General features: G+C 37.2%; 4 protein-coding genes, 1 long non-coding RNA gene and 1 pseudogene across 8 annotated transcripts; 1 reads left to right on the top strand and 5 right to left on the bottom strand.

The window, feature by feature from the left end:
- Positions 1-415: 415 nt before the first annotated feature.
- On the bottom strand, positions 416-65,191 carry ARID4A (AT-rich interaction domain 4A). Of its 2 annotated transcripts, none has more exons than XM_084894783.1 (24): positions 64,884-65,191; positions 63,709-63,766; positions 61,751-61,861; positions 60,834-60,899; positions 59,774-59,864; positions 50,346-50,425; positions 50,167-50,261; positions 48,250-48,382; positions 43,447-43,526; positions 42,528-42,604; positions 41,460-41,626; positions 27,750-27,822; positions 26,726-26,820; positions 26,479-26,576; positions 25,722-25,953; positions 22,988-23,238; positions 19,889-20,086; positions 15,912-15,996; positions 14,706-14,847; positions 11,648-12,784; positions 11,250-11,354; positions 6,646-6,852; positions 5,938-6,084; positions 416-2,162 (listed from the first exon to the last, which is right to left on the bottom strand). In XM_084894783.1, exons 2-24 carry the CDS (start codon positions 63,712-63,714, stop codon positions 2,059-2,061), a joined length of 3,780 nt encoding a protein of 1,259 aa, XP_084750909.1. In that variant the 5' UTR covers positions 63,715-63,766; positions 64,884-65,191; the 3' UTR covers positions 416-2,058. The 2 variants fall into 2 exon arrangements, with proteins under 2 accessions (XP_084750909.1, XP_084750910.1); XM_084894784.1 differs by lacking the exon at positions 64,884-65,191 and adding an exon at positions 64,325-64,737.
- On the bottom strand, positions 50,440-55,314 carry LOC311628016 (keratin, type II cytoskeletal 8-like; annotated as a pseudogene). Its single transcript has one exon. The product of its transcript is annotated as a keratin, type II cytoskeletal 8-like (transcript).
- Positions 65,192-65,487: 296 nt separating the features above from the next.
- Positions 65,488-79,282, top strand: LOC311628106. Its single transcript, XR_014795965.1, has 5 exons — positions 65,488-65,654; positions 67,250-67,400; positions 67,752-67,817; positions 69,436-69,516; positions 77,926-79,282. It is a non-coding gene; the product is annotated as an uncharacterized lncRNA (long non-coding RNA).
- A 139-nt stretch (positions 79,283-79,421) lies between these two features.
- PSMA3 (proteasome 20S subunit alpha 3) lies at positions 79,422-101,065 on the bottom strand. Of its 2 annotated transcripts, none has more exons than XM_084894966.1 (11): positions 100,924-101,065; positions 96,871-96,953; positions 94,444-94,562; positions 90,900-91,001; positions 90,744-90,817; positions 89,549-89,621; positions 87,176-87,241; positions 83,505-83,551; positions 81,258-81,325; positions 79,928-79,992; positions 79,422-79,563 (listed from the first exon to the last, which is right to left on the bottom strand). In XM_084894966.1, the coding sequence occupies exons 3-11, from the start codon at positions 94,444-94,446 to the stop codon at positions 79,519-79,521; spliced, it is 543 nt and encodes a 180-aa protein (XP_084751092.1). In that variant the 5' UTR covers positions 94,447-94,562; positions 96,871-96,953; positions 100,924-101,065; the 3' UTR covers positions 79,422-79,518. The 2 variants fall into 2 exon arrangements, with proteins under 2 accessions (XP_084751092.1, XP_084751091.1); XM_084894965.1 differs by having other exon boundaries at positions 94,444-94,567.
- Positions 101,066-107,430: 6,365 nt separating this feature from the next.
- ACTR10 (actin related protein 10) lies at positions 107,431-129,881 on the bottom strand. The gene is made up of 13 exons (XM_084894911.1): positions 129,708-129,881; positions 127,265-127,337; positions 124,710-124,792; positions 123,756-123,864; positions 119,847-119,954; positions 117,434-117,501; positions 116,714-116,793; positions 115,101-115,136; positions 113,261-113,340; positions 113,107-113,180; positions 111,405-111,486; positions 110,075-110,276; positions 107,431-107,838 (listed from the first exon to the last, which is right to left on the bottom strand). Exons 1-13 carry the CDS (start codon positions 129,782-129,784, stop codon positions 107,657-107,659), a joined length of 1,254 nt encoding a protein of 417 aa, XP_084751037.1. The 5' UTR covers positions 129,785-129,881; the 3' UTR covers positions 107,431-107,656.
- Positions 129,882-140,208: 10,327 nt separating this feature from the next.
- On the bottom strand, positions 140,209-142,265 carry LOC311626111 (armadillo repeat-containing X-linked protein 3-like). The gene is made up of 2 exons (XM_084890992.1): positions 142,203-142,265; positions 140,209-141,902 (listed from the first exon to the last, which is right to left on the bottom strand). The coding sequence occupies exon 2, from the start codon at positions 141,579-141,581 to the stop codon at positions 140,436-140,438; it is 1,146 nt and encodes a 381-aa protein (XP_084747118.1). The 5' UTR covers positions 141,582-141,902; positions 142,203-142,265; the 3' UTR covers positions 140,209-140,435.
- Between the last annotated feature and the right edge of the window lie 1,914 nt (positions 142,266-144,179).

The raw sequence follows: 144,179 nt of genomic DNA on the forward strand, positions 1-144,179 counted from the left end.
CCAATACTTCAATACCAAATTTATATCAATTAGAAGGGACAATATCCAATCTGATAACTAGTTATCTCAGATTTACTGAATTGGTATTCAAGTAAATTATTAAAATTTCTAATGTTTGAATCTAAGGTTGCTTCCTAATTCCAACTGGATTTGAATGACACTTTTTTCAATTTTATAATTAGGTATTAGAAAAATTTTATTGTGAAAACTGAAGAATATATTGAATATGCTTTGTTTTCTAAGTCTGACTTTCTAACTGTAAGTTACTGGCACTTAGGAAAACAACAATAATTTCAATGAAAAATATATAAAGCCTATGTTTAAAACATGGCCTTTATTAATACTGCCCACTGAGCTCTATTTTTATTTTACATTGAAATACTTCTGCTTTGTAAAGAAAAGACAGAGAGGTGCATTTTACAAGAGTACTTTTTTGTTTTTAATTCTCTGTGAAAATGGAAGGATTCTGAATCACAAGTTCACAATGCGGTAAAATGAAATTAAGAAACAATGATTTTAGTAATGCTATGCCATCACTAGTGTTTGGCTCTGACTTGGTTGGTGTAAATCAGATCCTGATATACAGTCTAGAGCATCTAGGTTATTACTCTACAGCATATTAAACACAGAAAGGAAGTTTAAAAAAAAACCTTTCAATGTACAAACATGAATTTAAAAACCGATTTTAAAAAATCACGTTTTTACATAATGTATATGGCAAAACTGCTTTAAATACACGATTTTGGAAGAATTATTTACAAAATGTATCAGTCTGTGGAACAATTCACAGACATAGCATACATAATTGCTTTACTTGGTTGTTGCATCTCAACTTTGGGAGATATAAATTCATTCGGCAGTAATAGCAAACATAAAAACTGTGACAAAGTATCTTAAGGGCAACCAAAAATTTGATCCTCAAAACAGTTTAAATACTAGGACTGCCAAAGTGTCTAAAAGAGGATGTACTTTAATGATCCAGATGCCCATTCATAGATCATACCGTTTGAAGGACTGAGACAGACTCCCTTCAATACAAGCAGAGCTGCTGGTGCAGCATCCTGTAAGAGGGACAGCTGAGAGCTACATCATCCAAAAAGTGAATTAACCTAGATTTTTCTTTTTTTCAATTTTATTAATATTTTAAAAAATACATAAAAATACAACATCCAATGTCTGAATAAATATATTTAACAAGTTGCAAGATAATACCTTATTTTACACAAAAATTTCAGCTTTAGAAATCTTGTTAAATAACTTCATTGTTGTTATATATTTCATTTTTGTCTTTTTGTAACAAAATAAAAACTCTGAAATTACATAGAAAAAAGACAAAATATTTTTGTCAAGGGATAAGATAGTCCACTGAAAACTTATTCACAATTCCACTGTAAACATTAATAAACATTAAAATATTTGCATAATTGTGTGCTCAAAAATACTATAAAAAGTGGAAGACTTATTACAACTAGTTTTCAGTCAACTACACTTCCTTTCACAATTTATTTTGTCCCATTTACACTTTAAACCTGGGCACACTGCTGAACATATACTTTGGCAGTTCTACATAGCAAGTGCTTCCACAAAAATAAAAAACAACGACGACAATAAAAACAAAAACACACAACATAAACCCCCTACTCACCAAGTGTTCAGTCCACCTTAGTGAAAGTGCAGCAGTAACTATTCAGCTGGATAATGTTTTGATGTTTATCATGTGCACTTGCCTGTCTATGATTTCTATAACACCTGAAAGCTTTATTATACAAATTCATATTTGCTAAGTGCCCTTTTTCTATCTTCACAAAAAATAAAAAATATGGAAGAAAAATTATGACAAATACATCAGACTGCCTAAATTTCAGTTATTAATCAGCTTATTTTTTTGCAACAGAAAAAAGAAAAGAAGGGAATAGATACCATCCAGCCTGGAAGGGTCGACAGGATATAGGTACTTAGCAATGTCAAGCCAGTTGAGTGCTTTCTGTGGTTGCATTTCAGAGTTTTGGGATTTATGTCCATGGCAGCAAACTGCTGAGAAGGCAGAGGAAACGAGTATCACCTCCATTCTTCAGGAAGTACATTTTGTGGGGGAGATGATGATGAGGGACTCATTCCAGTGTCTGATGAAGCAGATGACATGGAGGCTTCTGCATGAGACACTGTGGAATCAAAACGACTACATTAGACTCAAAAACTATCATGCAAAGATGCCCAGTCACTGGCAAGTTAGGAATTAACATTATTCTCTTCAGTTGTAGTTTTCTTAGATGATGCATGTAGGAATAAACTGTCAGCTCAAATGGGTAGAATCAGTCTCTGGTCAGTAAAGTAACTCAGATAAAAATTAAAAAAAAGCAATATAAATTTTTAAATATTAAAAAGACAAACTCTTATTTAATTATTTTTTAAATATATTTTACTGATATTTTACAGAGAGGAAGGGAGAGGGATAGTTAGAAACATCGATGAGAGAGAAACACTGATCAGCTGCCTCCTGCACACCCCCTATTGGGGATGTACCTGCAACCAAAGTACATGCCCTTGACTGGAATCGAACCTGGGACCCTTCAGTTCCCAGGCCGACGCTCTATCTACTGAGCCAAACTGATTAGGGCTCTCTTTTATTTTAAAGCCTAAGATTCCCAGAGCCTCTTTTTTTATTATTTATTGATTTTTAGAGAGAGAGAGAGAGAAAGGGGGGAAGAGAGAAAGAAAGAAACATTGATTTGTTGCTCTACTTTTTTTAAGCACTCATTGGTTGCTTCTTGTATGTGCCCAGACCTGAAATTGAACCTGAAACCTTGGCAAATCTAGATGATGCTCTAACCAACTGAGCTGCCCAGCAAGGGCCTGAAACTCTTAAACCCCTACTTAAAGGTCCCTAGAAGGAATTCACCCTGCCTCCTGTACCCCCTCTACTAAGGATCAAACCGGAAACCCGGGCATGTGCCCTGACCGGGAGTCAAATTGCAAACCTCCTGGTTCATAGGTTCATGCTCAATCACTGAGCGATGCCAGTTGGGTCAGTTGTTCTTACTTTATAGAACATCGTATATAATAAGAGGAATATGCTAATTATCTATTACACCCTGAGGCTTAATATCCAACCATGTAATGACCGAATCGCGGATCTGCAGGAGGGTGGAGCAGCAAACTACAAGCAGGTGGTGGAGAGCTACAGGAGGGGGCAGGGCAGCAAGCTATGAGGGGGAGCCAGGGGAAGCTACAGGAGGGTTGCAGTGACCTTCTGGAGCATGGATCCTTGTGCTAGTTATTCAATAAGTTTCAATTGTTGTTTAAGTATGTCTCTCAGAGTGTGTGTACTACCAATATAACAAACTCATTACTACAAATTTTAAAATGTATGAAAGAAGTCTCATTTCAACTACAAAAAACTAAGAACAGAACAGGGAAGGAAAATCTTATCAATTGTCTGAAACTTATATCACATTTAGGAAACTCAAAAGTGTTGAGTGTTCTCTGAAGAAATTTCTTTTTTTTTTCCTTTTTTTTAAAAAATATATTTTATTGATTTTGTACAGAGAGGAAGGGAGATAGAGAGTTAGAAACATCGATGAGAGAGAGTCATCGATCAGCTGCCTCTTGCACACCCCCTACTGGGGACATGCCCGCAACCAAGGCACATGCCCTTGACCGGAATCGAACCCGGGTCCCGTCAGTCCCCAAGCCGACGCTCTATCCATTGAGCCAAACCGGTTTTGGCTCTCTGAAGAAATTTCAATTTAACTTGCCCTTTCCTTCTTTCTGTGTTTAAAAATTTTGTTAAAACTTCTTGCTATTTACAGTTCAGTAAAGAAAAGACAAACATGGAAATAATTTCCCTTTTATCTCAACCTTTCCATTTGCTCCAACATATTTCCAGGAATTAAAAACTGTTGCAATTGCACTGGGAATAGAACAACTCAAGACCACATATGATACAGGTCATTCTGTCAGTAATTCATCCTTTAACTCTCTGCCTTAGGCAAAAAATCCTCTCAGTGCAGGTAATTTACTTTTATTTTTTAAAGAAACAGCCTCCCAGAACCCGCCTCTCCTGACCCATCCTGCTCCTGGAGTAGCTGCTTTCTAGGGCTGCTATGCAATGGTCAGCCTAGTGCTTTCCCTCACCATCCTGAGATTTTCCTTATTGTTTCTCTATGTGGAATTCCATATTTGCTGGATCTCATGTTGTCTTCTTAGCTTGGCTTCTAGTTCCCAGTGCTACCATCAAGAAATGTGACAGCCGCCGAAACCGGTTTGGCTCAGTGGTAGAGTATCGGTCTGCGGACTGAAAGGTCCCGGGTTCGATTCCAGTCAAGGGCATGTGCCTTGGTTGTGGGCACATCCCCAGTGGCGGGTGTGCAAGAGGCAACTGGTCGATGTTTCTCTCATTGACGTTTCTAGCTCTCTCTCTCCCTTCCTCTCTGTAAAAAAATCAATAAAATATATTTAAAAAAAAAAAAAAAAGAAAAGAAAGAAAGAAATGTGACAGCCAAACCGGTTGAGCTCAATGGATAGAGTGTCGGCCTGGGGACTGAAGGGTCCCAGGTTCGATTCTGATTAAGGGCATGTACCTTGGTTGCAGGCACATCCCCAGTAGTGGGTGTGCAAAAGGCAGCTGATTGATATTTCTAATTCTCTATCCCTCTCTCTTCCTCTCTATAAAAAAATCAATAAATTATATTTAAAAATAAAGAAATGTGACATGAGAAATCTCATGCCATTCTGAGACCCATTTTTTTTTGTATGTGCCTTTATATGGTAAACTTTTTGAATCTTCTCTTTATCCATAGGGTTCTGAAATTTCATAACATGCTTTGGTGTAATTTTTCTCTCCTTCACAGAGATCACAGTGAATCCTTTCAATCATCTATCTCATATCCTTCAGTTCTGGAAATCTTTCTTATAATACTGCTTTGATGACAACTTTCTCCTATGTTTATTCAGTACTTTTTCTAGAAATCCTATGATTCAGAATATGTCTGATTCTCTCCTATTGTCTTTTTGACTTCCTACTGGGATTTCTTTAGCTTTGCTATCTATCCATTCTATTACATCTTTTTACAAATTCCTGCTTTTTACAAATTCCTCCAATCTGGGACATCCCTCTCACAATCCTGGACCACTGGCTCCTAACTACTTACCTGCCTGCCTGATCACCCCTAACTGCCCCCCTACCAGCCTAGTCACCAACTGTCCCCCTCCCCCCCCCCCTGGCCTGGTCGCCCCAAACCCCCCATGCCAGCCTGGTTACCCCCAACTGTCCCCCCCCCCCGACCTGGTCACCCCTAAATACCTCCCTCTGCCAGCCTAGTAGCCCCTTACTGCCCCCCATGCTGGCCTGGTTACCCCTAACTACCCCCCCCACCTGGTCACCCCTCACTGCCCCCCTTTGCTGGCCTGGTTACCCCCAACTGCCCCCCTGCAGGCCTAGTTGCCCCAAGCAGCCTGCTGTTTGGTCGCCCCTCACTGACCCCACTGATGACCTGGTCACCCTACGTAGCCTGTTCGGTCATCTGTTTGTTTGTAATGGTCACTTAGGCTTTTATATAGAGAGTGGTAGTTGCTTAGGAAATGACTTATGATCACAACAATCTGGTGAACCTCATAACAAATACAGTACCTATTAATAGGCAGCCATTAAAATATTGTGCAAAGAGTGAATTCCAAGCAAGTCAACTCTTGAGAACCCTCCACATTTAGTAAAATCACACATTTTGTAAAACAGATCATGGTCACTTTCAAGAGTCTCATTCTGATTAATTCAGTTGTTGATTAATTTCAACAGCAACAAAGAAGAAAATACGAAGAATCTAAAAACAACAATTAATAAATGTATACTATATTCAAGGAGTGGCAAACCTATATCTTCTAAGATGATATAGGCTATATATTAAAAAATAGAGGAAAGAAAAATTATAATCAAATTACCTTCTCTGTCTTTCTTTTTTAATCTTTTTCTCTTCCTGTCGATGGTTGCAACTTCAGACTTTAAAGACATGTAATATTTTCTGATTTCCTGTAGTTTTTCTTGGAGAAAAGAGATTCTCTCTGTACTGTTCATATTATCTAATTCATCTAAGAGTGGAAAACGTTAATTAGAATTTAAAAATAATTCTTTCAGGAAAAATATGGCAATTCTTCAGAAGTCCAACTTATAAATCATGAAAAACTTTAGTTTATTAAAATTTATATTGTGCTAGTAAGTCTCTATAAACAGGGATGACATTAATTAATTTCAGGAATAAGATTTTTTTATGTAGCCCAATATTTCCATACTAAACATTACTTGATATTTTAAATTATTAAAAAAAAAAGAAACATCAAAACACAGCAATGCTGAGCTATAATTGTAGTTATTTATTCAAATAGCTTCTTTATGTTGATGGCTTTATCATTTACTAGTTATTTTCATATTAGAAAGGGTAATTATTTCATCAATTCATATAAATAAGACATGTCTTATTTCCTAACTGGAGATTTTCCTTCAGTGAAAAGTTAACAAGTTAGTGTTATGAAATGACATGGATTTGTAACAACCGAAATAAATGAATTTGATAGTCATTTATTCCTCATTTTGACATTTCAAGATATATACTACTTTACAATATACATTCAAGTTTTTTATAAGCTTCTTACTGAGTTGAAAGCTCCACTTATATGTCCTAGGGGATGAATTCAGATGTTTTTCTCTGTGTTTATTTTTTTCTCCATCTTTGATGTGAGGGGATATTCTTGCAGGAGATCGTGCAAGCTTCTGTGGCTTAGATACACCAAGATGCTTTACTGGGGTACATTTACTTGAGTTATCTATGGCAGGAAGATCTTCACTATCACTACTTTGTCCTATAATAACAACAAAATTGACTCAGATTAGAAAATATATAAATCTCAAATATCAATTTGCAACAGAACCAGCAATTACACTTTTTGGTATCCTACAGAAATAAGTACACAATGTGCAAAGTTTTTTTTTTTTGTTTTGTTTTTTAAAGGAAAATCTAAATGTCTACCTATAGGGAAATGGTTAAAAATAATATACTATTGAGTACTTTGCTAAAGTTGTTGAACAAGAATGAACTAGAGATCTAATTTGGCTCAGTGGATAGAGCGTTGGCCTGCGGACTGAAGGGTTCCAGGTTCGATTCTAGTCAAGGGCACATGCTTGGGTTGCAGGCTCAATCCCCCCAGAAGGGGGCATGCAGGAGAATCAATGATTCTCTCTCATCATTGATATTTCTCTCTCTCCCTTTCTAAAATCAATAAAGAAAACCTACTGAAACTATATATATATATATATGCACAAAGATAGATTAAAAAAAAAAAAGCCACTTTTTTTTTTTTTTTTAGGGAGGAAGGGAGAGGGAGAAAGAGAAATATGAGAGAGAATCATTGATCGGCTGCCTCCTGCATGCCCCCTACTGGGGATCGAGCCTGCAACCCAAGCATGTGCCCTTGACTGGAATCGAACCTGGGACCCTTCAGTCTGCAGGCTGATGCTCTATCCACTAAGCCAAATCCGTAGGGCAAGAAAGATCTTGATTTACAGTCTTTAACATATGTATAATAAAATGTGAGCAGATATTTGTTTAAAACTCTACATCCCTCCTCACCTAATCTGTATTAGAGATGCTTTTGGTTTTCACTTAATAAAAAATGAGAATTGCCCCTCAATTTTGCATTTCTGAAGCTCTATACCCTACTTCCACCCTATTCTCTCTCAAAAGCAAACCTTGCTTTCAAATGAAAAGGCATTTTCCCAGCCCCTCCCCTACCTGTATCTGTCCTCGCTGCCCATTTGGCTTCAAAACAAGAAAACCATTTCTGGACAAACTAATCTCTTTAGCTATACTCTTAAAACCATCTACTTTCAGCTCCTCTGGAATTCCCAATGTCAATTCACCATCTTCATTTAACTTCAAGTTTTCTCGGTCTACCAACATGCTTAGATGTTTCCTACCCTTAGAGAGGGAGGGGAGAAAAAGCTTTTCCCTTTACTCAGCACTTCTTTCCTTCTCTTTAAGGGCAAATTTCTTCAAAGAAATTCTCTGTTTCCTTGATTTACACACCTTCTGATCACATCACTGTGCTATTATTACAGTCCCAAATACTTATGATGGCCAGATTCAATGACTATATATTTAAATCTTATTGACTATTCTACAGCATTTGGAACGCCTTTCTTATTCAAACCCACTCGTTTAGCCGAAACCAGTTTGGCTCAGTGGATAGAGGGTCCCAGGTTCGATTCCGGTCAAGGGTATGTACATTGGTTGCGGGCACATCCCCAGTAGGGGATTTGCAGGAGGCAGCTGGTCGATGTTTCTCTTTCATCGATGTTTCTAGTTCTCTATCCCTCTTCCTTCCTCTCTGTAAAAAAAATCAATAAAATATATATATTTTTAAAAAACCACTCATTTGCTGAAACCGGTTTGGCTCAGTGGTAGAGAGTCGGTCTGTGGACTGAAAGGTCCCAGGTTCGATTCCGGTCAAGGGCATGTACATTGGTTGCGGGCACATCCCCAGTAGGGGGTGTGTAAGAGACAGCTGGTCGATGTTTCTCTCTCATCGACGTTTCTAGCTCTCTATCCCTCTCTCCTCCTTTCTGTAAAAAATCAATAAAAATATATTAAAAAAACAAAAACATTCGTTTACTGATTTTAATTTCTCTTAGATCAGTTTCAAGTCTACTCTTCCCGGCTGACCCATATAAAGAGATATCTTACATAATTATACTCTTGGTCCTTTTTCTTCCTTTTTTTTCAATCACAGTTTACATTCAATATTACTTTGTATTAGTTTCAAGTACAGCGTAATGGCTACACAATCATATACATTACAAAGTGTTCCCCCTGATATTTACAGTACCCACCTGGCACCACACATGTACTACAACATTTCCTATGCTGTACTTTACTTTTTCTCATTTTGTTCTCCCATAGCAATTTCACTGTCTTGCACTCCTTTGACAACTATCTTCTAAAAACAAACTTTCTTCTAAGCTCAAGGCCCCAATTTTCCTAATACTGGGTACCTCTAACTCAACAATCCCTAAATTACTCTTCCAACAACCTGGTAATGTTCCTGTGTTCAATATGTTAATTCCTCATAACGTTAACTGAGTTCTAGTGATTCTGTTTCCTTCCTTCACTGCCTTAGCTAGTTAAGCCAAAGATTCTTTCCAAAAAGTAAAACTCATCCCTCTCCTTTCCTCCTTTTCAATCTTTTTAACTTTTATTTTGAGAGCATTTTCAACTTTACAAAAAATTTATAAGTATAGCTGCCAAAAAAATGTTTTTCTGACCCACTTGAAAATTAATTGCCCTACCATATTTGAGTATTTTAGTGCTTATTTCTTTAAAAACAAGAACATTTTCCTATGTATAGTCATGGACAAATTACACCAAATCTTAGATTAAATCTTAAATTAAACAGATGTTTAGTATCTCATGAGGTATCTGAGGGTCAGGCTCTGGGAGCAGTTTGGCTGTGTGGTCTGGACCGGGAGATCTGATAAGATTGCAGTCAAGCTTTTAGCTGAAGCTGTGGTGCCTTAAGACTTGACTGGAGTCAGAGGATATGCTTTCCAGGTGACTCATGTCATGACTGTTGTCAGGAGGCCTCAGTTTCCTGCTTGCTGTTGGCAGGATATGTTCAGTTCCTTACAACCTGGGCCTCTTCAGACTGTTTGAGTATCCTCACAGTATGACAGCTAACTTCTCCCAGAGAAAGTTATCCAAGGGAGAGCAAGGAGGAATTTATGGTGCCTTTTATGACTTATTCTCCAGAGCTGTAGTCTATCACTTCCACTTTGTTAGAAGTGAGTCATTAAATTCAGCCCACACTCTAGGGGAGAGAATTAGCTTTGTCTTTTGAGAAGAGTATCAACAAATTTGTGGAAATGTTTTGAAAACCACCACACTCCTACGGAACCAAAATTCAACCATCAAAATCAGGAAATTAACATAAATATATTGCTATTGTCTAATCCTCAGGTCCATACAAGTTTCTCTATTTTATAGCAATAGGTTCCAGGTGAGAATCACACATTGCATTTTGTTGTCACATCTCACAAGTCTCCTTCCAATCTGCAACAATTCTTCTTTCTTTGATTTTCATGACCTTGACAATTTTAGAAATTATTTTATAGAATATCCTGCAGTTTGAATTTGTTGATCGTTTCTCATGATTACATTCAGGTTATGCATCTTTGAGAGGAAATCACAGATGTGCTGCTATGTTCTTATTACTGCATTGTGTCGGATGGTACACAGTTTCAATTTGTCCCATTATTGGTGGTGCTCACTTTGATCATCTAACTAAGGTGGTGCCCACCAGTCTTATCCACTATACAGTTACTCATTTTCTCTTTGTAATTCCTGCTACCTTTCTAGTCTCATTTCCCATCTCTCTTTCTCTATACTCAAGTCCTGTATTGTCCAGCCACATAAAGGCTACTGAGCACCTGAAATGCCTTATATAAATTATATGCTCTTTCTTTGGCACATGTATCTAGTATAACCTAGAGCAGTGGTCGGCAAACTCTTTAGTCAACAGAGCCAAATATTAACAGTACAACGATTGAAATTTCTTTTAAGAGCCAAATTTTTTAAACTTAAACTTCTTCAAAATAGACTCACCCAGGCCATGGTATTTTGTGGAAGAGCCACACTCAAGGGGCTAAAGAGCCACATGTGGCTCGCGAGCCGCACTTTACTGACCACGAACTTAGAGTATCCCTTTTAGACTTGTATAAAGGCAGGTTTTGAAGGTAAAACTTTAATTTGTCAAAATCAACCATGTTTATTTCTACTATATTCTATGACTTAATTTTATTCCTTATTGTACAGAAGTCTGTTTTTCATGTTATCTATTCATATGAACTAATTTTCTTGTTTTTTATTTCCCCATGTTTTAAAATTACCAAACCATTTAACAATTAGCTTTTCTAGATATAAGAAAAACATCCCATTCAGAAATGTAAACTTAATCTGCTTGTACCACTACAGAAACTTTTATTCAAGTTTCCAAAATACGTTCCTCTAATATCGAACTGCTTTACATAAAAAATACAAGTAGGCATAATAAATAATCACAGCTATTTTAGTTCTAAATAAAATTGATAAACACCTCAGATTAAAAATTAATGGGAAAATTGCTATTTTAGAATACAATAAACCAAATTTATTTTTACATTGACACAAATGATCAAGCCAACGAATTGAGCATTGAAAAGCACCAACCTGCTCCATTCTTTTCATTTTTGGCTACAGTACTTGTTCGCTTTGGGGTACGCTTTTGCTTTTTTGCCAGTAATCCACTGTTTCCCTCACTTGGTCTTTTCTGACCTGAAAAAAAGGGAAAGAGATCTTGAAAAGTCAATAACAAGTATATGTATTCACTTGTACAAATGAATAATATATATATTAGTTAAAAATAACAACATGTATCTAAATGTCATACATTTATAAAAAGGGTGGGGGAAAGGAAATGCAGAGAGTAAGGAAGGACAGAAAAAAGGAAAGGAAGAGAGGGTGGAAGAAATGGAACATATTTTATAAATCCAGAGTTCCTAAACTCTTAATTTACTAATACTTGGTTTTAATATACGGGCTGATTTTTTCCCCTATAAAGTCCTTACCCTTCTCTCTGCTCTCTCTTTCTTGAACAATTATACTACAGGCAGCAGAGGCGATGGTGTCTTCAAATCCATTTGCTGATTCCCTCTCACAGAGGGCTTCTTGAGATTCTTCAGCAATACTATCCACTTCTATGGTTATGTCACTCTCACTTTTTATACTTCGAGACTCATCTTGACTGAGAGTAAGTGGTGAAGCTACTGAAAAGGTATGCTGTACTACAGGAGGTAGGGCGGATGGAATAGAAACAAGAGAGTTAGACTCAGAGCTTTCAACTACTACATCCTCAACACTGGTCTTGTCCTTTTCATCCAGATCATCCAAATCCACTTCATGGCAAACCAAGGTTTCAGGCCCAATCAGAGGCATTGTATCCTCCTCTTCCTTCAGTGGAGTATTTACAGTTTCTTCAGCTGGACTATCAAATTTCTCACTAGTCAATTCCTGAATGCCTTTGTTTGACTCTGCTATCAATGATGGCATCCCTTCATTTTCTATTTCAAAGTGTTGTTCAAAATTTAAGTTTTTCACTCCCTCAGATGCAACACAATCACTGGTCCTTTCTTGAGATATGCTATTTGTCATTTCCATTCCGTTCTCAATTCTTGTTTTTTTCTCTGGTGATGAATGTCCCAGTATTTTCCGTTTCAACTTTTTTTCTTTTGCACATTGGTCAATTTCATCTTTAGTAGCAGAAGAAAAGTTTTTATTGTCTAGTGAAGAAAATTCTAGACTGTGAGTTTCTATATGAGATTCATTTCCTGCTTCATCTTGACTAAATGATGAAATCTTGATAATTTCTAACGAAAGATCTTTTGTCTTGCTTCGTCTCCCTTTTCCTTTAGGGGACTTTTCTGCCTCTTTCTTAACTTCTTCTGTTTGTTCCACTTTATTTCCAAAAATCTGTACTATTTGTTCATTCTCTTCAATATCTAATTTCAAAGTCTCAAAAGGCTGCATTTGAGTCCTATCGTTTTCCTTTAATACATGTGCAGCAATCTTTGGATTTTCTTCATCTAGTTTATCATCATTTAAACTTTCGTTTTTTTCTAGTTCTTCTTTAATATCAGGAGAAAGTTCTTCATTCATCGAATTCTTTTCTAAAAGGTCTTCTGTTTCACTATCAGATGAACAAGAGTCTGCAAGAAGAAATATTAGAAAAGTTTCTATTTTAATTACCAATGTAATTTTGTAATAAAAATTCTGCCAAAGACAAAAAAGAAACAAACCTTACTCATGTACCTCTAAATACCTTTCTACAGAAATTTGATATAAAATAAATCATATACTTGTGCCAAAAATGTGTGTGGAGAAGTGTTTCAAGTTAAACTCCATGTAAAAATACATTACATAGAAAATATTACTATCTTAATTCTATAAAAGAGCTATTTTGCAATTTGCACTATTATCATGCTTAGGCTATGATACTCCTTAGAAAATTCAAAGAACTAACACTTGAGATATGAAGTGACAAAGTGGTTTGATCTGAGATCTAGTGTAGGTAGTGATTAATAAATGTGATGGCCATGTTATGTCCTTAGGAATAAAATATGTTCACCTATACTCTAATCATTCTACTAAAAATAATTCTGGGAAGAAAGACATACAAAATGAGCAATGTGAATTCTCAAAACTTAAGTACCATTTTGATTAAGAGACAAATAAATCATTCTAAGTCAGATAATTTTAAAAATAGTTTTAAGACTGTATAGGAACAGTGGTCAGCAAACCGCGGTTTGAACTCTGTTGACTAATGTTTGCTGACCACTGGTATAGGAGCTGTAAAATATAAAAATTCTGTCCACATGGTGTTTATATTGTAAAGAAGATCAAAAAGGCAAACTTAAATGTATTTTGTAAATAAAAAGATACCTAGTTTTATTTTGTGGTTTTACCATATACAGAATTTAGAATTCATCTGTTCTCATGTTAAAATATATTATATATTATAGACTTATGGTGTGACTTCGTGGTTAGAGCGTCAGCCACATTATGAAGGACTGCAGATTGAATTCCTAGTCATGGGGACGTACCTGGATTGCAGATTCAATCCCCAACCCCAGTCAGGGGCATGTGCAAGAGGCAACCAATCAATGTCTCTCTCACATTGATGTTTCTCTCTCTCTCTCTCTCTCTCTCTCTCTCTCTCTCTCTCTCTCTTTCTCTCTCTCTCTCTCTCTACTTCTCCCTCCCTCCTTTCCACTCTCTAAAACCAACAGAGAAAATATGCTGGGTGAGGATTAATTTAAAAAAAAATAACCTCTTTTGTAAGTAGTTTAGCAAGACTACTATAGTTTTATAGGTTATGCACTGCACAGCTCATACCACCTGAGATCTTTCACTCTGTGGACATGTTGCATTTGTTTAATATGGCAACCTTCCAGCAGATGGCAGTACAGAGAAGGAAGAATGCCCTTTCCTAACTGGCACACAAGCATTCCACAGGCTAACAGTAAAACTGTAGGTTCAAAATAGCTCTTTCTTGAAGGCACGAGCATTTTTATATATAAGGCAACTATTTAATGTTTCTTAAGTTATACAGAAAAACATAAAGATAGAAAAGTGGGGGAAAGGATAAAAGCAGAATAAAATATGTTCACCTACACTCATCACAAAACATGTCTATACCACTTTAGTATGTGGTCTTTGAACAAAGTCTCAGCTTTGCTGAAAGATTCTAGGGGATAGCACTGAATTACAGGAAACATGGTGCAAGCTTTGAAGGACAGTGCAGCACACAGTAGGATGCACATCTTTTCAACCTATCCTCTATTAAGAGTATTTCTAAGATATTGACAAGAAAAGGTATGCCTAAATTAAACTATCACTAGGTTTTAAGTAACCATGATATACTAAAGTAAATATTTTCTTCAAATCAAATTTAGTTTAAATTGCATATGAGATTAGAAACTTAGATGACCTTCTATGACTCTCAGACAACCAACATTTTTTAATTTATATATTTTTCCTTAAAAATCAGTCCTCCTCCAAACTGAGCACCTTCCATCCCATTTGACAAAGGTGAGCTGACTGCCCTATTGCTGCGAGCAATTCTTATACCTGATTTTCCGTCACTGTTTGGAATCTTAGACAAACCATATGGCATGCTTGATGAAAGGGTAGATTTTAAAGGAGGTCGTCCCCGTTTTGACTTGTGTCTCTCTTCATCCCTCTTTTCATCTTTTTCACTGTCTTCTTTATTCTGGATAATAACAACAAAAAGTATGAGAGGAGCACATTCCTTATGAAAAATGAACATTCTATTCTGCAAGGAAAATAAAACTCCAAAAGTTTAGATATTTTATACATTAATTTCCTAATCTGTGTTTATCAAATAATTAAAAACAAATTGTTCTCTACCATATTTTATAATTATATGAATATGATGGTCAATAATATCTAACACTGCAATTATATTGTGAAGGTCAGAGTTGGTGCATTAGAAAGCTATACAACTACTCAGGAACCTCCCTTCCTTCTTTTTTGCTATTCCCTGAAAAAAAGAAGAAATATCTACCATAAAACAGACAAACATTAGACGAATCTCCACAGCAAAGGTAGAAAATTCAGTGTTTGGATAAGGATACAACTGTCCAACAAGTATACGTTTTAAAACTTAGTATTAACTTCCAAAATTTAAAAATCGATTTCAAGCTGTGCAGGTGGTTCAGTTGGTTGAAGTGTCCTGTATACCAAAAATGTTGTAGGTTCGATTCCTGGTCAGGGTACATACCTAGGCTGTGGGTTCAATCCCCAGTCAGGGTGTGTTCAGGTGGCAACTGATCAATATTTCTCTCTCACATCCATGTTTCTTTCTCCCTCTTCCTCTCTCTCTCTCAAATATCAATAAAATATATCCTGGAGTAAATTTTTTTTTTTTAATCAGATTTTACATTTTAAAAAGTACTATTGTTGAAAATCCTCAAGTCTGGCAACCCTGACTGGATCCCATTGCAAAACGGTTAGTTCTACCCTCTCTAGATGAGGAACATGTCCTTCTATTGGTCACTATCAGTCCTACTTTATCCCTTTTCCAGATAGCAGATATAGGCATTTGAGTTTAATGCCTATGGAGTCTCTGGTTTTTCTCCTTTCCTGAAACAACATGTTAATGTGTTTGCATTTTTAGCTTCTGGGTTATAAGAGAGAAAATCACAATTAATTTAAAAGAATCAATATGATTATTACAGTGGGGAAACAAATTTATAAACACACAATATGAGTAATTCCTGTGCCTATCATAAAGGATATGATCTATGAACTTACTTTAGTTTTTTTCTTCTGTTTTTTCTTTGGTCCACCTTTGTCCAAAGGCCAGATTATCCTGTCAGCTTTCACCCATTCATCATACCTTAAAATAAAGAATATATTTTAAAAATTCAGAATAACTTATTTGAAATATATTCATCAAATAAAGCAAAGTGGGATAGACTGAAGACTTTGTTTCTACCGTGTTTCCCCGAAAATAAGACATCCTCCGAAAATAAGACCTACTTACTGGTTTCCTTCTGAGTGAAATATAAGGCATCCCCCCAAAAATAAGGACCCCCCCTAAGCTAAACATGAGAGATTTGGTCCACTGATTCTGAAAGAAATGGAGTCACAAGAAATTCACCAGGAAATTCAAGAATTGGATTGTTATGATGATGTTCCAGAAGATGACAACATGATTGTCATTGAATAAATGAGTAAATTCTTGATTCTGTAGGATTCACAGTTTGTCTGGTTTGTGTTGACAACTACCGTACTACCGTACCGTATACAGGTAATAAATTTCCTTTATTTTCATTCAACAATAAATGTGTACCGTATTCTTCTTCATGGAAAAATAAGACATCCCCTGAAAATAAGACCTAGCGCATCTTCGGGAGCAAAAATTAATATAAGACAAGTCTTATTTTCGGGGAAACAGGGTAGTGTTGGCAGAAATGTGAAGGTCATAGGGGCTGGTTTGTTGGTAACATATGCCAGCTACAGTACTAAATGGTCTGTAAACCTGCCATTAATAGGACAAGACAAGAGAGCTAGGCAAGCAAACTCCAAATAGATTCAAGACTATTTGAACTTGTTTTCCACAGCTCCCACAGACCTGAACTTAATGCACTGGAATTCATTTTACTGACCAAATAATTTAAAGGTAAGTCAAGTAAATTCAAACTTGTAATATGATTAGTTCCAGATTCATTTATGAAGTCCTTTTCAACTCTTTTCCTCACAGAACTCTCTCCAGCCTCTAGTATGTCTAATAAAATTTTATTTTGAACTATGTCACCTCCAAGACTGAATTTTTTTAGCGATATTTCCTTCATATAAGTTTATTCTATTTAGTTCAAGTTGAAAACTCATTTCTCCCGTACCTTTTCCCTAATATTGGCAACACTTTTTAACATTAGTCAGCCCATGTTACTAATCAGGAGCAAAATAAAAAATTAAACTTTCTAGAATTAAATAACAGTTTTTACATAATGAAAATATATAGATATTTATAGAAATCTATCACAATCCAAAATCTGAACACTGAAGCAAAAAACTACAGGCAGTTCTTGCTTTGAACTACGTCATGTTAACGGAAACCATACCCTCATTTTGCAACCCAGTTACCATATAAAGCAAGGAAATGATTCCAATATATACAAGTTATGGTTGATATGGCATCATAACTACCTATATTATGGTTTGAAAACAATCTCTCCTGAACCAATCCCATATCTTCATTTACCAGGCTAAGTATCTGTACATTATGACCTTACTTAGAAGTATACATTTATTTGAACATTTACTAAGGACCTACCTAGCATGCCAGGTAGTATGTATGAGGAAATATCCTATCTAATAAAGAGGGAATATACTAATTGATTGTCACACCCTCACAAAGATGGTGGTACCCATGGTCAATAAGGAGGGAATATGTTCATTGACTGCCACATTCTCAAAGATGGCAGTGCCTATAGCCACAAGATGGTGGTGCCCAGTTCTTTCAGGTCCCAGCTGTACAGGGCTGGCCCAAGGCGCAGGCAAGCCTCGGATAGCAGCTGCCCAGCCGCTTAGGGCTCAGGTAACCCAGGGCCGAGGCTTACGCTGCCAACAGTGGCAGCAGCAGAGGTATGATGGGGGCATCACCTTCCCCTGATCACTGTGTTGCCTCCTGCCTCTGAGGGCTCCCAGACTGAGAGAGGGGGAACAAGCCGGGCTGAGGACCCCCTCACACACACATACTGCAGGGCATGTATTTTCATGCACTGGGCCTCTCGTGTAGAGAATAATAGAGAAAAGCAGGAAGGCTCTTGAAATCATCAACTCGCAGTCTGATTTAAAAGACAGATAAATACTAAAACCAAGTATAGTCTGGTAAATACACTAAAAGGGTTATGCGTCTGGTTATGGGCTAACAAAGAAAAAGTAAGTATCTCTGCCCAACTCTAAAATTCCACAGGACATATGAGACAACCAGCAAGCACAGGCCTGACCTGGAAGACAGCAGGTTCTGGTCACCACCCTATGCCACATAGGCACTTCCAGCATTAATAATGCCAACCAAAGGTGGTCCAAGAGTTTCTCAACTCAGACTAGTATTTCCCTCATAGTTTCACATGCCATCCTATTTTAGAAATCCAACCAGATTCTCTAGGAACTACAGTGGCTCTATATCAATGAGCACACTAGAATTATAACAGCTTTTAGGAGTATGAAGGGGCAGTGAAAAACCATGAACCTTGTGAGTAACCAGTTAAGTAACTATTTAGAGACTTAACTAGTTAGGAAGAATGCCAGCATATAATAAAATGTCTGTGAGAATGGTCATACAGTAAAACATTAAACAATTGAAAGAGAGAGATCATAGTAAGGGAAAATTCTAGAAAGCAGAACAGAAGAACAGACATACAAAGACAATAAATAAGAGTAGATGACTGAACTGAATAGAATCTGAGGAAAAAAGAAGACTTCAACATGCCATAACTGCAAAGATAGCGAATCAAAGTTGGTAAATGTAGGCTTTCCCCATGAACGACAAGTGCATACAACAGTGAGGTAGACTAGATTTGTTTCTAATGTTTGTAGAAATGTGAAAGACACAAGCTGGTTTGAGGGGCAAAAAATAGTTTTATATGCAATAAACCCATACTTGAATAATATTTTATATATGATAAACCCAAACTTATTTAAAATGATGTGAGATAAAAGAAACCTAACTCAATAAAAATAAAAAATAAAATTAAAAAGTTAACATTTACTTGTGCATTTGCTAAGTGCCAAGCATTATTGTAAGAACACTCTGGTTCCAAACAAATACAGGCCAAGCAGAGAGATTAAACACACAAGCCTTTCTAAAGGAGAAAGAAAAGGTATTGCTACAGAGGTGATCTGGCATACAGCTAGGTTGCATTGTTCTCCTGTTGAACATGAATAATTTCACAGAACATCAACATCAGACAAGTCTTGCAACATGACTGTGATGAATCAAGACAAAAACAAAACCACCCCCATATGGGTATGTAAACACAGAAAAAACGGGAACATTGTTCAACCCACAAAAATGACCAAACCTCCTTTTTTTCCTGACTGACTACAGCCTCTTTACCAATTTCAGCATTAACAATGGTTTAGTCTTCCCTCCTTATGGATAAAATTTATTATGATGACCGATCATAGAATTAGCCCTATGTCTTTACAGCTTCTACTCTAGAGGAAAGCCCCATTTCCTTAAAACGCTTCCCCAAATCACCTAATAGAGGTTCAAATCTAAGACCTTCCTAACACTTTTCTAAAGTAATCAATTTAGAATTACTACAATGCCTAATATAGTTTTGATTTCCAATAAATGTAATAAACAAACCCATTTGCACTGTTGGGAGCTATGGCCTGGTTCTTCGCCCATACCTGCAGGATTTTCTCAGAGAATCCTGGGCTATGGCTGCCCCCAAAGGTGGTACTCTGGGCTTTCATCTAACACCCTCTTACGGAATCGCCTCACAGCTCTCCATGCTGCACATTCTTCCTCACTACAAATGAGTAATACATGCAACTTGTTCAACTACAGGTATGATCTAGGCAACTTTGGCTGGAGGCATTGGCTAGTAAAACAGTGGGAATGTAAAACAGTAGAAATCTTGGAAAATTAGGGTACAAGATGTGCTTTGTAAATATACATATACCATTTGCAATGGCTCTTCACAACATTAATTTGAACTTTTTGAATCTCTGAAAAGAAATTTCAATAGAAAGAAAATACATTTCTTGCTTACCTCACATTCCAACCATAGTAATGTACCAAATATAAAACTTCTCCATCATCAATTTCAGTGCTTTTAATACTGGCTTCATAGATTTTCTGCGTTTTCCCCCGTCCATATTTTACTTTTACTTTGGTTCCTGTTAGGCAGGGTTCCATATCTTCCTCATCTTCCTCTCCTTCAGAGTCACATTTGCTTTCAGTTTCTTCCCTGCAGTAAATTGTAACATTGATAATGCTACTAATAGCTTAATGGAGAACTAATATAAGCTAAAATAAAAAATAAAAAAAAATCCAACATATGCAATAGTCACAACCTAAATATTACCTTAATAGCATGTCAGTGGAGGAGGAGAAGAAGGAGGAGAAGGAGAAGATTTTTAATGGACTACTTACTAAGGAATTTATTTATTATGTAAAGGTGCACTGTACCAAAAGTAAATCCAGACTTTTTAAAGGCCAATCAATAATATAATTAAATGATGATGTGGAGTCAAATAAATCACTTTTGTTAAACAAAATAAGAATAATATGCTCTGAAAGCCTTTGGATTTCACACTCAAATGTCACTTTATATGCAAAAATTATCTAAAAGTAGTTTGTAACTTCCTGCAACTAATTTTTTAAAAATCTACATTACTATTGCTTTCAACTCAATTTAGAATTGTTCTTAGCAAGACTACTTTTTGGTGGATAAAATAATAAAAAGAGCCATCTACCTTAGTAACCATATCTTTTAAACTAATTCATATTTTATTTTTTGGTTTCCCTATCCTAACAAAGAAACAATAGATACTTGAATATCAGGTCACTAATTGGAACTGTGGGATAGCACCAGGAGAAGAAAGCTTTGTGCATCTTTGTGTTTAGAGCACAAGTGCTATTAAAATGGTGCAACCAGTATATTTTCTGTTTTTATTCATCTCCCATTAGCTTTTCTTTGTTTTGATAATCGGGTAAAAGGAGATTCAAATTGGGAGGTCCAATAATATTTTTACAAATAATCATCCTGTGTTAATACTGCAAGGATTCCAAAGAGATCTGCATCAAAGGCCATTCCAGTGTCACAGGAGTATTATTAAGTGCTTAAGAGAAGGCATTGTGCTCTATAATAAACATAGAGCATTATTTTGAGGACCACTGGGCAGTCAACATGAAATAGCTTTGACAACCCATTTGCCTTGAGAATGTTTTTCCTCCAAGGGCATCTTCCAATTACAGTCTGAAAGGGTAATTTCAAACACCATGAGAGAAACTACTTAAAACAAATTTCTACAGATATGTCTCCCATTTCCATGATTCCTGCTACAAAATGAGAATATAGATTTGCATATTCAAATTTTATTTTATAAAAAGAAATACTGTTCTTCATATATGTCTGAAATTTTCTCTAAAATATTTGTCCCATTTATATTTTATATATGTATTGTGTGTTTTCTGTATTATACTAGAGGCCTGGTGCATGGATTTTTGCATTGATAGGAAATTAATTAGAAAGTGGTCCATGGGGCAGGACTGGGTGGCTGGACACACCCTGGAGCCAACCTCCCATGGTCCCTCCCTGGTCAGCAACACCTGGGGTGGCACTGAAGCTTGAAGGGTGTTTGCAGAATGAGCGGGGTCCCTCTGGCTGGTGGGGTCCCTCAGCCTGGCCTGTGGAGATCAACCAGCAGTCTGACATCTCCTGAGGGTTCCTGGAGAGCAAGAGGGCAGGCACTCTGCAAAGCTGCTGTCACTCGTCAGCTTCTATGTTGAGCATCTGCTCCTGGTGGTCATTGAGCATTATAGCTATCAGTCACTCAGGCTTTTATATATATATATATATATATATATATATATATATATATATGTGTGTGTGTGTGTGTGTGTGTATACATATAGATATATTAACTATACATTATATTACATTATATTGCTTATTAACAAAACTTCAAACTATAATTAAACCCTACTTTTTAAGTTGTTCACCCTTGCTTAAATTTTTGTCCAAATATTTGAAATACCATTATACACAATTATACTCGACTCCAATTACTTCCTTCCACTTTTCTTAATCCTAATTATATTTCACTACAGAACTTTCCTTATTCACTAATCTAATTCACACACATTTGTGATAGCTCCCATACTTATTTGTACTGAATCATAAAATTACCTCTTTGCTCAGCAGTCATTCCTATTTTTCTAAATATTTTGTCCACAGTTAACTTTCAGATGGACGTCAGCCACTAGTTGAACAAAGCAAGCTACTTTTCCCAAATTTTACTCAACAATTCAAATTTCTAGAAAACTTAGCATCATATAATGTAATAAATGAAAAATAACTATGGAAACGAGCTTATATTACAAGTGTGTTATGCTGTTGTTGCTGAATTAAAAATTTTTTTAGTAGTATATAAAAATTAGTAAATCTATTTGACAACACAGAAATGGCCAACTAAACACCGTCGGATATTACTTTGATCTAGCTGAACTGCCTAATGGGTAATTTTTAAGTCAATTCAGTCCATACATGTATATAATACACGGGGGGAAAAATACAGTTTTCACTCAACAGCAAACAGGATGGACATTAAAAGGCTGAAATTTATTGGTGTGATGTGGGGCAAGAATGTATTTTCCAAACAAGAATAAGGGGTGCATGCCACTTAATCTAATACAATAACTTGAAAAAGAAAAATGTCTTAGATAAAGCTAACACACAGAAACATCTGCTAGTATTGTGCACCCATGTGTTTGTTAGCTTTCCCACATTGTACCTTTTTTAAAATGGAATTTTTGCTGTCGCTGTTTCCTCTTGTCCACTTCCTCCATTTTTCTCCAGCTCCCTTCCCTGCTGTCAACTGCAGGACCTTTCTTTTGACTGGGTGGCGCAGCCTTCTTTGAGGCCACTGTTTAGGGCACAAGTGCTATTAAAATGGTGCGACCAGTATATTCTCCAATTCCGAAAGGCGATACACATCATCTTCACAATGTGTTTCACCTTCATTAGACAAGAGGAATGGAAGTCCCAATAAGAAAACATTCCCTCAAACCTGAATATCTAAGCAGGAACAGAGCACTGCCGTGCCCCAGACAGGTGCTTCTGGAGAACAAATATAAGATATTGTACCTCTCTTGGTTTTTCTCTTCCTCTTCATCTGAGTCTCTGTCAGAATCCTCCTGCTTTTTAATTTTCTTCTCCTTTTGCTTTGGTGTATTTTTTCTCCCCAGTAGTAGCTCATTTTCTTTTTTCTCTGCAGTTTCATAGTCATCATTCACATCCTTACTTTCTGTATCATTATCTTTTAATTTGTCTTCTGTTTTCTCTTCTTCAATTTCCTTTTTAATAGAATTTGCATCTCGAGCAATTCTCCTTCGTCCCTAAATAGAAAGTACAGAAGCTTTAAAATAGCTATCACTACAAAGGGGACAGGAACTGGACAACAGAAAATGTGTTTGCTGGCTTTTAAACATTCATAGCAATGACTAATCTCTCTAGCTTGAGAAATAACAGTGACAACGAAACTCCTATATACTTCTCTCCTTCTTGAAAATAAAATAATACCTCATGTTAATTACTTAATTATGTCCAGGACTACAGTGATCCTTAGCTACAGATTACTTAAAAAAGAAAAATGGCTGAAACTGGTTTGGCTCAGTGGATAGAGCATCGGCCTGCAGACTGAAGGGTCCTGGGTTCAATTCCGGTCAGGGGCATGTGCCTTGGTTATGGGCACATCTCCAGTGGGGGGTATGCAGGAGGCAGCTGATCAATGATTCTCTCTCATTGATATTTCTAACTCTATATCCCTCTCTCTTCTTCTCTGTAAAAAAAAAAAAAAAAAATCAATGAAATACATTTTAAAAAAAATGTTCTTTGTTCATTCCATTATTTATCGCACTTTTAGTGTTTCTTGACTACAATAAAAGTTTTTAAAGCAGCATCTAAATGTCAATGAGATAAGTTGATAATAATAAACCAACCCCCTAACTTATATATGGACTTTTAAAAAGCTCTGTGGTCTCTAATTCTGTTTTTTTTTTAAATGAAATTTTTATTATCACGATAGCTATGTATGGCTACATTTTAAAAAGGACTGACTTGCTTCAATGGCCAGAAGTGAGCTGATTTCTTTGAATGAATATCTGAAGAGTTCACTGGGCCTGCATTGTATTGTTCTGCCCCAGGAGCTTTTACTCCACCTCTTGTTGCATACTCAACTGAACATGAAACTGGTGAGCTATTTAATTATTTCCTAAATTCTTCTTCAAGTCAATCTTTGCATACTGGCAGGATTCCCCTCTACTTGAAATAAAGTGAGGATAAAAGATACCAACAATTTTGGGACCACTGAAACACTTTACAATTAATATCTCAGTATAACAAATATTTCCCCTATTTCCTGACTATGTATTAAACTTCAAAGGTAGAAATAAAAAATTTATTTTTCTTTTCACAAAGAACTAAAATTTACATTCCATGAGGTCAGGGACTTGATCATACTCATTTTCGTATTCTCAGATCTAGACAGTGCCTGGCACATAGCAGATGCCCTTTAAATATTTGTATGTATGAATGAAAGTTCTTATCTATTAAAATTTAGGTCTATATACTTTTATCCCTGAAATCCAAGTTTCACAAATCTGCTCTCTATATTCAGCTACATTAGAAGGACATTTTTACAAGCACATTTACTGCAGCTCTTCTTATAATAGTAAAAAATTGGAGAAAAATCTCTAGGAAGTAAATTTATGGTACATCTACAATACAGGACTCTGCAATACAATACAATACAATACAATATAAATGCTTTACAATATGAAGATGATGGTTGTACAAAAACGTGTAGTTAATGCCACTGAACTTAATATTGGTTATAAATTTTATGTTATGTGTATTTACCACAATTTCTTAACACACATTCTTGCCACAATTTTCAAAAATTAAAAAAATGAAGAGAGACAAACCAATTTAGATGTTTCCTAATATTCACTAGAAAATTCCATTTACTAGATGACCGTCAGAATAGACAGTTTTAGAAAATAGTTTCTGGTTAAATAAAAGAGAAGGTGATTTCAACCTCCTCTTTCATCGATATGATTTCACTAAAAAATAAGATTATAGTAACTGAACTTTGATAGTGTGATAAATTTTCTTTCTCCTAAATTTTAATAAATACTATTATGCAGACATCATTCATCAATGACCAAAACAGTAGGTGACAATTCTTATAGGGGACTTATAGCTATGGAGAGGAAGAGTAGAGTAAGAAGATAAATCCAGTGTGCACATGACTAGGAAACAAGGCAGATCATTAAAAAAATGGCCACAAGCACTGTACAATATGCTATCGAGTAACAGAGAAAAGATTCCACCTGGTTGGGAGCACAGGCGTTGTAAAGAGATTCATTCATGCAACAACTATTAAATAAGTCCTCATTTTGTGTCAGGCACTATTCTAGATGTCTGGGAACTGTCAATGAATAGAGTAGACACTAGTCCCTGCTCTCCTGAAGTGTGATTCTAGTGCAGAGAGGGGTAAACGAAACAAGATATACTAAACACAGAATAAATGTTACATAAAAAAGAGCAACGTTAGAGGGAATGTGCAATGAATATTTGACCTCAGATGAGAATGACTTAAACAAAAACAGAAAACAACAGGAGAAATGATTTCTCAGGTAGAAGAGATAATAAGTGATATATTTAGAGAAAGGTAGCTAGATTAGCCAGGCTAACACACATAACTAAATACTGGAAAATAAGTTAGGTTCATCAGAGTATTTTTGTATGTATCTGAATGTGTCCATAATAAAAAACGTTAAATAATTTTTTAAATAAACCAAATAGTTTAAGTACTTACACGTGGAGATTTTAATTCTATTTCTTCTCTTTCACTTTCACTGTTTGAATCAATATTTTCCTCGGGTTCACTCTTTACTTCTACTAAAGGCATTTCTTGGTCTAGTTTTAGAGTCTCTTCCATTGATTCTTCTAAGTCTTTTTTTTCCTCTTTTACTTTTGGTTCATGGTGGTGAATAGTTCTGAACTGAATATTTGCAGAACGGCAGTACTCTTCAAAACCATAGAGATACCTAAACAAACAGTATTTCCCTTTGATAAATCTTAGTCTTTACTTTTAACTTGACTACTGTATTATTAAACACACATTTTTAAAAAGTAAAAGTCAAGCCTTTCTTTTTGTAAAGTACTTTTTCTATCAATATATTACTAAATTTTTGGTGTTTTAAAAAGAATTATAAACAGAAACATTGATCATAAAATAAAATTCCTAAAAAATATAAGTTTGTGATAACTGAACATAGTCATTGCGGTTTTGATCTGAAAGTTATTCACCCAAAAGATTCAGCTCCATAACATTAACCATCATTTTAGATGATAAATGCTGCCTACATCCCTGATTTTGGAAAGGAAATTAGGACAACACAAAAAATGGAGCACAGCAGACTTGGTGCACTGAAATTACTTTCAAACACAATCTATTAACCTAAACTTTTTATACACTTTCTACAACTTTAATGTTTTTATTTGTTAACCAAATAAATGAAAAATATTCCCTGTAAATATGTATAATTTGATGAGTAAACGATGCTACTTACTTTCTATAGGCAGTTTTTACATTGTAGGAAGCAGCTGAATTCAAAATAGGAATTCCAAGGTCCATATAAATTTGCTTCCATACAGCACCACTATCAATCTGGAAAATTAAGTTTTTATTTGTTAACATTTGCAAAGGAGATCATCTTTATAGTAATATTCTATGTTACGAAAATGTGCTTTATCATCTAAAGTACATAAAACAGTGAAACATTAGGTAATTTAATTTATCTTCATTTCCTTACTTACTTTGTCACATCCACCCTGATGATAAACCAATCTAAAGAGTTTGAAGAGATTGAGATCTTTATAGCCCAAAACAGGTGGTTTGTTGATTGGAGTACCTATTTTTTTATGGAGGGTAGAAATAATGTTTAATCAAACGGAAAAAGCTAAGGTAAAAAAGCTATCAATTTCTAATTTCCCAAATTTCATTAATCAGTGGATATATTTAAAAACCTTAATTTTTTAAGTAAGACAACACAAGATGTTTATATTCTTGTGGTAGTCCTTATTTACTTCCACAAATAATAAAATCACCTCTTTAACTACCACTGAATTGGGTAAAACTAAATTAAACCTTAGGACTACAAGGTGTAGCCAATAGTGTTGTTGGTTCAAAAAGCTTGGGCAAGAATACACACAATGTAAAGGGTATATTTTAGGCCATGATTCCATTTTCTCTGTTTTAACACAAATGTTAAAACTGTTAGCAGTGATCCTAATGATGATTTCTGAAGGCCACAGTGTATGCAGGACAACTTACCTAAGGGTTTCTCAGAACTAATGTAACTTCAAGAATTATGATGATTTCTGAGGGTTCTATTTCTTCTAACTCTAAAACTTTTATTTTTTTTAACTTCTAAATAGAAATCCTATTCTATTAGATAGGAACTGATCTCCTATTACGTTTAATTTGTTGAGAACAAGGATCAGGCTAGTTTACTTGCCACAAAGACAGTATTAGTTAATTAATGGGTATGTAGGTTAACATTATGTCTGTTCACTTTTTATTACCGAAATATTATATGTTTCGGTTTTTTAAGTCCCAAGGAAACTAAAATTAATTGTACCAAAACTATTTTCCTATATATTTCTGCTCAAAATAGATTTGAACATTGTTTTTATTCCCAAGTACTTAATTAATTACTGTCAGGTATTACTTTAAATCCAAATCCATATATACCCATGATTCTAACAAAAACAATGTATAAACCTAGAATTTAAAAGTGTAAAAGGAATGACTTCTTTTAATGAATGAGCATGAAAGTACCTCTGTCTTCCATAAACTTATAAAGCTGTTGGAGGAAGTTGTCCCTCTCTTCAGGATCAAGTTCTTCCTCAGGCTGTAAAGGTAAAATATACAAATATGTAGAACAATGAGTAGGATGAAATACATGACTTCTTTTTGTTGTTGTTTTGTGAACTCAATATTAAGGGGATAAAATTTTAATGAAGGTAGAAATAGGGATTTCCTCAAAATCCTACAATGCCAGATTTTAAGTCATATTTTGATAGAGCTGATTTGACGCAACTGTCAAAATATAATTATTTACCCCCAAAATAAAAGAATTTAAAAAATATCAATCTCTACCCTTCATGCTATTTATCACTCTAACCCTACCCTGAGTATTATTACCGTAAGGACTAAGATTAGCCATGAGAAAAAGGCTCAAGAATGAAATGGGCTCAGAGTGTTTTCAACTCACTTGGTTTTAGTTTTGTTTTTAATCTATTAAAATATCATGTGACCCGTACAAATATATTGATAGATGAGCACACTAATTACAAATGTATTTATTATAAAAACAACCCACACAAAAACATCAAAATTTTGTTATTGTTGAATGAATATAACCCAAAGGTTGCAAAGTTACATTGCAAAATTTTTTTGTTTGGAAGCACCATATTTGTAAAAACTTTAAATGCCTTGCCCTGGCCAGGCGGCTCAATTGATTGGAGCATCTTTCTGTGCAACAAAAGGTCACGGTTCCATCATCCATCGGGACAGTTACGGAAGGCAACAGATTAATGTTTCTCCCTCTCTCTCAAATGAATAAAAACATATCCTTGGGTGAGGATAAAAAAAAATTTTTAAGCCTTTAAATGAGTCATATAAATTGTTTTGCCCCAGACTCTATCCTCCCCTCTTATCACACTGGCCTGCTTTTCTGATTTGCCTAGCATCTGTATTGACTTTGTGACCCCTGAAAATAAGACAATGAACATTTTCTTATGAAAGAAAACTAAATAAAAAATTGCTCATTCATTGAGAGATGGTGTAGAGGAATGAATGGAAACATTCTTGATAAAGCAACTATTTCTACAAATACCTATTTAAGTGTAACTTTTTACTAATTATATAAATTAATGATTTCTTCTTATGCAGCTTAGGTTTTTGGCTCTAGTAAAACAACTGGTTATGAGTTTCAATAAAATATTCCCTTTTCAGATAGGCTACTTGTAAACTAGTATCTCAGAACATTCTTTTATTTTATTTTATTGATTTTTTACAGAGAGGAAGAGAGAGGGATAGAGAGCTAGAAACAGCGATGAAAGAGAAACATCGATCAGCTGACTCCTACACACCCCCTACTGGGGATGTGCCCGCAACCATGGTACATGCCCTTGACAGGAATCAAACCTGGGACCTTTCAGTCCGCAAGCCAACGCTCCATCCATTGAGCCAAACCGGTTTTGGCAGGAACATTCTTATTTAAAATTCATTTAGAATGATTTATAAATTGGAGTTCTTTCAGTTTTATCAAATATAAAGAAACAAGTCAAAATTCTACTAAGCCTCAAAATAACAATTTACAAAGTTAATAGGAGTCATTAATAAATGCTCAAATCGCGGAAACCTTTCCCTTTCCCTTCCTCTGTGTAAAAAAAAAATCAATAAAATATATTTTAAAATAATAAAAATAATAAATGCTCAAATCAGCATTGGCAGTTCTTAATATAATACTGTATGTCAACTGTAATTGAAAAATAGTTTTATTTTGCTAATCCTCACCTGAAGATATTTTTTCCATTTATTATTTTTTTTTAGAGAGAAAGGGAGGGGAAGAAAACATTGATGTGAGACACACACATTGATTGGCTGACTCCTACAATTGCCCAGATGTGGCCAGGAATCAAATCTGCAACCCAAGTACATGTCCTTGACCAGGAAGTGAAACTGCAACCCTTTGGTACTTGGGCTGACACTCTATCCATTGAGCAACATTGGCCAGGGTAAAAAGTAAATTTTACAAAAGAAATATATATACCAAAAAAGAAAAAGTATTTTTCCCCATGTGAATTACAACATCTTGCTTTTGCAAAATTATTAATACAACTGCCTATCAGGGAAAACGCTTTGTCTAACACTATGCTGTACACCTGAAACTAATACAAAATAATACTGAATGTTAACTGTAACTGGGGGGGGAGGGGGGGGGGCACCTGCCAATGAGTTAACTCAAGGAAAAAGGAAATCTAGTAGCCAAGAATCATTTCAGATGTTAATTTTAAGGACTTTCAGTATGGGGGGGGGGGGGGGGGGGAGACACAAAAACACTTTAGGCCAGACTGGCTCTATGCTTTGCTTGGGCTTTGTAATCACAATATTCTCTCCTCAGGCTAACAACTAATTTCCAGTATTTATGATTACACAGAATTCAAATAAAACCATCATATGGCCCTAATATGCAAATAGACCTAATGGCAGAACAACCGAACCAATCGCTATGATGTGCACTGATCACCAGGGGGTAGGGGCAGAACATGGTGGGCATCAGCAGCAAATAGCAGAGTGTGGAACATGGAGGATGTGAGCTGTGGCAGGATGGTGAGCAGGTGAGCCAGACCAAGGTGGGGCGCCAATTGCTGTCATTAGGGCGAGCCTCTGGTGGTTACTAAAAATTCTTTGCTCCCATACGCCCTGGTCTCACCCAGTGCTTGTATCTGCTGCCGCCACTGGCACCAGTCCCCATAACCCCTCAGGGCTTCTTCAACTCCCTCTGCTCCTGAGGGGCAATAGGGCAGCAGCCACCGCTTGCACCTGCTGCTGTCGCAAGCCCAAATCACTCTGTACCATCAGCGGTGCAAGCGGGTCTGGCGGCATCAGCATGTGGGAGAGGAAGAGCAGGAGTGGGGCTGTCAGCAGACATGGGACTGGGGGAGAGGGCCGGGGGGGGGGGGGGGAGGGAGGGGCTAGGAGGGTATGTGGAAGATGGGCCGAGACCTGCCCATGTCCACCACAGCCTCTCAACCCATAGTTCCTTTCAAGGTGCATGAATTCGTACACTGGGCCCCTAGACCAGAATATGTATAAACCATTTTTTAAAAAGGCACTGATTTGTAATCAAAGTTTCTTCCAAAACAAGTAAACAAAACAAAGCCATCAACTGCAGATTAGGTATTTATTAAGGTTGTTATCAACCATTTGATAAATTCTTAGTTACTGAGAATACTAGAGGCCCAGTGCACGAAATTCATGCATGGGGGGGGGCTCAGCCCATCCTGCACTCTCTCACAATCTGGGACCCCTCAGATGTCCGACTGCCAGTTTAGGCCCGATCCTGCTGGCCTAAACGACAGTGGGACATCCCTCTCGTAATGTGGCTCCTAACTGCTCACCTGCCTGCCTACCTGCCTGATCACCCCTAACCACTCTGCCTGCCTGATTGCCCCTAATTGCTCACCTGCCTGCCTAATCGCTCCTAACCACTCTGCCAGCCTGCCTGATTGCCCCTAACCGCCTTTACCTCAGCCCCGCTGCCACAACTTCATCTGGAAGGTCATTCAGCTGTCCAGTCTAATTTAACATATTATACTTTCACTAGTATAGAATTTTCTTTTTAGCTCTAGCTGGTTTGGATCAGTGGATAGAGCATTGACATGTGGACTGAAGGGTTTCAGGTTTGACTTGATCAAGGACATGTACCTCAACTGCAGGCTTGATCCCTGGCCCTGATAGGGTGTGAGCAGGAGGCAATCGATGTGTTTCCCTCACATCGATGTTTCTCTATGTCTCTCCCACTCCTGTCCACTCTAACAATCAATGGGAAAATATCCTTGGGTAAGGATTAACGAAACAAAAATAAGAATCTTTATATTTTAAAACTAGAGGCCCAGGGCACAGATTTGTAGACAGGGGAAGGGGGGAGAGAGAAGGAGGGGTCTTCCCTCAGCCTGGCCTGCACCCTCTTGCAATCTGGACCCCTTGGGGGATGTCTGACTGTGGATTTAGGCCCTAACCACTCTGCATGCCTGCCTGGCCTGCAGGGATTGGGCCTAAACTGGCAGTTGGGCATCCCCAGAGGGATGTAGCACTGTGTCAAGTGGCAGGTGACCAGGGAGGAGCCAGAGCAGGAGCAGATGCCATGCCTCTCACACTCATCCCGACCTGTTGTGCTTGCTGCTGCTGCCTCAGAGTTGGGAGAGGCTCCTGCCATGCTTGCCAGCTGTGCGCTCAGCTTCTGACTGAGTCGCACCCCCTCTGTGGAAGTGCACTGACCACCGGGGGCAACTCCTGCATTGAGAGACTGCCCCCCTGGTGGTCAGTGCATGTCACAGCGACTGATCATTCCAGTCATTCAGTCATAACAGTCACTTAGGCATACACACGTGCGCGGGTGCACGCACACACATACACATACACACACACACACACACACAGTAGGTCCTTGGGTTATATCGGGATCCATTCTTACAGTGCGATGTAACGTGATTTTTGCCGTAAGTCAGAACCCACCTACATAAGCACCTACATCACTCACATGGAGCACATACACAGCAGTAATGAAATGAAACTAAAAAAAACTTAAAAGATAACAATTCCTGATCTTTACTTGTGATAAGTAAATAATGAAAAACATAAAGCACATATGTACATGCGTCGAAATGATGGATCTTTTCTTTTTTTTTTAATAAATGAATGGGAGATGGCGACTAACCACATAACCTGAGGACTACCTATATGTTTTTATTGATTTGAGAGAAAGAGAAGGGATGAGGAAGAGAGAAACATTGATGAGAGAGAAAAATCAGCATCAATCTGCTACCTCCTGCATGCTCCCCCTGCTTGGGATGAAGCCTACAATCCAGGCATGTGCCCTAACCTGGAATTGAACAGTGACTTCCTAGTACATAGGTCGACACTCAACCACTGAGCCACAATGGGCAAGAATATAGTTTTATAGGTAAAAATTAGTGAATTAAATGCACATGATTTAAAAGTCAGTGGATGTCAGTGTCCAAAAGTGTATTAAGTTCCATAAGAAACCATGGCCATAACTTTTAAGTTTAGGTGCAATTATCAGGTGAAAAAACAAGATGTAAATGAATAATTTTCCTTATAAACAAATGCCTGCTTGAAATGAAATTTACTTTCCACACACACAAAGATGAGGCTATAAAGCAAGTTTTAAAGTTACCTAATTGCTTTTGCAAAAATTAAAATTGCTTATTCTCTTAAAATAAGCAATTTTTCCCAATCTGTTTTTGAAACTAGCTGTGTTGTTAGTCACTTTGAAGTAGACTACATATGCTAGGAAGCATCTCGAACTAGAAGAACCTGCCTTCATGGCTTTTGCTTGGGGGCTGGTATTTGCTATAGCATCTCCCTCCTCCTTGATGGGGGTTTTAGAGTGGGAGAGGGTTGTAACGATGGGAGGCAGAGAGTCCACCAGACTACTGATGGGCCTTCTTCTCTTCATTTAGTCAAACATGTGAAGAGTAATTATGCTCCCAGTAAAGTGGCAGGGAAGGGGCTTAAGGATATAGAAGAGACATGGCCATCATCATCATTCCAAGAAATTTACAATTTTAGTTGGCATCAATATATACCACTGAATATTACAGATAGTTGTGCTATCTATTTACCTACAATACTAGATTATGAATTTTTTAGATTATGAAGATTTTCTGTATCTTCAAATTCAGTTCAAGAATCTGTTGACGGTTACCATGAGTCAGGGAATATTCTAAAGTACTGTGATTAGATAAGAAAACAGGCTATCTTCTATTTGCCCCTGAGTCTGGCAAGGAGTGTCAAAATGTAAAACAAATCAATTCAATACAATGTAATGTGTTGTAAAATATATAAAGAAATACACATATAATACCTTAATAAAAAAAAAGAAAAGAAAGAAATACAGGAGGGAATGAATAATTCTGCTGGGGATGGACTGATGGTGGTAATATTAGAAAAAGCCTCCAAATGTGATGAGCAGACAGCCCAGGAGCTAGAAGCAAACAGCATAAACCCAAGCCTGGCAAAGGCAGAGACTGTGATTAGGAAAAGACTTTGTGATGAGAGAATCAGAACTGGATACTCTGGGTAGCTGTGAGGTCTGAGAGAGCCTAAGAGGATTTAGATCAGATTTGTGTTTTTAAAAGTTCTCTGCCAAGAATGAGTTTGATGACTGGAAGGGAAAGGCAAGCTAATACAGCAGTCCACAAGGAGGAGGATCAATGCTGAATTAGTCTTGCCACCTGATGATGGAAAGGTGACCCCTCCCCTGAACGAAAGAGAGAGGAATACTGATGTTTTTTTAATTTAAGTCTAGGTAAAGTTACTCATAGTTGTAGTCCTCAAAGTTCCAAAACACTAGAAATGATCAGTAAGTTCTATGATGCTACAAACATGCCTATTGCCTATTTTACTTACAATTTATCACCAGTGTCTGACATTCAGGTTAGGTGTGGAGAGGGTGCAGGCTGGGCTGAGGGACACCTCCCCATCCCATGCACGAATTTTGTGCACCTGGCCTCTAGTTAATAATAATATAAATGTAACAGGAGTCAGAGAATATAGAGAAAAACAAGAATGGCCACAGGTGGTGGTTTCATAAATCACTTGCTACCGTGTTTTCCCGAAAATAAGACATCCTCCAAAAATAAGACCTAGCGCATGGAAAGATAAGACATCCCCTGAAAATAAGACCTAGCACAACTTTGGGAGAAAAAATTAATATAAGACACTGTCTTATTTTCGGGGAAACAGGGTAGCATTTACTTCATTCTTTTCCCAAATACATTAATGACAAAAATGAATGATCATTCACTCACAAAAGGCACAAATTCTAGAGAAGTAGGAACTTTCAGCATTTTCTTGAAATGGAAGATGAACACGTTTTTTTTTAATAAGGTAATAGCTTGTTTTTGCTGAGATATTTACTTAGCAACTCTACTCTTCAGAACACAAATTAGGAAGGTGAACAGAAAGTGTCCAAATTATCAAAATACTTTAGTAAAAGATGATATACTTTACACAAAGCCCCTCAGACCAATATAATTTATACACAGTTCTACTGAAGGGGGTCAGGGTAGTTTCTTAGCACATAACAGATTAGGAAAGGATATAACTGAACTTGATCTTTGTAGTTTCCCTGTGCTATGTATTGTATGTGAAGTACACATTTTTTTGTTGATGGGTATCTCACCTCTCATGAACCCCTACAAGTATCCTTAATAAGTTATTAAATGATTATATAACACCCTCCCCCCCCCATTTTTTTGTATTCTAGTATACATGCTTATTTTTCAATACCAAAATACTGTTTCTATGAATTAATGTTATTTTGGACAACAGTAGCTTTGTTTACCCTTCATGCTGCTGTCTACAGCACCTCCTCTGCTCCTCTCTATTACTCCCCTTCTCACTCCACCCCTGGAACTCCATCACACATTCTCTCACATCCTCAGTTCATATAATCCCTTGATCTCTCTGTAATGCCCCATTACTTTAACAAGAAAAGGAGGCTGAGCTTGGACTCCTTTAACATGGGCAGATCTCTCTGTTAGGGAAATGAGGGTATTAAGACAACACCCTAAAAGCTCCACTCTGGGGAGCACTGTAAGAAGTATAGCTCTGTGGATTGGAAGAGTAACATAAAAGCAACAGTAATGCCAGTAGCAGCTTATGCTTTTTTGAATATATTTTAAATTTGAAACATGAAATAACAACTTCACTGGCTTTTTTAAAAACTAAAATAAATACCAGAACAACTTATTAAGGTTAATGCACATAACATTTATAAGTCATACTCAACCACTGTAATTTAGCCAGAGCTCTCTTTGTTCCACTGAATCCTTTTTAAATCATAGTTTATTGTTTTCTGAGTTTTCTAAACTTTCATTTTACTTTCCTATTATATTTAATATGAATAAAGCAAATGGGAAGCACAAAGGTGATACTCAACGTAATACACATGACAACAAGCAGCTTCTGAGCAGGACATAAGAGGTAGTGAGGGAAGCTATAAGAAGTTCCCTATTGCAGGAAAATGGTGGAGGAGAAAATAAAAAGGTGGGCATGCATGAAGGGCCAGACTTATAAAAGGTTAATGTAAAAGATCTAAACTTCAGCCTTTAGCTGCTAAAAGCCATTAAAGGGTTCCCAGCTTAACCATTTACGTTTTAGGAAGATGTCTATGGATAATGGATTAGAGTTGAAGGGGTACAGAAAGGAAAAGACTAGTCAAAAGATACTGAAATAAGTGGGAGCAAGATATAAAAGAGGCCAAAACCGGTTTGGCTCAGTGGATAGAGTATCAGCCTGCGGACTGAAGGGTCCCAGGTTGGATTCCGGTCAAGGGCATGTACCTTGGTTGCAGGCACATCCCCACTGGGGGATGTGCAGGAGGCAGCTGATCGATGATTCTCTCTCATCGATGTTTCTAACTCTCTGTCCCTCTCTCTTCTTCTCTGTAAAAAATCAATAAAATATATATTAAAAAAAAAAAAGATATGAAAGAGGAGCATTATTTAAGAACTTTTATTGCAAGTGACAGAAAACTATTTCAAACTAGCTTAAGCCAAAAAAAAATTATAAACTCACAATAAGGACATGAGATTGCTTACGGAGTGCACTGTCTGATAAAAGAAATAAATTATGGCTCTGGCCAGGTGGCTCAGTTGGTTGGAGCATCATCCCATACACCAAAAGGTTAGAGGTTCAATTCCCAGTTGGGACGTGTATGGAAGGAAGTTAGTTGATGGATGTTTTTCTCTCACATGGATGTTTGTTTCTCTCTCTTTTCTCCCCCGCCTCTCTCTAAAAATCAATAAACATATCCTCAGGTGAGGATAAAAAAAAAAAAGGAAACCTATAATGAGATACCTATCCCATGTTTCCTTCCAAGTGAACTTTCTACAACAAATCTTTCAACACTTTGTTTCAAACAGAAATATGTTAGGATAATTGGGTATCCCACATCTCATTCATTTATTCACAAACTATTACATGAAGGTTTACTCTGTGCCAAGCTCTGTGTTCCTAGATGGTGGATGTTTATATTGATGGGAAAAGGGAACAAAACAAAACCTTAACAACCACTGCTTTCATAGACCTTAAATCTAGAGGAAGAGAGAAAATATTCTTAAAACTCTGTGAAAAACCTGTCATCTAAGTTTTCTCAGTCATAAAAAATCCTGTTGTGAGGATTAAGTAAACAATCTTACTTTAAAAATCACTAAGTCTCCAAGAATAAACTGAGAACATTAAAATACTTTCCAATTTCCATGAATAAAAAATTCAAGCATTTATGATTTTATAATAGTGGAATATAATTCTACGCATTAAATGTAACAGTGATCACTAGATAATGCAAAGATCAGAAAAAATGGGTACTAATACTTCTAAACAAAAATGAACAATTTTTAAAATATATTTTTTTAATTGATATTTTTACAGAGAGAAAGAGAGAGAGAGAGTTAGAAACATCCATCAGCTGCCTCTTGCACACCTCCTACTGGGGATGTGCCCGCAACCAAGGTACATGCCCTTGACCGGAATCGTACCTGGAACCTTTCAGTCCGCAGGCCGATGCTCTATCCACTAAGCCAAACTGGTTTCAGCCAAAAGTGAACATTTCTTATAAAAATTCACTTAATTCTAATTTTCTTTACTAAATGTGAAACCAGAAAAGATTTTTGAAGGGGCTCAACACATAAGCCTACCTATAACAAACCAAAAGGATAAAGAATCTAAGACTGACCAAATTCCCCCTTATATTTAGTCTTCTAAGCAATCACCTATTTACTTTATGTTTAGAAAACTCTCCTATATTCATCCAAAGTGAATATGTCAGGAGTAAATAAATAACTGACATCATTATTTTATGTTTACATGGACATCCAAGTAATTTCAAAGCTCAAAAGGAAATCCAGTAATATATTTTTAATATAAAACTTTCTTGAGCAAAAGACATTTAAGTAATATCCTCAAAAATATTCTCCACTTACCAGTGAGTTAAAATTTAAAGCCATCAAGATAGGTATCATCTACTTCCTGTCAAACACTCAAGTCTTTTTCCATCCAGGATAGTATAAAATATATTTCTCGTACTAGAATCCTAAACTACCAATGCTTAGGAATTCAAATAATTTTAAGTAATGGTAAAGTCATGGAATCTCAAGTTTCCTTATCAAGGCTATATTTGGACACTCAAAGCATGAAATATAAAAACAATGTCCACTGCCCATGAACACTGCAGAAGTATCTAACACTTGTATGATTCTACTGCATAAAATTTACAAACACCAAATGAGAGGCTGAAGTATTATTGTAGTGGTTTACAGAATGTCATAGCAGATCTTTTTGATCACTGGAAAGCAACATTAAATGTTCATAAAAAGCATACCATAATTGCATTTCGGGAAAAAATATGATCTGTAATGTAATACAACAGCTTAGCCTCACTTATGTAGTAAAGGCCTGTAATGACTAAGCCAGGTAGGCCCTAGCTTATCAGATTTTAATTCATTTTATAGCATACCCATTTTTTCCCCTTTGCTACATATAGATTCACCTGCTTTTCAGTTTATCAATATACCAATTTTTAAAATTACTGTTCCAGACCAGTTAGAATGATTCAGCAACTAAATCTTAAATCCAAGAGCAAAACTGCAGCTGATTTTTTTTCTAAAGCAATCAAAATCTCACTCAAGAAAATCTGCCTATATAGCCAGAGAAAAAGAGGAATTACTTTCTATCAATGAATTCAATAAAGTATGCTATGAAAATGACCATTTCAAAAATAATTTTAAATGATAATCATATAAATCAGTGCCTACATTTTGCTTTTATTTTTTAGTACATGAAAAGCATCTTGGTTCACTTAATTTTAGCAGGTTCATAACTTAAATAATACATTATAAGAAGATGCTAGCCTTACAAAAGTCCTTACCTTTTTAATTTCTTTACTTAGTACCTGCAAACAATAGGTGACAGAGCCTCTGCTCTTCATTCTTTTTTACTAATATTTACTCATGGCTTAAATAAAACATTATGATTTTATGAAATTAATAGCTGTAATAAGAGCACTACTTACTATTTTAAAGCTATCCTCTCCAATCTTACTACAGAGCTCTTTTTTCCCTCTTTGTTTAAAATTTCAGGGTATTTTGGGGGGTGGGGAATAGGGAAAATGCATTCTGAAAGGAATACCAATTAAAAGTACTAGCAAAAATAGGCTAATCTTTTTTCAATAATTGGCAATACAAGACACTAACTTAATAATTTAGAAAAAATATCAAAACCTGACTGCAACAGTTCACACCCTGAAAATGTGGCCTATTTATCCTGAAAACATATAATCTATAAATACAGATAAAATACAAAAATCACATTTAATATTTAGACTTTAAATTCTTAATTCTGCCAAACTACCTCTTCATTTTCATTTCAAAATCTATTTTATGTTTCAGAAAAATAGCCTTCATCCTCTGATATTCTAAAAATAGACTCCTACTGTCTCTTTTACAAAAAACAATTACGCTCGGTTACGAGTCCTACCATATCAGCCACATCACCAATACCTAAAATTCCTATTTAACCTCATTTTTGGCAATAAAAATGGTAACTAAATATAAAAAAAATCTTACCTATATGCTGCATTTTCTTTCAAATGCAATATGGTTAGATTCCCCTTCTACTTAATCAGTACAGTGTCTGAACATTTTTCAGTCTGACTTGCAAATATTTGCTTTCCCTCTTAGGGCATAGCATCCGCAGGGTTATACAGCACTACTTACATTCTCTTCCACATAAAAATCAGACATTACATGAAAGGAAAAGAAAGACAGCCCATTTCAAAGCATCTGGCAAACCTCCATTGGCAACCTGCCAAGCCTCTGCTAAACCTTCCTGTCTTTCCGAGCATGCTCACTTAAAACCAACAGCATGTTACTATGGCAACTATGTAGGCAGCCTCTAAGTATGAACCGCCATTCTGATTTCAGAGTGCAAAAATCCAAATACTGCAGGGGAAGTGAAAGGAGAGAAATGTTGTATGCTCTTCGTCACATACAAGTGTACTAATTTTATTTCATAAATTCATATTTGTAAATATAAAACAGAAATAAGCATTCCACATTTTTCAAACAAATATTTTTCATGCTCAAAGAAGGAGGTCTTCCTTTTCAGTAAACTCATTCTCTTTGTCTATCCCCAAACTCTTTACCTCATAATAACCAAAAATACACTGAACAATTTATCCCATTTGATAAAACACTACTGAATAAATAGACAATAGTCATGTAAATAATTATGTGGAATTCCATGAATGATTTCCTACAATTATATACTCTAAATGACATATTAAATTACAAAAAAAGCCATCAGCACTTCAAAAATATAATATTAATCTTTTCTATTACCGATCAAACTGCCAAAAGAAATTTTCTTTCAGTTTGGATAGAATTTTTTTATACCCATTATCCTAGAGATACTGTTAAATTTCTGAAAGAGGTCATGTTTTCGAAGTTAAGACAGACCAGACTTAGGTTCAAATCCTTGTTCTCCACATTTAACCTGGGTCACCTTGAAAAGTTATTTAACTTTATGACCATCACTTTTCTCTGCTTTAAAATAGGATAACACCAGTTACTCCACATAGAAACATTTAAATGAGTTAACACACGTAACTCCTACACACATTTCTTTACTTCTTGGTTGTTTGGGAAAGGTAGTAAAATAAAAATAAAATCTGCCCTTGATTTACCTGAAGAGTTCTTTTTTGTAACCTCTTACTGGGTAAAAATTAGTCCTGATTTGCCCACTAAGCTAGAAGCCAAAAAACAAACAAACCCTCTCTCCTAAATCAAGATGAACCAGAAGATAGAAACAAGTAATAGAGACTCTAAACCAGAATGTTGGACCCGCAGGCCATAATAAGGCCGTTGAAATCTCTTAGGCCCAGCTAAGGCATTAGGGGTGAGTTAATTAAATGTCTGACCAAATAAGCAGGCTAATTTTTAAGTTGATAATCTTGTATGGCCTGCAAATGATATTATAACTACCCAAATGGCCTTTGACAGAAAAAAGGTTCCCCAACCCTACTCTAAACAGAGGGGAAAAATACAAAAGTATAACTTTTACTTTAGAACAGTGGTTCTCAACCTTCCTAATGCTGCGACCCTTTAATACAGTTCCTCATGTTGTGGTGACCCCCAACCACAAAATTATTTTCATTGCTACTTCATAACTGTAATTTTGCTACTATTATGAACCATAATGTAAATATCTGTGTTTTCCGATGGTCTTAGGCAACCCTGCTAGCGGTTGTCAACCTGTGGGTTCCCACAGGTTGAGAACTGCTGCTGTAGAGCCTAAACCCATAGGGTCGCAGCATCAGGAAGGTTGAGAACCACTGCTTTAGAGTATCCTATATAATAAAAGCCCAATACACAAATCTATGCACAATGACCACCAGGAGGCAGATACTCAATGCAGGAGCTCCCGTAGGGGGAGTGCCACTCAGCCAGAAGCCTGGCTCATGGTTGTCCAGCACAGCAGGGGTGGCAGAAGCCTTTCCTGCCTCCTCTGCAGGCGGGTGATAAGGAGTAAAGGGTCCCGGGATGCGAGAGCCCACAGGCTGCGAGAGGGCACAGGCCGGGCTGAAGGACCCCTTCCCCCCCATGAACAAATCTCATGCACCAGGCCTCTATATTAAAATGTTTTTATGTGTTACAAATACAAAATTTCACTTACCACTTCTTCTTCTTCCTTTTTGGCCTCCTTTTCCTTCTCTTCCTCATTTTCTTCACAGGGGCCATCTTCATCATCACTGCTAGATGATTCAAGGATTTCACTTATATCCATTTTCCAATTATCAGGAACAACTCTAGTTTTTAAGAAGATGGTTGCTTTCTGTAGCCCTAAGATTTAAAACACACGTTAGCAATTGTTATAGAATCAGCATAACATGACTGAAAGGCTAATATTCAGTCAAAAGATCTGGGTTCAAATTCAACTTATAAAACAACACAATGCAGCCCTAGCTGGTTTGGCTCAGTGGATAGAGAATCGGCCTGTGGACTGAAGGGTCCCAGGTTCGATTCTAGTCAAAGGCACATGCCTGGGTAGCAGGCTCGATCCCCAATAGGGCGTGTGCAGCCAATCAAAGATTCTCTCATCACTGATGTTTCTATCTCTCTCTCTCTCCCTCTCTGAAAACAATACACACACACACACACACACACACACACACACAAAAAAAAAATAATACAATACACTCGAACACCTTTTATAAGTTACAATGTCATATTAATGTTTATTACTCTAGAAAGTACTGGTAAGAAATCTTAATGGTAAAACATGAAAAGTAAACCTCATCTAAAAATTATAAATGTCTAGACATTCAAAAAATAGCCACCGAATAAGAGTGGAGCTGAAACCGGTTTGGCTCAGTGGATAGTGCGTTGGCCTGTGGACTGAAAGGTCCCTGATTCGATTCCGGTCAGGGGCATGTACCTTGGTTGCGGGCACATCCCCGGTAGGGGGTGTGCAAGAGGCAGCTGATCGATGATTCTCTCTCATTGATGTTTCTAACTCTCAATCCCTCTCTCTTCCTCTCTGTAAAAAATCAATAAAAATATATTTTAAAAAAAGAAATTAACCTTATAAAAAAAATTGTGGTTTAAAAAAAAAAAAAAAAAAAGAGTGGATATCAACTCTAAACAGTTAAAAAGGCACCAGAGAATAGTCTGTCTTGCTTTAGTCAGCTTAGCCACTTACAGCCACATCATGAAATAATGCACTGATTCATCCTTATCTTACCTGGTTTAGCAGAGAGCTCAGATTCAGGCAAATTGAGAATGTCCACTTCCTTGATATCCTTTCTTGCTATAGAATAACTAATTATAGAAAAGAAGAAAAGGGAAGGAGTCATTATTAAATAAAAATCATCATTTAAATAGTCCTTGTTAATATATAGAAAAAATATAAACCTTAAAATCCTAATTACTTTGCACATAAAATGTTTTAAAAAGATCATATATATCTTAATCCTTAATAAAGAGTAAGAGGTAACATATGCAATTCTTAATTCTGATGAGTCACATACTCAAAGTATATTAATGAGAGCCTTACATTTGAAATATTTCAAGCTATACAACTCTCCTACACACAGCATAAGGTACTTTCTATCAGCATGATGTTTTCCTTATGAAGACAAAAATGTCTATTTTGATTTTCATTATTTCTTAAACTTACTATTTGGTTTAGTAAACAGAAATGTAATAGAAGGTAGTATTAAAATATATTTATCATTGTGAGATATATTATGGCTCTAAATTTTTCAGAGGATTATAACTCATATTTTTTTTAATTTTACATCTTTTTATGGATACAAAGCAGTTAAGAAAAGTTTCTAAAAATGTGACTTTTAATCAGAAAAAAAGTCAAGATAATTATTCTGGTAAATAAATTTTATTTAAAGACTACTTCATAGTTCATAACATGTAATAGTACATAGAAATTATGGAATTTTTACAATTAAAGAGAAAATATCATGCTTTATTTAAAAAACTATTACTATTATTCTCACATATTCTCACATAAGTAAAAAATAACCTACATTACAAAGTCAAAACATAAGTAAAAATTCAGTTCATGAAGTGATTAAACTTTTAAAAACTTTTCTATCACTGTGATTCCATTTCTTTTCTCCCAATGTATGAAGTGGTTCATTACTCACAATTTAGAATCGATAAATGATCGAACTAAACACTGGTCTTTTCTCACTGTGATGTCATCGTTACAACTGGGAGATACTACCTAAAATAAAAAATAAGAACACATTGATTCCTATTATCCTTGCTCAAAAACAGAATATATTCAAGTGGATTATCTATAATAATAAAAGCATAATATGCTAATTAAACTGGACGTGGTTCTGGATGACCTTCCAGACAAAGCTGGGGCTGCAGGGAAGCCCGAGTCCTGGATGCCTGCCGGTGGCCAGAGGGATTCTCGGGTCTCGGGTGCCTGCTGACAGTCGAAGGGAAGCCCTGGTCCTGGGTGCTAGAGGGAAGCCAATGCTGGCATCAGACCTCTAGTATTTTATAAGAAAGAGCTTCATTATCAATACCTTCCATTATTACTTACTTATAAAAGAAGATAACCTTATAATTTTTCTTTAACTTGTTAGTTTTCTAGATATTTTATTTTATCTAGTCACCTATATATATAAAAGCCTAAAAGACGGACCAGTAGCTATGACGCGCACTGACCACCAGAGGGCAGACACTCAACACAGGAGCTGCCAAGCGATAGCAACTTTGCAGAGTGCCCTCTAGCACTCCTAGATCCCTCGAGGGATTCCAGATTGCTGGTTTTGGCCCAATCCCTGCATGCCAGGCAAAGGGATCCCACCTGCCAGAGGGACTCCGCTCACTCCACAGACACCCTTTGAGCCCCGTGCTGCCCCAGGTGCTGCTAGCCATGGAGGGACTGCAGGAGGTTGGCTCTAGGATGTGTTTGGACCATCTTGCCCAGTCCTGCCCCCGCTGGCCACCTCCTAATTAATTTACTTTCAATATAACCACATCTCTAATTAATTATAAAATGACTGAAATATAAATTATAATGTGACCACCAAAATATTTAAAAGTATTAGAACTTACTCTAAGCTAAATAATAACTCAATTATTGAATTAATAAATTACGTATGATATATGATAAAAACATGGCAAGTTAATTTTTTAAAATATTCTTGAATCAGGATCTATTTTGAAATAAGCACCTATCTAAATTCCCTTTCTTACCGGGGCATGTACAACTTTTAGTAATTAACTCAAATCTGAGAAAATCTAAGTAAAGAACTTTTTAATTTCTTAAAAAATAACAAATGTAAATAACTAGTCTCTGTGTACTTTATAGAATTTCACATTTTTTAAAATATTAAACTCTACCAATAAATTACTGACATGTACCTGCTCATTATTACCCCTAGCTAGCCCCTCTCCTATAATCTAGCACTATCCACAAAACTTATTCAATGATGAAAATCTTCTTTATCTGTGGCGGGGAGGAGAATTGGGGGAACAAAGGGGTATAAGGACACATATGTAATACCTTAATCAATAAAGAAAGAAAATTTTTAAAAAAAATCTTCCATATCTGACCAATAAGTAGCAATGAGCCACATGGGGTTGATCACTTAAAATGTGACTAGTGCAACTTAGAGATTAAATTTTTAATTCTATTTTGTTTTAATAGTTACATTTAAACTTTAATAGCCACATTGGCTATTATTATAAATAGCATATAACCAGATAATTAAAAATTCTTGGCAGTCAAATAAACTGTCTTAATATCAGAAGAAAGCAAATGTTTGTTAGGTGCTGGTAATTACTACAGTAATAATATATTTGTGCCCTGGCCGGTGTGGCTCAGTTGGCTGAGCAGCCTCCCATGCACCAAAAAGTTGCTGGTTTGCTCTCCACTATGGGAGAAAACCAATTGATGTTTCTCTGTTCCTCTCTCTCTGAGAAAAGATCAATAAAAACATATTTTTTAAAAAGATAGGAGAGGTGAATATTTAAAAATAGTAATATATTTGTGTCTACCTTCAAAGAGCTAACTATGTAATAAAGAGTCAAGATACACAAAAGAACACAATGGAGGGTAAGTACAGTGATACCACTAGGCTCAGGATAATACGAAAGCATCTAGGAAGAAGAATCAACCAGACCTGGAGATGGAAAAGGTGTAGCAGCAAAGGATTCAAGTGAGTCTTGAAGGATGAGTAGGCACAGCCCAAAGCTTAATTACCTCATTTGTGAATCATTCTAATGGCCTCCAAATTGGTTCCTGCCACCTCCAGTCTTTCTAACAATAATCCATCCAACACACCACTGCCTCGTTAATATTCCTACAAACACAGCTGTCCCTCTTCTGCAAAATACTGTGCAGAATTATGTCCAAATTCCTTAGATGAACTTTTAAAGACTCTTCTGGTCTATATCCAAATTATCTTCCCAATCTTTTTAATTTTAATTTAATCTTCACTCAAGGATATGCTTTCATTGATATTTAGAGAAAGAAGAAGGGGGAGAGAGAGGGAGAAACATCAATGGGTTGCCTCCCATACATGCCTTGATTGGGGAATCAAACCCAAAACCTAGGTATGGGCTCTGACTGGGAATTGAACCCACAACCTTTTGGTGTACAGGATGACATTACAGTAAACTGAGCTACCCAGCTAGGGTATGTTCTCAATCTATTTCCTGTTATTCCCCTACTCACATATAACATTTAGCCAAAATAAATTCCCAGATTAAACAGTTCCATGAACAAACCTCTTGCTTTTCTGCTTTTAATTATCTTGTATCCTTTAAGTCCTCTAACGAAGCTCTGCTTACTAACTCTAAATCCTTCAAGGCCCAGCTCAAAAGTACCTTTTTTTTAAATTTTTATTTTATTTTATTGATTTTTCATAGAGAGGAAGAGAGAGGGATAGAGTTAGAAACATCAATGAGAATCATCGATCAGCTGCCTCTTGCACACCCCCTACTGGGGATGCGCCCGCAACCAAGGTACATGCCCTTGACCAGAATCAAACCCGGGACCTTTCAGTCCGCAGGCCGACGCTCTATCCACTGAGCCAAACCAGTCCCGGCTCAAAAGTACCTTTTTTATGATGGCTTTCTGGATTTCCTTTAAATAAATATAACCTCTCAAGACAAGAAGTCATAATATTAAACATATACTATTAGTGTAGTTACTTAAATCATTTTCTGCATTAAGACTATAAAATCACCAAATGTAGATTGGGGTCTTCCTCATCTTTTATTTTGTACATCATCAGAAAAAGGATAAATCTATTGAATAGTTAGTTTTTTAAGTCTCTTGGCAAATTATGACCTGAATATTCCAGATCTAACCCTATTTACTTATCTGACTGCACAATGAATGATTCAAAGGATTTTCAGACTTTTCCTCTATATGGTAAATCCTTATATAGGATTGAGTAATGCATTTATATGGGATTGAGTAATGCATTTATATGCACAAATAACCCTAAAAAAAAATGGCCTCAGCTTTTTAAAGGATTCTAATTTAATTTGGGACACATTTTTGTGCCAAAATTATTAGATACAAGTAATATCAAAAATTCAGAGAAAAAGGGCGTATTTATGTTAGTGTTTAGGGGAGATTACAGAAAAGGTAGGACTTGAGTTGGACCTTAAGACTTATTTAAGAAGAGAGAAATAGGAAGAGGAGAAAGAGGAGACAGGTATTTCCAAATATTGTTGATTCCTCTCATGAAATAAATCTCCTGCCCATCCATTCTTTTCACTGCTTCCCTGAATAAGCAAATATTAGTTTTCTCTACTATCCTATCTACTAAGACGTGAATTTCCAAAGTCTAAGTGTACCTTCCTTTCTCCAGTAACTCCCTGACCTGTGTCTGCTCAAAAACTTTTTTAAATTACTATATAATTTTCCATTACTATGTGTTTAGTAAGATGCTTGAGGGCAATGTTTTGCAAATCTCATACTTCTCATTCTTCTAAGGAACTTAGAACAAACCTGAACTCACTGCAGATCCTCAGTAAATACTAATGATTTAAAAAGGCTAGGAGGATTTAAGTGATTTAGGAAGGGAGAAATTGAGAAAGAACCTGAGTAGAGAGCTTACACTAGGAATGGGAACAAATCAAGAGGTAGGGATGGCCTTAAATATTTAAGAAAGCAGAATTGATCCATCAGGCAGTCAGTGAAAGTTTTATGTGTTTTGCCCTAGCTAGTTTGGCTCAGTGGATAGAGTGTCGTCCTGTGGACTGAAGGGTCACACATTCGATTCCAGTCAAAGGCACATGCGGGCTCGAACCCTGGTCGGAGGCATCTAGGAGGCAACCAATCAATGATTCTCTCATGATGTTACAATCTTTCTCTCTTCCTCTCTGAAATCAAAAAAAAAAAATTTTTTTTTTTTTTAAAGAAAGTTTTGTGTGTTTTTTAAAGGAATGAGACTATCATAATTAAATCTCTGAAAAAGTTACTTTTAGAAAATTAATTTTAAAAATTCAATAATCAAGTTAAGGGAACTTAGGAGGTAGCTTACCACAGGTCAGGTATAAAGTGGTAATGGGAACAGGGTAAAAAGAAACTCCACTAACATTGTTTTAAAGGAAGAATTGACAGATTCCAATAAATCAGAGGTGGGGAATGTTTGGCCCACAAAAGACCCTTGAAATCATTTGGTTTGGTCCTGCCAAGGCATTAGAAATGAGTTAATTACATGTTTGACTAAATATACCAGGCTAATTTTTAAGTTGATAATTTTGCATGGCCCACGAATGATGTGATAAATATCCAAATGGCCATTGGCAGAAAAAAAGGTACCACTGCAATAAATGATTGGTTCCAGAGAATTAAAATTAAAGAGAGGAAATAACAAAAAGAGACAACGAAGTCTTAAATGCTTTTTAAAAACCCATGTAAAACAAGTATGTTAAATGGTTGATTAATTTTGGAAAGAAACCTTACTTACCAAAGCTGGATACCATTCGGTCTTCTCTGAAGTAGATATCACACTTACAACTTTTCCTAATAATTCATCATTGAGACGTCTCTTATCTTCATCTTCATCTTCAGTAGTTTCTTCCTCCTTTTCATCTTCATTACTAAAAGTCGAAATAATTTTATCATAATCTTAAGATAAACCACTTTGAATATAGTCAGAGAGGTGTGAATTTAATACGTACAGCTCCATTTCTAATCTGTTTTACCCCTTTTTATTCTTATTTGAATTGAAGAGCTAGACACTTCCAAGCCCACAGTAGTTGTCCTGAGATGTCCACCGTAACTCTGAGTCCACTTCACCAGATCAATGAGGACACAAACTTAAGCTCTCCTGCCAGCCACCCACTGGAACAGAAAAGCCTAATTATGTCACCATGAAGAACTTACTGTGCCAAACACATTTTTAAAAAGATTCCCTTCTATTTTTTTTATGTATGCCAGATAATAGAACTCTATAATTTTCTGACAGATTATGAAAACACATCTGAGGGGTAATTTAGATGACCTATCTAGATAACTAAACAATAATAAAAACCCATAGCAAAGAACTAGTAGACTAGCTTGTACTTTTCAAAAGTATCAAATGTCATGAAAAGACACAAAAAAAGGGGGGGGGGGGGGGGCTGAGGAACTTTTCCAGATTAAAAGAGACTTGAGAACCATATAAACTAAATGCAATGCATGATCTTAGATTGCATCCTGGAATTACGGAATGCTATAAAGGCAAAGATAGCATTCTATACTGTTAAATTTCTGATCCTGATAATCATACTTTGGTTATGTAAGAAATGTCCTTGTTCTGTCCTAGGTAAAGTATTTAAGAGGTAAAAGGTCATGACACTTGCAACTTCCTCTTAAATAGTTCAATCAGTTAAAGTTATTATTTAATTAAAACATTATAATATGTCCCTATAAAAAGAGAAAATGACAATGCAGAGGAGCCAAAAATGTTAACAATTAGTGAAACTTGATTATGAATATATTAAGGTTTATTGTAACATTCTTTAAAATTTTAAGTTTGAGAGGGGTGGGGAAAGCTGGAAGAGATTAACCAAAGAGCTTATCTATACTAATAAAAGGGTAATATGCTAATTAGACTGGGAGACCTTCCAGATGTCCTTCCAAACAAAGCCATGGTACCAGGGCCAAGGCAGAGGCAGTTAGAGACAATCAGGCCAAGAGGGGAGGGCAGTTGGGGGCGAGCAGGCTGGCAAGCAGTGGGGACAGTTGAGGGTGAGAAGGCTGGCAAGGGGGGGAACAGTATTGGGGGCAAACAGGTCGGCATGCAGAGTGGTTAGGGGTGATCAGGCAGGCAGGCAGGTAAGCAGTTAGGAGCCAGTGGTCCTGGATTGTGAGAGGACTGTTCATCTGTCAGTTTAGGCCCGATCCCTCTAGAAAACCCCCAGAGAGGTTCCAGATTGGAGAGGGTGCAGGCTGAGCTGAGGGACACCCCCTCCTGTGCATGAATTTCGTGTGCCGGGCCACTAGTATGCATATAGGCATAGCCCATGGACACAGACAATGCCTGAGTGGGAGCAGGAAGGAAAAAAGGTCATAACAATAAAGATAAATTAAAATGTTTAAGTTTGAAATGTTCTTAAAATAAAAAGGTTAAACAATTACATAGTCTCACTAAAATTAAGAAAATTATTGTATCAATTATGGAATTTGGCAATGTAATTCAAAACAAAAATAACCTCTTTGAAAAAGAAGTGTGATAATTACTGACAAAGTAATGGGAAGAATTAAGAACAAAGTTGGCACAGGATAGATATCTAACATAATACAGATGCTATAAAAAGGTTACCCAAACAAATTTACCCATCCTAGAAAAGTCATTTAATGTTATAATTACTATAATGTTACTGTATATGTTAACACTCACATAGGAAGAGAGGACCTCCTTCCTCTGTTCGTCTTCTTTGCAATGACTGGAGTTCCAAAATGCTCTGGATTTGTTAATGGAAGCTGATCAAGTGTCTGGATAAGAAACAAACAAATTAAGTCACATTTTTCTCTACATGAGTATACTTTGTTCAACTGCAAAAGTCCGTGTCACCTTACCTCACTCTCAGCAAAATGTCTCTCTCCTTTTAAGCAAAGTGAGGTGCGTCTCAATGTCCTCTCATCACCATCATCAAACACTATAATAAGCAAAAGAGAGAAAATTTATGCTCACAAATAAAATATAACTGCTCAGAATGCTATCGTTGCTATTTATCTCAGGTTAAATATGTGCAAGAACCTTAATTTGTTATTTTTCAAAACCCTTTAAAATGTACATAGCACATTTTTCATTTTATAGTTACCAAACAAGTTAAATGGCTGCCCCCAACTGCTTAAACTGTCTCCAGTCACCTTTTTAAACCGTAGTCAAAACACAAATATTAAATTGCTTTTACTCCTAGAAGAATGAATGAAAACCTGGTTTACAAAACCGAGTGTTATTAGCCTGTTATGGTTTTTTTTTTTTCAAGTTATCAATGGAGTACCTCTAATTTCAAGAAACTGACTTCTGATAATGATGTTGTATTATTTACTTCTAGTTATTTGTATGATAATCTACCATAGTAGATTCTAAAGTCATAAGATTCAACTTTTTTATTTCGGTAGAAGAGGATGTAAGAAGTTTAGACATACAGGTTGAAACAAGGAAAACATGAAAAGGCTGAAATTTTTTTTAAATTCTCAAAAATAAGTCAAAATCACATGGAACTTTTCATAAAAGTTTTTACTTTATAATTTTTAAAAATCACACTTCTTATAAACACTTTAAGGAAATGGGGGCAAAGAATTTAACAATTAATAAACTAACGTTTACCGTATAAGTAGCTATATTATCTTGATAATTTTATAGGTTTCATTTTGCAGAAATGTACTGATTTTAATATCTAAAACTTACAAAGCTTATAAAAAGAAAATGTTCTCAGAAGACACCTGATTGTCCAGCTATTATGAAGAAATAAAATATAAAATGGAGTCCTTACTTCAGACACTTAAAATGTATAGACATATCAGCAAATGGATGTACACTTATGAAAATAACATATGAACAGGTAAACATATATATACACACACACACACAAAAATTATTATTTTAAGATTTAAACCTGCTTTTCATAATTTTAGATGTTTTTCCATTGTATGTGTTTTTTTAGGGTTTGCAGAATCAGCTATGGCTTTATTTTTTTTGGGAAAACTTGATTGGCTTTTAGTTGGGAGCATGGGAAAGAGGGGGTCCCCCAGGCAGTAAACTCCCCCACCTCAAGGGAGAGCTAGGCCTGGGGCTGAGCCTCAGGGCTTCCTGTGCCTGCTGCTCCCCTGCACAGCTCCTTTCCCAAGGCTAGGACAAGAGAGACCCTGGTAGTCATTCACTTAGGGAGGACATCAGATGATTCAGACACCAGCTTTCCATCGTGGGTCTCAATCTTCTTAACCACCATCGTCTTGGAGGAGCTGGTGCAGCTGAAGAAGCAGAGCTCCCGCCAGAGCCCAAGTTGGCCTGGAAGCCCAGACCATAGTTGAGGTTTCCATAAGATGTGTTCATCAGCCTGAGTAGCCGCTGGTAGTCTTGGTGTGGGTGCTCATGTTCTGCATTCCAGATTTCAACTGGTTCTCCTTGCCCTCCAGCAGCTTGTGGTAGATGGTGATCGCCACATTCAGGGCCAGCTTGACATTTATGAGCTCCTCGTACTTGTGCATCTTCCAAGCCACGTCCTGCTTGGTGTTTCTCAAGAGCAGCCTCCAGCTCAGCCACTTTGGACTGAGCATCCTTAATGGCCAGCTCCCCACACTGCTCGGCATCAGCGATGGCGGCCTTCAGGGAAGCCCTCTGGCCTTTGAGGCCCTCAATCTCAGCCACGAGTCGCTGAAGTTCTGGTTCAGCTCAGAAATCTAGGTCTTCGTGCAGCGCAGGTCACCCCCATGCTTCCCAGCCAACATTTCCTTATGTTTGATCTGGTACATAAACTCAGCCTCAGCCCAGCTTCGGTTGGCAATGTCCTCATACTGGGTGTTGACCTCAACAATTATTCCATCAAGGTCCAGAGAGCAATTGTTGTCCACAGACAGCATCACAGATGTGTCAGAGATCTAGGACTGCAGTTTATGAATCTCCTCTTCATACAGTTGCTTGTAGAAGTCGATCTCATCAGGCAGGGTCGGCCCCTCCATGCGGGACTCCAGCTCTACCTTGTTCATGTAAGCTTCATCCATGTAAGCTTACCTCCTTGGTAAGGAAAAAATCATTCTCTATCTCTGTGTGCTTGTTGATCTCATCCTCGTACTTATTCCTCCAGTCCTCCACCAGTCCCTGCATGTTGCCAAACTCTTCCTCCCGAGCCAGCTGCTGCTGAAGGTTGTTGATGTAGCTCTCGAAAACAATGTCCATGTGACTGTGAGTTGTATACTGTTGCTGAAGGAGGTTCCATTTGGTCTCCAGAATCTTACTCTACTACTCCAGGCTTCAAACAAACTTGTTGAGGATGTTGATCTGCTCCTCTGGTTGCACACGGCTTAGATGTTATGGTCCACCTCCAGCCTCAGAGGGGTCAGCAGGCTCTGGTTCACTTAGACAACTATGATGCTCCCCATACTCTCAGCCCCACCATAACCCCAGGCCACCCCGGTAGCTGCTTCCCACCCAGGAAAACGCCAAGGAGATGATGTGGGTGGCAGGCCCACGGGAGTATGAGCAGCTGCTAAAGACCCTGGAGCCAGAGGCAGACACCATATAAGTCTTCTGGATCACCCTGTGGACATGGCGGAGACTGCAGTAGAGGCGAGGAGGCTGAACCAGACAGATTCGAGAAGCAGTCAAAAAGCTGCTTGATGTTTTTCCATTCTAACAAAATAGGTTAGTGTTAATAAAAGAAAATTTTGCACTACCTTAATTTAATAATATTTTACTTTGTTATCTATATAATTACAATCCTGCACTTAAATTTTTAAAATTGATTTTAGAGATAGAGGAGAGAAGAGAGAGGGAGAGAGAAACATCGATTTGTTGTTCCACTTATTTAAGATTTCATTTGTTAATTCTTATATGTATTCTGACCTGGGATGGAACCCGCAACTTTGGCATATCAGGATGATGCTCTATCCAACTAAGCTACCAGACCAGGCTAGTCCTACCTTTTTTTTTTTTTTTTTTTAAAGGTTGTTTTATTAGTACTTTGTCTTCAAATCATAAACTTAATTTTTCATGCCAGAAATTCAATTATGTAAGAGCACTCTACTTCTTCACTATTTATCTACCACATTCAGATCTTTTTCTTAGACTAAAGACATTTAGCTTAGATTTTCTTACATGCAGGAGACAATACAGAGATAATTAACAGCTCCTGAAGTACATATTCAAAGAACCATAATGATCCCACAAAATAGCTGGTTTATACACTGTCAATGATGCAGAAATTAATGACCACTTGCAGGCAGACAGAATGACAGGATAAAACAGCATCTTCCAACGATTACATCATTAATCTATTCTTAACAGTGCTCTAAACAAACATTTGTATCAAAATTATGATTTATAAGGGGTCAAGTCTAATAATAAATCACTGTTCTTTATAAATTCAAAATCATGCTGAAACCGGTTTGGCTCAGTGGACAGAGTGTCAGCCTGTGGACTGAAGGGTCCCGGGTTCGATTCCAGTCAAGGGCATGTACATTGGTTGCAGGCACATCCCTGGTAGGGGTTGTTCAGGAGGCAGCTGCTCGATGTCTCTCTCTCATTGATGTTTCTAGCTCTCATCCCTTTCCCTTCCTCTCTGTAAAAAATCAATAAAATACTTTAAAAAACAACAACAAAAATCATAAACTTATCATACCAAATTTAAAATAATGCTTCACATCAATATTAAAATCCATAAGATACTAAAGAATAAAATCTTAAAGTTCCAATTTTCCTTAATGCCTACATTACAAAGATGGTAACACTGGACACACACATACATACTCATATACACACACATTTAAGTGGAGGTGTAAGGAAGGAAAATGAGACTGTAAGTTCAATTAATATTAAATTTAGGCCACAAAACCTTTCACCAGTTTTTTATCATTAAAATCAATGACAGCCCAAGTCAAAATCTTTTTATGAGAAATTTCAAGTTTAACATAATTAATTTTTGTTTTTCAATAAATCAGATTTTTGGGGAAAAAATTTCATTTCACCCATCACATTTACCATCAGTAGAAATAATGTAAGAACCAAAGAAACTTCTAAACAGCAGATTGTGGAGCAATTTCACAGCTTTACATAGGACCCTTCCCACTTCAAGTGAACAAAGAGAAACAGTATTAAGACTTTTCTTTTAATTCACAAAACTACGAAAAACTGTGTATTTGAGTACTTTAACAAGTCTGTTAAGCCATGTGATTTCTCAAGATTTTTCTGAAAGGCAATTAGAAAACCCAACAGCAAGGTAGACCTATTAATCATGATATCCTGATTATCAAAATCATGAAAGTTCTACCTATAAGAAGTTTTCTCTATAACTTCTAAGAATCATTTAAAAGAACACAAAATTTGTAGGCATTGAAAAGTGACTTTGGCATTTTGATAAGTGAATAAGTAAATGGTATACTTAAACTCAGCTTCTTTCAGTTTAAGATGTATACTACAGCAAGCCAAGAGAAAAAAAAAACATGTAAGGCTATTAGAATTTAGTAATTCTACGAAATTTCTTATACTTGCATTTAAATAGATTATTCATTGAGTGCAATAGGACATAACAAAAGTATTATCTGTTATTATATTATAAATACTAAAACCTAATTTGAGAAAAATGATAAGCCTGAGAATCTCTTAATTAACTTTACTCATTCTAGGCAAAATAATACCAATGCAAACAAATATACAAAGCCTAATCCTAAACTGTTAGAATTCAAAGAAACAAAAGCCAACCAGGATCTAATCTAACTACTTAATACATAGTAGTCTATCCTAACACTGCCAGCTGCTGGAGAATAGTAAGAAAATAACAGTAAATTAACTTTATTTACTCACTATGTAACTATCACTTAAGTTTCTACCATGTCCTGACCATCACAGCAGCCACTATAAGAAGGAATTATTACCTTCCTTTTATAGGTAAAGAAATTGAGAATCAGAAAGTTAATCAATGAGCTACAATTTAGTCAAAAGGGATCAAAATGCATAATAAATAGGTATGAAGCAGAGGTATAAAATGAACGAATTCTGGCTTTGAAAAAATAAGTATTATGTCTGTGTATTGCTGTTATGATTAACAAAATATTTCACATATGGAGTAAAAACTTTAAAGTTAAAAATTGATGCATACCCCAGGAAAAGTCAATAGTTCTGTTATTCATAAAATCATTTGTTGAGTCCTTCAACAATTAAGGTAAAAAACTTCAGGAATGTCGAAACCGGTTTGGCTCAGCGGTAGAGTGTAGGTCTGCAGACTGAAAGGTCCCAGGTTCGATTACAGTCAAGGGCATGTACGTTGGTTGCGGCACATGCCCAGTAGGGGGTGTGCAAGAGGCAGCTGGTGGATGTTTCTCTCTCATCGACATTTCTAACTCTCTATATCTCTCCCTTACTCTCTGTAAAAAATCAATAAAATATATTTAAAAAAACAAAACAAAACTTCAGGAATCTATAAACTTGAGAAATTAACATTCAAATGTCTAATTAGATTAAAATATGGGAATTTTAAGTCTCATGAAAGGCCATTTAAACAATGGGTTAATAAAGCCTATCACAGGACTGAATAGGAGATTTTTTGTTTAGTACATTTTTTACAGTTTCTAGTCAATAGAATAACCACCTAGTTTTGAAAACATTTTGTGGTTGATTTCGGTTATAAAATTAAGAGGCTTTAACTATATTAAAAGTCTTATAAGCCTTCAGCACATTCCAAAAGAAATGTCAGTCCATTCACCAGTTTAATCTAAACTAGAAATCCATCTAATGGAGATCTGATATGATGTATGTGCAGAATAACAACTATAAAGCATGAAAAAAATTAAGAATCTTAAAAAATAATTTGTCACAAACATATAAATGATCAAATAGGTTTTAGTGTTAAATTTGATACATAATGTATATGTACATTTTATATGTGTTACTAAATTTATCAGCAATTTTTTTTCCTTATTTTTCAAATCAATGAGTTATTTTCATAACCCAAAAAAGCAAAAGAGGAGTAGCTTTAGAATGTCTTATTGAGGTGTTGTATTTACCAGGAGTTACTGGCAATATTAAAAAATGTAGATATGAATTCTATTCCAAATTTTGATATCCTGAAATGACATTTAACAACACAATTCCACACATTACAAATTCCTTATCTTTAATGCAAGGAAAAGAACTGTCAAATGAATAAACTATGCTAGGTAGCACTGTTTTATGATATGAAGTATTTCCAAGGTTCAAAAAACAAAAAAATCCATAAGCTGGAGCTATTTATTGTTCACCATTAGAAGGCAAAGTAGTATTAGATTTTGAAAATTGTGTTATAGTAGATCTATAACCTCTTTCAAAATTGGTTATTAAGCTATAATAGGAAAAGTTAATATCTGTTACTATCACTGACTCATTGCTCCTGTCTGATCCAAACCAGCAGTAGGGTATCCTCCTTTATTTCGATTTTTTTGTTTTGTTTTAAGATGTATTTTATTGATTTTTTACGGAAAGAAAGGGAGAGGGATAGAGAGTTAGAAACATCAATGAGAAAGAAACATCAATCAGCTGCCTCTGCACACCTCCCACTGGAGATGTGCCCGCAACCAAGGTACATGCCCTTGACTGGAATTGAACCTGGGACCTTTCAGTCCGCAGGCCGATGCTCTATCCACTGAGCCAGGGGTCCTCAAACTTTTTAAAGTGGGGGCCAGATCACGGTCCCTCAGAGAGCTGGAGGGCCGGACTATATGAACTACTAATTCCTACCGTAACACCTCGGCTGCGCTCACTGCCCAAAAAACCTGGCGGGCCGGATCAGACTCCTCTGCGGGCCGCATGTGGCCCGCGGGCCGTAGTTTGAAGACCCCTGCACTGAGCCAAACCAGTTAGGCCTTGTTTCGATTTTTAATACTCGTGACATAAATTCAAGACCTCATAAATAGCCATGAAGAACATTCATACTTTGTATAACTTTCTGTTTCTACCTATACAGCACTTTCCTATGAACTAGAAATCAAGTAAATTTTCAGAAAAGAGCAATTAAATAGGTAGTAGATACTTAATCAAAGAAAAATATAGAAAGTGCATGATCTGTAAGAGATCATTTCATTTTGCCTCTCTTAACTAGTTGACTACCACTTGTCCAAAACGAAACCATCCCCACACGCCACATTTTGAATTTAATTTAAAAAATCAATTTGCGATGAATCTTATAAAAGTAAATATGTTACTCACAATTCGGGTTTTCTTGAATATTTTCAGCCGAAAATTCTCAGGAAAATTATTTCAAAGTTGGTCAGGGCTGCCACATAGGGAAAACTTTTTTTTTTAAATAGACAAGTGGCGTGTGGGGAAGGTCTTTGTGTCTACAGACGCTTAAGGCATACAATGGATTAAGCTCATTATATTCAAATTATCCTTTATGTAGTTTACATCCTTCAATACCTAAACATTTTTTATAGTAGAGTGCTATATTGAGTACAATTAAGTGAATAGTGCCTCTTCATGCCTTAAATATTTTAGATAATTATCTCATTTCACACATACAAAGATCTTAAATATTTTTAATTTTTCTCCTGAATAAGTCTCTGTTTCTCCAAGTATGGTTTGTTTTCCTATGTACTGGCTACATTAGATTCAGCCGTTATGCATATAAAAAAACGATTCTTGGGTTACCACCTCCTGATCTACTAAATTAGAAAGACTTGGAGTCCTTAAATCTCAATTTTTAAACAAGCACTAAGTGATTCGTATGTACACTAGTAATTGAGATACATGAATTATATGTAATTATAATTCTAAACTCTTTTGAGAACAAGAATTCTGTAATTGCCAATGGGAAAATCACTACAGAGAATGCTCAATAGCAACTAGTTTTTAGAAATGCTAAAATGCCTTTCACATAAAGGATAGAGGTTGCTATTCACAATTGAAGGATTATTCTAGGGTCTAGAAATCAAGACTGTGAAAACCTGGAGAGTACTGCTTCTGCAGAAGTGTGAGCATTATATCAATAAAACCAAACAAGTACTATGAATGCAATACTCTTGATATTGGACACCAAATAGAATGAAGTATTAGTATTTGAACATGCATCATATAATTTACCATGATTCTGCACACATCAACTCCTATAATTCTTGTCACTGCCTTATTTAATATAGCAAAACTGTATTTACTTAATCTCTAAGAGCAAACATTAGCTTAGTTTTTAAACCTCTAACATCTACCAATAGCCACAACTAAGCTTCCTAAAAATATGAAGTTCAGAATAAGAAACCACTGTGAACCAATACCAACTTCTAGGAAATCCAAGAATAAAAATGGTTAGGAAAGAGCAATATAGTACTAGTCAGGTTCAGTAAATTGCTACTAGTACTAATAGAAGCCACAAGGGTAGGAGAGGGGACAAGAAGTACAATTGTTAACCAAAGCATGTTCTTCACAGCTTTGAACAACTTGCAGATAAATATTTTTTACCCGAAGCAACAAATTAAGTAAATCAAAGGGCTATTTCTCTTCTACAAGGAAACCACATCACTGTCATTATACTATTTGTACCAAGACTTCACACAAAAAACAATGACATAGATGTTCATGTAAAACCAAGGATGTTATCCACATGACTACACAGTTTGGCAGTACTGAGAGAAAATTTAGGAATTTTAATTACTGACATTCTCATCAACATAATGACAGCAACTATCTAAGCACTACATTTAGGTTTTAATTTACTTATATTATGACGCTTGCTATTCACTAAAGTTTTTAAAACCAGTATAAGGTTATGTATGGAATGTTGAAGTGCATTCATATTACTAACATATCTTTTTCTTCGTTTTTTGCGTGTCATCCTTGCACAGTGGCCAGGCTAATCTTCTCTGTATCATTCCAATTTTAGTATATGTGCTGCCAAAGCTAGCACACATATATCTTCCTTACCCTCACTGTATCATATTTTAAAAATTAAACTATGATTACCTAGGCTTGAAGCTACTCTCCCATGGTTAACATCTATACTACTCTTATATAAAACAGGTAGCAACACACACACACACACAAAAAAAAGGTTGCAATTATGCAATCCTAATTGTGATTACAGAAAGTTAAAAAGTCTGATTATTTATAATACTCAGTTGTATTGACTTTTCTTATGGGACAAAAATTACCATATAATCTTGGGTGAAATAGCTACAAAAGCCAAGTTACTGTAAGAGATAAATGACAAGAAAGAATATTTATTTCTCTGCCACATAATGATTCAGTGTATTTACAAAATAGAGGTATATGCAACCTACAAATCCAATCCTATGGATTAAATTATTACTTAACTACTTACCTACAGTATACCAACTAGCATCTGTCAACTTGCTGATACTAGCTTCCTGAAAGGATCCATCGGATGTCCTTATTTCAACAATAGCTCCAACCTAAAACACAAAATGAAAAATTCATTTCCAAATGTAAACAAACCAAATCACTACCACCTGGGTAAAAAAATACTTCTTAGAATAATTCTACCTTATATTGGCTTAGGTCTTTATCATTAATAGTGCTCGTACATTTATCATGCAATTGGAGCTTCCTTTTGTTATATGTAAGAAAGTTATTATTGCCCCTATTTTACACATTGAGAATTGTGGCTCAGAAAGAGAAAATAATTTGCAGGATACAGGAAGAGAACCAGAACTTTTTTACTATAACACGTCTTTAAGAAAACGGTGGAATGTAAGAACCGAAAGACCATATAACACAGCAAAAATAGCTTCAATTTCTTTCATAGAAATATTGGATTCAGCATTTGTATTTAAGGGACCTTTTAGATAAAAATTTCACTTAAAGAGAGAGAGAGAGGGAGAGAGAGAGAGAGATGGACCAGTTGACCTTCTTTCAGCTTCCAAGCCTTTGCATATCAGATATTAACTAAAATAGTATTCTGACAGAACAAAGATTATGCAAACAAATGGCCAGAAATGAATGAAAAACTTATTATAGGTAGTCATTAAATTCAATTATGAAGTCAATAGTTTACTTGGTATGTTAGAAAGAATAACAGAAGATTGAAAGTTATATTAGTATATCACTTAGCAAGCTAAATACATATATCCACCTAAAAAACAAAATGAAGCATTAAATACAAGAATTAAAAGGGGGGGGGGGTTAAAACTCATGTTTATATATGTTAAAAGTTACGCTCCCATAAGATGTTTAACATTCTTAAATTAAGTACATAGCCACTGAATTATCATAATTTATACTAACTATATAGCATCACATTTGTATTTTGTTCTCTAACATTCTAAAAATTTTAAATTATATCTACAAATGTAAAATTCAATAAGTTATTGTGTGAATTAATTATTCATCATTTAATATTTTAAAATGTAGAACATACATACTCTTAAAGGACCTTTTATTTGGTCATCTTGCACCAACTGTGTAGTATTGTCCTGTTTCAGGAGTACCTAAAAAATATTTTTGCACAGTAATTCATACGTTAGTTTCAAAACGATACATTTATGGTGATACTCTAACAACAATGTCTTTAGTCTATGCTCTCTTAGCATCCTGTGGTTACTTCTGTTATAATACTTATTACATTGTCTTGTATTTATGTTTATTGTCTCTCTCATTAACTGTGAGCTCCTTGAAGGCTCCAGTCCTCCATCATCACTATAGGCCCAGCAGTTAGCAAATGTCAATGCATATTATAGGCACTTAATAAATGTTTGCTGAATTAATGAACTATAGCTAAGATTATTAAAAACATTTATATAGGAAAATTACATAAGGAAGCAAAAAAATGTTAATAGTAGTATTTCTAAGAGGTAAACTATAGGCATTAATCCTTAGGTACATTCTATATTTCCAAATACTGTACACAAATAATGTGTTAAGTTTTTTTATGGTCATAAAAGCATCTTAAAAATAAATTTCCTAAATCATTTTTAATGCTATCTGGAAAACACAATTCCCACTGTATTATTACTCATAATCACTTGAAATTGTCTCAATGTGAACATCATGAAAAAAAAAAAAAGAAATTACAGCCTAAGTAAACATGATGCCACAAACAGGAAAGATCCAAATGATAGGAAGTATCATGAACATGGTATTTTCATAGAAGCACTTTGAAATAACTTCTCATTTTGAGTTATTGCTCAAACCTTAATGTGCTTATAGTTTTACGTATAACAGTGTTTGTACAAAGTAATGATTCAATAAATGAAATGTTGATTTGAAGTATGCCCTTCCTCCCCAACAATTTTCAATCTAGAGTTAGCAATGCTGTTACATAAAAAGAAAAAAAAATTACCTTAACTTTCACCAGTCTTTTCACGGTCTTAATTTTTGCCTCACAGAAGGCACCTCGGTACTTGGCACTGACATCAGTTCCCACTGTCAGGTAGGCAGGCTCATCAGCCGCCTGATGGAAGGAACGTAAAATGTGAATTTCACTACTGTTTCCCCGACTCGAATCTCAAGTCTCACTAAAAGGTTCTGTGTTTAAAGTAATAAAAACAGTAACACTATTTATTAGCATCAGTGATAAGTGAAAAATACCCCAAAGCAAACACTTTATTAACAATCTTTTATTTTATAAACTATATCCTGATAACATAAAACATTTAAATTTAAACAGGGAAGTATCAGTTAGAATATACCATTTTTTTCTCCAGATACAAAATGTTTCAACAATTCTGAAATTTATTTAAGAAATTAAAAATAAGAAAAAAAATATATATATATGCATATTAAGTCTCATAATACTTTGTTACTAAATTATGGTCTCGGGAAAATTTTGTTTTCAAATGAAAAGATAATGCTATTAAAATCAATACCAATAATACATAATTATATGCTTATTAATATAGCTAAATAAAGGCAACATCTTTTCAAGTTCGGTATAATTGTACAGATAAGAAATGAAGCCAATCCTTTTGATAAGGAAAGCATTATTTGAAAAAAATCATTGGCTAAAAGCTGCATTTTAGAGGTTTAAGTCTGATGAATGCAGAGATATAAACCGATGGCATACCAGTTTATCACAGTAGTCTTTTGGGTACATGCATATAAAAAAGCTTTACTTAGAAATATCTACTTTTAGCCAATGGCCTAAGATACATTGAAAGACGTGAGAAATGTAATTTTATGATTCATTTTAATCTTGACAATAACTGATTGCTACTTCAATCTATCATTTTACCTATTTTTTCAAAAGGTAAGCATACAAGTTTGATTCAACATTGCCAAGAGCAAAAGTTACAGTGTACACACACTTAAGAGACACATTTGTAAGTAGGAAATGATTTTAATTTTCCAGTAAGTTTTCCCAAGTAATATTAAGTTATATGTACCTTAAAAAACAAAACAAAAACAAGTAACATTAAAGGTCATTTTAAGAAGATATGGTAAGAGAAAATGTAGGAAAATGCTGTATTTCAGGGCTTAATACACTGAAATAGTAAATAACTAAGAAATCAAGAACCTCTTAAAGTTAGTGTATTTTCAAATAATGCAAACTGAAAAGGAATACTTTTAGCAAGTAAGTATCTGACCTGAAACATCCAATGCTACAGCACCAGACTGCTATCTATCCCCTTCTTCTCCTTTAAACATCACATATGATGTTTGCAATATCAGTCGTCTTCAGAAGAATACATACGTCTTTTTTTTTTGTTAGCTACATGCTTAAAATTACTTATTATAACAACTGAACGAAAACTATTAGCTTTGGTTCAACTTCAAGTATTTTAGCCACAGAATTTCACGCTACCTCCAACAAAAATGATACCTCCCTTCCACAATCCACCTATTTTTTTTTTTTTCCCCTTAGAAAAATCCACACTGGCACTGAGGAAGAATAAAAACTTCCCCAAAAAATCCCCCAAAGAACCAAAGCAGGACAAAAAAAGCTTTACTTCTGCAAAGGTCGCTGCCAACACAGGAAGTGTTTAAAAATACTAGCCCCATGGACAACAATGGGAAAGGCTGCAGCAGCCGTTCGCAAGTGCTGCTGCTGCTGCTGCTGCTGCTTCAGAGATGGGCCGAGCGGACTGCGATGAGACCACAAATGATCATTTCTCACCCATTCAACACGTCCTCCTTTTTCAGAAAGCGCTGCCCTGGTTGAGAAATCAATTCTTGAGTAGCCAATAGGTAAAAAAATAATAATAATAAAATAATAATAATAATGACATTCCACAGCACTGGCCTCCCGACAGGCAGCGTGTCCTGGGCACGAGGTTCAGAGCTGGTGCTGACTCCACTTACCTTCATTTTCCCTGGTGACCTATGGGGTTCCAGCTCCACCAGCTCCGTCCTCCCGTCGCTAGAGCCGCGCGGGGAGGAGAGAAAGACAAGCCAGAAATCAGTCTACACACACACACGGAGGGGGAACGACCCAGGAAAAGAAAGTAAACAGACGCCAGCGGGGAGGGGCAGGAGCCTCCGCCGGCCGCGGGATGGGAAGGTCCCCCCGGAGGGTCACTGGGACGCCGGAGCGGAGCGGGGCAGCGAGAGCCCCGCCGGCCGGCGCCCGCTCCGCCCCGGACTTCGCAGCGGCCCTCCGCGCCGCCCCCGCCTCGATCGCTACTTTGACCCGAAAAAAGCTCAACTCGATCCCGAGCACCGATCTCTCGGGAAGAGGACGGCGGGGCGCCGTGCGGGGCTGACCCGAGTCCCCGATAGGCGCGGCCGCCCGCCCGCCGGATACCCGACTTCGGCCCGCGCCCCGCCCCCGCCGCTCGGCCCCCCTCGGCCCGCCCCGGCCCGCGGTGGCGGCAGCGGAGTGTCACGGCGCCATTGCTCTCCTTCCTCCGCTCTGCACCATGTCAGTGGGGGGGGGGGGGGGGGGGGGGGGGGGGAAGAAGAAGAAGCGCTTCTTCACCGAAACGGGGCAAGGAGCCGAGGCCTTCCTTCAGCGGGAGGCGCGAGGGTGCGGGGATCCCCGCGGAGGAGGAGGAGGGGGCCGAGGGGGCGGAGAGGAGGAGGGAGGCGGCCCGGACAGTGTGGGAGGGGAGGGGAGCTCCTCCCCGCGCCCGCCTTAACTTTTTGTACCTCCCGGCCGGAGGGGTACCTGCCCGCGGCCCCCCGGGTCCCCGGGTCCGGCCGCCGACTCCACGGGGAAGGACGCGCCGCGGAGTTGGGTGGGGGCCGGCTTCCCGAAAGCAGTCCGCTCTGGACGGCGCTTGGAGCAAACTTAGCGGCGCGGCCAGCCCCACAGCCATTTTCCCGGGGCAGCGGCCGAGGCGGCGGCGGTCCCCGCACTTGCTGTCGCTGCTCCGCGACGCGCCCCTTCCCCAAGCGCCCGCCGCACCGCTAGCCCGCACCCCGGTCCCCACCTCCAAAGCTCCTAACTGCACCGGGACCCCGGGCGGCGGCGGCGGCGGCGGCGGCGGCAGCTGCTATGCTGCTGGGTACCCTCCACGTCCCTCCTCCCCACCTACCAACTGCGGGTCAAGTGCGCGCTGTCAGTGCCAGAGTCCTCCGCCCCTCGGGCCGCCGGGGCCCCCGGCTGGGCAGCACCACTCCCGGCCGCGGCGGCGGCGGCAGTTCCGCGCCCGGTTCCCCACTCTCCCAATTTACTGCCACAAGCCACCAAATAACAAGCTGTTGAGCAGACTCGCTCCTACACGGACTCTCATTGGCTGCTCATGACGCCCAAGAGCTTCCGATTGGCGCTCCCCCCCTTGCCGTCCTCATTGGATGGAGCTCTGAAACTTCACGGATTGGTGCGAAAAACAGCAGGTAGGACATCTGCCACTTCTGATTGGCCGTCCCCGAGGTCTAACGTTACTGGAGCACCAGGGATTGAGTAAGCCAGGGCCGCCACCGGATTGGCTGAAAGGACTCCGGATGTGCCTGACTGAGCACCGATTGGTACAGGGAGGGGGTCAGGAAGAGCGGTTCCGCGCGAGGATTGGCAGCGGAGTGTCCCATGGAAACCGAAACCCGAGCTGCGGCCGAGACTTGCAAGGGGGGGAGAGGGGGGAGGGGGCGGGGCAGGGCCTGCCCAAAGGCGCATGCGCGAAACCGACTTCTCGGCGCCATTTTGTCTGGGCAGCGGTGGCCGCGGGTCTATCGCATTTCATGTTTCTGGCGAGAGGACAGCGAAGTCTTTCTGCCGTAGATTCTTTTCGGTGCGGTACCCCGTCCGCGGTTCTCCCCAGAGACAGCACCTGGTGAAGGTCGGAGGAGTCGCTAGTCTGTTTAAAAAGGTCAGTTGGAAGCCGCGGTGGTCCGATCGCCTGGGGGATGGCGCAGCTCGAGCGGCGCCTGCACCGGAAGTGGAGGGGCCAGGGCAGCCATGGCTAAGTGCTCCCCGCCGCCGCCGCCGAGTGGGAAGTAGAAGGCGGGAGGAAAGGGGGCGAGGCTTCCTCTCCCGCCGCCCGAGGAGGAGGCGGAGGGGGAAGTCTTTCTCTGGGCTGGTCCTTGGGCTCCTCCGGAGAGCTGGATGGGCTTTCTGGGCTCTGCTGCTCTCCGAGCCGCTCCTCCCTCGGGGACGCGTGTTTCGGCCATCTGTCACACTCTGTGCTCCGGGCTCTGGGCGCCTCCCTAGTGAGGATGGGGGAAGGTCAGGTTCTTAGACACACAAGACAGGGTGCATGGGGACAGGTGTTTCCGCGTGCCCGTCGCGCGATGAGGCGCTCGGGTCGGAATGCGGGGAATTCACGTGCTCGATCTCCCCCGGCGCCGGCAGCTGCTGCACAAGGCTCAGGCGGTTTTGCAGGATCAGAAAACACCTCGGATCAAAGGGCCAGCGGAGGGGACCTTGTGCATGGCAGCCATTGGTGTAGGTCGCTTATCAAAATCTCTGTTTCGTTAAATGAAGCAAGAACACATTTGAAAGTGGTGGACTATTTCAATGGCGAGCTGTCATGAGGAATGACATCATTAGGGAAGTGGGAAATATCGTCCTTAATCCACGTTGACTAAATTCACTCCAGAGAGCAGTTCAAAGAAAGCCGGCTCAGTGTTTCACCCAGCACAGTGGTTTTGCTCGAAATTGCTAAGAAAGTGAAATAGATATTGGTGTTCCTGTTGAGTGACCCAGTGGCACCGATCTGGACAGCTTCTTAAATGATCGTGATAATACCGCCCCTGTTTTGAATACCATGGTTCAGTTTTAATAATTTATTGGGTATTGTTGGCAGTTGGTCTGAAGATATAGCAGGACCTCTCCGTGACACATATCCTGAAATGTTACTGAGGGGAGTCCTAATGTCTGTAAAAATGTTTAAAATTGGGGAGGCTGCCTGGAAAATTTTTCTATGGACCAAAACCCCCCCACAAACCATAAATAGCACAATGGAAGAATGGTAGTTGAAAACTGTTTTATTTGGTCAAGGGTTCAAATGAGTCTGTACAATTAGCTATTAGGTGTGATATTATTTATTTATTTATTTTTAAAATATATTTTATTGATTTTTTACAGAGAGGAAAGGAGACGGATAGAGAGTTAGAAACATCGATGAGAGAGAAACATCTATCAGCTGCCTCCTGCACACCTCCTACTGGGGATGTGCCCGCAACCAATGTACATGCCCTTGACCGGAATCGAACCTGGGACCTTTCAGTTCACAGGCTGAGGCTCTATCCACTGAGGCAAACCGGTTTCAGCAGGTGTGATATTTTATTTTTATTTTTTCCTGGTGTGGTATTTTAGAATGAAACATCAAAGTTAGGACATACTTATGAATTTGTCTATCCATTCATGTGATTCTCATTTCCGGATTTTTAAGTACTTAATATTTTTATCATGGACTAATATGAACTGTTTTATGATTTACAAGTGATTTTCTTTCTTCCTTAGGGAAATTATAACACTATGCTGTAATCACCTCTAATTTCACTACACAACTTTCAGCTGTTACTCTCCACATCTTAACACATAGTGGGCATTTGGAAATTACTAAAAAGCCAAAGGAAGAGCACCACACTCTTTGTATTCCCTCCACCAACAGGTAATTACAGTTTATACTAAACAAGGAATTTCACTTTTTCATTGGTTTTGTTTTACAAAATAAGAATCATTTCAGGCCGGGACCGGTTTGGCTCAGTGGATAGAGCGTCGGCCTGCGGACTGAAAGGTCCGGGTTCGATTCCGGTCAAGAGCATGTACCTTGGTTGCGGGTACATCCCCAGTAGGGGGTGTGCAAGAGGCAGCTGATTGATGATTCTCTCTCATCGATGTTTCTAACTCTCTGTCCCTCTCAATTCCTCTCTGTGTAAAATCAATAAAATATATTAAAAAAAAAAAAAAAAGAATCATTTCAGTCGTACTCATTTTGTCACCCATATTCTTTTCTTTATAGAAAGCATTGGGAACAGAAAATATGGTGACCTTAAAGCATTTTTATGGCTGCATAGTGTTCTGCAAGGTAGGTGCACAATAATTCATGTAACCTGATCTCTTGTTTCCTATTTCAGCAATGTGTCTGAATAGCTGTGTGTGTGTGTGTGTGTGTATTACAAGATTTTGGCTAAGAACTAACATCTGTGACTAAAATTTCTAGGCATCAAGATTTCCCTTCATATCCCTGATTATTTCTTCAGAATAAATTCCCGGAAGTGGAAATACAAGACCAAAGGGATTGTGTATTTAATGCCTTTAATCCTTGAACAGCTGTCCATCAAAAAGCATTTGCTCTTCCTGCACTTAGGTTATTTTTTGGTCGTCCTTTTGCTTTTTATTGCATTTTGTTTTTTTCTTTAGCTTTATTTATTTTTTTAATTTTCTCTCCTGGGTTTCTGTTTATTCAAGTATAATTATTACAGTCTTAAGTCACATATGTAGTAAAATTGGGAATTTTTGTTGGACCTTAGGAATAATTTCTTAAAGCTAATTTATTTTTTAACTCTAAAAATTAAGTGTGCAGTGAAACATTTTGCTACACAGAAGTGACATTTAGAGGTTGCTAAAACAAACAAGTTGTTTTGGTATATTTAGTTGAGTTTAACTAATTATTTTTATGACATAGTTAGTTGAGTTGAACTATTTTAGAGTTTCCTGTAACTTTTCCCTTTGTGAAAGCAGAATGCTATATTTCCTAAAGTTATCCATCCTTATGTGCATGCTCTGCTCGTGGTGATTTTGTCCCTTACAAGGAAGGACCCTTTGCATGCCTCTCATAACATGTACTTAGCAGTTGTTTGGCTCTTCTGGGTGTGAGACAGTATTTCCACAGGGAAGCAACAGAGGTTTTAATCACTCTTGTGTTTGCCTGTCAGAAACATGATAGATGCTCTGTTATCATTTCTTATGAATCTCTAGGCACTTTTATATACAAAATATGTAAAATAAGCTAATTTAGATTTTCTTTAACCGTAATTCTTTCATGATGTTCCACTGATGCTGTCTTAACCTTCAAAAGATTTTTGATGCTCCAAATTTTTTATTTAATGCTGAATTTGTAATTGCTAATATGTGGATTTAGAGAACTCTTAAGAACAGTTATTCAGGATTTTGTTTTCTCCATTAAAAAAAAAAAAGATTTTATGATCTCTTAATGGAAGGCAACTAACTAAATAGTCACTTACTAGACTATCTCTTAGGTATGAATGAAAGAAAATTGTAATGGTTTTTAACCTATTTCAACAGGCCCCAATTAATAAAATAATGTTTTCTATAAAATCACAATTGCCAACTTTTTAATAATGTTTCTATTGATGAAAAGCTTTTGTGAAAGCAAAATGTTATATTTTTTTGGCCAGAGGATTCAATGAGGCTATATAATTATCTTCCCAATGTATTTAAGACTGAAATCACAAATTTAGAACATCCATATGGATTTGTTTACCCATTCACATAGATTGCATTTCTGGATTCTTAATCACAGAACACTGAATATTTTCATGATTTTTTTTTTTTTTAACAGTGGTAAAGTAAATGAGATCTTGTCCTTAAAAATGTTTAGAAGTGAAGAAATATTTTGTGTGTGTGTTTAATGGAAATTTTAAAACTTTTTGTGTTCTGAGTGTGTGGCCTTTGTCTTCTAGCTTCATTTTGTGGAAAAATGAAGGAAGGCATTCCAGTTTTTAAATACCTAGATTTGCTACCTGTTGAAAATTATGTTTCTGGTAAGCAATTTCACTTAACTATTCTTTAGTAATCAAGATTAGTCATGTTACTGTTACATATATTTCTTTTGAAAAGTGTAGGATTTGTTTCACTGTACAGTTGTTTCTGTAAATGTCTTATCTAGAGAAGTAGAACATTACTGTGTTGAATGAATCTGCTTGATGAGTGTGGTGCTTTACAAAATTTGCTTATTTGTTACCAAAGTAACCTTTTCAATTTCTATCTGATCTTTTGCCCTATTAGATGTTACTGGTGATTTTATGGACACATGGAATCATTGATATTAGTTTTCTTTCATTTATTATTCAAACTAGAATGACAGCATATTTTAGGATTTGGATTCAAGCTGACCTAGGTTACCTAGTGGCATTTCTACATGGTGAGAAGTTTACTTTCAGTAAACGAAAGAAAATTAAACATGTGAAAGCTAAGTAAAAAGTAGTTATTTCAGAAGATTCAATTTAGATAAATTTTTTAAAGATTTAAAACATGGCAGTTCAGTCAATCTAATTGCTTATGAGGACAAATTGATAATACTGAGCAGAAAGAAATTCACTAGTGATTGTTGAAGACTTCTCAAAGTTAGTGAGATTTAATACATTAAAGTAGAAAAAAGGAAGAAGACATTCTAAGTGGATGGGAGGTAGTGACTGAGAATACAATTATGTCAGGAAAGCTATATTTGGGACAGTGAGTAAACCACTTTGGAGAAGATGGCTGGCTAAAGATTACATTGGGAAAATTGTTTAAGGCCATCAGAATTATAGCAGGTGCTTGTCCTCTCTACAGGTTTTGGAACCTGTATAGAGCATTGAAAGCTGGGTTGTGGGCAGAAAGTGATTAATTTTTGTTTTCAGATTTTACAAATCAATGAAACTAAAATGAATCATATTTAATCCTACCCCAATATTTAATTCTAAAAGTTTTTTGGTTTTTTTTTCCTGGTCTGTACACATATTCTTTCTTTAGTCTTAGAATACTTTTTCACTTTTTCCTTTAACATTCAACATGACTATGCAGTCTCTGTAATAATTTTAATATCTGAAAATATTCCATCAAATTATTTTACTTTTAACTTTATTTTCCTGTTGCCTGTCTATATTTAGGTTTCTAGTTCTTCAAGATTGTGCTCTAATTATCATCTATGTGCATACAATATTTTCTGTCTTTTGACTTTGAGGATTGATTTAAAAGGTCATTGTATGAATATTTTTAAGACTCTTGAAAGATTGCCATGTTCTTTTCCAAAAGAGCTATAATTTACTCAGCATTCCTGTGAGTTTAGTTGTCAGCTTTGGGTAGTCTATAATTATAATTGTTTTTGCTAATTTAATAGGTGAAAAGTCTATTAAATTCTCTTTTTCTTTGTAATGTTTTTGTTGTTAACTAGTGAGGTTTGATTTTTACTTACTGATTATCAGACTATTTAAGACTTCTGTCCCTTTATGTAGTAGAGCCTTGATATTTTTTTTTATATCTTTTGAGTGTATTAAATACTATTTACGCCGAAACCGGTTTGGCTCAGTGGATAGAGGTCGGTCTGTGGACTGAAAGGTCCCAGGATCGATTCCAGTCAAGGGCATGTGCATTGGTTACAGGCACATCCCCGGTGGGGGGTGTGCAGGAGGCAGCTGGTCGATGTTTCTTAGCTCTCTATCCTTCTTCCTCTCTGTGAAAAATCAATAAAAATATATTTAAAAAAAATACTTTTTAGTAGTAATTTGCTGCAGATAATTTTCCATGTAGACTTCCCTTTTAATTTTTAGGGTTTTTAAAAAAATATATTTTATTGATTTTTATAGAAAGGAAGAGAGAGGGATCAAGAGCTAGAAATGTCGATGAGAGAGAAACATCAACCAGCTGCCTCTTGCACACCCCCTACTGGGAATGTGCCACAACCAATGTACATGCCCTTGAGCGGAATCGAACCTGGGACCTTTCAGTCCACAGACCAACGCTCTACCACTGAGCCAAACCGGTTTCGGCACTAATTTTAGTTATTTTTGTTGAAGGTTTTTTTTTAACAGACACAGAAGGCTAAGGTGTACACAAAATGTATTATTAGAAAATTATTTGGATACAGTGTCCAAGGTAACTAAAGAAATAACACAAGAATTGGAGGAAGGGAGATAATTAAGATAATGTTGCAGTTGTGTCAACCTAAAATGAAACTAGACTAAAACCTGGAGAAATAGGAAGGATCCGGTGAGCAAGAGAAAGAGTTGACAGCATTTGATCTGTAATTATTATAAAAGTAAAGAAGGAAGAAAAAACACTCAAGATTTTAAAGAGCAGCCGGCACCGGTTTGGCTCAGTGGATAGAGCGTCGGCCTGCGGACTGAAAGGTCCCGGGTTCGATTCCGGTCAAGGGCATGTACCTTGGTTGCGGGCACATCCCCAGTAGGGGGTGTGCAAGAGGCAGCTGGTCGATGATTCTCTCTCATCGACGTTTCTAACTCTCTATCCCTCTGTGAAAAATCAATAATATATATAAAAGATTTTAAAGAGCAGGGAGTAGATTGTACCATTAACTAATTTGGAAGGTCTCTCCTGAAAGATGAAATAATTTTTAAACATGCAAGTTTGAGCTTGGATTATTCAGTAAGCATCTATTCTTCCTTTTCTCCAAATGCCTATGAGATTCCTAATTGGGTCAAGATATATGATGGACCTTGATACTGCTTTCTGTACTTTGACTTTCAATTTTAGTCTTTAGACTTTGGTTGTTTTATCAGAGCTTTCTTATTTCTGAGTTTGAAAGTCAATTACAAAAGTTAAAGTAGAGTAATAGTAAAATAAGTGCAGAGAAACCAGGTGATTCTCAAACTAAATTAAAAGGTTAGTTTTTCATGATTGAAAACAACAATAGTGTTAAATGAGCATCTTGTAAAATACGTGGATACTTTTTTAAAGAGCTATTCAGATACATGGGTTGACGGATCTTTTCTCTTCCTCCATGGACTAAGTTTGGTGTGTTTTATTTTTATTTTAACAAAATATGGAAAAGAAACCTAATTCTGTGAAACATGAATGTTTAGTCAATATTCTTTGAATATATGACATCTTAGTAAAGATGTTAGTTGTCTTATTTTTTGGGAAGCACTTTTAACAGATGAAATTTAAGTGTTCAATTTAAGGAAGGACTTTGGCAATTAGACGTGAAAATATGGAATAGACTAACTTTGAGTGTTCTTCAAAAAGAAGAGCCTAGCCAGCTGGCGTGCCTAAGTGGTTGAGTGTCGACCTGTGAACCAGGAGGTCACTTTTTGATTCCTGGTCAGGGCACATGGTAGGCTCAATCCCAAGTGGGTGGCATGCAGGAGGCAGCTAATCAATGATTCTCTCTCATCATTGTTTCTCTTATATTCCTTCCTCTCTGAAATCAATAAACCATATATATATATATATATATTTTAAGAGCCTAATTTAACCAATTAATATCTCATGATCCTTCCCCCCACCCCCTTTTTTCCTAGGACTTTAAAAAATGTTTTCTGCTATTTAGCAAGGAAAATATTACAATTTTGTTTTAGGGAAGAAAAAAAAAACAACCTTTTTTCTTCTTCTTTTTTATTTGGCTTTTTCATCTGTTTTTATAAAACCAAATTTTTGAGGTTAGTATATGGCCTTATGAACTTTGGGCTACTTTATCACATATATCAAGATTTACCTCATTTAAATAATTAGGTATAAAAAAGTTTCCCCATCATAATGCTAGCTTTGAGTTACAAAGATATAACCTATTTATAAGTTGAGGAAAAAGTAATACATTCAGAAAGATACAACATTTGTGCATTAATTTCAGCATTAGTTTGTAATGACTGATATGTGTATGTTTTAATTGCTTCTCTTACATTAACCCCTTTTCTTGGGTACCTCTTATTTTCAAAGGTTACATCATTTGATTTATGGATATAAATCTTCTCCATTAGAACGATAGCTTTAAAAATCATTCAGGGATAGCAAAGAAGATACTTCCAGCTTTAGAATGTGTAGGTGTGGTCAGGTTTTTATTGGAAGGGGTAGTGTAGAGCAGATTTCTTAACCTCTCTGTTTCATCTCTAAAATGGGGATAATAACATAACTGACCTGATAGGATTGGGATTAGTATTAAATGAACTAGACATGTGAAGTGTTTAGAATGATGCTAAGTATTTAGGAAGCACTCAGATATTAACTATTGTTGTGGTTAGTGTGTATAAAGATGTTAAATAGTGTGTCATTCAAAGAACGTTTCAGAAGAATACTTTATTATATTTGTGTGCAGAAATAAAGCATCTAGACTCTGCCTCCCATTCAGTAGCTTTCCAAAAGTCATCACAACCTCTCTTCATACTTTACTTCTCTTTAGGTATCATTTGCTCTTGTCACATGAAGGCTATCATGTCTCCCCTCCACACACTCTGTGTTTTCCCAGCTCTTTTTTATTTTTATTTTTTTAATCCTCAATCAAAGATATGCTTGAAGAGAGGAAGAAGGGGAGAGAAAAATGTTGATCAGTTTTATGTGTGCAAATGCAAGTGAAAATGTTGCTCTCCATACGTGCCCCAACCAGGGATTGAACCCACAACCCAGGTATTTGGCCTGTCAGGGATCTTTAGGTGCACAGGGCTACACTCAATTGAGCCAGTCTGGATGGGTCCAGCTATTAGTTTTCACTCATACTTTTCCCACTAGGAATGTGGGAAAAGTATGAGTGAAAATGGAATGTTGCCCTATTAACACCTGGTCAAACGCTACTTTTTAAGTGAAGCTTTCCATGATACCTTTGTAACTGTGGTGGTAATCTGTCCCTATGAATTTTATATTTCCTCTTATAAGATTCCTGCCACTTTCTATGTTGCATTTCAATTTTGTTCATTTTTTTAAACCATTTTTTTTTTTACATGTTCTTTACTAAGTGATAGCATTCTTACAGGCAGATAACTATACCTTATTCATCTTTGTAGGTTTAAACCTATCACAGGCCTTGGCACTTCGTAGGCCCTATATATATGGAGTGAAAGTTTTAAAAGGTATAGCAAGCTAAAAGATGATATTCAGTGGGCAAATGTGTGCAAGCGAAAATGTGCTTTATCAGTGTTTGTACACCAGGAACATCTTGCCTGGTCAGTTACTAAAAATGAGATCACTTGAGGCTTTAGGAATTGGGTCAGATTCAAGAACATGTAAGGAGCAGAACATAATGGCTACTATCCACAGGTCAAGAATTTTCGTGTGTGTGTGTGTGTGTGTGTGTGTGTGTGTGTGTGTCGCTTTTTAAAAAAATAGTATGTCTAACTACCAAAGGGATTGTTTTCTGATAGTAACTGGTTTTTCATAGATCACTAATCTTTTCACCAGTGTTCTAGATTTGTGAAGTTTGGCTAGAACTCAAAGTACATTTGCTGCCAATAACTGGCTCAATTAGTTATTGAACTCATATTCTCAGTGTACAAGCACATTTTCTTATCATGGTGCCATAATGTCTCTAGGCAGGAAAGTAAGGATACTCTGAGAATAGGAACTGGGTGAGAGATGTTATGAAAACATATATTTATCTTTGTTTACTATACTATTGATAGGGTCTTGGCCTCTAGAAGAAATGGGAATAGTACGAAATAGGGAGATAAGTTAAAATACCTGGCTCATAGTAGGCAGGCATAGAGCTAACAGTAATTATGTGCTCGGCTTAATAATTCTCAGAACTTTTACAGTATGTCAGTGTGATGTCAGATTGCATAAATATCTTAATAAAGAAAACACTGTATTTGAAAACATGTTTTGTGCTATAATCATAAGCCTGCTTTCATTGGTTGTGACCTGGGATACATTACTCTGCCTGACTATATCCTACCTACTTCAGTGTTTTATTTAACAAGTGTTGTAAATGCTTTCATTGGCTAGTAAAACAGATATTTGAAATAATAGCAGGTTCATTGATTCATTTCACTGGAGTGAAGTTTCTATAAGTGGAGGAGGGTAGCTAGAGGATGTCATAGGGGAAGGATTCTTTCCCCCCCGCCTTTGGTTGGCTTATGGTATATTTGGTAGTGTGTTACTGAATCTGCTAATCCTAATGTACCACTTAGAAATTTATATTCATTTTTATTTTTTAGTTGTTTTCCTCAAATCTTATGGCAAGCACAAACAAAAGAAATTCCCCTAAGTACTTCCCACACACCAAACCAGAAGGGTTTTTTGTTTTGTTTTGTTTTGTTTTTTAATCTTTGTATTTCTTAGTCTTTATATATGTAGTCATAAAACTGCTTTCAGTGTTTGTGTAATTTTGATGGCTTAGGACTGGGAAGGAGAGGTTTATATGAAGAAACATAACAAAAAGAAAAGCCATCTTCCTGTTTCTTACTCCTCTATATATCATGTGATAATGTCTCTAAGGCCTTTAAAATGTAAGGGAACGTTGGTAACCACCGCATATTTTTTCTGTTTTCCTCTCAAATGTGAAGTTCTGCATTTTATTACTCTATCACAGAGAATTAGTCTGCTACCAGTAAATATGTAAGCCACAAAACTTGCTTCTCTATGCTGCCAAGTACTTCCTGTTTTGTCAGATTTCCATTTAGGGGAAAGAGCCTGAATTTCATGTTTAAAGCCTCTCTCCTGAAATTCCGTTTGGAAGCTGTCCAAATATCGAGATTGGGGGTAGGAATGGCACATCCTGTCTACATTTGAAGACATTTGTCAGCTTCATTTGGCTTTGTTTTATGAAAGAAAGGGTTGCCAGGAAAAGAAACTCTTGTTAGAAATACAATAATTAGCGTATGACTTGCTAACGCTGTAGCTTGCCTTTAGGCTTTCCATATCAAACGTGTTTCAGTTTGTGAATGAATCATTACATAGCCTGTGAAGGAAGAATATGTTCATTTCTAGTACACTTTTCTCTACAAATATGTAAAACTGCATTTGGCCACATGTACTCTGTTTTCAGTAGGGACAGATGAAATGTCAAGTGATGATTTGAATAGAAATGGACTAAGTTGTAAATATAGAACGTCTTTTGGGGAAAGGTTGCAGTAAATGATTTAAAGACTCTTGCCATTAAAATAGTGATTAAACAGAACATTTAGTTATAAATGATGAATTGTCATGTTTTTGTTTTATGAACTAAACTAATTAGCTAAGAGAATGTGTCAGTACAACATAACTTTCAATGTAAACTTTAATCCCCTCCTATTGCTGATAAGGAAATCTTGTGTTGAGGGGATTTTGCAGTCATAGAACCAAGCATTTCTATAAAATTTTCTTTGACCAATTTAGCCTAGCCAGCCTTAAGTCAGCTATTTTTCTCTTTTTTGAACTGTCACTAAAATAAGGAATTTTTTTAATCTCTGACTACTTATGTGATTTCTTATGCAGTTTTAATGGTATATAATCCTCATTTTATAGAGGAGGAAAGAAGTAACTTGCCCAAGGTGACATTAAAAGACAAAGCCAGTTTGAAACGTATCTGGCTTTAATTACGATGTTACTTTTATTATGAAATTGTTGTGGTTACAATTATCCTTTGAACAATGGTGACAGAAAGGAAGCCCTAACTTCTTTTAACTAGAAAAATCATGCTTTTATAAAAGAATTTATTCTTCCCTGGCCAATATGGCTTAGTTAGTTGACTGTTAGGCTATGCACATGTTTGTCAGGGCACACTTTTAAGTATATTCTTGATTATTTCAGAGAGGGAGAGAGAGAACCGTCAATGATGAGATAGGACTATTTCATTGTATGTATGTACCACAGCTTTTTTATCTCCTCATCTACTGATGGGCACTTGAGCTACTCCCATATCTTGGCTCTTGTAAATAATGCTGCAGTGAACAGGGGAGTGCATATATTCTTTCTAATTGGTTTTGATTTCCTTTCAATATATACCCAAAATTGGTATACCTTATGCTGTAGTTCTCTAGTATGAATTATTTCCAATTTTAAAAACGTGTACCATCAGCATTTGAATGCCTGCTGTGTGCTCACTGGTTAGGAGGAAAAACATGTTTTCTTTTCTTGAACAACTCCCATCTCTGGGAGGGATAGTGAACACCGTAATAGATGCACAAACATGGCAGTGGTAGAACAAAAGCTTTTACTTTGTTAGGATCGAGTACTTTTACTTCATGTTTTGGAGTTCCTTTTTCTTTACTTTTTAAGTAATTTGACAATTATTTAGTGGGAACGGAAATCATTTCAGAAGGCTTTCTTTGGCTGGTGGTCTGGTTCCTTAGGAAAGACCACTTCAGAAATAGCCTATACATGGTGAATTCAATATAGATAAGTAGATATTTTTACAAAATGAGAAAGGAAATGTTAATTTGTCATCTTAATTTGCTCTTCAAGTCTTAATTTGAAGAGTATTTTGTTTCAGTCAGTTAAGTGTATTGATGACCTGTACAATGTGATCGCTCTCATTTATTTTTTAGGTCCCTTTATGAATGATAAAACATAAAAGCAAACGGATTATCAGATAAGTGCTTTTATAGTTTAATTACACTTTATTATTTGAAATCTCTAAACCAAAACTTGATTCTTTAAAACATTTTTCACTTTTCTTTTTTCAGGTGCCAGCATCAAGGTTTACAGTAATCAAGGTACTTAGTCTTTTCTGAAAATAAATTTGTAGTCTTGTACAAAATAAAATATATAAGCTTTTTTTCTCAGAGGCTAATCTATCTCAATGGTGCGATACATAGTGACCCTACAATTGAATCTAAATTATTGAGCCTATATAAATATATGTATGAAACTCAATTGTTTTCCTTCCATAAATAGCGAAAGTGCTGGATGTACCTGCTTAAATATTTTTAGGTTTGTTGTTAAGGCATCCATACTATTTTTCGGTGGCTCAGCTGCTCAAATATAGGTTTCTTTAGAATTACTTTTTTTAAAAGGGTTTTTAGCTATACTGATATGAATAAGAACACATGTACTCATAGAACAGTAATAGGAAGTCCATGTCCTATACTTACTTTGGAAGTTTGGAAAATTAAAGAATGGCCATAGATTGGCTTGGGAATAGTCAGATTATTATGTCTCTCTCACTAGATCCAATTTAATATTGTTTAGATGTTTGGCCAACGCCAACAGTGCTGTCAATTCTGAAATAAATGTATGAGTTATAAAATTAACAAATAATTTTATATAAAAGAAGCCATGGCAATGACATTGGTTTTGGCTTGTTTGTATAGTGGTTAGCTATTCAAGTATAATGATTTGCTATTTGAACTACACAGATGTTCAAAGTCCAGCAATATCCTGCTGCTAAACTCAGTGACTAGATTCCTACCTAGCATGACAGTTGAATGGAGTGATACTGACATGAGCCCAATAAAAGGTGTGTAACCTGGATACTTGGCCTGAGTGAGTTCACATTGTTTCTTCTTGCTGTGAATGCTACTGTTCAGGTTATGACAGTTATTCTTTTTATAGGGCACAATTCTGACTATTCCTCACAAACGATTCAGCTTACAAAGCATTTCACAAATATTCTCATTCATTTTTTTTATATTAACTTTATAGGTTGAGAAATTTCTTATGTGACAGAATAGCAATTTGTGGGTACTTAAATCCACTCCAATATATTCTTGACTCTCCTGTTGTATGTGTACACCTAAAGGTTAAAAGTGGCTGATGACCAACAGCCATTTCACTAAATACAAAACTGGGCAATGGCATCAATTAATTTGCCTACTATCTTGATAGGTACTTTTTATACTTGATCTTAGCCAAACAGCCTAGAAGCAATAGTAGGTACTTTTTAAATATGATTCCAAAACCTTTATTTGCAGGATTTTAACTTAAGAAATTTTTAAATAGGCATAAATCTACAATTTAATATTAAATAAATATGTGCTTAATTACCCTCACCAATTTTGTCAAACCGATATTAAACCAAACTTCAATGATTACAAGACAAAAATTTAATGAAAAATGGTCAGTGGTATTTAATAATTCAAGGAGCTAAATAGTTACATTGGGACTGTATTAGAAATTTAAGATAAATGCTGAAGTAAATGTTACATATTATCATCATCTGATTCATCTTCTTCCTTCAAAGATTCCTGTTAAGAGAAAAAGTGTTTAAAATAAATTTCTAATATTACAATCACAACAACCTGAATCTAATTAGCCACTTATTGGTTTAGAATAAGACACCCAACTTAAAAAAAGGGGGGCGGGGGAATAATTATAAATATCTAAGATAAATTGACTTATTTTTGATAGAATACACACAATATGAAAGTATTTAATGGCCTGAAAACCACTGCCATTTTCACAAAGAATAAAATGGGAGTGTGGGGGGGAGAAGGGAGTGAGAACCAGGGTAACTTTATCCCCATTTCTATCCTTAGTTCAACTCAACTTTCGTTATTTAATATGAATTAAATATCCTTATTTCCATGGAGTTTTCATGCAGTGACTTACCTTAGCATATTTCTCTGCCTCTTCCCTTATATCTTTTGGAACAATTTCATGTCTTCCTTTAGTTACTAGAAATTAAGCCATATATTTAAATGAATTAAAAACAAGGACTAAAATAAGTGAACAAGTAAATAAAATAATTAAATAAATAAAATAAAAACAAGGACTATATTGTTATTTGCAAGACTATGTAATTACCCAATCCACAGATATGGTCCATTTAAGATTAATGTTGTAAAGTTGTACTTTGAATAAAACCAGATGCTTTGAACTCATTTTTGTGTATTTTCTCCATGGGAAATTAAATCTGCCCAAATTTAGCTTTTATGGAAACAATGAATTATACTATGATATATCTTGAGTATTCATTCATGGACAGCATGATTAATTTTTTAAACTGGCCTTTGAAGCTTCATGGTTACCAAGCTACAGAGAAAAACTTGTTTCTCAGTGATATTTTTTAAAAACATGAAATGGATGTTTCAAAAGTTAAACTAAATAATTCACAACTTTAGTTAATTATTAAGCAGAACTTTCCCTTCAGAGACTACTTGGTAAAGCGAACGCATTTTGGCAATACCTATTGCAATAAAACATACTCATAGTTCATGAACCAGTAGTTCTCTTATGTAAACAATTGTGCATGATATTCACAGCTGCAATATTCATTGTAGTATGGAAACGAAACAAAATTGGAAAGAACCCAGAACTGTCCAGCAACAGAGTTGCATAAATTGTGGTATATTTAAACAACAGAACACTATACAGCAAGTCAAATGAACAAATACTATTTAAAATACACAGCAACCCAAATGACTTACATAAATATAATGTTGAAGAAATCAGGGACAAGAGAATATATATTGTATCATCCCATTTATATAAAAACTTCGACAAGACTATGGTGTTAAAATTTAGAATAGTGATTACTTTTGGGGAGAAGGTTGACTTCAAGAAAGAAAGAAGGCCTAAGATGATCTGGGAACAAGTCTAGTTTTTTCATACTTTTTAAAATTTATAATTTTAATTTATTTAGAGGGAAAAACATCGATTTTTGTTCCACTGGCTTAAGTATTCATTGGTTGCTTCTTGTATGTGCCCTGACAAGGGATTGAACTTGCAACAACTTTGGTGTATCAAGGGCAATGTTCTAACCAACTGAGCTACCCAAGGAGGGGTTGGTGGGAGGAAGGTTAGTCTGTTTTTTGACCAGAGCAGTGATTATATGTCTGTATCCATATTGTAATAATTTGCCAATTCATTTTTAAAAAGTTACCCAGTGGTACATAGGTTTGGTACAGACAACTTGAGAGAATGCATAAAAATAACTTACTTTCACCAACCCAGCTGAGCTCCAGTTCAAAAGCTTTATCCTTAACTTCATCATGTACTATGTAAATTCTAGAACAGAAAATAGAAAATTATATACACATTATATGTAATTTCTATTTATGAACACTAGAAAATACAACTACACAGGATTGATAAACACTACAAATGATTCAGTATACCTTCAAAATCTATCTTGATATAGTGTTTCATTTAGACACATAACTAAAAGAATACCTCATAAGGAATACAAATGGGAAAAACCATCATTACCTGTACATTTTCAAGATAATTTATTTTCTTCCTTAGCTGATTATTTTTAAAATAAACTAATTTCTCAGTTTGCAATTATTAATGGTCTCCTCTCTTTGCAACTTCTTGGCTGAAATCATTGTAAACCCTTGTCCATTTTCCCCTCCTGGCCTTCAAATTATAATACAGGCAGTCCTCAGGTTACAGTCAGACTGGTGGTTACATTGCTATCTCCAATTTATTTATAAAAAAAAAAGTTCTGTCATTTTGACATATGTACATATGTGTTTTATCTTTTTAATTATTTACTGTATTTACTGCAAGTAAAGGACAGGAATTGTTATCTTTTAAATTTTTTTTGACTTTCACTTCATTACTGCTGTGTGTGTGCTCCATGTGAGTGATGTGTAGGTGGGTTCTGACTTATGGCGAAAATCGTTATGTCGCACCACAGGAATGGATCTTCCATGTAACCCAAGGAATTACTGTACATGCCAAATTGCAGCAAACAAGGAGGCACTGTCACATAACATTAAAGTAAAAATATCAAAAATTAAGCATCGGAGCTGACTGACTAGACCATGTTCGTGTGGAATAGTTATAGAGATGCTGTGAATTCTCTGGAGTATTGTTTATGACTTTAAAATATGAAAACTTGACTTCAAACTAACATTTTATTGGACTTTTTGAAATATTCTTATGCTTGCCGAAGCCGGATTGGCTCAATGGTAGAGCGTCGGTCTGCGGACTGAAAGGTCTCAGGTTCGATTCCAGTTAAAGGCATGTACATTGGCTGCGGGCACATCCCCGGAAGGGGGTGTGCAAGAGGTAGGGGGTGTCCAAGAGGCAGCTGGTCGATGTTTCTCTCTCATCATCATCAACGTTTCTAGTTCTCTCTCTCCCTTCCTCTCTGTAAAAAAAAAAAAAATCAATAAAATATATTTTAAAAAATAAATAAATGAAATATTCTTATGCTTGTATTCCCTGATCTAGAACAGGGATGGGGAACCTTTTTTCTGCCAAGGGCCATTTGGATATTTATACCATCATTCACTTAATACAATTCATTTATTATAAATTTATGTTGCCATGAAAAAAGCTCCTAGATTTATTGAATTTTGAGTCCCGCCTGCGGCTGCCTTGGCAGGGCCAGACCAAATGATTTTGCAGGTCTAATACGGTCCTAGGACCAGAGGTTCCACACCCTGATCTAGGAGAATTATGAAATTATGAAGCACTGTCACTCAGGTTTACTGGCTATGTTATTGCTTACTATTAACTATTACTTAGCAACCTACTCTGTACCTATAATGTGAATCATTTCAAGCTTTCTTCAATTGCTTTTAAATGTTTGAAATATAGTTATCCTAATCTTAAAAGAACTTTTATAACATTATCTTACCCAAAGAAATGAGCCAACTTTGCCCTAGCTGGTTTGGCTCAGTGGATAGAGCCTTGGCCTGCCAACTGAAAGGTCCCAGGTTTGATTCCAGTTAAGGGCATGTACCTTGGTTGTGGCCACATCCCCAATAGGAGGTGTGCAAGAGGCAGCTGGTCAATATTTCTAACTCTCTCCCTTCCTCTATGTAAAAAAAATCAATAAAATAATATTTTTTAAATGAGCCAATTTCATGAATCACATATAGAAATAATTAGCTGTAAACTGAAAATAAAGTTTGTAAATTAAGATTAATATTATTGGGAATTTTGACATTTGGGAAGTTGGGAACTATGAAATGAAAATCCCCAGAGGTCTACTATTATATATCCTCCTACCCTTGAATTCTGTCACCTGAACAGGAGTTTATCAAAAGATAGTTTTTCTCCATTCCATTAATTATCACTTAAAATATGAATATTGTCTTCCTTAATTCTTCTTCAAATATTAAATTCACAAAAAAAATTATGCACTGTTATCTTCAAACAAAACAGCCTTTTTGAATTAATGATTGTGATAAAGTGAAAGATTTTTGTTAATGGTAAGGAAACTTGAACTTACATTTTTGCAACTTCTTTAACAACATCACGGCAAGTCATTTCTTTCATCTACAAAAAATAAAATATATATTCATTAAGTTATGAGTTAAAAGAACACTTTCCACTTGTGTAACTATTTTAAGATTCTTTTCACAACCCATGCTTTTGTGATATATTCTCAGATATAAAACAAAGAAAAATAACATCCCTAAAAGAGCCTAAATTTCTTGATTCAGTTTAATGTTTTTAAATTATTATGCCAAAACTGATATTCTTAATGACCCTAATCTGGGGACTACTAATTTTGTTATAAGTATTAAAATTTATAAAAATCCACACCCCTTTACCCAACTGGTTTGGTTCCATGGTTAGAGCATCGATCAACCTGTGGACTGAAGGGTCCCAAGTTCGATTCTAGTCAAGGGCACATGCCCGGGTTGCAGGCTCGATCCCCAGTAGGGGGCGGGCAGAAGTCAGCTGATCAATGATTCTGTCATTACTGATATTTCTGTCTCTGTACCTCTCTGAAATCAATAAAGATAAGTCAAGCCGGAGCAAGTTTGGTTCAGTGGATAGAGTCGGCCTGCAGACTGAAAGGTCCTAGGTTCCATTCCGGTCAAGGGCATGTGCCTTGGTTGCAGGCTCCCCGGTGGGGGGTGTGCAGGAGGCAGCTGATCGATGTTTCTAACTCTATCCTCTCTGTGAAAAATCAATAAAATATATTTTTTAAAAAATAAGTCAAGATAGTGGTTATTTTTTAAAAATCCCTTTCTGAGTCTATTATTCACAAACAGACCCTGATGTTTAAATGACTGTACACAAGACCCACAGAAATGATTAAGAAAAATTGTCCCTTACATGACAAAAATGCAACCAACAGATTCTTCAAAGTTTTCCCCCATTTTTGAGTGTTCTAGAACATAGTTGAGGGTTCCTAGGACATAGCTGGATTAGGTTTGATTTAGCAGAAGATAAATGGAATGCACAAGATAAGATCAAAAACACGTTTGAGCAAACTGGTGTTCATATTCTGGATATGTTGGGCTGGGCAGGATGGAAAAGACAAAAGGTGTTCATAAAACAGTGCAGATTTAAGGTAATTCAATTACTTTATCTCTAAACTAGATTCATTAGTATTTTATTTTTGGCATTTATTTAGATTTTAAACATGCTCTGTGCCTGCACAGCCATCTGAGGAAGCAGGAACAACAACAATCAATCTATAATAAAAACGTAATATGCTAACTAGATTGGACAGATGAACGACCTTCCAGATGAAGCCTCGTGTGAGGGCCAAGCCCCTTGGACAAATTTTGTGCATCGGGCCTCCAGTACAACTATAAAAGCAATGGCATGGGTTCTTCAAAAAATTAGTATTGGGTGCAGGGGAAGGATTTAAATTATAAGAGAGATAGGAAACAAATTCAGTGTGTGAACCTTAATTATGGCTTGAAAAAGTTACATATGAAGTTGAGATTAATGAGGCAACTTGATTATGTACTGAATATTAGATGATAAGGGTGATAATGTTATTCTAAAGAGATGCATGCTGAAGCAGTTATGGATTCAATGTCATAATGATGGCAATTTTTGTTTCAAACCATTTAGAAAAATAGCATACAAATGGACAAACTGTTGGAAAATATTAACTGCAATCTAAATGCAGATATTTATTGTACTAGTCATATCTTTTCTGATGTTTTTATTTTTTTATATAAAGTTAGGGGTGAAATAAAAGGATCTTTATAATTTTTCCTTATGGGTTTAATTCTATATTTGCTCAATTATTATACAAAGGCAAACTTGAACACCTGTGAAAAGCCACATTTTATTTTTAAAAAATATATTGTTATTGATTTCAGATAGGAAGGGAGAGGAAGAGGGAGATATAAACATCAATGATGAAAGAGAATATTGATTGGCTATCTCCTGTACGCCCCCCACTGGGATGGAGCCTGGGACTGTTCAGTCCACAGGCCAATGCTCTATCCACTGAGCCAAACTGGCTAGGGCAAAAGCCACATTTTAAACGACGTATTTTTACATATATTTGTGAAGTTTTAATTTCATAAAAAAATAATTTTGGTAAACAACAGAAGAAAAAGGGCAAAGCAATGACATGAGTGGTGGTTGGCCAACTTCTGTAAAGGACCCAACAGAAAGTATTTTAGACTTTATGGACTATGGTCTCGATTCCAACTATCAAACTCTATTGTTGTAGTGTGAAAGTAGTCACGGACTGAATGTGGCTGTGTTCCCATAAAACTTTGAAAAGTAAGAACCATAGTTTGTTGACCTGATTTAGAGCATCTTTTTGCATTTAGGTATACATGTTCCTGAAGTGAAGTGATCTTTCTCAATTCCTTGCTAGGATTTAACCTCAGAAAGATAAAAAGATACTTGACTATTCCATATACTCTCTTCAGATTTCTACACAATACGCAAAGATGAAAGCAAAAGAGAAATGAGTAGAAGATAGGATCTTAGTGCTACATCAGGAAGTGTGTGATGGAAAAGAACATTGGTCTCAGTCATAAGGTCTAGAAACTATTCATAACCAATGTAATTCCATGATTCTAGCCAGTGTATTAACCCAGGATTGTGCATGGGCTAAGTGATGCCTAAGGTCTTTTTGTCAGTTTTATTAAAACAACAGACATGACCCTAGCCAGTTTGGCTCAGTGGATAGAGCATCGGCCTGAGGACCAAAGGATCCAGGATTCAATTCTGGGCACATACCTTGGTTGCTGGCTCCTCCCTGGTCAGGGCTCCTGCAAGAGGCAACCCAATCGATGTGTTTCTCTCACATCAATGTTTCTTTCTGTCTTTCCCTCTCTCCCCCACTCTCCCCAAAAATCAATGGAAAATATCCTCGGTTGAGGATTAACAACAAAACAACAAAACATGAATTAGGTTTTATATGTATGTCTAGAACGTGGCATTAAATTTCAAGCACTAAAAAGATGTTCTAGAGCCTGGCCTTAAATATGTTGAATGAGTAAACCAAGTTCTGCATTAATAAATGTATATGAATTTTTTTCTCAATTTACCAAAATACTGTTAAGTCATATGCCAGACTTTTCAGGATCTTTCTGACAAGCAATAAAGTTAGTAATATTGTTTCAGTAATAAGTTGATCAAATTGGCTAAAAGGAAAACCAACAAACTTTTAAGAAAACTTTACACTAAAGATGAATTTCCGCTTCTTGGGGGTAGAAAAAGTGGGTAGTTGGAACAGGACAGAGTTCTATGCTTTAATGTAGGTAGGAACAAAGGAAAGAAAAGCACTGGAGCAGGCACACTCAATGTAAGACATCCACAGACAAAAGTGCTCCAGAGAAGAAAGAAATGACAGAATAAAACACCCAAGTTCTCAACCTAAGAAGGCTCATAGGGTTCCCATGAATAGCCTTAAAGGGTTTTGTGAAATTACATGATACTTTGTATTTTTCTGGATTAAGGGTTTACAATAAGCAGATATCAAAATCATAAAGGGATCCATAACACAATTCCACAAGTAATATGTTACCAGCTTTCCTATTCAGCTACTTAGCAGCTTCAATAAGTTCTGCTCAAAACAACAAACCATACTATCTACCAGTACTAGGTTGAAAAGGTTTAGTTTGTGGTGATAAAACTTCATTACCTAAGAATAATGTTACAGCAAAAATTCAAGCATTATGTATTACCTACCTGAAGCTTTTCTATTTCTGTCTTCGCAGCTTGCTTGGCCTTGCCAATAGCACAGCCCCAATAACCCTATTTAAAAACAACACACCAAAATATATATATGCATATATTCAATTAATATACTATTATAAATCATTGATGAATACTGTTTATATTTAAAGGTTAATGAAAGAATGTTAAATGACTCAAAAGTAAAGTCTGCAGAAATACAGTCAAACACATTCTAATGAACACCAAGGGGCTCAAAATATTTAAAACACCAAACTTAATTATAAAAGTTTGAATATGGGTTATTTTTAATACGTCCAAAGAAAAACAAATATTATGTATACTTCATGAACTAGAGACATTTTTGAGAGTAGGAATGAAAATTTTTTTAGCACTATAACAATGAAAAGTTACTTCTGAATTTCCTATGAGTTCTATACTCTAAACCATAATTCTTTATTTTTCCTATTGTACTTTATTTTTTAAATTAAAGAATGTCCATTTAGCCAAAACGGGTTTGGCTCAGTGGATAGAGCATCGGCCGGCGGACTGAAAGGTCCCGGGTTCGATTCTGGTCAAGGGCATGTACCTTGGTTGCGGGCACATCCCCAATAGGGAGTGTGCAAGAGACAGCTGATCGATGTTTCTCTCTCATCGATGTTTCTATTGGGTCGGCAGCTAAGTAATTGCGGGTTTCACACATATATGGCTTCAGTTGAATTTTTAGGTTTGCAGACGTAGTACAAATGTAAAACACATTTTGTTATTGATAGTTGGCTATTCAGCTGTTAATCAGTAAAAAAAGTTTTTTGATCTGTTTTGTAGTTTTCGTTTGGCGTTCGTTGAAAAATGGAAAATCAAAAGGAACATTTTCGTCATATTTTGCTTTTTTATTTCCGCAAAGGGAAAACGCATCGCAAGCTCATAAAAAGTTATGTGCTGTTTATGGTGACGAAGCCTTAAAAGAACGGCAGTGTCAAAATTGGTTTGCCAAATTTCGTTCTGGTGATTTTTCACTCAAAGATGAAAAACGCTCTGGTCGTCCAGTTGAAGTTGATGACGCCCTAATCAAAGCAATAATCAATTCGGACTGTCACAGTACAACACGTGAGATTGCAGAGAAGCTTCATGTATCACATACATGCATTGAAAATCACTTAAAACAACTTGGCTATGTTTTAAAACTCGATACATGGGTTCCTCACGAAATTAAAGAATCACAGTTAACGCAACGCATTAGCAGCTGCGATTTGCTAAAGAAACGTAATGAAAATGATCCATTTTTAAAACAACTGATAACTGGCGATGAAAAATGGGTTGTTTACAACAATATCAAGCGGAAAAGATCGTGGAGCAGGCCAGGTGAACCAACTCAAACAACATCAAAAGCTGATATTCATCAAAAGAAGGTTTTGTTATCAGTTTGGTGGGATTACAAAGGAATTGTCTACTTTGAACTCTTACCACCCAACCGAACGATCAATTCTGATGTCTACATTGAACAACTAACGAAATTAAACAATGCAGTTGAAGAAAAGCGGCCCGAATTGACAAATCGAAAAGGTGTTGTATTCCATCATGACAATGCAAGGCCACACACATCTTTGGTCACTCGGCAAAAATTAATGGAGCTTGGTTGGGATGTTTTGCCACATCCACCATATAGTCCTGACCTTGCACCATCTGATTCCTTGAATGGTAAAAATTTCAATAATGATGATGATGTCAAATCGTACCTGATTCAGTTTTTTGCTAATAAAAACCAGAAGTTTTTTGAACGTGGGATTATGATGCTGCCTGAAAGATGGCAAAAGGTCATTGATCAAAATGGGCAATACATTACAGAATAAAGTTATTTAGTTCCATGAAAAAATTGTCTTTGATTTTCTTTAAAAAATCCGCAATTACTTAGCTGCCGACCCAATAACTCTCTATCCCTCTCTCTTCCTCTCTGTAAAAAACCAATGAAATATATTTAAAAAAAAAAAAAAAGAATGTCCATTTATACTTGCATGTAATGACAAAATATAAAATATTTTTTAAGTTAAAAAAAATCTCAAGATGGTGCAATGTCAAAGAAATCCCATTTAAAGTCCTTTCTTTAAAAGGGAATATATATATAGTCTTAAAACACTGCTACTTCTTATAGTAATAAAGAAAATACTACATATTTAAAATTTTACGTTTGCATTGCAGTTTTTATAGCAGCATACTGAAAAACTACAAGTCTTTCCTCTGCCTCATATCCAGAGATTATTATTAATGCTAAACAAAATGTTACATTCCTTGAATGAATTGTAAATAAACTTTATGTAATCTAAATATATGATTTTAATGCTAATAATATACCATTAAACTAAGAATTCCATATGATTCAAAATTACTCACGTATGAAACACCCGATGGGTCAATCATGTAGAGTTGTGCACCATCATTCACACTGTAAGACCCTAACATGAAACTTCATAAAAAGAAATTGTTTAAACCACAGTTCTTAATACCGGAAAAATATTTTAAAAACACAATAAAAATTAAATTGTGCTGAATAGGGCTGACTCGTTTATTTTTTTAAAAGTTATTAACTAGGGGGAGCTGAAGGAGCTCAATGGAGGAAAGGGGGGACATATGTAAAACAGTCAACAATATTTTTTTTTTAATTATACAGAAACCTATTTTTAAGAGAAATCTAGAGCCAGTTTAGATCTCTGAGAATCTATTTGAATATTTACATCTAAGCCACATGTAAATATATACTCTAGGTTTTGATGAAACTAAATCCCAGCTTGCCCCCCAAATAAAAATACCAGCATTCCACCTTAACAACAGGAAAAAACTGAAACAGCAACTTAAAATGTATTTTTGTATGCATTTATTACTGACTACTAAACTCCCAAGTATACAGATGGAAATTAATGAGAAAACTAAGGTGTCAGTATAGTTGGCTATCTAATAATGGCAACATGGAATATCAATTTGCAGTTTCCGGGGAATGTCAGAAGCTAACATCAGAGAATGCTTTTTTGTTTTATTGAAAAATCATTAACATACACCTTGTATCAAAGTTTTAGATGTACAGCATGATGATTTGAATACAAAAACTGAAATGATTACCACAATAGGTTTAGTTAACACCCATCATCTCATATAAGTACAGTAAAGAGAAAAAATTTTTCTACTTGTGATGAGAACTCTTAGGATTTACTCTCATCTTTTCTAAGTATCATACAGTAGTTTTAACTATAGTCATAAGGCTTTACATTACATCCCTAATGTTTATTTACCTATAACTGGAAGTTTATACCTTTAGACCAAACCACCTTCCTCTAGAGATTTTGTTACAGTCAAAATTATTACTATGAGTTCTATGTTTAATCACCAGTTCAACTCTGTATAGTGTTTTTCACTATTCAAAGTTTTTATTTTTATGCACATTGTATTCAATCACTGCTCTAATACATTACTCTTAGTATTACTCATATTTTTAAGGTATAAAAGGCTAACATAAAAAAAAAAAGGCTAACATACTGGGAAAAACAGATACCTATAGGAGAGATCTGGGTATATGAATCAGAAAATTTCATACCTGCAGCCAAAAGGTCTAACAGCACTATAGAGTGTATATGCGTGTACATACATGGCCACTCTGTCTGCAAGATGCTGAGGGAAAGGAGGAAAACAAGAGCTTATCAATGAAACTCGATTACTGTTCAAAAGCCTCCCCAAGGTGTTATCAACTTACTTTTAGTGGAATGTTATAGCCAAAGTTAGATCTAAAGTTGGAAGCTTCTTCTCTCGCAATGTCTGCTAAAGAACGAGCATCTGCCAACAAACCTGCTACTGCCTGAAAGAAATGATATAACTATCATAAATCAGGGAAAGTACATAATTACTGTAGGCTTTAAAAATATTTAACAAGCATCACCAATAAAAATAAGGTTTTTTTTGGTTTAAAGATCTTCAAAAGACATTCTGGCCTTTTGATGCTTGATATGGAATTACAATTTAGAAATTTACCACGTGTGACTTTATTGCTTTGTCCAATGATCACACTCTGAATGATTATTTCTATAATCAATCCTCCGCTTCATTATGAAGATTAAAACAACAAAAATAATAAAACTTTTGGTCTTGGTAACAACAGATCTTTATTTATAGCAGTTTTATGTTCAAAAAGTTATTAAAAGTTTTTATCTAAACAGCACAACCTCAAATCTCCTTTTTCAACCTACTGACTAATAAGTTGTTATGCCAAACCAAAACTTGACAAGCCACAGACCTTCCAAGATTAGTGGTTTACAACTGCAGTTACCAAGCCAAGTACTGAGAGCTACAGCACTGCAATGAACTCTCAAGAGCTGAGAAGTTTGGGGGAAACATTTGTCAAAGCAGTTCACAATTTCAACATCGAATCATTCTACCCTCTTTTTAATACATAAAATCATTGAGAAGTTGGGTTGCTCTAATAAAAAATACGTATTGTGCAAAAATCAATGTGTAGCAGGAAATGAAGAGGGCAGCAAGTAATCTGATTCCAAACTTTAGAAGTTATACAGTTCACATTAATTGTGATTGTTTAAAAATTAAAATATACATACTCCTTTCATTCTATGTGTCATTTTATTTTATAGCTACTTAGTTTTTAGGACATAAACATTTAAGTTGTTTGGACCTAAATACATAATAAATAGAACCACTGGGTATTTTTTTTTGGCCCAGAGAAGACATGAAAAAAAAATTACTGGGACATAAGTACTAGAAACCAAAAAAAAATCTGGAAACTGCTTGTTTATAAAATTTGCAGAATTTATAATTTTTAATAGCCTTTTATCCACTGCTACCTACTATTATTACCTCAGTTTTGCAGTTGAGAAAACTAGTGTTTTTAGAGCGACTTTCCAAAGGTTACCTGGCCAGTAAACTTTATTATTTAAGTCATCCATTGCTTTGGAGAAAGCTTATTGTAAACTCAAATCACTTGAAGATGACAATTGTGGAAACAAAACATTAATCCTTCATTGTTCCTAATCCTCTTCAATGTCTAATGTTTTGCCAATTTCTGGCTATAAGAAATGCCATCAGTTTCCTGGCTTTAAATAACAAATGGAAAAATTTGAAAATTCTAGGATAACAATTTTTCATCAACAAAGTGCATATAAGCATTTATTATTTTTTTTAAAATACTCTGACCTAAAGTATTCTTTTAAAATATATTTTTATTGATTTTCCACAGAGAGGAAGGGAGAGGGATAGAGAGCTAGAAACGTCAACCAGCTGCCTCCTGCACACTGGTTGTGCCCGCAACCAATGTACATGCCCTTGACCAGAATCGAACCTGGGACCTTTCAGTCCACAGACCAACGCTCTATCCACTGAGCCAAACCGGTTTCAGCTAAAGTATTCTTTACTAAGTGAATAAGTGCCTAATTTACTACTTCCCCTCCTATCAGCTAGATTACAACATGGCAAGTTTCATCAAAACATATTAGTTTCATTGGCAGTAATAAATTTGTTCAGGAGAGAAAAATATTCAGAAAAAACAATGGTATGAAAAGTCAAAAAAATTTTTTATCTGTAGCTTTACGTTTAACTGGATATATTTACCAGTCCTTTTTTGTGTTTGTGTGTAACACATTTCATTTGGAAATACCAAGGCTAACAGCAGAGTGAGTGTGTTCTATAGGATCTCACCCTGCAAAATGGGTGTAACATATAGGCCATGCAAACCCAAAAGTCTGAATCCCAGCTTATATCTTAACCAGTTATAGGGATCTATTTTCTCATTTGTAAAAATGGGATTAGAGACCTAGCCATTTTGGCTCAGTTGTTAGAGCATCAGCCCACCAACTGATGGGTTTCGAGTTTAATTCTGGTCAAGGGCACGCACTTGAATTGCAAGCTCAATCGCTGACCCTCTGGCCCCTTTGGGGCATGTGCAGGAGGCAACCAATCGAGGTGTCTTTCTCACATCAATGTTTTTTTTCTCTCTGTTTCTCCCCCTCCCTTCCACTCTCTCTAAAAAAAATAAATTTAGTTCTAGCCGGTTTGGTTCAGTGGGTAAAGAGTCGGCCTGCAAACTGGAAGGTTCGATTCCAGTCAAGGGCACATGCCTGAGTTGTGGGCTCGATCCCCAGTGGGGGACTTGCAGGAGGCAGCCAATCCAAGATTCTCTCTCATCATTGATGTTTCCATCTTTCTCTCCCTCTCCTTTCCTCCCTGAAATAAATAAAAACATTTTTTTAAATTAAAGAAAAATCATTGGGAAAATTATCCTAATGAGGATTTAAAAAAATGGTATTAGTATTACTTTCACTGGGTTGTCAGGATTAAAGACAATAATTTATGTGAAGAGCCTCTAGTATAGTGCCCAGAACATAGGTTTTCTTTTCTTCCTAGCCTTTTCAGTAAACAGGGTTAGAATCTTTCTTTCCTTTTTTAGGTTGTTCTTACTGAAGAAAGTCTGACATTCATATAGAATGACACAGTATAAACCAGTATAATGTATTTATGATTTGCCTTTCAACTGTGCAAACCAGTCACTAGATACTAGCTGCATGAAATAGCTTAAAAACAGTGATGCCTATGAACTATTAAAAAAGATGTGTTCACTTTCCCTTTAATTAAACATCCTTTCCTGGTGCTCTGCCTTCCTATAAAGCTATCTGCTATCTAGTAATATATTCAGTATGACAGTGATCCCCACAAGGGTATGACTTCATCGGTGATCTATGCTGCCAACATCTCTTCTTTTTTTTTTTTTTAAATCCTCACCTTAAGATATTTTCTCAATTTATTTTTAGAGACAGAATGGAAGGGAGGGGAAGGGGCAGGGGAGAGAGATAGAAAGAAAGAGGGAAGAAGAAACATCAATGTGAGACACATTGGCTGCCTCTCAAACTGAAGCTGGGGATCAAACCTGCAACTGAGTCAAGTGTCCTTGACCAGAACTGAACCAGTTACCCTGCCATCCATAGGCCGACTCTCTAACCACTGACCAAAACAGGCCAGAGCCCAACTTCTCTTTTCTACACAAATTTCTCACCCCTCTCCCCTCCCCCTTTCTTAAGGCAACTTGGTTTTTCATATCTATTTCCAATCAAGTTATGAAAACTGTTCACAAACCAGTAACTCTTTGTTGATTTTTCTGTGGCTGCTCTCTAATCTGTTTCTACCTCAATGCTAAAGTAATAAATGGGTACTTTTAATCACATCTTAATATATTCCAATCAGTTACTTTACAAGAAACTGGACAAGGCAGAAGGAAACATTTTAAAATGTGAACTTACCATTCCAACATGCCGATCAACATTAAAAAGTCGTTTGTTGGACCCTTCTTCATAAAGTTTAGAAAGGACTAATTTTTCCACACCAAAGACAACACCATCTTTACATCTGATTCCAATAGCTGTACTGAAACAAGCACAGGAAAATCAAAAATTTTTAATAAAGTTCATAAACACAAAAATAGGTGACATTTAGTTTTTTAAAGCATGTCAAGTCCTTTAAAACACATTTGAAAACTAAAAAGGATATGCTACTTAAAGTGTAGTAAATTATAGCCAAATAAATGAATATCATGTGACAAAAAAAATCTATATTATGACATAAAAGGATATTAAAACATAAATGCACAAAATAATGGGTGGATCAGGTCCACCATCAACATCCACTGCAAGGCCAAATCACTTTGAAAGAAGACAATGCTCTACGTTTGGTGGGATCAGGAAGGCGTGGTGTATTAAGACCCGCTGAATTCAGATTACTACTAGTTCTGATCGATGGTACACACACTTTCTCAGAAGCATTTGAAAACATACGAAGAAGTAGAAAAGTGGGTTTCTGAATGTTTTGCCTCAAAACAAGAAAAGTTCTATTGGGACGGTATCCACAAATTACCTGAAAGATGAGAGAAATGTGTAGCTAGCAATGGATATTACTTTGAATAACTAACTTTTGATGTTTCTCTTGAAAATATCATGTTTTCTTTGATTACAAAATCCTATATTTTAACCAGTACACCTAGTATCAGACTTTGTATAAAATGACAAATACATTTTAGCCTCAATTCTTTTTAACAATATATATATTTTATTGATTTTTTACAGAGAGGAAAGGAGAGGGATAGAGAGCTAGAAACATCGATGAAAGAGAAACATTGACAGTTGCCTCCTGCACACTCCACACTGGGGATGTGCCCACAACCAAGGTACGTGCCCTTGACTGGAATCGAACCCAGGACCTTTCAGTCCGCAGGCCAGCACTCTATTCACTGAGCCAAACCGGTTTTGGCTAGCCTAAATTCTTAACAGTTTTACTTCTATTACAGTATCAGATACCAACAACCTATAAATATACCAATGTATCTAATACAACACTTAAGCACAAAATAAACTAACTTTGTTTCAAATCCTATAATAAGACTTAAAATGTATTTTTGCTCAAAAATTTTTAAATATTTCATAAACCATTAGAAATCCACATACTTTCTTTCTACTACTCAGGAATAACTCCTGAGGACATGGTAGGTGCTAGCACATGCAAAGATAAATAACAGTCTCCATAATCATATACCAGTTTTAAAGATATTAGTACAAATTTGAGTAACTCAGTATTTGCATGTGGACTTTTCATTTTTAAAAGTCCTTTAATTCATCCCAATGCTTCTTTAGACTAAAAAATACAATTAACATGTAACTATAACTGATACAATTTCTTCAATAAAAGGTTTATAAAATTTGCCATGGGATCGTTTCAGTGCATTATTCTAAACAATAAAATATAAACAGAAAAATATCTTAGTGATCCTACACCTTTTGGAGTGTGGCAGCAGAATTTTTTTTAAATCCCTGCACGAAGGAACACATGACTAGTGGCATAGCACATTTAAAAAACAAAGAAATAGCCGAAACCGGTTTGGCTCAGCGGTAGAGCGTAGGTCTGCGGACTGAGAGGTCCCAGGTTCAATTCCGGTCAAGGGCATGTACATTGGTTGCGGGCACATCCCCGGTAGGGGGTGTGCAAGAGGCAGCTGGTTGATGTTTCTCTCTCATCGATGTTTCTAGCTCTCTATCTCTCTCCCTTCCTCTCAGTAAATAAACCAATACAATATATTAAAAAAAGAAATACAAGTCAAAAGCTAATTGCCAAAGAAAACTATATAAACCAGGAAATAGGCTAGCAAAGATGAGAATGAATTTGGTTATACACTACACTAGAGGCCCGATGCACAAAGACTCGTGTAAGAATGGGCCCTCCTCCCCCTGGCTGCCGGCACCACCTTCACTTTAGCTGCAGCTGCCTCTCCGCCTTCCCAGGCTGCCCAGAGGTCCTGACCCCAGCGGTCCAGAGCGTTCCACACCACCCTGGCTGCTAGGTGTCTGCATATGCAAATTAACCCACCACTTTTATTGGGTTAATTTGCATACTCACCCCTGATTGGCTGGTGGGCGTAACAAAGGTATAGTCAATAGCATGTTACTCTTTTATTATATTAGGTAGATTTGAGACATGTTAAAATGTCCAAATCGAAATATAGAACTGGGACTCATGAAATGATCTGGCCTAAAAAGAGATCTGAAAATGACTAATAAATTGAGATTATTTTAGGACACATGTTTTGTACCAGAGTAAATGTAACAAAGGCTAAGTATTAAAAATATAGAAAAGGAGTTATTTAATAATATGCTAATTTCAAGTAAAACAATGTTTCTTACCTACTATTTTCCACAGCCTTCATAGCATATTCAACTTGAAAAACTCTTCCATCAGGAGAGAATGTAGAGGCTGACAGGTCATACTGGGAGGAAAAAGGGCAACAGTAAGCCTGTAATTATGTATCTTTGGCAATAATAACCTTACAATTTTTTTTTTCCTAAATGGCTTACACATCAGAAATGTGTGTTAACTCTCAACACAGACTTTGCTCTAGCATGTCAGAGCAGCGACAGGAGCTAAGGGAAAAGTAATACTCTTCAGATTTCTGCTCCTGGAAAGCAATAGTTAGAAGTCCCAGATAAGAGTAACTTTTTTCCAATAAAACACAAAACTCAATTTTGTAATTACTATGGTATGGCAGAAGTAGCACTGAAGTCAGAACATTTTAATTCATAATTGTGTCACTAAATAAACTGAAGAGCCTTAGACAAATCATTTAGCATTTAAAACATGTAATAAGCATTTTAGTCACTATAAGGGAATATTAAGAATACTCATTCTTGAGATGCAAATCAAAACAACAATGCGGTACCAGCTCACACCTGTCAGAATGGCCAACATCAGCAAATCAACAAACGACAAGTGTTGGCGAGGTTGTGGAGAAAAAGGAACCCTCGTGCACTGCTGGTGGGAATGCAGACTGGTGCAACCACTGTGGAGAACAGTGTGGAGTTTCCTCAAAAAACTGAAAATGGAACTCCCATTTGACCCAGTAATCCCACTCCTAGGAATATATCCCAAGAAACTAGAAACACCAATCAAAAAGGATATATGCACCCCTATGTTCATAGCAGCACAATCTACAATAGCTAGAATTTGGAAACAGCCTAGGTGCCCATCAGCAGATGATTGGATCAAAAAACCATGGTACATCTACACCATGGAATACTATGCTGCCATAAAAAAGGAGGAATTCTTATCATTTGCAGTGACCTAGATGGAATTGGAGAACATTATGCTGAGTGAAATAAGCCAGTCAATGAAAGAAAAACACCACATGACCTCACTCATTTATGGATAATAAGGAACATTATAAACTGATGAACAAAAAGATAGATACAGAGACAGTAAAGAAACAAACAGACTGTCAAATTACAGCGGGGAGGATAGGGAGATATGGGGAAGATAAGAGATCAACTGAAGGACTTGTATGCCTGCATATAAGCATAACCAATGGACGAAAAACTCTGGGGAGGGAGGGCATGTATGGAAGTAAGGGGGGGGGGGCATTGGTAAGATATGTACACATATAATTCCTTAATAAAAAAAAAAATGAGGGGAAAAAAAAAAAAAGAATACTCATTCTTTAACTCATTCATTTCAGATCAGACCAGGCACAAATCTGATATTAGAGATACAGCAGTAACCCAGAAAAAGGATTATAAAGAGCTCTGGCTAGTGTGGTTCAGTTGGTTGTACGTTGCCCCATGCACCAAAAGGTCTCCTGTTCCATTCCTGGTCAGGGCACATGCCCAGGTGAATACAGGAGACAACAAATCAATCTCTCTCTCTCTCTCTCTCTCTCTCTCTCTCTCTCATATAATTTTTTTTCCCTCTCCCTTTCCCTTCCTCTCTCTCTAAAATCAATAAAAACATATATCAATATATCAAAATATATATATATATATATATATATATATATATATATATATATATATTCTTCTTCTTTTTTTTTTTTTTTTTTTAAAGGACTATAGCCGAAACTGGTTTGGCTCAGTGGTAGAGTGTTGGTCTGCGGACTGGAAGGTCCCAGGTTCGATTCCGGTCAAGGGCATGTACATTGGTTGCGGGAACATCCCAGGTGGGGGATGTGCAAGAGGCAGCTGGTCAATGTTTCTCTCTCATCGACGTTTCTAGCTCTCTATCTCTCTCCCTTCCTCTCTGTAAAAAATCAATAAAAAAAATAAAAAAAGAATATATAAATGCAATAAACACCCATATTTAAAAAAAAAAAAAAAAAGAAAAGAAAAGGACTATAATGAAAATAAAACAGATTGAAGGAATAGGAGTAACTATTACAGACTACCTGATCAGGAAAGGTCTTGCAGGGGCAGTTAGTTATACTTAGTTATTTAGACTGAGGCACAGTCGTAACTAGCCATTTAGGTTATGGAAGAGCCATCCTTGCATGTGGCCTAAAGACCTGAAGGTAGAAATAAGCCTAGCACAATCCAGGAAAAGAAGTAAGGCCACTGCATCTTGAGCACTGTAAGTGGTAGAGAGAAAACTATATCAGATATGTGGGGGAAAACTCTACTGCCTTCCAGGCTGGAGTAAAAAGTTTCTATTTTATTCTAAATGCAATAGGAAGTCATTGGAATGTAAATGGGGGGGGGGGTGATATAATCTAATTTTAAAAAATCATCTGAAAAATGAATTGCAGTGGGAACAAGAGTGGAAGCAGAGACCAGTATTCCAAAGGTGTACTTCGACTAGAGAAAAAATGATGGAAAGCAATCTTTTGAGGGTAGAGAACCTCATCCCCTCCCCCACAACAAAACCCTGCTAATGGATTGGCTACAGGAGTAAAGTAAAAAAGAAATTAAAGGCGCATCAGACTTTTTTCTTTTGAGGAACTATAGCTGGACCATTCACTGAACTGAAGATTATAGGAGATGCAAATCGGAAGTAAAAAAGAAATTAAAGGTGAATCATACATTTTTTTTTTTCCTCTTGAGCAACTAGAACTGGACCATTCACTTAAGACTCAAGACTGTAATAGATGCAAAATGGCAAGAAAACCCAGAGCTCTACTTTGGACATGTAGTTTGAAATGCCTGTTAAACAATCAAGTGGATAGAAATGTCAAGTAGACAGATCTTATTAAAGTGATAACAGGAGATGAGCCCTTCACAGTGGTGCTTCCTGATGTGTTAAGGATTCTTAACTCTACCACTATAACAACAAAAGGTTATATTATCAAGTGTTTTCACAGATCTCTCTCTCTTTCTCTCTCCCTGTCTCTTTGGAGAATGAAACACTACCAATCCAAAGTAATATTAATGCAATTGCAAAGTCAATTTGCTATAATATATATTGCTAAGCAACTACTATCCCCCCCGCAAAAAAACACACAAACTTTAGCATCACATAACCAAATGGAATAAACCATTCCAAACATAAGCCTACTACTGTCAAACTCAGAAAACCAGTACTTGGGTTTAATGCTGAGTATCAAAATCCTGTGAACTGTAGAATGTGATGAACTCAGAAACCCATTATTCAACGCCTTCATTCAAACACCCGATCTGTATGTCTAAACAAAACTGCATTTTCTATATGGAGAAATACATAAAAGGGGTAAGGAAATGATTGCCTATCTGCAGTACGTTTAACAAGAAATTGTTAGCAGGACTTTCAAAATCCTCAACCGTCTTGTCCATGGAAAGTCTCAGAAGCGGGGAGGTCCCTAGCTAATAATGTCAGTGTTTGCAGTAGCTTACCAAGCACTCTGTACAGAAAAAGCTGGGACAAAGGAAAAACGTAAAGCATTCTTCAGATTTCACTTTTCAGACCATTTTTTCTTATTAGTCCTGTCCCGACAGAGTTCCCAAAGAGGAGTACTGAGCGATCCCTCCAGGCGGAGGGAAGATGGAGAAGGCCCCGTGAGTCAGCAGCACCCTGAGCACCTGCACGGCGCTGTCCACGGAGAGCGGCGTCTCGGGTCTCGGAACCACACGCCGCCCGGCCTCCGTGGTTCTCCAGAGGGGCTGACGCCCAAACCCCTCACACAGTCTGCCTCGGGCCCCGCGAGTTTCCACTTTCGGTTTCCCCGGGAGGGTCACGAAAGTGACTCAGCACGCCAAGGCGGCTCCGAACCCCGCCGCGGCGCCGCCGGGCCCGCCGCACCGGAGCGGCGGGGCTGCAGGTCGCCGTCCCCGCGGGCTCCGGCCTAGGAAGGAGCGTGTAGGGGAGGACGCCTGGAAGCGGCCCGCTTTCCCACCAGCAGCCCCAGTACACCCCGGACTGGCGCACCCTAAGCGGCCTGCCCGAGCTCCCTTCCACGTGAACCCTTCTGACTAGACGATCACACCGAGACATAAGGAACTCACCCCGGTGCCGATCGAGCTCATCCTGCTAAAAAACCAGCGGAACGTGCAGGGTTTCTGGGCCGAAAGCGCTCCCGCTACACCGCGGCACGCAGACCAGTAACAAGCTCTCTCATTGGCTGACCTCTCAACCAATGGCCTTCTCTGTGGTTCGTTCCTCGGGGTTTAGTTCCGGGAACAGAGGATTGTGGGAAAGGAAAAGGAGGGGACGACCGAGGCGGGCGAGGCGCCTTAGCAGAAACAATGAAGGTGGGGTTAGGGCTACAGAGGGGTTCTTCCTCTTCAGTTTCTGTCGTGGAGTGGTGTGGAGTCCTTTTGAGTCATCGGGTGGAGAGGCTGCTCTATTCCATTTCCTGGGAATTATTTATCTTTTAAGTTATCCCTCTGTCTTGATACCTTGTTCTTTCTTAGAGCAAAGCAGAGATGTTCTCACCAAGACCAGAGAAAGCAATAGAGCAGATGTCTCCCTCCACACTTGGCGGCCCGGTTCTGCCCCATTGTTCTGAGGGCATCCCCTTCCCCCCGCCCATCCTCACAGCATTGGAAGTTGCACGCTAAAGGTATCTCACCTTTGAGCTCAGGAATTTTACAGAAGCATTGGTACCCTTTTTGTGAAAAGAGCTATTTAGTGGAATGAAGGATAAAACTGATTCAAGATATTGGTTGAGATCTAATATATTCCAAGTACTCTGCTAAACACTGGTGATAAAGAGGTGGAGTAGACCTAACCTCAACCCTCATGGAATCTACATACAATATAACGAAATAGGCAAAATAAATTGGACCTTGTGGTAAGAAGGCACAGAAGACACTGGAGGTTTGAACTTGAGACCTGGTACTTATAGAAAGACTTTCGGAATGGGTGATATTTAAAGGGAAACTTGGGACTGTTATGGGAATATAAGCTTGACATTTTACAGGAACGATCAGGGCAGCCTGGCCTGTCAGTGATTGAGTGGGGGAGACGGCAGGAAGTAAAATCACAGAGGTGGACATGGAACCAGATACTGTAGTGGTTTCGATTTTAGTCTTATTATTAAAGCAGGACAATTAGCACTTTTTAAACTATTAAATGCCTCTGTGTATTTTCCCAAAAACTATAGTATTTTAAGTAGTCATTATACAATTATGAAAATCAGAAAATTAACAATTCTATTTTTTAATATAGACTTTTTTAGATGTTGGCAATTCAGTAATGCCCTACACACACACACACACACACACACACACACACACACACACACACAAATCCAACACTACACATTGCATTCAGTTGCAGTTCTTTATGTTCCTTTAATCTGGAAATAATCGCTTAATATAAATAGTGGCTTAATAATTCTATTGTCTCTGAATGTCATCATTTGATTAAAATCAGTTTTTCTTCTTTCCCCTAAGAACTATCAATAACATTCTTTACCATACGAGTCAATGACTCATTCTATCCTCCCAGCTTCTGTTATTTGAGCTGGATAATTGTCTCTGAGGGTCGCATCTCTCAATTGCCAGGCGGATATCAGAAAGAGGCCTCATTTTAAGTGGACCAGAAGCCCCATCCTCAATTAAACTTTCCTTGACTAAATCATATTAAAGAAAAAAAGCTAACTCTGCTGGGTTTTCTTTTCTTTTCTTTTTTTTTCTTCAGTGTAACCTTTTAGTGGTTGAATTTGTTTGTTTGTTTGTGTTGTTGTTATTGTTTTTAAATATGGAAAGCTTAAAGAATTTACATGTCCTTGCGTCGGAGCTATGCTAATCAATTCTGTTTGGTTCCAGCGTGCCTCGACGTGGCGGAGGTCCGGGTGTGTGTGGACTAAACTTTGTTTTTTAATGTTGTCTCCCACATTGTAGGAATCCAGTATATCATTTGATAGCCTTGATACGTGTTTTCTGAAGATAGCATATTAAGCAGTATTTTATTTTATTTAATTAATTTATTAATTAATTAATTTATTTTTAAAATAAATCTTTATTGTTCATATTATTACAAATGTTCCTATAATATATTCCAAGTACTCTGCTAAACATTGGTGATAAAGAGTTCCCCCCCCCTCCATTGCTCCCCTCCACCAGGTTCCCACCCCACCCTCTGCACTTTCCCCACCCCCCATTGTCCTCATCCATAGGTGCACAGTTTATGTTCAGTCTCTTCCCACACCCCCCTCTCCCCTTTTCCCCGAGAATCGTCAACATATTAAGCAGTATTTTAAAACACGTCAGAGAAAAGATTCAGTGAATGAACCTGTAATTATAAAGATTTGCATATGTTTTCAGTGATCTTGATATAACACACGCAAAATAAATTGTTAAATTCCAGTTCAATTAAAGAAATGTTTTAAAGAATTAGTGTAATCGGGTCGTGCATATTTAATATAGCATGATACAATTTTTTAGCAGATAGGTAGAAAACGTAATGTAGCTAAACAATGATCAAGGAGTAGAAAATCGCCGCTGGCTTGCATGCGCCCGGCTAGCTCAGTCGGTAGAGCATGGGACTCTTAATCCCAGGGTCGTGGGTTCGAGCCCCACGTTGGGCGGTTGTTTTGCACTTCCGTAGGGAATTTTGTTTTAAGGTTTCTCCGAAGCACTTTGACCAACTAGGGGATCTTGAAACCTAATTATTTTCTATATCAGCCAGATCTCCGGAAAAAAGCTTATTTTGCAAACGAAACAGGTCTCAGACCGCGCTTGCGCACTTAAAGGCACAACGTTCCTCTTTCTGCGGTCTCCTCCCAACTTCCTCCTTAAACCACATAGGAAACTGAAAATCCACTGTTTAAAGTTGAGACTCGTTTTCTGTGTCACTATTTTAGTCTTATTATTCGTTACAGGTAGAGGGCAATTTTTGCTTCTACCAGAACAAAATACGAGCACCGATTTTGGCACCTTTTCCAAGACTTAAAGAAATAGGCTGCCGTTCTATTTCTCTTCCCCTTTGAAACAAGTCTTCCCCTCCCAGTCGCCTGCACGATTCCTCTACTTGCATCTCTTAACCCTGATACTGCCTTCAACCAGACCAAAAAAAAAAAAAAAAAAAAAAAAATCACCTGTAATTGAACAAGTTTGGTTTATTATCATTTCAGGCATAAAGCTGAAATTAGTAAAGTAAAAGACACTCATTGAGTAAGAGGATGTTTGGTGTTTTAAGTTGGACAGTGACCAATTTGTCTAAAGTGGATGTTCTGTGAGATGCTAATCTGAAGTCCAGGTCTTTGCCCTTCTGATTAATCCACTGGATTATAAATCAAGGTTTCCCACAACCTCTCTCCTCAGATTTTAATTTTCTAGTGAGTTATGAAGGGTTATTAAGTTTCCTAGGGCTGCCACCACAAAATATCACAAATTGGATGGCTTAAAATAACCAAAATTTATTTGTCTCACTGTTCTGGAGGCTTAAAAGCTTGAAATCAAGGTATAGACAGTCGTGCTCTCAAAGGCTCTCTTGAAGAATCTGTTCTACGGTTCTTTCTCTTAGCTTTCGGATGGCACCAGCAATACGTGGTATTCCTTGGATAGTCTCTACCTCGGTTGTTACATGCTTTCTCCTCCAGTAGCTCTGCCACCCAGGGCATTTCTTCTTCTTATATGGACACCAGTCTTATTGGATTAGGGCCCACCCCAATGACCTCATCTTAATGTGATTATATCTGCAAACGCCTTATTTCCAAATAAGGTCACATTCACAGGTACTGGCGATTAGGACGTCAAGATCTTTCTGAAGCCCACAATTCAACCCTAACAGTGGGCTCCATTTGTTAACCTCAGCTACCAGGTGTCTGCCACTTAACAGCTAGCTATAAAGCTCTATTTCAGATAGAGATCTTATTTTCTATATTATTCCACGATGAAAAACTGCTCATAAGTAAGCTTGGAACAGAGTGCTGAATCTCGGAAGGGAAGGCAGGGGAGGCTGGGTGGGTGGGAGAGGTAACCAACCAAAGACCTTGTATGTATGTGTATATATATACATAACCTATGGGCACAGGCAATACGGTGGTGAAGACCTGGGCTGGGGCAGGGGTAGGCTAGAGGGAGTCAATGGGGGGGGGGGGGGGAAGGGGAACATACGTAATACTTTTAATAATAAAGAACTATTAAAACAAAACAAAAACTTCTCATAATCTAAATTCAACAAAACAGAATTTTACTACAAATGTTAATAGTAAACCTATATAATTGACAATTAACAGTAGAATCCCAAGGAGAAATTTCATTTTTTAATATTTTTTATTGATTTTTCACAGAGAGGAAGAGAGAGGGATAGTTAGAAACATCGATGAGAGAGAATCATCGATCAGCTGCCTCTTGCACACCCCCTACTGGGGATGTGCCCGCAACCAAGGTACATGCCCTTGACCGGAATCGAACCTGGGACCTTTCAGTCCACAGGCCGACGCTCTATCCACTGAGCCAAACCGGTTCCGGCCCAAGGAGAAATTTCAAAGCTAAGAAATAAAGAGGCTTTGGCCCAGCCGGCACGGCTATGTTTGGGCATCCATCTATGAACCAGGTCATGGTTGGAATCCCCATCAGGGCACATGCCAGGTAGTTTGATCCCGTGTTGGGCACGCAGGAGGTAACAGGTCAATGATTCTCTAACATCATATTTCTGTATCTCTTTCCCTCTTCCTTACTCTCTGAAATCAATAAAATATTAAAAAAAAAAACACCACAAAATAAAGGCTTTATTATAGAGCTTGTATTCCCAAAAGGAAGATAAAAGCTTTGTAGACACAATTATAAGGTGAAAACTGTTAAGTACCTCAGTTACAAATAACGTGCTTATGGGAAAGATCATTACTTTGGGAGAAAAGGTGTTGTGGAAGAGTGGTAGGCACAGAAGACACAGGAATCTGTTTTAGAAATGATTACAAAAATAGATGGCAATTTTGAACTTTTAGTTTTTCCCCCACTGGTTTAATAGACTTGGGATATAGAATCCAGAAAATATATCAATTCCTACTGTCTTCAGAAATGAGAGTACATAGGAATATACATATTTCCCATCTTTGCAGGTACATACGAAGAATGAAACCAGCAAAATGTTAGTAACTGGTAGTTCATTAAAAAGAAATGAAGAAAAACCAAAACACCCCCCCCCCAAAAAAAAAAAAAAAGACGACTGAGTACATTATTTCAAAGAACCACAACCTTGAGAAGATAAAAATTACAAAAGATTAAAGAAGTCATGATACATGTTTACGGAGCAGAGCACTAAAGCAGTCCTAGCTTGTTTGGCTCAGTGGATAGAGCGCTGGCCTGCAGACTGAAGGGTTGCAGGTTCGATTCTGGTCTAGGGCAAATGCCTGAGGTTGCAGGCTTGATCTTCAGTAGGGGGCCTGCAGAAGACAGCTGCCCAATGATTCATCATTGATATTTCTCTCTCCCCCGCTTCCTCTCTGGTCAATAAAAAATATACATATATTTTTTAAAACGCAGAAAATCAAGTATTTTTTTTTCTTAGAAATGTAGAATGGTTGATAACAGAAACTATAAAGTTAGGAAGTGATTATTTCCATATTTTAACAAATGCTTACCTTTGCTCCCAAACTTCTCAATCCAAAGTGTCAAATATATTTCTGGAAAAACACATTATTTTAACATGGACACATAAATACCATAACAAGGATTTTAAGAAATAGGCCAATGTTAATATCTTAATTGGTTATGATATTGTTCTTTAAATGAAATAATTGCTAAAAATAATGAAATTATTGGAATCTCCAATGCCTGGGACAGATTATGTGAATCGTGGAGGAAATATATTTTTAAAATTTTTATAACCTTTAATAGTTCCTCTTTTTGTAAAATATATATATATATATATATATATATATATATAAAAATTGATTTCAGAGAGGGAGAAGGAAAGTGATAGAAACATCAATGATGAGAATCATTGATCAACTGCCTCCTGCATGCCCCTATGGGGGATTGAGCCCGTGGAATTGAACCTGGGACCCTTCAGTCCACAGGCCGACGATCTATCCACTGAGCCAAACAAGCTAGAGCTATTATTCTCTTTTTAAAAATGTGCTATGTGGCCGGGACCAGTTTGGCTCAATGGATAGAGCGTCGGCTTGGGGACTGAAGGGTCCCGGGTTCGATTCCGGTCAAGGGCATGTACCTTGGTTGCGGGCATATCCCCAGTAGGGGGTGTGCAAGAGGCAGCTGATTGATGATTCTCTCTCATCGATGTTTCTAACTCTGTATCTCTCTCCCTTTCTCTCTGTACAAAATCAATAAAATATATTAAAAAAAAAAAATGTGCTATGTGCCTGGCAGGTATTGCTCAGTAGCTGATCATCCAGCTATGAACCAGGAGGTCCTGGTTCAATTCCCGGTCATGGCACATGACCAGGGTTGGGGGCTCAATAGGGGATCATGATTCTGTCATCATTGATGTTTCTAACTCTCTCTCCCTCTCCCTTCCTTTCTGAAATCAATAAAGTACATATGTATATCCACAAAAAACAAATAAAAAGTGTACTATGTAACAAACTTCCAAAACAAGACTGCTTTGCTATATTTTATTGATATAAATACAACGTATTTCATAAGCATCAGCTACCATTTTATCACTACACAAGAAAAACAAAAGTCAAAAGTATTAATGCCAAAATTACAGAAATACTTTCATTTCCACAAAAGTCATCTCTAACAGCGTCTTGCATACTTTGTACAATTTGCTTATAATTGGTCTGATGGATGAAATGAAACAAAGTTGAATTTATTCAAACATTTATTTCTCAGTGGAAAATGCTCTTTTCATCAGAGGTGGCTGAGTTTTCCCGACATCAAACATCATTTCCAAAGGTGGGTTATTAAGAGAACACCAATCAGGAATACGGCCTGTCTGATTGTAATATTCCTTTGAGACAGAACGGCTCCCCAGTATGTCTTGCAGTGCTCCAAAAATAGCTCCTGGTGATAAAAAAATTTTTATAACTAAGATGAAAACTTTTACCAGAAAATTTTATGTACACATACACCCACTTTATTATATCACAAGTCAGAAAAGGTAAAGTTCAACAACGCAATTCAAATTAATTCCAGTTAAGTTGTTCTATATTTCAAATAAGCCATAACTACTGTGTTACGGCCTACTCGAATTCATGCACAGGAAGGGTCCCTTGGCCTGGCAGGTGATTGAGGCCTAACCACGGGCCAGCAGGCTAGGGGGAGGAGGTTGGCCGGCTGGGAGGGAAGGGGCCACAGGAGGTTGGCTGTGGAAGTGCACTGACCACCAGGAGTTGAGCATCTGCCTCCTGCGTTGAGCAACTGCCCCCGGTGGTCAGTGCGTGTCACAGAGTCTGGTGTTCCGGTCGTTTCGGTTGTTCGGTTATAACAGTTGCTTAGGCTTTCATGTACATAGATAACAGATTATAGTAAAAATTATAACAAGTATTACTGAGTTTAAAAGCAAGTGAGGCAGAGAGGGGTGGAAAGTATTTTCAATTCCATAAATACAATAAATACCCTTAGTTTTTCTTTGCCACAATTCTAAGATTATATGTTAATAAACAAAACGGTACTGCAAAACCCAAAAAAGCATCGTCATATCCTAAGAATCTATGCTGAAGACCTTATAAATACACTCCAGGGCAGTCTTTAAAATATAATTTAGTAACTAAATCCAGTTGTCTTAGATCAGAATTACATTTTGATGAAACTTTACTATAGATACATTTAAAATATCAATATTTTGTTTTTCTCTCAGAGAGATCCTGATACCTATTAGCTGAAACTGCCTCATTAAACACAAATCAGAATGTATGCAAAAATACACACTCATGATTGTTTTTATCTTTAAAGTAGTCACTTTCTTAGGCTATTTCTTTATTTCAACAAAACTATCTTTTTTCTAAAACGTTCACTGAACTCAGTCACAAAAGAAAGTATAATTATAAAATAATCTATTTTTTAGTCCATCCTTATTGTTTAAAGTATTATAGATGTCCTCTTTCCTACCCCCATGTACTCCCTCACTCCACCACTACCACTCAGCCTTCACCACACTATTGTCTGTGTCCACGTGTTATGCCTAAAGAATCAATTTTCATATGGCTCACAGATTAGCTTTCTCTAAGGCAGTTGTCAGCAAACTCATTAGTCAACAGAGCCAAATATCAACAGTACAACGAATAAAATTTCTTTTGAGAGCTAAATTTTTTAAACTTAAACTTCTAATGCCACTTCTTCAAAATAGATTTGCCCAGGCCGTGGTATTTTGTGGAAAAGCCACACTCAAAGGGCCAAAGAGCCACATGAGGCCTGCGAACCGCAGTTTGCCGACCATGGCTCTAAGGAATTAAAACATGTTTTAAGAAATGGTAGTAGTCCCCTAGCCAGTTTGACTCAGTGGATAGTGTCAAACTATGGATCAAAGGGTCCTGTGTTCCATTCCAATCAAGATCATGTTCCTTGGTTGCAGGCTCCTCTCCTGCCCGAGCCCTGGTCAGGGCTCGTGCAGGAGGCAACCGACAGATGTGTTTCTCTCATACAGATGTTTCTGTCTGTCACTCTCTCTTCCATTCTCCCAAAAAATCTATGGGATAATATCCTCTGGTGAGGATTTACAAAAAAAAGGAAAAAAAGAAATGATAGTAGCATCACTGGAATAAACGCACAGCCCCTACTATAATATTATGAGGGATAACTCTAATTGGACAAAGAATTTTATTTTTAAAAAAATCGAAGTGCAGCCTGGTCGGTGTGGCTCAGTGGCTAAGTATCAGTTGATCTATCAACCAGGAGGTCACAGTTAGATTCTCAGTCAGGGCACATGCCCAGGTTGCGGGCTCGGTCCCCAGTGTGGGGCATGCAGGAGGTAGCCAATCAATGATTCTCTCTTATCATTGGTGTTTCTAACTCTCTCTCTTTCTCCCTTCCTCTCTGAAATAAATAAAAATGTTTTTAAAATATTTAAAAACATATAAAAAATGCAAAATCCAAATGCCAAGAGAAATAGGTGTATAATTCTGAAAATTAACAATTTAAGGAAAAAAATGAATGTTCACAAAAAATTCTTTAATAGTTCTATTAGTTTATTAAGTGGGCAATTTTGGACATTGAACCATCTATTATATATCTCCATTTGTTATACTATTCAGAAACCAATTAGTATATAATCATTATATTTTAAAAACTAAATTCTTACCTCCCAACCAGGCCACACAATTAGCTTTTGCAGGTGGAGTATGAATACGGAATGTCTTGGTGCCAAGTGTTTTCTTATACTTCGGTTTTTCTACCAGATATCTTATTTCTGCAAGCAATCTATGGAGAAATCCTGGCAACATAGATGTGCCACCTATGATTACCAAGTTCTCTGCTAATTGCTTCCTGGTGTCTATTGGGCACTGTTATTAAAGAGAAAGAAAAAAAGGATTTATCATTAACTGTATAAATAATGTTTAACTAGATTTAAGAAAATACACAGCTTAAGTATTACACATGAAATAAGTAATTATCTGTATTACATAAGGGCCACAGAAAGGTTTCTTTCATAAGGAAGTTTTAATGCTGCAAATATAACCACCCTAATATTGCCATATACTCATAGAGAACTTCAAAGGTTTTAAAATCTAATAGTATAGAATTATAAATTCTATGGGGCGTATGGTGGTAATTATGTGAGTTTTCTCATTTTCAGGATAGAATGAGTTGAGCAAAGAACATGAAAAGTAACTTTTAATTTCTTTTTCAGTAAAGAAAGTGTGGAAACTTTCAGCGCTCTCTAAGAATTAGAAATGTTAAAATCCTCCACTGATTATATATTTTTCATAAAAGTCCTTGAATGGAGCTGTAGAGATAGACAATATCTTCCAATGTGATGTATTTCACATAAAGTTCTGCGATTCCACAATCATTAAACAAAAAATAAATATTACCATATACACCCTGGAATTTAAAATTCAACAATACCCAAATCTGCATTTGAAAAAACTATAAACCATACTAGCTACAAAATAAAAATCTGGTACTACTGCTATGGAAAAATGAATATGTCCATAAGACTTACTATCTATCCCTAGGTTGAAATACTGAAGGTACTATACCATAGTGCCAAAGCAAAACTAAATAATTATTACATTTAACATAAGAGCTAAACCTAGTCAGTTTGGCTCAGTGGATAGAGCATTGGCCTATGGACCAAAGGGTACGGGGTTTGATTCCAGTCAAGAGCATGCACCTAGGTTGCAGGCTCCTCCCTGGCCCGGGGCCCTAGTCAGGGCTCATGCAGGAGGCAACCAATCGATGTGTTTCTCTCACATCAATGTTTCCCTCTCTCTTGCACTCTCCCTAAAAATCAATGGAAAAAATGTCCTTGGGTGAGGATTAAGAAAAAACAAACAAACAACAACAACCATAAAATATCGATAAAATAATGTAACTGATGGCTAAAATTAAAATAAAGAATATAAATTTAAAGTTTTTCTCTAAAGGGCTGTAGTCATAAATTTAAACATTTTATTAAATAAAAATACCTGCATAAGGGAATCCAATATTAATGTGGCTACAGACTTCTCTTCATTATCTTGTTCAAAAAGAATTTCCACAACCGAATCTCTAATGAGATTAAAAACAGAGTACTTTGTTGGCATCTCATAAAATGATACAAAATATACTATTAGCTTTATTGACACATTTTAAAGAACCAATATCTTATTAATATAGGATAATTATTAAAATAGAACCAATGTGTTTATATTTATAAATGAGAATAATAGTACCTGCCTCACAGGTGTTGAGGTGATGATTCAATGAGTTAACAGAACAGTGCCTGGCACATAGAAGGCATTCCCTAAGTACTGTCTACAATTATTATGCTTAGATTTACATATATTTTGTCCAGCTATACCTCCTTAAACTTAACAGAAAAGGAACAGCATTCTATAAAAGTTAGTAAGACTCAACAAGCAGATCAGTAGTGATACAAGAGGTCTAAAAACAATAAAACCTGCCCCAGCTAGTTTGGCTCAGTGGATAGACCAGCAGCCCGTGGACTAAAGGGTCCAGGGTTTGATTCCAGCCAAGGGAGTTTCTCCTTCCCACTCTCTATAAAAATCAATGGGAAAATATCCTCAGGTGAAGATTATAAAAATAAATAAGCAAAATTAAAAATAAAAACAAACAAAATTCTCCTCCCCTAAAGAATTTTTTTGTTTTTAAAAATAATAATACATAGCCAACATTGCTAGTTGCCTAAAAAAAAAAAAAAAAAATCCACTTTTCATTTTTTTTCATCCCCTTCTCCCCCGCCCCACCAAATTAAAAGAACCCTATTTTGAGCAGAACAAGGAAGATCTTTGTGGCAATAGAATAGTTCAATATCTTGACTATGGTGGTGGTGATTAAATCTACCTGTGTTAAGAATTACACAGAACTAACTATTCATATACATTATACCAATGCCAATTTACTAATTTTGATACTGTATTATAGTTATGTAAGATATAAGTATTGAGAGAAATTGGGTGAAGAACATACAGGACTTCTCTATATTACCTTAGCAACTTCCTGTGAATCTATAATTATTTGAAAATTTAAAAAAAGATAGGACTCCATTTTTTATAGTGGATATAATGCCTCAAGTAAAAACACTCTATCAGCCCTCCTTGCTGCTAGATGTACCTAAGTACCAGACAATAAAATGGAGGCAGAAGGGGTATATGAAACTTCTAGAAAGTCTCCATTTAAAAAAAAAAAAAAAAAGAGGAAGATGCCTTTTTCTTTCCATTCCTAGAAATGCTTGCTTGATACAGGGGTCCTCAAACTTTTTAAAGTGGGGGCCAGATCACGGTCCCTCAGAGAGCTGGAGGGCTGGACTATATGAACTACTAATTCCTACTGTAACACCTCGGCTGCGCTCACTGCCCAAAAAACCTGGCGGGCCGGATCAGACTCCTCTGCGGGCCGCATGTGGCCCGCGGGCCATAGTTTGAAGACCTGATGTATTAGCTATAACTCCAGCAACCATACTAGACCCCAAGGAAAAAGACTACACTCCAAAGATAACAGAGAAAAAATGTCTGGGTCCCTGATGGGAGCTGTCATACTTTCCCTGGACTGTCTACATCTGAACTTCTCTTAAATGAGAGACAAGCTTCTATGTGTTGAAGTAAATACTTTGAAAGGCCAACAATTTATTTTAGTTCATTATTTTGCTCATAAAAATTAAGGTCTAACCTGATTGATCCAAGGACATGTAAAATCTTCTCTCCATCTAATGGGTAGTCAACATTTGGGGGTGGTGAGGGACGCTGAAATATAAGTAATATAAATATATAAATAAATACAAATAAGCTTCTGAAAAAAAAATATACATTTATTATGAACTTACCTCAGTATTCCCATCGATATTAAATTTTGCTGCTTGGATTTTTAGTCCACGATTCAGATCACTGACAAAGCAAGTGCGCACTGGAAAGAAAAGGAGATTAGTTATGGTTTGTCATTGAGTCAATCTATGTCTCTGTTAAAAAAAAATCCTCTTCAAGTAGACATACTAATTATTCACTCATTCAACTTGTATAAACTATACCTGTCTTTAGTTAGCTTATAACCATTTCTTCACAAATAAAAAAACCTTGCTATTCATAGAGGAGTCATAAGACATGTTGTGGTCATCTAACATAAAACCACATTGAAAAAAAACCAACACTTTTGAGGAAACTATTCCTTATATAAAGATTACCATAATAAAAATAAATTTTACATCATGAAAATGTGTAACTGAATAGAATGTTTCTTTGAACAAGATTGATCCATATTTCTATATCTAATCTTATGCAATTATCCAGCTGATTCTTTTTTTCAAATCTTGGTTGGTTAGAACACAAAGCCAAATTTTGCTCCTAGTTATAGTAACATTCCTTAGTTTTCAGGTTTTTGGCATGATTATTTTCTGCCTCTTGCCATAACTCAGTACTATCACTTTCCTTCTACTATAGCACCATTTTTGTTTTTATACTTTAAAGTTTCTTCTTTTAAAGATTATTTCTACTGCAAAGTATCTTTTATAATAAGCTGATTAAGTTATTCTCAGAAACAGGTAAAGAATAAAACATTCTTTAGTAAAAACAAAATTGATGTTGAGTGCAAGAAATCTAATGATTTGGTTAACTATTTACAAAACAACGTTAAATATATATTTACATATGTGAAATTATTTTCGTTCACTAATTCAAAATATATTTAAGAATCTAGCCAAAACCGGTTTGGCTCTGTGGTAGAGCGTTGGTCTGCGGACTGGGGGGTCCCTGGTTCGATTCCGGTCAAGGGCATGTACATTGGTTGCGGGCACATCCTAGGTGGGGAGTGTGCGGGAGGCAGCTGGTCGATGTTTCTCTCTCATCGACATTTCTAGCTCTCTATTTCTCTCCCTTCCTCTCTGTAAAAAAAATCAATAAAATATATTTTAAAAAAAAAGAAAAGAAAAAAAAAGAATCTACAATGTTAATATGTTAGACAATAAGCTAGGTGCTCAAGTTACTTATATATGTTATATTTTATTCAAGTCCTACGAACTATCTAAGTAAGGCAAATGCTAGCCTTCAAGATAACATATAGTTCTCAGAGAAATGTACCCTTCTTTATTTTTATTTATTTATTTTAAAATATATTTTTATTGATTTCTCTCTTTTAAGAAAAAAACCTACATGACATAAAACCAGTGGCTTTCTTAAGTAATTTAACTGTAAGTTCATACTTTGGAAAGTACTAATTTCCTAGTAATCCTGTATATTATACCTATAATTGAGAAGTTTCTTCAATAACACATCATAAATAATGCCAAAAGCTTATATAAATCTAAAGAAAAAGAAAAATTTTATATTACTCCATATCCTACATATGAAATATTTTTGGGTATTACATAATGAATTTAGTACATTTTGTATCTGTATACATATTTTATTTATTTTTAAAAAGCATATTTTATTAATTTTTTACAGAGGGGAAAAGAGAGGGTAGAGAGTTAGAAACATCGATCAGCTGCCTCCTGCACACCCCCTTACTGGGGATGTGCCCTTGACTGAAATCAAACCTTGGACCCTTCAGTCCAACATTCTATCCACTGAGCCAAACCAGTTAGGACTGTGTAAATATTTTAAAATATTTAAAATATTGTGCCACCCAAACCTACTTAAGAATCAAAGGGACAAAATGGGAACTTAATTTACCTTTAATGTCCTCTAAGACACCTTCTGGAATTGCACCTAAAACAGAAATTTTATTTAAAACTATACAATATTATAAGCAAAAACAGTCTCTTATATTGCATTCACATTTCCATTTCAGCAAAATTTTAAGTACTATAATTTTAAAAAATATATATTTTTGTTGGTTTCAGAGAGGAACGGAGGAAAGACAGAAACATCAATGATGAGAGAGAATCATTGATCGGCTGCCTCCTGCATGCCCCCTATGGGGGATTGAGCCTGCAACTCAGCATGTGCCCTGACCAGGAATTGAACCCTGACCTCCTGGTTCATAGGTCAACATCAACCATTAAGCCATGCCAGCCAGGCAGTACTATAATTAAAAAAACAACAACAAACAAATAGAATTAATTTTCTTTTAGGGAAGAAATTTCATCGTTTAAAGCCAAGCAAAAGCACAGAAGTTAAAGCCAGGTGTGCACAAAGAACTACTGAATGTCACTACTCATAAATTTGACAAAAACAGGATACCTTAAAAATATCCTATTTAATAAAGATATATTATGCAAACTGACCATAACTCCAACACACAAGATGGCCACCCCCATGAGAACACAAGATGGCTGCCACAAGATGGTGAACAGGGGAGGGCAGTTGGGAGGGACCAGGCCATCAGGGGATGGCTGTTGGGGGGACTAGGCTGACAAGGGAGGGCAGTTAGGGGTGACCAGGCCAGCAGGGGAGGGCAGTTGAGGACAACCAGGTCGGCAGGGGAGAGCAGTTAGGGGCAATCAGGCTGGCAGGGGAGCAGTTAGGCGTCGATCAGGCTGGCAGGGGAGTGGTTAGGGGGTGATCAGGCTGGTAGGCAGAGGCAATAATGAGGGCCTAATTTACAATGGCCTTGTTTTCAGATGTTCAGTGGGATGGATGATTTAAAAATTATGAAATTTAAGAGATTTCTAAAGGAGAACAAAAGGACCTGATAACTCTCAGTTTTTTAAAAAGAAAGATATAAATATGTTATCCTTATCTAAGAATGATTCACTGAAACGAATTTAGAGGAGATAACATGTTCACTTAAGTCTTGAGGTGCCTAGAGACATGCCTAGTTACATCTAATGGTCAGTTGGAAATACACAATGAGTTTAGAAGGGTCAGTCCCAGGGAAATGTTTGAGAATCAACAGCATTCCTAAAAGTCAAAGGAAGAGGTAATATCAAGAATACATGATAATCAACAATGTCAAAAGTTCTAGAAAAGATGACGAAAACTATACTGGTTTGGTGGTGAAAAGCTCAATAATAACCTTACCGTTAGCGCAATATCATTAGTGATGTAGGGGAAAAGAGAATATGTGATGAAGTTAAAAAACATGAGTTGTGCCCAGGCAGCATTGCTCAGTGGTTGAGTGTTGACCTATGAACCAGGAGGTCACAGTTCAATTCCAGGTTGTGGGCTCGGTCCCAGTAGGGGACGTGCAGGAAGCAGCCAATCAATGATTCTATTTCATCATTGATGTTTCTCTCTCTCTCTCTTCTTTCCTCTCTGAAATCAATAAAATTAAAAAAAAAAAAAGTTGAAAAATGAAAAGCAAATAATGTAAAATACTTTTAAATAGTTTAAAATGACTTTACCCATCACAGAGGGAAGGCTCTGTTCTTTAGCAGCACTTGTGTCAACAGTACATTGCTCCAATAGTTGAGTTTCCAACTCCCTGAAGGTAAAAAAATTTACTGGAATTAAAATACTGCAACTGATATCCTTTTCTTATTTAATACTTTACCAGTCGGGTCCCTCGGCCTGGCTAGCCTGTGGGATCAGATCAAAACTGGCTCTCCAACATCCCCTGAGGGTCCTGGATTGTGAGGGCGCAGGCCAGGCTGAGGGACCCCACCAGTGCATAATCGGGACAGGGAAGTTGGCCAGCTGGGGACTGTGGGAGGGCGCCAGGGCATGTCTGGTCTGCCTAGCTCAGTCCTGATCTGCCAGATCCCAGCAGCAAGCTAACCTACCGATCGGAGTGTCTCCCCTTTGGTGGTTAGTGCACATACAATGAGCGGTTGAGCGGCTTTAGCATATCATTAGCATATTACACTTTGATAAGTTGAACGGCCGACTGGATGACCAAACACTTAGGCTTTTATTATATAGGATGTTTACTATATAATGTATTATGATGCTTTAAGTAAAGCGGTTTTATTTTTAAAAGATAAATATACTAAAGACTAACAGAGAATGAAATGAGTAACATTAAATGTCCATGTTATAAGTCCTCTATTGAACACTGTAAGAAAAATTAGCATCTGTTTTTGTGACTCAGGTAAAGAAAATGTGCTAGATTCCAAGAAACTTACCTGTGCAAAGCTTTTCCTCCTAGGGGGAGTGCTCCCCAGCAATTTAGTACTGGGATTCCTTCATATATCTATAGGGTAGTTAAGGATATTACTATTTTAGGAGATAAAATGTGGTTTCCTTGATATTTTCTACACCTGCAGTATTGTTTTAAATCAGCAAATTCTTATTTTAATTTTTTTTTTTAACAGATAATCCATCATTTTTATTTTTTTTTATATTTCATTGATTTTGTACAGAGAGGAAGGGAGAGAGATAGAGAGTTAGAAACATCGATGAGAGAGAGTCATCGATCAGCTGCCTCTTGCACACCCCCTACTGGGGATATGCCCGCAACCAAGGTACATGCCCTTGACCGGAATCGAACCCAGGACCCTTCAGTCCCCAAGCCGACGCTCTATCCATTGAGCCAAACCGGTCTCGGCTCTTATTTTAATTTTTAATTGTTTTTTATTTTTATTGATTTCAAAGAGTAAGGGAGAGGGATAGATAGAAACATCAATGATGAGAGAGAATCATTGACAGACTGCCTCCTGCACACCCCACACTGGGGATCCAGCCTGTAACCTGGGCATGTGCCCTGACCAGGAATCGATGCTCAACCACTGAGCCACGCAGGCAGGCTTATCTCTTATTTTTTAAAGTTAGAGAAATCATAGTCTTTTTTCATATTCTTCTCCAAAGACAAAGGTTAAGCGTGTGCGTGTGTGGCTAGTCTAAATTCAGATGTAAGAATAAACTACACACCAAATAACCAAATTTAGATTTAATACAAAAAAAGCCCCTAGTAAAATATCTCATTATTTTTATATTGATTAATCTCTTTCATTTGTACTTTATAAATGCAGCTTAGAAAAATTTTAAATTATGTCTCACATTATATTTCTATTAAACAGTGCTGGGAGAATAGTGCACAATACTGTACTGTGGGTCTGCTACCTTATTTTATATACTGTTTTTGCTGATGTTCTGTCAGTATATTTATAAAAAGGAAAAAGTATATTGGTAAAAGCATTAGCTTTGGCTTCAAACATGGGTATCATCTTGGCTGTATGTTTTGTATGACCCTGAGTTAACAACCTATCTAAACTTCTAATCTTCTCATTTACATATTATTTGTTACAGTGCTGTTACGAGACTTAACACATAAAATATTCTATATTTAAAAAGCTATTGCCTAATTTAGTTCCTTAGGAGTCAATGATTCTTGATTCCCTTTCCCTAAATGTTTCTCCTAATAAATAAACGTACTTCAACCTCCTTTTCAATTTAACAATATTCACTGTAATATTTCTGAGATACATATACTCTGCTTAAATGCTTCTAATGCAAAGGAATTTACCAGTTTACAGTCAGGAGGTCCATTCTGAGACAGCTTGAATTACTAGTTTCCTGATGTGTGAATGACGTAAAACTATGGCATTTACTGAGCAAATACTTTACATATATTACCTTCCTCAAGTCACACAACGTCCCTATCAACTGGAATTATTAATTCCCATTTTATGGAAAAGGAAACTGAGGCCCAAAGAGATTAAGGTACTTGAATAGTATCATACAACTAGAAAGAAGCATAGCTGAGATTTACACATATTTGATTCCAAAACCCAAGCCCATAAACCCTATGCCATACTGCTGCCATGACAGTCTCTGGAAATAAGAGAGAAAATGGTATTCAATATTCTACCGTGAGTCCTACAGCTATTTGCGGGCAGATTTCATGTCACCATTATATTTTCATTTTTCTTGATTTAACTTTCGCATTTCAAGTTTCTCCAATTACTCTCTGTATGATCTTTTCTTAAAACTTGACTATCCTAGCCAAAACTGGTTTGGCTCAATGGATAGAGCGTTGGCTTGGGGACTGAAAGGTCCTGGGTTCGATTCCGGTCAAGGGCATGTACCTTGGTTGCAGGCATATCCCCAGTAGGGGGTGTGCAAGAGGCAGCTGATCGATGACTCTCTCTCATCAATGTTTCTAACTGTCTATCTCTCTTCCTTCCTCTCTGTACAAAATCAATAAAATATATTTAAAAATATATATATGGATAAATTTAAAAGTAAAATAAAATGAAAATAAAACATACATTTAAAACAAAAACAAAAACAAAAAAAACTTGACTATCCTAATTAACTTCTCTAATATGTCCAATTAGCTGATGTTCCTCCTAAGAACTGAACATAATATTTATGATGTCTAATCCCTGGAGTATATACTGGGACCTAGTCAGAATAATAATTTCAACAAAAAGTAAATTTAAGTCTCACAATCTTGTGAATTTTTTCCACATGATAATTTATGTCTATACATGATAACCCAAAATAGCTTGATGTAATAAAAACCATTTTTAATTAGCCCAATTGTTTTAAGAAGAGTAATATTTGCAAAATCAGCTTGTTGACAAAAAAAGATACAGGTAACACCAGGCTTTCCCTATAGCCACAATCCAGGACCATAGCAGAGTTTATCCCAAGTGTCAGAAGAGCCATTAAATGGCTTGGAGCAAGCAAGACAGACGGGACCTAGAAAACAACAAAAGCAGAATGAGTGTCAGTAGTTGAAAGTGTTTGCTTTACATTTCAAAAATATTTTTAAAAAAACCAAAAACCTCATCAAGGGAACATAATATTTATTTATATTATGATATCTAGTCAACAATTTTGTGGCAATAAATTAAGAACTGCTTTGTTGATATATTTGAATTTACACATAATCAAAATACAGTGTAATAAATAAAAACATTCTTTAAATTCTTTCAGATGTTTCATTCCAAAAAAAAAAGCATAACAAAAAAAAATTCTTGCCCTAACCGGTTTGGCTCAATAGAGCATTGGCCTGTGGACTGAAGGGTCCCAGATTCGATTCCGGTCAAGGGCATGTACTTGGTTGTGGGCACATCCCCTGTAGGGGGTGTGCAGGAGGCAGATGATGGATGCTTCGCTCTCATCGATGTTTCCAACTCTCTCTTCCTCTCCCTTCCTCTCTGTAAAAAATCAATAAAATATATTTAAGAAAAAAAAAATTCTTGTTCTCTCTCTTAGAGGGAAAACTGAGAGAGATAAAAGAAGGGGTCTAGAAACATAAATTTGGAGGAAAATGCTAAATTTTAAAAAAAGATGTTTTTATCATCAAAACGAAAACACAGAAAAAGAATTCTTTTTTTTTTAAATATGTGTTTTATTTTTATTTTTTTTAAATATATATTTTATTGATTTTTTACAGAGAGGAAGGGAGAGAGATAGAGAGCCAGAAACATCGATGAGAGAGAAACATCCATCAGCTGCCTCCTGCACACCCCCTACTGGGGATGTGCCCGCAACCAAGGTACATGCCCTTGACCGGAATCGAACCCGGGACCCTTCAGTCCGCAGACCGACACTCTACCACTGAGCCAAACCGGTTTCGGCAGAAAAAGAATTCTTGATTGCCTTTATCCACAAAGTTTGTACTATGAACTATATTTTAAAACCATTACAATATAGCAGTTACAATTAAATGGAAGAACTACAAAAATCCTTAGTTCTGTGAAACATTTTTCAGTGAAAATTTGCCAGATCTGGTGGCACTCTAAGTATTACATAAATATTCAATCAAACATGAAAGTCCAGCCGAAACCGGTTTGGCTCAGTGGATAGAGCGTCGGTCTGCGGACTGAATGGTCCCAGGTTTGATTCCAGTCAAAGGCATGTACCTTGGTTGCGGGCACATCCCCGGTAGGAGGTGTGCAAGAGGCAGCTTATTGATGATTCTCTCTCATCGATGTTTCTAATTCTCTATCCCTCTCCCTTCCTCTCTGTAAAAAAAAATCAATAAAATATATTTAAAAAACAAAAACAAAAACAAAACACATGAAAGTCCATCATAACCAAGTGACAAATAAAATAATGGCTACATTCCCCTTATTTAAATTGAGATAGCAGGTATTCTAGTTACCAATATATATGATATAGGGATACACAAGCACAACTAAAACTCTAAGAGCTGACATGATTTCTCGTTTTGTCTGTGTTCTCCCTACTGAAAACCAAAACTTCTAAATCTAAGGATAAGAGGAAGGTAATCTGTTTCTCTGTCTTAATACATAATAACTTAGAAATATTAATTGCCCTATCTCATAAAGACATTATGATCTTTTATATATATATATTTTATATATAAATATATATATATATATAAATATATTTTATTGATTTTGTACAGAGAGGAAGGGAGAGAGATAGAGAGTTAGAAACATCGATGAGAGAGAGTCATCCATCAGCTGCCTCTTGCACACCCCCCACCGGGGATATATGCCCGCAACCAAGGTACATGCCCTTGACCAGAATCAAACCCGGGTCCCTTCAGTCCCCAAGCCGACGCTCTATCCATTGAGCTAAACCGGTTTTGGCATGATCTTTTATATATTTTGAGCTCAGTAGAATGTGTGAAAAAAATACACTTGACTAATTTCTTTTTAAAAATGTTTTTACTGATTTCAGAAAAAGGAATGGAGATATAGAAACATTGATGAGAGAAAAACATGGATCAGCTGCCTCCTACACACCTCCCACTAAGGATGGAGCCTGAAACCCAGTCATGTGTCCTGATGGGAGATTCAAACCAGTGACCTCTCAGTTACTGGGATGCACCCAACCAACTGAGCCACACACACCGGGCTTCCTTCCTTTCATTGATTTTTGAGAGAGGACAGAAGGGAGAGGGAGAGAGAGAGAAAAAAAACATCGGTTGGTTGCCTCCAACATGGGGCCTGAGCAAGACTTGAACCTGCATCCTGGGAATGTGCCCTGATCAGCAATTGAACCAGTGACCTTTCAGTGCACAGGACTATGCACAGAATTTCTATGTTAAACACATTTTATACAATCTTCTAGTTTCCCTTGCTGAAAAACCCTAAATTCCTAAGGTAGAAATTTTTTTAAAATTTATTAACGAAGATTATTTGTATGATCTTTTCTTAGAATGTGAAACTTAATAATGTGAAATCATAATTTGGTCTTTAAAATTACTTAACTCCTGCCGAAGCCGGTTTGGCTCAGTGGTAGAGTGTCGGTCTGCGGACTGAAAGGTCCCAGGTTCGATTCCGGCCAGAGGCATGTACATTGGTTGCAGGCACATCCCCGATAGGGGGTGTGCAAGAGGCAGCTGGTCGATATTTCTCTCTCATCGATGTTTCTAGCTCTCTATCTCTCTCCCTTCCTCTCTGTAAGAAAATCAATAAAATATATTAAAAAAATAAATAAATAAATAAAATTACTTAACTCCTATGAAATGAAAGTTGTAAGAAATATCACTAATATCAACACGTAAGAGTCATTCCTGGCACTGCCTACCCAGTTTAAATGAAACATTACTTGAGCATTCCATTTAATAGGAATTGAAAGCCTAAAATAAAAGAATTGAAGACTTTAGAGTACTCAGTATAACTGAACAATAGAATGGAGAAAGAGCCGAAACCGGTTTGGCTCAATGGATAGACTCTACAGCTTGGGGACTGAAAGGTCCCGGGTTCGATTCCAGTCAAGGGCATGTACCTTGGTTGCAGGCATATCCCCAGTAGGGGGTGTGCAAGAGGCAGCTGATCAATGACTCTTTCTCATTGATGTTTCTAACTCTCTCTCTCTCTCTCTCTTCCTCTCTGTACAAAATCAATAAAATATATTATAAAAAAAATCTTCTCCCTTGTGAAGTGTTGCTTCTTAAAAAAAAAAAAAAAAAAAAAAAAAAAAAAAGAATGTAGAAACACCTGGAAGAAACACATCATAAACTCCACAGTATACAATTTACCTTTAAATTCTGGAAAAAAATTAAAAAGTCCCGGAACAGAAAAAGCTATATTAAAATAAATAAATAGCCCTGGCCAAATGGTTCAATGGTTAGAGCTTTAACCCGTGCACCCAAGGGTTTTGGGTTTGATTCCTGTAAAGGGTACATACCTGGGTTACAGGTTTGATCTCAGCTCAGGCAGAGTGAGTGCAAAGGCTGATGTGTCTCTCTCACATAGATATTTCTCTCGATCCCCCCAACCCCCGCCCCAATCTCTCTAAAAACCAATGGAAAAAAATATCAGATGAAGATTAACAACAAAATAAATAAATAACAGAAACATCAATAAATCAATAAGAAATCTCCATTTATCTAATTAGTGGATGAAATGCTAATTATGCATGAAATAATTATACAAAGAAAGTTTCAGGAGGCTTTGCTTTATACTCTGTCATCTGGTTCCTCAAATGCACTGTGTAGTACAGACAATGAAGGAAATAAATGAGGACCTTTACTTTAAGCTTTAAGTACCTACCAAAAACCACATATAAAAAAGGTACCTCAAAATACTTGAAGAGAACGCGCGTGAGTGTCTCTCTGAAGTGGGAAGGACATAGTACTGATTCAATAACCACGACTCGTCGGTCTCTGGGATTCACCAACAGATGCCTAAAAAGTAATAGTTTTGGGCTTTTAATTAAAAATTTTTAAAAAAATAAATAGAAGTTTGTATTTATTTTGGTACATAATGCAATTTGTTAAGAATAGAGAAACTACTAAATTAGTTTAAAATGCTTTATGACAAAAAGATATCTTCATTTTATTACCCAGGAAAAATAACTTTCCTGACCTCTTGCTGCATTTCATGCACTGTGTGAGAAACTTCACATCTATTAACTTATCTCAGAAGACAAAAAACAACCTACTTTGAATAACTTGAGCCATTAAAAAGACATTTTCTTTCTTTAGATTACAAAAGAAAAAAATATATGCTCACAAAACTTCAAATAGTATGTAAGTTTATAACTTGGAAAATATAAATATTCTAAAACACTTCTATTACCCATTTTGTATATATATTTTTTTTTACCATTTTGTATATTTTCGTTGATATGTAATATAATGTAGTGTACATATATATTTTAACAGAAATATTCATTCCATAGTTGTTCTGCAACGTGTTTTCAATTACCAATATATCTAAGATACATTTTTGTATCAGTACATATAGGCCCAGAACTCTTTTCTGAAGTCTGTTTCATTATAAGGACATACAATCATTTAATTTCCCAACCCCTTTTATTAATGGACAGTTCATTTGTTTTCAACATTTCCTTATGCTTGATTTTTAGTTTCAAATATATTTGGAAAAGGTTGAAAATAAGCAAGCAAAAATGGCAATGGAGTCAATTTTCCCCCTCTTCAGATATAATACAACTAATATCACTATGACTGGCATTAGGAAAATCTAATAATAAAAGCTGGGGGAAGAAACAAATAGCATTGTATCATACCTGAAATACAGTATGTGGATAAATTCCTTTAGGTAGGAATATAATTCTTCTGTATTGATATTATATTGAACAACTTTGATAGGCTATAAAAAATTAAAATAACTTGTTAATTTATAATAAATAATTTCAAATTAAAACATGCTTATTATCTTACCAATGTATTTTCTGAATCCATACATTTCATATGTTGTTGATCTTAATGATGCATCCCAATACCAAATACAAGCTGATGTGCTAGTCTCTTCTGCTACATGTGCTTTTATAAAAGCAAACATGCTTATAGTTGATTGTTAATAATACTGTCAGTATTAATGTGAAATTTGTATGAGTTCATATTAAGCAACAGGAACTGAATATATGATAACAGAGTTATTACCTTCACCAAGAAAAAGCAAGTCATAGCACAATTTATAATAGCTAAGATTTGGAAACAGCCTAAGTGCCCATCAGCAGATGAGTGAATTAAAAAACCGTGGTACATCTACACCAATGGACACACGACACTGCGGGGTGGGATGAGGGATGTGACAGGGGGTAGGGGTGGCTGGGGGAAGGTCAATGGGGGGCGGGGGGCGGGGAAAGGAGATATATGTACTATGTGTAATACTTTAAACAATAAAAATAAAATAAATAAAATAAAAAACTGTGGTACATCTATACAATGGATACTATGCTGCTGTAACAAGGAAGGAACTCCTATCATTTGCAAAAGCATGGGTGGACCTGGAGAGCATTATGCTAAGTAAAATAAGCCAGTCAGAGAAAGATAAATATCACATGATCTCACTCATTTGTGGAATATAATGAACATAAACTGATGAACAAAAACAAATTGAGAGACAGAGAAGCATTGATCAGACCATCAAACCTGAGAGGGTAGGTAGGGGAGGGTGGGGGGTAAAGGAGAAAGATCAACTAAACGACTTGTATGCATGCATAAAAGCATAATCAATGGACACGGACACCAGGGGGGTGAGGGCATGAGCCGGGTGGGATGGGGGAGCAATGAGTGGATAAGAACACATAAGTAATACCTTAGTCAATAAAGAAAAAAGAAAAGAAAGAAAACGCAAGTCATTAACTCGGGGGCCACACAGGTAGGTACCCTTTCGGATCAACGTTTTAAGTTTATATGAGTCTATGTATTAGGGGACCTCTTCTGAGTGGACCCTTTCATCATCTTTTTTTTTTTTTTAATTGATATCAGAGAGGAAGGGAGAGAACAGATACCGTAGAAACATCGATGAGAGAGAATCACTGACTGGCTGCTTCCTGCACGCCCCCTACTGGGGACTGAGCTGCAAGTCCAGCATGTGCCCTTGGGCAGAATAGAACCCAGGACCCTTCAGTCCACAGGCTGATGCATCTAACCAGCCAGGGCCCTTTCATTACTCTTTTTGGGCTGCATTTATTCTTGGTCCCACCTTTAACAACAGTCCCACTGGCTGGCTCGGAGCTCAGTTTCATCTGCACTGTCTCAGTACCCACAGAACATTTTCAATCCATCATTTCTTTTTATTTTTAATATCCCCAAGACAGCCTCTAGCCACATTCAGTTGCAAGCCCAACTGAGGGACCAATTACTGGTTTTTGCTAGTGTTCTGATTACAGTTACACGAGTTTTATATGGTCTACCCCAACACTGTTTTTTCCATAAGTCTGTTTATGATCAAAGTGAGGTTTTTCAGGAACATAAATATTAAGTTATAGCAGAAATATCTACAAAGAAAATTATTCTTCCTACTGTTCTACAATTCTTAATTTGCCAAATTAGCTTTGGCAAAAAACAACTATCTTTTAAAAACTGTTTTTCACAGTTCTTTGGATCTTGGAATTACAAATAAAGAACTGAAGATCCATCTTATATTTTGAACAGAGTAAGAATAAAGATTCATTATAAAGCGCATAAAATTATTTTACTAAGGTTAAAAACTTTCTCTTGATATTATATAATTCCATCTATATAAAATGTACAGAAAAGGCAAATCTTTAGAGACAAAAAGACTGAGTGGTTGGCTGTCGGTGGGAATGGGGATAAATTCTAAATAGGCATTAGAAATCTTACTGGGATGACGAAGTTTTAAAATTGGACTGTAGCCGAAACCGGTTTGGCTCAATGGATAGAGCGTCGGCTTGGGGACTGAAGGGACCTGGGTTCGATTCCGGTCAAGGGCACATACCTTGGTTGCAGGCATATCCCCAGTAGCGGGGTGCAGGAGGCAGCTGATCAATGACTGACTCTCTCTCATCGATGTTTCTAGCTCTCTATCCCTCTCCTTTCCTCTCTGTACAAAATCAATAAAAAAACAAACCAACAAACCAACAAAAACTGGACTGTAGTGACGATTATAGAACTTAATAAAAAAATCACTGAATTTTACACTTAAAACAGGTGAACTTTACAGAATGCATAAAATAAATAAAATTTTTAAAATTTTTCTTAGAATACAGTAATAAGGTATATAGTTAGCACTATTCTAATCAATCTTATTTGAAGTCACATTTAAAAACATTTTACATTACAGTGTTTATTTCTAATTTATTTAAGAAAATACCTTAGGCATGCCAGCTTTTTTTATCACACTAGGAATTATGCATCTTGGACTGGTTTCTCCAGCAAAACCACATCTGAAAATAAACAGAATATTGAAACACTTAACTTATAAGTCTTTCCCTATATTTATCACAGAAACAAGTTTTTCTGTTGTTTATTTAAAAAACAAACACATCTGAAAAACATCACAGATACATTCAAAGGGACAAAAAAAAAAAAAGCACAAGAAAAAGCTAATCCCATCTATTTATAATTGCACATTAAAAGTGAAAAATTGTTTCAAATTAGCAACCCTGGATCTGTACTGTATTATGTGATTTCATTCATATGAGTTAAGTATTAGTGCATCATTCTATTACTAGATTCTACACAGTCATGTTTTCTTTAGGTTTATTTTTAAAATATATATTTTATTGATTTCAGAGAGGAAGAGAGAGAGACAGAAACATCAATGATGAGAGAGAATCATTGATCGGCTGCCTCCTACACTCCCCACACTGGGGATGGAGCTGCCAACCCAGGCATGTGCCCTGACTAGGAATGGAACCGTGACCTCCTGGTTCATAGGTCAACATTCAACCTCTGAGCCATGTGGCCTCTTTTGGTCTATTTTTAAACTATGAATATTTTACATAGTTAGAATCATAAACTCATAAACTCTTATAATAAGTTTCTTCCTATATTTAATCTTTATTGCTATCATTTTAAATAGTGCATAGTACTTTATCCTTTCAAAAAACAATTCTTTCTTGAGTACTTTGGTATTTCTGTTTCATGTTAGCGAAACACATCTTTGCTAAAAATGTTGCTAAAAAATGATCACCATTTAAGTTTAGTGTGAAGATTATCTCTTCTTGTCCTGTCTAGTTTGCAGTCCTGTCTTGTCCTGTCTAGTCTGCTCTCCTCCTATGTATCTACTAATCACACCTCCATTTTTCCATCTTCTACTAATCACACCTCCATGTTTACTTGCATTAGCGCTCCTCAGATTTCCCAGGATGCAACTCATCAGCCAGCTTCAATTTTTCTTTTACTTTATAGATTCATCTTATCACTTTGACAACAGTCATCCTCCTGTATTGCAGCTTTCTGCTTCTCATTTTCCTTAACATATTTATATTTGGGTGTCAGCCCCAAGGTATTTATTATGCTAGAAATAAAGTTAAAAGTAAATTTAAAAATGTAAACAAGCGCTGAAACCGGTTTGGCTCAATGGTATATAGAGTTGGCTTGGGGACTGAAAGGTCCCGGGTTCGATTCCGGTCAAGGGCATGTACCTTGGTTGCGGGCATATCCCCAGTAGGGGGTGTGCAAGAGGCAGCTGATCGATGACTCTCTCTCATCGATGTTTCTAACTCTCTATCTCTCTCCCTTCCTCTCTGTACAAAATAAAAAAAAATATTTAAAAAAAATGTAAACAAGGGAAGATAGTGCATCAAATAGTAAGAAGAGAATGGACTGTTTAATCCAAGGACTGTTGAATCCAATTCTGGTGCACCTGAGGTTCAATTCTTAAATAGGCTCTTTTGACGATTTATTCAATAAAGTTACCAAATACCTACTACATGTTAGGCATTAAGATTTTATGTACATGAAGATTTTCCTATGTTCCCATTTAAAATTATACAAGATGCAATTCTGGCTGTCACTCTCCTCTGTCTTGAGCCCAGTACAAGCAACTCTCCACCTGGAGTCCAAGGACCCCTGTGATGTCCACCAATCCCTAAAACTATGGCCAAGTGCATTAAGGTTTGTGTCTGTGTAGCTTTCATTCGGCTGTCAAAGGGACCTATGCCATCCAAAAGGTTGAGAAATATTACTCTAGTGTTTACAAGTTGCCTTTTAAAGCATGTTAATTTTGCTAATCTAAGAGGTGGTTTTCTGTGGTTTTTTTTTTTTTTGAGGGGGAGAACGGGGGGTGGGTGCAATCTCTAGACTCTCATCTACAGGGTTTCCCCTCTTGGATGTGTTCAGTCTCCCTAATTTGACTCCCTCCTCTTGGGGAGCAATGGCCCTGGCTTGGACATGCTTGGATCTCCAGCGCCCACAGACGCTCCATCAGTGTTTAAGGATGGAGATGGTGGTCATCAGGCTAGCTTGCTGAGCTGAGACGTGCAGGAGCAGGGGGGTCTAGCTCACCGCTGTCACCCCCTGCAGGGGAACCGTTCCCAAAGGGTCTGCTGGGTTTGCAGTAACCACCCGCCTCCCCGGCGCATCGGCGAAGGCAGTTCTCCCGAAGCCTCCTGGGCCTCCCTGGGCCTCCGAACCCGGCCGCCCACCGGATGCTCGGTATCGGCATCGCCCACGGCGGAATAATAGTGGCCACTGTTTGCGGGGGGTGGGGACGTGAGCCCGCAATGAGGGCCCGGACCCGGACCGGGCCTGGGTGTCAGCCCCCCCAACCTTCTCCCCAGGCGACCGCAGCCGGCGCCGCGGTCACTCACTTGGTAAAGGCTTCGCCCAGATCTATCACGACCGCCGTCTTCTCCCCGCCGCTCCCCAGGCCCTCGTACAGCGGCATGGCTGCGGAGAGGACGGCGGGAGGGTGGACGCGGGGCCGCGGGCCTCGGCTCCTCCGCTCTGAGGGGGTGCGGCCGGGAGGGGGGGAGGGGGGGCGGCCAGCGGGCGGGGTCCTCGCGTGGCCGCGGCGCGCCGGACCCGGGCTGTCCCAGGCTGTGCCGGACCCGGGCTGCCCCAGGCTGTGCCTCCTCCGCGTCGGACCCACCCCTCGCAGGCGGCCCGGGCCGTGGGACGAAGGAGAAAGAAATGCGCCTTCCGCTGCTGGTCTGGGTGCGGGGGGCGCGGGGAAGAGGTGAGTCGAGGCGATCAGGCGCGCCGGCCGCCCCCGGTGGGCGGAGCCTCCCCGGGTCCTTCCCGCCGGACACGCCCCCCAGGGGCGCTGGGGCTGGAGGGTCTCTTTGCAAGTCTAGGCCAGGTGGCTTCGAAGCTGAAAAAAGCGGAAAGAGAAGAAGGCAAAAGCTCAAAAACTTTGATTCGGGCTGTCATGAGCAAATGTTGCTGTGTCCGCTGGTTTGCCTATAACTTATGCTGCTCAAGAAATACAGAGAATAGATGTTTTTCTTACCTGTGCAAACCGAAACTCCGAGATTCAGTGACATTCCCGGTGTCCCAACAGGGAAGCCGGAATTGGACCCTAAAACTGTATGGAGTTCAAAGCCCGGACTACTGATACTTTAGACTTTTTAGAGAATAATACGTATAGGCAACTTTTTAATTGATAGTCATTCCGCTGAAGGTTTTCATTTTACTACAAAAGTAGTAAAGTGTATTATTTAAAAAACAAACACATCTGGAAACATCACTGATAACATTCAAAGGGACAACCCCCGACACACAAAAGGAAGGAAGGAAGGAAGGAAGGAAGGAAGGAAGAAAGAACAAAGAAAAAGTTATTGGTGGGGATAAAGGGGAGAGATCAACCAAACGACTTGTATGCATGCATATAAACATAATCAATGGACACAATCACCAGGGGGTAAGGGCATGAGCGGGGGTGGGGTTGGGAGGGCAATTAGGGAATAAACCATTTGAAGCTGTGGAGAAACAAGCGTTCCTGAGGAGCTGTAACCCGAGAAAAGTTAACTGTTCTATGTAGGTCACTATACGCACACAACACCTTAGGTTGTTTACAACTTTATCGTTTGACAGCTCTATTGTTTCCTGCTGAAATTGCTATGGAAACGAGTTATTGGGATGGGTGCTGCCTTGTCTTTAAGTTATTGGGAAGAGGAATGACATGTTTTCACTAAGCACGTCTTATGTGCTGTGGATGCTTGCACCTCCCTGCAAGGCCAAGATCTTAACATAGTAGGAGTTAAAGTAATACAGTGCATAGATGTGGACAATATGAATTGAAGTTTCTTTCTTACATTGATGTTTCTCTCTCTCTCCCTTTCTTCTTCTCTTTCTAAAATTAGTAAACATATCATCAGGTGAGAAAAGAAAGAAGGGAGGGAGGGAGGAAAGAAAAAAAGAAAAGAAAGAGAGAGAAAGAAAGATAGATCTTGCCGAAACCGGTTTGGCTCAGTGGTAGAGCGTCGGTCTGCGGACTGAAAGGTCCCGGGTTCGATTCCAGTCAGGGGCATGAATAATACATTGGTTGTGGGCACATCCCCAGTAGGGGGTGTGCAAGAGGCAGCTGGTCGATGTTTCTCTCTCATCGACGTTTCTAGCTCTCTATCCCTCTCTCCTCCTCTCTGTAAAAAATCAATAAAATATATTTTTTTAAAAAAAAGAAAGAAAGAAAAGAAAGATAGATCTTGCCGAAACCGGTTTGGCTCAGTGGTTTGGCTCAGTGGATAGAGCGTCAGCCTGCGGACTGAAGGGTCCCAGGTTTGATTCTGGTCAAGAGCATGTACCTTGGTTGCGACACATCCCCAGTGGGGGGCGTGCAGGAGGCAGCTGATGGATGATTCTCTCTCATTGATGTTTCTATGATAACTCTCTATTCCTCGCTCTTCCTCTCTGTAAAAAAATCAATAAAACATATTAAAAAAAATAAAAAGATAGATCTTGGTCTTTTTTTAATCAAGTGTCTTGCAGTAAACATATTAAATATAATGCCATCTGCAAGTTTGAGAGGCATGCTTTCAAAATTTTCATTATTTTAATTAGTGCTTCTTGAGGGCTTGTTATATGCTAGATCTAAAAACAGAACAAAAGGGAAAAATGATCTCTTTCACAGACTATATTGGGAAGATATACATGTAAAGTAATAAGTATTATACTGGGAATATATGAAAGGTATTAAAGGAGGACAGGAAGGGACCAATTAACTGCCTAGGTAATGGTCTTGATTTGTTCTTGATTCAAGAGATGCTCTGTGGGCTGGGAGCACAAATATAAAACAAAATTACTAGCCTCAGGAGCTTGTGGTCACATTTATAGACAAGTAAACAAACTTTTAAAACTATTGACAAAAGCTAATGCTTAGCCCTGACTATTTTGGCTCAGTGGATAGACAGCTGGGTCGTGGACTGAAGGGTCCCGGGTTTGATTCCGGTCGAGGACATGTACCTTGGCTGCAGGCTGGATCCCCAGTAGGGGGCGGGCAGGAGGCAGCTGATTGATGTTTCTCATCTATGTTTCTACTCTCTATCCCTCCTCCTTCCTCTCTGTAAAAAATCAATAAAAATGTATATTAAAAAAAAAAAGCTAATGCTTGAATGAACATGGTGCTCTAGAGGCAGAGACAGGGTGCAACTTGAGATTTTTCCAGGGCAGGTGGGAATGGGAATACATAACAGAGGACACAATGCATGGACTCTGTCTAGAAGCTTAGTGCCAGTTTTCCAAAGTAGAGCCACAGGGAAGGATTTCCAGGTTGAGACATAAGAAACTTGGTAAGGCCCTACTAACTGGGTTGGCTCAGTGGACAGAGTGTCGGCCTTCTGACTAAAGAGTCCCAGGTTCAATTCTGGTCAAGGGCAAGTACCTTGGTTGCAGGCACATCCCCAGGAGGGGGTGTGCAGGAGGCAGCTGATTGATGATTCTCTCTAATCGATGTTTCTAACTATCCCTCTCCCTTCCTCTCTGTAAAAAATCAATAAAATATATTTTTTTAAAAAGAAAGAAACTTGGTAAGACTAGAGGGAGTGGTAAGATGCTGTCATGTGTAGGAAGTGATGGGTTCGAATCATTAAGTCATAACTGGTGTCCTGGGGAGTTTAGACTTTATCCTTTAGTTATAGTCACCATTCAAAATATGTTAAATAAGAGAAAGACAATGTCATGTTTGTGTTTAGTTTGATCAGTTTATGTTCACTGTTTTTGAAGCAGAACAGACCAGGGTGAAGTGGAGGGGACTGAGACAGGTAGCAAGAAGCCAATTTGCAATCTTTTGCAAGAATCCATAAGAGAAATATTACCCTTAATTAGGGAATAATTATGTATATGTGACAAGTTATCTTTTAAATATCATCCATATGGGAGAAGACACAAATTTGTATTTAAAACAATAAAATTGCAATAAGCATTGATCATAGTTTTTTTTCCCCCTGCCTTTTTAGTGTTTTTTTTTTTTTTTTATCACAGTTTAGAGCTGTTTTCTCAAGCACTATGTTAGAAAAATACTTAATATTCTGATTTAATCAACTCAATTACATGGTCTGAGGGGTTTTATAGTTTCAGTTATATTAGTCCCTCCTAATTAATCCTTTGTAAAGTACAAGATTTAATCAGAATTCCAGCTTTCATAATGTAGTCTTACTTTTCAACTTCTTTTTTTTTTAAACTTATTTTATTTTTTTATATAAATTTTATTGATTTCAGAGAGGAAGGGAGAGAGAGATAGAAACATCAGTGATGAGAGAGAGTCATTGATTGGCTGCTTCCTGCATAACCTGTACTGGGGATGTGCCCACAACCAAGGTGCATACCCTTGGCCGGAATCAAACCTGGGACCTTTCAGTCCACAGGCCGATGCTCTATCCACCGAGCCAAACCAGTTAGGGCTCACCTCCTTTAATTTGGAGGTCAATGTTGAGTCCATTTGGCTGGGAAGGTAACCTAATCTTAGATTTCATGAATGCACTGTAAAAGTTTCCCCGTGTTTGGCTGATGTACTTTTCATCAGCATCAAGGACCCAAATAGTAGTCTTTCTAGCCAGGAACCTGGAAGTCTTCTAGGTCCCTCTCATTATCCTAATCAGTTGCAAAGGCCTGTAGCATGTTTTGTGTTAACCTTATCTTATGCAATCAGGATTATTACAACAGCTACTTAATTGTTCTCTCTGCCTTCTCCACAGCCCATTATCTGTATTGCAGGCAGAGTGAGCACTCGAAAATGCAAATACAATCATGGCATTTGTTTAAAACCTTTCAATGACGTGCTGCAATGTTCAGATAAAGCAGGGGTTACAACAATCTGCCCGTAGTTTCCCAAATTGTCAGCTGCAGCTTCACACCTCCCTTATTGTGCCGAGAACGCCTTTTTTAGTATCTTTTCTCTTTGTCTTCCCAAACTCTGTTAAAGTATCACCTCCGAAAAGCTTTCCCTGAACGCTGGTCTATTAGTCTATTTAAATCTTCTTTATCTGGCCTCCCATGGCATCCTGTGTACATTACAGCACATTACAAAATATTTTTGTCACCTGGCTGGTGTGGCTCAGTGGTTGAGTGTCGCCCTATGAATCAGGAGGTCACGGTTTGATTCTTGGGCGGGGCACATACCTACGTCCAAGCTCCTTCCCCAGTAGGGGCCATACAGGGGCAGCCAATCAATGATTCTCAACATTGATGTTTCTATCTCTTGCTCCCTCTTCCTTCCTCTTTGAAATCAATAAAGATATATTTAAAAATATTTTTGTCTGATCAACTTACTGTTGTGTCTCTAGAGAGCACCTCATATGGAGTAGGTTCTGGGAAAGTATTTGATGAGTGACTAACACGTATTAATGCAAAGTAGTGTCTTGTTTACAGTGCCTTCACCCTGAGAGCAGGGACTTTGTAGACCAGCACCTGGTTTAGGAGTGAGAAGGGGCAGGCAGAGTGGTTTTTGGAATGGATGACAGTGGCATGGAAAGGGGGTCAGCTGAACTGCTCCCAGCTCCCCCTGCAGCCAGTTGGTCAGGGACAATAGAAAACTGCTTTAGACTTAGCATGTAGCTAAACATCTGCGTGACTGACCTCCATAGTGCTTTTCAAGCTGATCTCGCAAAGAATATTTCATGCCACATTTCATGAATGCTCATGTGACAATGTAATGAAACTTTAAATAATGAATCAGAACTCACAGTGTACTGGGATTATGATGGAGTGTCCCCTTTTGGAAAGTGAAGCAATTCACCAGAGAATTGTACCAGGAACTGTGTTAAGGTCAGGACAGATTTGGGCTGATTTATCACATTCTTCATTTCTGTAGAAATCCATAATGAAAATTTATTGCTAACTATGAGGTATGGCAAGAACCTGAACCATCAATCACAGAATCAGTTACCCACCATATTTAAACTTATTTAAAGACAAAGAAAATTGGCTAAAATACTTAACAAAGCTTTAATAAACTATACTTTGAACATCAAAGTATTTGCTGAACTAGCATCCTATTTCATATATTACACTATAAATGATTTTCATGCTGTCTATAAGTGGATGGAAAAATATGTTTTCTGGTTTCTTCACATTTGTACCTCAGGCCAAGGTCAGATTTGGAATAGAACCCAAAGACTTGGATTTTTATTTTATTTATTTATTTATTTATTTATTTATTGGTATTATCGCTAAGGAGGAAATGAGGCTTTTTTATTTGTTTGTCTTTTGGCCTTTCCCCATTATTTCCTTCTGTTAATTTTAAACACAATAGTTTGATTTTTTTTTTTCTGAGCTCATAAAATCAATAAAAATGGTTGGGTTGATCTGATTAAAAAAACAGATTAAAAATAAAATGGTTTGAGTGTCTTATCAGTTACAGTTCATTTACTCTAAGCTCTTGTTTACATCTAAGGCAATGAGGGGAGGAACTTTATTCCTTAGATATCCCATCCATGTGTGGGAGCATTATGGCTTTAGGCATCAGTTAGAAATAATAATGCTGAAGAAAAAGTCATACTGGGGGGAATTTTAATAAATTATACATTTTTAATTATAGAAAATTTTTCTTTTTTCTTGTATTAACAATAGCTATGATTTTTTCCCCCCAATCCTCACCTGAGGATATGTTTTCCATTGATTTTTTTTTTTTTTTAGATAGAGTGGAAGGGAAGGAGGGAGGGGGGGAGAGAGAGAGAAGAGAGAGAGAGAGAGAGAGAGAGAGAGAGAGAGAGAGAGATGAGAAGAGAAAGACACATGGATTGGTTGCAACTAGACTGGGGCAGAGATCAAACCTGCAACCCAGGTCCCAGGAATCAAACCACTGAGCACACCGGTCAGGGCAACAATAACTACCGTGTTTCCCTGAAAATAAGACCTACTTACAGGTTTCCTTCTGAGTGAAATATAAGGCATCCCCCTGAAAATAAGGCCCCCCTAGGCTCTGTCTCAGAATGCTATTGCTAAACATGAGAGATTTGGTCCACTGATTCTGAAAGAAATGGAGTCACAAGAAATTCACCAGGAAATTCAGGAATTGGATTGTTATGATGATGTTCCAGAAGATGATGACATGATTGTCATTGAATAAATGAGTAAATTCTTGATACTGCGGGATTCACAGTTTGTCTGGTTTGTGTTGACAACTACCATACTACCGTACCGTATACAGGTAATAAATTTCCTTTATTTTCATTTAACAATAAATGTGAACCGTATTCTTCTTCATGGAAAAATAAGACATCCCCTGAAAATAAGACCTAGCGCATCTTTGGGAGCAAAAATTAATATAAGACACTGTCTTATTTTCGGGGAAACGGTATGATTTCGTGATTATCTAATACATGCAGACACAGTACTAAATCCATTATCTTATTTAATCCTCACAAAACCTCATTAGTCAACAAATGAAAAAAATCTTGCTCAGAGAGGTTAAGTCACTTGTATAAGGTCACACTGTTTGTATGTGACAAAGCTTAGAATTGCTTTTGCTATTGCCCCACACTGCCTGATGAGAAAAATGATAACTAAATTATAAATGCCTAAAGGGAAAACATGCAGACCCAAAGCATTTAAATAAATGTGACAAGATATATCTAAAATTAAACAGTGCATTGAAGGGTGTGATTTGTTCATCTACAGAGAAACTATTTCCAGACAGTCTAGATTATGTGTCTAATCAATGTGCTCAGTAAGGGAAAGATATTCTATTTTCTGGGGAAAAAAAATCCCACACATTTTAGCTGCTAGTAGTTAATTCATCATTTCATAACCAAAAGGGGATGCCCAGATGGCATACTTTTTTTTAGCTTATTTCTGTATTCTTTTCGGTCCTTTGACTCCCAGCCTGACAACATCACTTGGCAATGTGAAATATTAGCATGTGTATTCTTTTTATTTTATTGATTTTTTTTTTTACAGAGAGGAAGGAGAGGGATAGAGAGTTAGAAACATCAATGAGAGAGAAACATCAATCAGCTGCCTCCTGCACACTCCCTACTGGGTATGTGCCCGCAACCAATGTACGTGCCCTCAACCAATGTACATGTCCTTGACCGGAATCGAACCTGGGACCTTTCAGTCTGCAGACCGAAGCTCTACTGCTGAGCCAAACCACTTTTGGCGGCATAAGACATATTTTAAAAATTGATTTTCAGAGAGAGCAAGAAAAACATGGGTCGCCTTCCATCCTGCATGCCCCTTACCAGAGACTGAGCTGGAAACCCAGGCATATGCCCTGGTGGGGAATCAAACCAGCAACCTTTCAGGAAGATACATGACCATCTGAGCCGCACTGACCATGTGGGAGGCAGCCAATTGATGTCTCGTCCATGTTTAACAAGACATTTTGATGTTATTTTTCTCATTGGGGGTCATCCAAAGTAGCATCATTCTTCTCATTATTTCCTGGGGGTTTTATGGCAGTGGTCACCATTGTCATTGCTTCTATTATTTTTTGATATTTTGTCTTGTAGTGGCAACAATTTGGGAGTGTGTGAGGTATAATCCTGTGGAGGTGGCCAGTATATGAAGCTGTCTGTAGCTTGGAAATATTTGAGAGGCACTGATATAATGATTGGGTTTAATCATTCTGTCTGTCCTCATCAATCTATAACAATTTTGGCAAAGCCTCACTTCATGATGTGCCACCTTGTTAAAAGTTGTCAATAGACACATTAAAAAGAAGTGAGGACTGGTCAGTCTGTGCTCTCACTCAGGGGCAAAGGTGGAAGCAAAAACCACATATTGTATGTTTAATTTGATATTAAATATCCAGAAGGAGCAAATCTACAGAGATTAAAAAAAGAAAAGAAAAGATTAGTAGTTTCCTGGGGCTTGAGATAACAACCAGGATTAATTGTAAATGGGCATTGGGATTTTATTGGAGTGATAGAAATATTCTGAAATTTATTTTTTTTCACTTGATATATTTTAGAAATCCAATTAAGTCTGTACATATACGCTTACATTATTGTCTGAAGCTACAATGAACATCCTTGAAAAAATACGTGAAATCTTTGTGTAAGTATATCTATAGGATACTTGGGCAAGCATATCTGTCGGATAAATTATTTTGCTTTTTTGTTAGTCCTCACCCTCGGATATTTTCCCATTGATTTTTAGAGAGAGTGGAAGGGAGGGGGAGAGACAGAGAGAGAGAAACATGGATGAGACATCAATTGGTTGCCTCCCACACGACCAAGGCTGGGGATTGAGCTTACAACCCTGCAATCAAGGTATGTGCCCTTGACTGGAATCAAACCCAGGACCCTTCAGTCCACAGGCTGTTGCTCTATCCACTTATCCAAACAGGCTAGGGCTTGTATAAATTCTTAGAAATAGAATTGTGCCGAAACCAGTTTGGCTCGGTGGATAGAGCGTAGGCCTGCGGACTGAAGGGTACCGAGTGGGTTCAATTCCGGTCAGGGGCATGTATCTTGGTTGTGGGCATGTCCCCAGTGGGGGGTGTGCAGGAAGCAGCTGATCAATGTTTCTCTCTCATCAATATTTCTGACTCTCTGTCCCTTTCTCTTCCTCTCTGTAAAAAATCAATAAAAAAGAAAAAAAAAGGAAAAAAAGAAATACAATTGCTAGGTCAAAGGATACAAATGTATGTATATATCTTTTATAAATCTGTAATGCAGCCTCCAAAGTTATACCTGTTTATAAATAAAGTATAAATACAAGTGCCCATTGTTTCATGTTCCTGAGCACAGGGTATCAACAGTCTTTTTAATTTTTGCTCATTTTATCTACAAAGTGGGGCAAAAGTAAGTTTACAGTGTTGGTATGGAAAATAATACAATAATCAATCAATAAAAATATAAGGATGAACTCTGTGTTTCACACATACTCACAACTGTAAACCTATTTTTGCTCTACCCTGTATTGAAATGGTATCACATTATTATTTTAATGTAACTTTCTGTAACTATGGCAGGGGTTACATACCTTTTCATGTGGGTATTTAAAATTGCTTCTTTATGTTCTTTGCCCATTATTCCATTGAGATAATGTCATCTGATTAGCAGCAACACCAGAATTTCTATATAGAAAGAGTTTAAGATAAACAATCTTTGTTAAAAATGTTAAAAATAAGCAACATTGTTGGAAAGGTTAAAGACTTTGCCTTGAAATTGTGATTGCATAGTGCTTTACAGAAGTCTAAGAAAACGTCAGTTGTCCTTATCAGAGAATGGCAGACAGGGGATGGAAGTCCCCATCTCCAGTCCCTCCTGATTTTAACACAGCTTTTATTTTTATAAGAGCTCTTCCTTTATTAAATCAATCAGTCCTTTTTATATCATATTTGTTGCAAATGTTTTTCCTGGTTCTTTTTTCAACTCGGTGTAAAGTAATTTTTACCCTTTAAAATTTTAATTTTTTATATGAACTATTTAATCATTTTTATGACTTGTGGAATAGCTGTCATATATAGAAAATGCTTCCATAATAAAAGACTATAAATTTTTTGCCCATTTTTTCTCATACATTTATGATGTCATATATTTATGTTTAAATTTCTGATCCACCTGGAATATATTTTTCAGCAGCAAAGACAGAAGTACAGCTTTTTTACTTATTTTATTTTTAAAAAACTTAAAAAAATATTTGTTTTTACTGATTTCAGAGAAAGGAAGGGAGAGGGAGAGAAAAATAAAAACATCAATTATGAGTGAGAATCACTGATCGGCTGCTTCCTGCACACCCCACACTGGGGAAAAAGACCACAACCTGAGTTTTTTTTTTTTTTTTTTTCTTTCTTCTCTCTCTTTTTTTTCTTTCCAGCATTAACACACAACTTTATTGATGATACACAAATTAAGTTAATGCAAATGACAGGAGGGAACTTACTTAGGATGAATTGGTTCACTGTCATTTATACAGAAGAAATACTTCAGTCTAGGCAGTGAGATAAAGAGCAACAAACATGTTTTCAGAACATGTAGTGACATTCATTCATCCAGCTTAGACCTAAAGATCAACTTGGATAAATATCAGCTTTGATGATACAATATGATATTCAAAATTGGTAGCTGAAAGGATTCCTTTACCATATAAACAAGGTGGAGAAAAGGAATAGTTTACAATGTGTGTTGCTTCTAAACTACAAAATCAAGAAGTTATTCCTGGCTGTTTGGAAACATATTCTCAGCCAGTTTGGACGTGAATTTTCCAACTTTTACTTTCACCAAAAAATCATGGTGACTTTCTATCCCCAGAATCTTATCAGCACACACTTGAAAGTCTTTTAAAAAGAAAAAAAGTGAACCTTGGCTGAACTGATTCTGAGTAGGTTCATTTTCTTCCCATTTACAATTGTCATTTATGTTCTCAAATACGACCAGAAGTTTCAGAATAATCTCTTTGTTCTCCTTCTTATTAAAGAGGGAACCCAGTGAAGATGGTACTTGGGCCCTGAGAAGTTCTCTAGTCATGGCCGGATTTTCAGCCAAATTCAAAAGGAGTTTCAAAACCTGAAATTTGGTTTCTTCATTTCCTGCTGAAAATAAACGAAAAAAGTCTGAAATTGAGTTAGCAAGCATGTGCTGATACTCATTAGTAACAGTCATATTTGTAAGCAATCTGAGTCCAGCCAGCTGCACAGATGAGTTCAAGCGAGAAGTGATTGTGTCATCACACACTTGATTCATGTATATCTTAAGCCTGCGCTGATTTTCAGCATTCACACTCAGGTTATTCAGGACAATTAAAGCCTTTTCCTTAACGATGGGATCCCGGGTATTGAGAATCTTTGCAACAATTGGGAGACCACCCAGATCACGAATGATATCTCTGTTAAATGCATAAGCAGCATTGTTACCCAGAGCAATTAAAGCTGCTTCAAGAATATAAGGCTTTTCAGACATCTCAACCAAGCAAAGAACTTTTTGCAGCTCTTGAGGGGACAAAATAGTATCATCTGAGTTGGGGGAAGCCCGTTTCTGAACAGCCCTTCGAGCTCGGGTAGCCCTGGCCCTTGCTCTGGCCCTAGCTCTGGTCCCGGCCTCAGTCCCAATCCGGGCCCAAGGTGGGTACCATACTATTCCCTTGCTTTCACTGTTATCATCATCATCATCATCATCAGACCAGTCATTGTACCTGGCCCCAGGACAATCCCCAACATCATCCACATCCCCAGGCCCACCCTCAGCCATTTCCTCTTTGTTCTGTTTTCTTCCCTTGGCCAGTCGATAAATGCAATAGCAGGCGCCAGCCCCAATCACCAGTCCCGCAGTCACCCAGCCTACTTTCCTGGCGTAGCCCATGCAATCGTCCCTCACAATAGCAGGGACCAAGGAACAGAGCAGTCACGCAGGCTCGGGGAGAACTATGGGCCTGGGTGCCGGTCTGTGGAGGGTATTTGTCTTCAGCCACTTCAGGGCCACAGTAGCTGATACCGGAAGTGAACCTCCTCCAGACAGGCAGTTTGCCCCTTCTTCCCTCCCCTGGAGTGTGCCACACCCAACAATCCTTGCAATCCTCAAATCGATCTTCACTAATCAGGGTTAATTTCCTTCCTCTTCACTTGTCTGGCGTAGTGCCACAAACTACGGAAAGACTGGCAACCTGGGAGAGGCTCGGATCCACTAAACAGCCAGGACGACAGAGCCACAGTCAGAAAGACGGGAAACAGCAGCTACCGAGTGCTTGGTGGACGGACCAGTCCCCAGAACATGAAATTCCTTCCTAATTCGGAGGCCTGGTTGTCAAAGGTTTCCCACCCCTCCCACCCCTCTCCGGGTTCTGCTGACACATCACGTTGCACCCCCACCTCACTCTCCAAGCCCAACCTTTCCAGGTCGGAACTGTCCTGGAAGACTGGGGGCCAATGCCAAGGCCACAGCTCCCTTTCCGGATTATGGTCTCAGTTTCCAGCAGATTCCCACCTTCTGATCTCTGGGCTGCTCCCCAAACTCCTCCCTGGGCACCATTTCGCAGCATCGAAATGGGCTGCAGGCGGGACAGATCCACAACCTGAGTTTTGCCCTGACTGGGAATCAAACCTTAACCTCCTGGTTCATGGGTTGAAGATTGACCACTGAGCCACACAGGCTGGGCAGAAGTCCAGCTTTATAAAAAATGGTTACCTGGTTGTCCCATATAGTTTACAATTTTTAAAAAAGTTTCTTCTGCCCTTGCTGGTTCGGCTCAGTGGATAGAGCATTGGCCTGTGGACTGAAGGATCCCAGGTTCCATTCTGGTCAAGGGCATGTACCTTGGTTTCAGGCACATCCCCAGTGGGAGGTGTGCAAGAGGCAGCTAATCGATGTTTCTCTCTTATTGATGTTTCTAACTCTCTATCCCTCTCCCTTCTTATCTGTAAAAAAAATCAATAAAATATATTTTTAAAAAGTTCCTTCTGATATTCTAACAATCTAATTAGAGAAATAAACACATGAACTTCCTTTCATTGTAATTACTCAGAACTTGTTTTTGTTGCTTGACAACCTGTCAATGAAGACACTCCTTTTTCAATATTTATTCTGGTTCAGAAAACACCTTAACACAAATTAAATGCTGCTAAGATAAAGTGATGCCACAGGAAAACAACATACAAAATGGCCATATATATATACTTACAGTGTAGTTCAACCTGAAGTGGACTTTATTATCACCAACACAAGACAATTCTTTGAGAACAAGTTTCTGTTAATTTTGCATCACTCAGCAAATTTTCCTAAAGAATCTATCATCTAACTGGTAGAGTAATATGATTTATTCAGGTCCTTTTATATTACCCTCTTTTTAAAAATTAAAAAAAGAAGTTTCCTGGAGTATACCAGTCTTAAAGGCAGGGAGTATACTTTAACATCATCGTGAGACAAAAAATAATTTTTTAACAACTAGATGCATGTCAAACTGTAGACTATATATTTTAACAGGCATATTTGTAATCATTAAAATTTGGGATTTAGAATTTTTAAGAAGTGAAGTAGGTTTCAACCTGTGATTTGAGATATATATATTTTTTAATATATTTTATTGATATTTTACAGAGAGGAGGAAGGGAGAGAGAGAGAGAGCTAGAAACGTCGATGAGAGAGAAACATCGACCAGCTTCCTCTTGCACACCCCCTACCGGGAATGTGCCCGCAACCAACGTACATGCCCTTGACTGGAATCGAACCTGGGACCTTTCAGTCCGCAGACCGACGCTCTACCACTGAGCCAAACCGGTTTCGGCTGAGATATTTTTTTATTAGTTTTTTTTTTTCTTCTTTTGTTAAGAAAAAGAAACATAGGTCATAGCATGCCCAGAGTTTATACTGAGCATATTTTAGTGCAAAATATATCAGGAGTCAAAAGATAATATTGTACTTGGATACAAAAGAATCCAACCAGAAGAATGTTCTCATTTATTAAAAGGATCCTAAGTAGGATAGATTAGGCAAGCCGGCTGTCCCCTTTGCTGAGTCTTGGGAGTTAACAGATAAGGCTCTGCTTCTGTACCTAGATCCTCGAGGCAGAGGGACCGTGTCAGTAGAGCACAGAAGTGGGATGAGTAAGTTGGAAGATAACAGTATAAAACAGTGTAAAAGGTCCGAGCCCTGATCAGCTGCAGTTTCTGAGGTTGGCATCAGATCCTCCCCTCTGACTCCTTTGGCCCTGTCCTGAACTGGGAGGATGGAGGGGCATCCATGCTGTGGTTCAGATGCTTCCACATCATGTCTGTTCTCGGCCATATTTAACCCTGGAGAGAGCGTGTCTCGGTGATTTTCTCTTCTGGGGCCATGGATAGGAAATTGGGTTCTGATTGGTGTCATTTTTATGTTTCCCCTTTCATCCACACACACAATAAATGGGACTTCTTTTCTCTCTCTTTTTAAGTACATGATTTTAATGAGTGCTTAGTTCAGTTTGGT

The sequence above is a fragment of the Pipistrellus hanaki genome, assembly GCF_964339955.1.
Source record: "Pipistrellus hanaki genome assembly, chromosome: 1".
In the NCBI taxonomy this organism is placed as follows: Eukaryota; Metazoa; Chordata; class Mammalia; order Chiroptera; family Vespertilionidae; genus Pipistrellus; species Pipistrellus hanaki.

Excerpts from the sequence above, each read along its gene's own strand:
- ARID4A (XM_084894783.1), bottom strand. Across the intron at positions 50,426-59,773 it reads TGCTAGTTGGTATACTGTAG|TGTTTGATGATGGTGATGAG; the intron begins GTAAGTAGTTAA and ends TGCTTATTATAG. Across the intron at positions 11,355-11,647 it reads AAGAGAGAGCAGAGAGAAGG|GTCAGAAAAGACCAAGTGAG; the intron begins GTAAGGACTTTA and ends CCTTTTTTTCAG.
- PSMA3 (XM_084894965.1), bottom strand. The coding sequence starts at position 100,944 with ATGAGCTCGATCGGCACCGGG. Across the intron at positions 87,242-89,548 it reads ACCCATCGGGTGTTTCATAC|GGTTATTGGGGCTGTGCTAT; the intron begins GTGAGTAATTTT and ends GTTTTTAAATAG. Across the intron at positions 79,993-81,257 it reads GCTCAGCTGGGTTGGTGAAA|TAACTAAAGGAAGACATGAA; the intron begins GTAAGTTATTTT and ends CTTAATTTCTAG.
- ACTR10 (XM_084894911.1), bottom strand. The coding sequence starts at position 129,784 with ATGCCGCTGTACGAGGGCCTGGGGAGCGGCGGGGAGAAGACGGCGGTC. Across the intron at positions 123,865-124,709 it reads ATCCACATACTGTATTTCAG|GCATCTGTTGGTGAATCCCA; the intron begins GTATGATACAAT and ends ATTACTTTTTAG. Across the intron at positions 119,955-123,755 it reads TTCTCTTCAAGTATTTTGAG|GTCCCGTCTGTCTTGCTTGC; the intron begins GTACCTTTTTTA and ends GTTGTTTTCTAG.
- LOC311626111 (XM_084890992.1), bottom strand. The coding sequence starts at position 141,581 with ATGGGCTACGCCAGGAAAGTAGGCTGGGTGACTGCGGGACTGGTGATT.